This window comes from Motacilla alba, chromosome Z (assembly GCF_015832195.1).
Source record: "Motacilla alba alba isolate MOTALB_02 chromosome Z, Motacilla_alba_V1.0_pri, whole genome shotgun sequence".
Taxonomy (NCBI): domain Eukaryota; kingdom Metazoa; phylum Chordata; class Aves; order Passeriformes; family Motacillidae; genus Motacilla; species Motacilla alba.
The window spans coordinates 62,313,484-62,422,364 of NC_052046.1; the positions used below are offsets into that span (position 1 = coordinate 62,313,484).

The following is a 108,881-nucleotide window of genomic DNA, read 5'->3' on the forward strand; positions in this document are numbered from 1 at the left end:
ATATGCTAAACCTTCCTTTATATCTCCTTTCATACAGAATTAACATTTCTCTATGTATGCAAAGGCAAACTAGGAAGTATATGACAATGAATGCATGAATTTGAAAGAATGGATGAATATCCACTTGCTTGCAAAAAACATTTCTGTGTGTTTCACATACAGTTTTAGAGGCAGGAGTTTAAAAACTAGTAGTGAAAATAGAACCTTAAGGCAGGCAGAAACAGCAAGAGGACAGAGACAACCTAATGTGATGACTAAAAAGAACTGTAGAGCTGTCATGAAACAATATCTATGGTACCAAAGCTGACTTTCATCAGGGTGAGTGATAGCAAAATTACCATGGGTGGTTCAGGGTGTAATGAATTTCAGGTTTTTAATGCTGCGTCAGTGATGGAGTATATTATTACATGGCCAAAGGGGGTTGATAGGAACACTTATTAAGTCTTATGACCCTTCAAGCAAATTCCGTATTAGAGCTGCAACATGCCAAATCTGTCACTGAGTGTTACGCTAATCTCCCACTGACTTTTATGACAGTTTCCCTTTCAAAGTGATGGCAAAAGGCCAAGGGCTCTGAGGAGGGTGGCAATGTCCCAAAAAGCAATGTAAATGGAAAAATAAGAAATTTTTGTTAACAATGTACTTTAGGCATGTTGGGATTCAAATTGTTCTGCTATTTTTTGGTGTGTCTTTGAGAGGCATACCGTTAGAAATACTTCAGTTGTTAGACTCTCCAACAATAGAAAGTGAGCAAATCAAAGATTCTGGGAGATGACACAAAATATATTGATAGAAAAAGAAATTAGGACTCCAAAAGTTAAGTGCAGTGTTTCTGAAATGAGAGGGAGGAGCATCTGAGAAAACTTTAGAGGGTAGAAATAGGAATAGTTCTTGTGTTGCTGCATCCAGGCACTGAGTAAAAACTGCCTAGGCAGTGCCTGCTCTGAACTTTTACAATACAAAATCCTTTGCCATGGAAAATGCTGTAGCATCAGGCTTAAGATCCTCCCGTTTCATAATTTTGTTTTTGAAGCTTGTCCTGAGATACTAATTATCTACTGGTTTTGTTTCAAGCAAGTGGGGCCTCCATTGCCTCAATTAGCTGATTCAGTAGAGCTCAGGTGCTCCTCTCACACATCATGCTTGAGTGGAAGGCATTGTTTTGTTATAGATCCACTGTGACTTGCAGTTTCCTATTTTCTTGCATTGCTTCTGAGGGCTGTGTAGCTGATTATTTTAAAGTGCCCTCTTATTAGCAAACATTCTCTTGTGTTAAGCAAACAGACATCAGCCTTATTAAATATAAATTGCTCTATAAATTTTGGTAATTAGAAAGCCATTAGAAAGCATAGACAGAAAACAGTACGTTACAAAGCTCATTTAGCAAAATGGGAATATTATAAGAATAATTACAAAATGAGAAGAAGAGGTTTGATCAATTTTGAAAGTACCTGATTGACTGAAAACTAATGTTTTTGTGCTCACATTCTTTCTAGAATAAACATGCAAAGAAATAGATAGTGGTCGGAAATTATGGTGAAGACACTTGAAAGTGTCTAGTTACAAAAGAGAGCAGAGGGAGGAGACAAAAGTGGTGCTGAGAGGATATGAAAGATGGATTGAGCAAAACTTAAATATCAAACATAGCCAGCCAGAAGAAAACAGCAGAGATGAGAAAGGTGTCACTTATCAAACCTGAGGCTTTCCTGCAGGCAGAGACCAGCTAGGAGGCTGCTAGAGCAGAGGGGGTGGTCCCTGCAATACATCACAGAGCTCACCTACTTATTTATATGCAAGTGATGAATTCTGCTGCTCTCTGTTGTTAAGTGAGGAACAAGGGGATCAGCTCTCACCTGAAATCCACACAGGCCTGTGCAGATATTGTGTCTCCTATAGTCTTTCAGATCTTAATATTTTTCCCACTCAGGATTTTAAATGAGATTTTTTTTTTTTTGGATATGGAGGAATACCTTAGGGAGTGAATACTGGCAGGGGCAGGACACCTTGGATTACTAATAAGAGAAAAACTGGAAGCAGCATCTTTGTGACCTTACATTTTGGGGACCTTTTCGTAGCCAAAAGGGTTCTTGTGGCATATAAATTACTGGTGAAACATATAGATGGGGCCATTTCTGAAATGTAATAAAAATAAGGGGCCTGGATTATTCAGCTCTGTGTTTTGCTTTTGAAGCTCACTGCAAAGCATCATGTTTGTTTACAAAAGCCCTACAGCTATGAAAATGCAAATAGGGAGCTGAGATACCACATGCTCTTGAAGACCATTCACTTTCACTGCTGCTGTGCAATTGGAGACAAATCTGGGCTACCAAGTTTGGTTATCTGCAAGACCAAGAGATCCTAACATGCTTGTGATCCTTCTAGCTCATTGATGTTTTAGAGGATGCTTCTCTGTGCTTGGAAGACAATGGCCTTTATCAAAGCTTGGTGGGGTGATAAAGACTTGTGGGTTGGCAGAGGGCAAACTGACTGTTCAGGGTAGGACAAGACCTTTCCTCTGGAAGCCAGCTGCCCAAGAAGCCATAAGCCTAGCTCCTCCTGGGAGAGCAGTGTGAGTCCAGTTCTGAAGTCTGAAAACAGGAACTGTTTAAGAGGAAAAATGGCATAATCTGTTACATTTTTAGTCACCATTTTATTTTAAGCAGCTACTAGAAAATATAATTTGAGGGGTTACTCAATGTACTTGTTTTCTTCTAGCACAAATCCAAATAAATAACTCATGCATTAAATATATTGAGATTTAAAAATTTTCCATTAATCCTGTGAAAATTATATTTTCCCTATAGATAAGCTGTTTATTATAATAATTAATAACAAATGTGCTGAAAACAGAAATTGGATTTTTAGTACTCCCTTTCTCTCATGAATGACCAGATATACACTTTTAAAATACCTCTCAAATACAGTTATTCCTATGAAACTTTTATGTGTAGATGAATACATTTAGAAAAACATGGTGTGCGTGTGTATACTTGTGCACACACAGAAATAGCACATGCATGCAGATACACGTATTAGTTTCTCTACGTAGAACATATATAACAATATATATAAAGAACTACAGTGCAAGAGTACAGTATTTATTTTTAGCATGGCTTAAACAAAGGCACCCTGATGGGACAGAAAGAGAACCATGAACAAACTACTGTACAGAAAGCAGCAGTTTCACCCACATGCATCAGGCAAATTCTCACTCGTTTTTGAAACACAGTGCTGTCTTGAACATGCAGGTTAGAAGGAGGCAGATGGTGAGTTAAACTGAGATTAAACCCAGCTAATCTACATGAACACCCTGTCAGGTTTCCCTTGCTATCTTCTCTTCCTCATGCATCTATATGTTTAGGGCAATTGTTTAATTCTATTATTGGCAGAAATATTTTGGCCTTGAATACTGCACAGCTCATGCTTTTGTAGGAAGACCCAGGACAGAGCCAGAGAAGGACATTTTCATCTGTGTGAAGTAGTCACTGTTCTTTTATTTCAGATTTCTGCCACATTCACCACCAAATCATTCACCACCAAATCATTCACCACCAAATCATTCACCTGGGAGGTGAGCTAGTGGATAATAAAACAACACAAATGAAATAATGATAGTAATCATAAAGTATACCTGCACATATAATGAAGTAAAACTGAATAATTCAACAAGAACATATTTTTTTTCCCCCAAGGAAGCTACATGCTTCTAGCCAGGTGGAATGTAAACAAAGGCTTGTGACCTCTGCATGAGAGTTGCCCTGCTCAATATAGCACAATGTACTTGTTTCTTGCATTAGTAAGAATAATTAGTAAGAATACATTTTCTTTATCCTGACAGACTTTCTTGAAGACTGAGAAATTAAGAGGTTTATGATTTTTGCGTGGCTATGAACACAGGCTGAATTTCACAGGAATTTTTTATTCCCAGTTATTTTGCAATAGATGTATTCTCTGAACTTTCCCAGATCATGGGGTGGGCAGCATCCCCACAAATATACACATTAAACTAGGAACTGCCTTCATGCCTTAAAAAAAACCAACCAACCAAACAAACAAAAAAAAAAACAAACAGGAAAACACTGCCTGGATGTGTTAGACTTCCAATTCCTGCTGACCCCTGGGTGCAAAATCCAGGTAGTCTGCAATATACGATGTATCAGGGATCACCTCATGTCATGCCCGGACTTCTGTTCTTCACACTGTTGGAGTTTCGGCATGGGTCATGGTGGGGGGGAAAAAGGCTCTTGTCCAGGCTGGCTGCAGCTGCAGGTTGAGTACAAGGGGGATGGACAGGGGGGCTGCACAGGTGCTAGGGTCTCCTGTGCTCCCAGACATGCATGGGGCTTGTGTGTGTGGATGTGTGGTAACACAGATCATGTTTCCTTATCTTCCCCTCCTCAGTCTGTACAGCAAATGACAAGCCTGACTTCAGACACACGGTAACTCAGAGGGTGGAGAAAAAGGGATGATCTTGAAAGGCTGTAGAGTAAAATGTGTCTAGCAGAAGATGGATGTGCAGTGGAAAAAAAAAAAGCAATATAGGACTGCTATTTTTCTTATCATTAGAGTCACACTGGAACTATTTTAAGTAAGTAAACTGCATATAAGAAGCAGGCAAATTATCTCAGTTCTGAAAGGGTTTTTTGTTTGTTTGTTTGTTTTGGGTTTGGGTTTTTTGTAAATGAGATGGCTTCTGTGCTATAGAAGCCCCTTTGAAGTTAATCAAACTGTATATAAAAGGCTGGCACACATTTTCATTTTAATATGCTATGCCATTCTATATTTACAATCCATACAGCAGGAAGGATGCTGATGTCTTCTCTACCTGTGCACACCCAGAATAACTCCACCAGCTTTGATGTCAATACATGGCAATGGCTATCTGACAGCACAGTGTGCTCATTTATTTACCAGCCATCACCCACTAATCATTGGCTGCTTCTACAATATTGTTCAGCCTCAAGAGCAGCAGGACCATCCTAGTCAGTTCTGTGTCCTTAGGCCCAGGCTTTGCATATGTGCAATGCTGTACACATGCTGTACCCCTCTGGTGGGACCTCTGTGCCTGCACAGAGCTGCTCTGCCAGCTTCTCAGCCAGAGCTGCTTCTGGGTACCACCTCAGCCTGAGCTGCCTGCTCTGGGAGATACAACCATCATCAAAGCAAAAACCAAGCCCCTGCTGTAGTGCAACCTCCAGACTGTTGGATGGGGCTTTTTTGGGGAGAGGGTATGCATGGAAATAAGATGGCACTGAGCAAAAGAGGCTCCTTACCAAAGAAGAAGAGATTTTAACATAGTAGACACTAAATGCATATTATCTTGATTCAAAAGGCCATTATTGTTTGAAGCCCTTATTCTGAAAAGCAGGGATCATCAGCTCTTCAGAAATCTCAGAGTCAGTTCAGACTCTGCAAGAGCCCCTTTTTAAAAATTCTGGCAGATGGATTTTCTTTGCCCTGTATCCTAGATTTTCCTGAACATCTTCAGGCAGCTCAGTGTAGTCTCAGAATAGCATCACAAAGTGGAAACTCAGCACTGTTTCTTATTTCATGAATAAAGATTTGACAAGTGATGTAGATATTAAGATCAAATCCAGTCTCATCATGATTCTTTCATGAATCTACTGACCTGACTGCTACTAAAGTTTGTCTGACTATGCAATTAAATAATGCCTGCTCAAGAGCTGGGATTAGTAAATAAGTATATGTCAGTCCAATGTCATTTGAAAGCAGTGCCTAGTCTCACACTGATGTGATTGGCTGTGGACAATAAAACAGTGGCCGTGGGTTTTTTTGACAGAAAAAAACTGCTCTGTAAATTGACTGCTCTGTAAATTGGTTTCATTCCAGTGCATCCAACTGCTCCCTGACTCCTCTTGCATCCATAGAAAAACAAGTTCCTTTACATAGCTCAATAAATAAAAGATCTGGCCAGTATTTTGGAATCCAAACATTTCATTTATTTTCTACTACTTTATTCCAAACATATGTCCCAGAAGCTGTAGTTGCTGTGAATCAGTGTGTTACTACTGAGATATGAAGCATATGTGCCTGTGCCTTGAAAGAAAGCACCACTTCTTTGTAGATGTTTCCATTCTGTGAGTTAAAGCATTTTAAAAAAAATTATGCATTAAATCTGAAAGGTAAACACCATTTATCAGTAAAACACAATATAATCATCCATTTTGACAGCCAAGTGGTATCTCTTATTTATAGGAGGATCACTGTATGCATCCAACTTTTTTTTTTTATTATTGCATTTCCAACATTGCCAGCAGAAGCAGGAATGTGAAACCAGGGAAATTAAGACCTCTGGGTTTTGGCAAAGTACATGAAAGGCTTTACTACATTGGTTCTGAATAACAAATCATACCACTCAAGAGTCTATTAATGGGCTCCTTTTCAGTGAAAGAAAACAAGTCCATAGAATAGCAATTAAAGAAATAAGGGAAAAGGACAAATACAATGGTGTCATGATGGTTCAAATTTTTCATAAAAAATGAACAAATAGCCTGTTTTCTTTCTTAAAAGGAAAGGAAAAAATGTACCCATAAAGGTAGGGGTATGAAAATGTTCCTTTCCAGGACCTTAGCTCATAAGAACATGATTGCTGGGTATAAAAATCAAAAATGCAAGGAGCATCATGCCACAAACAAGAAATTTTATCATCAGCCTCCTGGGATATCGTTACACTGATGGAGGACAAAATAAAAATTATCTGGATAGTTTTTTTCAGAATTGTATTCATGGCATCCATCCAACAACTCCAGCATTACCCAGCACACAAACTAAAGGGGAACTGTCAAGTATCTCATGGAATCTTATCTTATGGCATCTCACTTTATTTTTTCAAATGTTGAATGCTGTTGTACACATATATCAAGCATGCAGACAGCCTTAAGCCACATTTTAGATAGCTCATCCATCACTAGCATATATTTTTTTTCTTTTTTTTGGGGGGGGGGGGAGGGGTGGGGTTGGTTAAATTGAAAAGAAGGAATAATAATTACAAAGGATTTTAGTGAAAGCAAAATGCTGTTCATCCATATGCCCCTTGTTTGTAAAAAAAAGAAGGAATTGAATATTTCTTCTATATTTATACTGTTACTGTAACACAAATTTATATTCTGTTCTATAAATGCATTAACAACATAAAGAAAGCTAAGGAGAATCTCCATTCTTTTTTGGATGTAAGGGGGAAAAGTTACAGCTTGAATCCTGTGTTCAGCTGTAACAGCTCCAGCACCGCTTTTCTTCTAGAAGAAGAAAAGCGATGCTGGAGCATGTCCAGAATGAAGCTGGGGAAGGATGTGGAGCACTGGTCCTGTGAAGAGCAGCTGAGGGAGCTGAGGGTGTTTAGCCTGGGGCAGAGGAGGCTCAGGGTTGGGGTGGGGTGGAAAATACGACCTACCCCACTCTACAACTACCTAAAAGGGGGTTGCAGAGACATGAGGATCAGTCTCTTCTCCTCAGTAACAAGTGATAGGACAAGAGGAAATGGGGTCAAGTTTCACCAGGGGAGGTTTAGATTGTATACTAGGAAAAATTTCTGCACTGAAAGGGCTGTTAAACATTGGAACAGGCTCCCCAGGGTGGTGGATGAGTCACTGTCCCTGGAGGTATTTAAGATGTGTAGATGTGGCACTTAGAGATTTGGTTTACCTGGGGAATTTGCAGTATTGGACTTAATAATCTTAAAGGTCTTCTTCAACCTGACCTTCTGCGATCATTCTATGTATTTTCCACTTTCAAGTGTATTTTTCAGCAATTAGAAGTAGACTATGAAATTGCTATTCTGTACATCATGTGTCCTGATTACCAAATACTATTCTTGGACATATGCTTATTAAAAAGATTGTAAATTTACTGGATTACAGATTACACTGGAAAATACAAGTGAACAAACATGCATTTAAAACAATATAGAAACCATCTTCATCGTTTATCTAATAAAAAAACCATTTCAGTTAATGTCCCTTTGCAATGTCCCTTCGCAATGTCCCTGCCAAACCATTTCCATCTGAAGCAAAATAATTGCATTGATCACCATGGCATCACTCTTATTCTCTAATGGACCTGGAAATAGCTCTGGTCCTCATATACAGATGTGCTTACCCAAGCCTGAAGTATCTGTTTCAGAAACTCAAATCTGTTACTTCACCAAAGCAGATTCTTTGTCGAAGGTTAATTCATGAAAGAAGTTGCTGTGCTTTGATCAGGAAAAGATACCCAGTAACTGAAATAATTCAGGATAACATATCAGAGTTAGAAATATTATTCCTTCTCTTTTGGGGCTGAAAGAGTCCATGACAATACAAAACAAAGAAGCTGTATGGCTCTTGCTTTCTTAATGTCTTGCCTCTTTTTCCTTTTCATTTGTGTGGAATTTGGCACGTAATTAACTTTTAAGTTCACGATGCTACAAGAACCTTACAAAAAGAGATATATGGCCCCAGGCAGAGTGTTCCCAAGTGAAGGTCTGGGGCTTCATGCACTTATTTTTTGGATGGGAGTGCACAGATTTGACATTTTTTAGCATGTTGGGGGAATTGCATGTAACCCAAGGCTTTGTCTGGAATATTAACCATTACAGAATGATTGGGCTTGGAAAGGATCTTACAGATCAAACTTGGTTCCCACCCTTCTACTATGGGCAGAGACACCTTTCACTAGACCAGGTTGCCCAAAACCCCATCCAGCCTGGCCTTGAACACTTCTTGAACACATATCTTTATTGCTGCAGAGTAGCAATGCAGTCATGCCATGTCAAAGGTGTGCTGTGCCTCCTTAGGTATAGAGTGAGGCTCACATCCTGTTCTGGGGTTGGTCCATTCCAAGACCAATTATATTGTTGTGTGCATCGTACAGGCTCTGTGTTTCATCAAGGAAATGTTGTAATGATTCTTTCTATTCTAGCTGCAATAATCCAAATAAAAGCATCCAGTCTAAAAGTGTGTGAGCTGAGAAGATGCATGATATTGGGTTTCAGGGAGTAATATAACAGTGTTGGGCTAATATTTCTAAGTAACTGGGGACTGTTGAAATTCAGAGAGTAAACAATTGTCAGTGTGCAGTAAATTATGAGAACTGTTCTAGCTATAGAGAAAACAAGGAGCAAACTTTACTATCAGATTCTGTGAATGTTTTTTGTCTCTGTGAATGTTCTTTGTCAAAACTCGTGGTTTGAATTACTAGACAAGCCTCTTTTTATGATGTCCTTGATTTCAGGATTACTTTGATTTTTCTCAGGTGTTGAAATAAACAGATAATATTCCCTTCTGCTAATAACTACAGGGACGCTCTTAGTTCCTTGTATCAGGCTTCTCAAAAATCCCTTTGTCCAAGTTCTGTCATAGAAAGATGACACTGAATCAAAAAAAAATTCTATTTTAATTTGGTAATCTTTACTCTTTCCTGAAAATTTACACTAATTATTTGGCTTTTATTCTTTCTGCATCACTCTGAATTGAGTATTTCTGTTCTCAACTTATTGGTGACATTACCCTTAGTCTAACTTGTATTTTGCCAGCTTGACACTGCTATGTTCAGAAGTGGCTGGGGGCTACTGTCCTATCTCAAATCAATACTCTGGTGAAGACAATAGAATTACTGTTGTAGCATTTCTAGGAGTTTTTTTACCAATGTTGAATTCAACTAATAGCACTGAAAAGTTATGACATTTGAAAAATCCAAGGAAAATTGCTAAAGAAATTGGCTCTTGCAGGAGAAAATCTGTAACTCATGACAAAGCCCTTCGGTCATCTGAAGTATAGGGTAATAGGATTCAAATTATCATCTAGGGGGCACCTAGATGCACTCACCTTAACAGTTCATTTCACTGGGGTGGATATGTGATCTTTGTATGAACACAGATTTTAAGTTGGTTCCTGTGTGAAAAATACAGTGCAGGAAAAGGAGTTGGGAGACAAGGATAGTCTGTAGCTCATCAAATATTTATATTTTTCAAAACTAAAAAACCAGTGATTCACCCTGTGGTACATCAGAAAAGAGCTGGGGCTTGGCTTGTTACACCTTCCAGGCAGTAAGTGGATGCCGACAGTAATCAGCAGTCGGTGGGGAGCTTCTGAGCATGCCTGGTGGAGAGGCTTATTGTTTTCAAAGCCCAGTTTCTATCTTGAGAGAAGGAGGGAGCTGAGTTGTGCTGCATCACTCTGCTTGCAATCTGTTCTGGCACAACTCCCTGTGCTGTGTGAGGGTTCAGCCATCCTCCAGCATTGCCTTTGGATAAGAGATAGGACTAATGGAGTCTGAGGACTCAAGGCACAACAGCAGAAAAAAGTGAAAATATTGATGAGTTTTAGGAGGCGAAGAAATGGAATTTTGTAATAGATAATGTTCTGTTTTGTACAAGTCTGATGCTGGAATGCAATATTAATCTATTTTCATTACAAGGTATGCATTAGAAGTCTCAAGTCTCCCCCTCCATCCATTTTTCTGATCCAGGTAAAATGCAAGAAATACAAAAAATGCAAAGGAAATCTTGAATGCTGCTGTTTGAGAAAAGCAATTTTCCTTACCTACATCAAAGAGACTACTTTCTAGCTGAGCTGATAGTTAGCTTTGCTTTATCATCACTGCTGAGCCTTCAGTTGGATGGGGTCCTAGTACTAAAAGCCTGAAACTTCAGAGAAGGAGCACTTTTGGCAGCTGTTGCTGATGGTATAGCACCTTTCAAGGCAACTTGCTTATAAGCAATGAAAGTGGAAATTTCTTCAGAGCCAGGTGGTACAGACTGTGCTTGTCTTCTGCAGCCACCTGCAGAACTCTGGTTTTAAACCAGCTTTTAAGCCATCTCACCAAGGAGAGCAGCACAGCAGGAAAGTCTTCATTTGTCTTTCTTTTCCCAACTTATTCTCATATTATGTTTCATGGAAAACTTCATGGATAGCATTTTCCCCTAGGGTTATTATAGTAAATTAAAACTTAAAGCAGGGGGGTTTTTCTGTGTTCACCAGTGTAACACATTGTGGCAAACGTTTTGATAACAAAGAGAAGTCACGTTGGGCTAGCAACAGTAGTTATAGGCTGCATTTCTTTTAAGCTGTCAGGGAAGCAGGAAGCAGCATAGCTATTCATGACAGGTCTGAAGCGGGGAAAAGGAGAGTTGTGATAGCTCCACTTATCTTGTGCAGCTCTGCTCTTGGAAACACGGTTCATGAGCCTCTGGTGACAGTGTTTCTGTAGAGATTATGCCTTTGCCATTTGCCCTTTCACTTTGCTGTCAGCAACTTCCATGAATGAAGTTTGCCCAAAGATTTCTGCTAAGTGTTTTTCCTAAGATGGAGAGTTTATACAGCATTTAAATATATATTCAGACACCCTCCTTACTAATTGTTGCACAGAAGTTTTCCAGGTTTATGATTTCCCAAACATCTTTCATAAGTTTTTCTCTCACACAACTGATTTAAATGACAGGCTAATACTGTACACCTCTAACCTGTGTGCAGGCTCACAAACTCCATACTTGCAGCACTTAACTATTTTTCTTGCAGCCCAAATATTGATCAGTTATCCCAATTTTTTCTTATTTTAAATTTTATGACAAACCCTATGGTCACAGGTGAGAAATCAAATGGTATCTTCTGTCACTACATGGTCCCTCTGCTGTAATTCACCAGACCAAGGCTTGTGCAAGAGCAAGCCATTGTTAGACAGCACCTAAACTGGCCTACGAGTCAGCCAGCCAACGGAAATTACCACTGCATGCTTCAAATTCCCTTTTGTGTTACAGAAAATGGCAAATACTTGTGGAATTTGAGCGCTCTTTCCAGATGGGTTTCAAAGAGTGTGGGACTGTCATGATCACACTGTCTGTCTGAATTTTGTGTTAATATGTTTTCTGAATTTGCATTATGAAATGTTGAGAATGTAGTACAAAATGATGTTCTAGAGGCAACACTCAAGGCAAAACTGCTTAAAGGCCTTCACTCATTAAGAACAGAAAACTGATTTTCCTTCCAATGCCTTATTGGACAGTTATGTTTAGATGAAACTCAGCAATAAAACCACTGAACAAGTGACAAAGTGCTTATGCTCTTCAATTCAGTTACTGTTCTAGTTCCAGACGGGACATGGTTAATTTTTGTAGTAGCTTAGAGGGGGCATGTCTAGGACTTGGGGTTATTCTAGACCACTTCACATCATTGCCAGGGGCAGGGGAAAGGGACTATCTTTTGAGGAGAAGGGGTTCTTTCCTGTTGAGGAAGCATGGCAGAGGAACAGTGGGGTAATGCTGTCTCCAAGCCAGAGGGAGTAGTTGAGTGGCACCAGTTAGGAGCTGGATGGAGCAATCAAGGAGGTGTGGCTGTGGTCAGGTCAAGCTCTGCAGTGAGCATTTTGCAAGTGAATCACTTTCTCTTTTGTACACATTATAATTTATATTGTTGCTGTCAGTGTTTGTTTTCTTATTTCATTGCTGTTTCCAGTAAATTGTTGTTACCTCTATTCTTTACGGTTTTTTTGCCTCCAATTCTCCTCTCCATCCATGCAGGAGAGGGGGAGGAGGAAGGGGAGCAAGCAAGAAACAACATGGTTTGGAGAGTCTCAGTGGAAGCACTAAACTGGGGAGTATCATTCCTAAATCATGACATGCTCTAATAATATTCAGTATCTTCTAGGAAACAATGAGTTGTCATCAGCTGAGCAACCAAAACTACTTCAGCCTTCATGCAAAACTAGAAATTCAGTTACTTTCCCTATACAACACAAAATTTAACAAGATAAGCTTAAAATTTTTTCCAAGTAAGTTGTTTGTTTTTGTTTTTGTTTTTTTTTTTTGCATCTAATTTAGTGTCCTGAATGTTTCAGCTTCTTCAATTCCCTCTGTAACAAGTGGAGGAAAAGTTATGCTCCTGCGCTGTGCTTCTCACAGCACCCCAGTTAGGCTTTCCTTTGAACACCATCTCCTTCTCTCCTGATAATACACAGAACAGAAATTAGGAAGGATTTATTAGGAGTATATAAAAAAATATCCTTCCTTATTAGAAACCCACGTTTAGTGTCTTTCTTAAAGAACATGACTATTTCCAATACTCATGGTACATTTTCAAAGTTAACTTGTCATGGCTATGGTTGGGAAATCCTGATGTGTTCACTACCTAATGCACATAAATGCAACGTTAAGTAGCAATACAAAAGGACCAATCATTGTGTTCTTAAGGTTGCAACAAAGAAAAGAAAGGAAGTTATTGCAGTCCTGACTAGAGAAATACGACAAATTTTAACCTGGCAGTATCTTGAAGCCGCAAAACCACCACACAAGAATTATCATCCCAGTGAAACGACTGTGATTTTTGCTATGACTTCATCCTGTACCAGGTTAGTTCCAGTGTGAGCAAAGGCTTGGAAAGGTACACAAATAAATTTGAAAATCAAGGCAATGTTTGATTAAACTGGACATCAGAGGATGAAGTATCCAGACTGAGGATATCCCATTTTCTGGAAATGTAAGCTTTAAGATAGTTTAAGTAATTTGACTGAAAAAGTTTTTATTGGAAAAAAAAAGACTAGAAGCCACTCAGATAAATTTGCACATATTTACAGCTTGGAAATGTTAAGCACATTTACAACATCTGGCTCATGCATACCTTATTCCTTAGGCATATCCTATGCCTATACAAAAATGCTGCTTTTTTCTTCCCCTTTGTCCTGAAACACCTGCAGACTGTCTTAGCTTATAACAACACCCACAGCTGCATTTGGGGCTCTGCCTGCTGACTAAGGCCATGTTATCTTGGGCCATGTGTTTAGCTCCATCAGTCATTAAGGCAGCAGCAATATTCACCCCTGGTCATTATCACTTAGTCAATATCAGTTTAGTTACTCAGGAGATGAAATCTTACCGGTGTGATTAGTGTGTGATAACCGCAGATCTGCAAGCCCATTAGATCGTTCCCTAACACTATCCATGATAGGTGTAAAAATAATTCTTCCAGGTGGTTCAAAGCAGTTGGCTGTGCTCCCAACAACTCACTGAGGCATTGTGGGATTGCATAATAAAATACTACTTGTCATGTAGTATTTTAATTATTGTTATCAGCTTCCAGAATTTCAGTAAACTGGGCGTACTGCATAATGAATTTATACTAAGCCAGAGGCATTGTATCACAAGTTAAAAGAGAGCTATGCTGCTACATTTTACTGGGTATACTATTATACCCATAGTCTAAACTTTTTACTCTCCCAAGAAAACACAAAAAAACGTGAGTTTAAGGTAGACTTTTCTTCAGCATGCCTGGATCTTAAAGCCTGTGCAAATGATAAACTCACAATATGATGAACTCATTTTGTTAATATTATCACAGCCTGCTTAGAATTTATCTAGAGAGTAATAAGATGACCCCTCAGGTTAGGACATCTCCCTGCTTTTCCAATCAATGACATCAAGAGCATAAATACTTTAGGCAAAAACCCTCAAACAACTGAGTAACACTAGCAGAAACTTCCTTAAAATCAAGATATACTTGTAGGAAATCAAGTGGAAGAAAATTAAGGTAAACTAAAACCTAGAGAAGAAGCACTTCTTACTTTGCTGTTCTTGAAGAATTTATATCCACCTTTTCAAACAGCTTTCCAAAGCCAAGAAAATCTGTGGTTTATACATGAAAAAAACAGAAGAACAATGAGGGCCAACTATATTATTTAATATAAATACATCTTTGGGACAAAGGTAAAATACATAGTTTCCCTTGGCAGGTGGGCTCCTTTCATTCTTTGAGAATTATTTAAGCTTACACTGCACACTAAAATAATACTTTATCAATGTTTACTGTCAATAATAGCAGAGGACAAATTCAACTCTTGGAAGACCAGCTAGTTTTATTCTGGTTTATTTATCATAAAGATAACTTTATGATGATGTTAATTAAATACTCAGTGCAAAATAGCACTATAGATGCATCAACCCAAAATAGCCCAGGTTGTCTGGCTTTCAGTATTTATTAGATTCTGGTGTATGTTTTCCTGCTCATGCTCAGGAGAAAAAAAAAAAAGAAAAAAAAAAAGGAAAAAAGGAAAAAACCCCACACCAACCAAAACAAAAAACCCCACACAAACAAACAAAACAAAACAAAACAACCCCCCCCAAAAAAACCCAAAGCCCAACCAAAACAAGAAAAACATCAACACAAACAAATCCCAAAAAACACAACCAACAAAAAAACAACAACAAAAACTCCAAGAAAAACAGAACAAAAAGGAAAAGCTTTTAAATGGGAATTTATGCTGAAGGTACTGAAAAACAATTCTCATGGAATGAAAATGTTAGTGGCTACCCTGGTCAGACAGCCCCAGTCTGGAGATATGCTAGACACCTGTCATTAGTCCTTCTGCACTTGCTGCTGCTGCAATAGTGGATGTCACTGGCTAAGCCACCAGTGACATGATGCAGAGATAGAGGGAGGCAGGGGTCTGCAAGCAATCTTGAGAAATTTCTCCCCAAAGACGAGCAATTCATGAAGATCACAGTGCACTCAGACCAGAAATGCTTACTCAGAGGAGCATCCCCATTAGCTTTTGGCCTTGGACCCACAGGATGTTGGCACTGCTTGAAGAGTAGCTGTCGGGCAGGAGGCTGTATAGCAATCCTGTGACATGATACCGTGCCCTTGCTTTGCACAACCAGTTCTGCTGGTTCCAGAAGGGGCTTCTGTGTCCTTTGTAGCCATGGGAATCTTCAGGTGCCCTCTCAGTGCTGACAGCATGGCCACTGCTCTGCTCCGCTGGGAACACAGATAACCATGGCTGCAAGAAACCATTCTACTTGTTGGGAGGGGATGCCAGTGCATACCCTGACCTACACTTTATGCAATGCCCTGGGTTTTGCAGGGCTGAAGGGGAATTGTACCAGAACCAACCTTCTTCCTCTTCTTCCCCAAATGGTGAATTCCTACACTGTTACTCGCAAGAAGAATGCATGGGAAGAGAAGTGATTATATTTAATGTTTGTTTCAATATCTTGTCCAAGTCCAAGTCTGTCCAAGTCTCTTCCTACATCGTCTCATCCTTTATTTTTGTGATTAGTTTCCAATTTTGATTGACAATATCATGGCCCTCTTTCTAGTCACCTCTTTGCTCTTACTCTACTTTTCCTCCAGCGGCAGCAGCCTGAAAAGAGGAACTATTGTGTGTTTCAACATTAGGTTGCACAGCATCTGGGGCATCTTCTTCAGCCAAAGTAAACATGATTCTTCCTTGATTTCATGTTGTTCTTCTTCAGAAACTTCTTCTTCTAAAAATATTTTCACAGCCTTGATATTTACCCCTTTTATGTGCTGGATGCCAGCAGAACATGGGCTTTGCCTGCCAGCAATTCTGTTTGGAGCCGGACTGCCATGCTAGTCTCCTAACTAGGAAAGCCACTGGCAAAAAAATTTTACCATCAACCTTCATCATCCTTAAAAACCCCCAAAAACAGGGACATAAAACCTAGACTTCAGAAAATATTCTGAGGAAGAAAATAACTCCCTGTCCATTTTATTATAACTTCATCAGTGTTCTTTGCACTTCATCTCTGTCCAGTTTCACCCCAGCTGGCAACAAAGCTCCATATACCTGCTCATTCACTCCCTGACCAGCATGATGGGGGAGAGAATTGGAAGGGTAAAAGCCAGAAAACTCATGCATTGAGATAAAGATAATTTAGCAGACAAAGAAAAAGCCTCATGAACAAGGAAAGCAATTAATTCACTGCTTTCCATGAGCAAGCTGTCTTCAAAAAAAGCAAGGCTCCATCATGCATAACAGTGACTTGGGAAGACAAATGCCATGATTTTGAACATCTCCCCTTTCCTTCATCTTCCCCCAGCTTTATATCTTGAGCATGATGCCATATGGTCCGGGACGGTCTGGGATACCCCTGTGGTCAGGTTGGGGTCAGCTGTTCCAGCTGTGTCCCCTTCTAACTCCTTCTACATCCCCAGCCCCCTCACTGGTGGGGTGGTGTAAGGAGCTGAAAAGGCTTTGGCTGAAAGAACTGCTCAGCAATAATGAAAATATCTCTACATTGTCAACACCGTTTTCAGCACAAATCCAAAACACAGCCCCAAAGCAGCTACTGTGAAAAAAAAATTAACTCTATCTCTGCCAAAACAAAAACCTAAACCTAAACCTAAACCTAAACCTAAACCTAAACCTAAACCTAAACCTAAACCTAAACCTAAACCTAAACCTAAACCAGCAGTGTCTCCCAATCTTTTCTTCTATTAATTCCTCTTCACAGTACTTTGCACTGTAAGGTGGCTTTAGCCTTTTTCTTCTAGATGGAGATTTACTGGTCCATCCACCACAGCTTTAATTTAGTTTTCTATAAAAGTGGCAATGGACAGCTGCTTTATGCTCTCTACTGAGTTTGTTACTATCAAATCAGATTGAGACATTAACTGAGCCCAAGGAAAATGATTGAGTGTTGTCTCTCAGTGATGACAAAATCTACCATGACTGAACCTACCCAACACAAATCATCCAAAGAAAGCATACAGCGCTTGTGGTAAGGATATCCAGATAAATAAAACTGTTCCCTCCTATTACAGAGTCAACACATTGTGGTTTGTGGACCAGGATTTTCGCAGGGAAATATGAAAAAAACAATTCTGACCATATATTGCCTTTGTATTAGTCAAAAATGGAGATTACATTCTATCTATGCAATGTATATCCATGACTTTGTTTGGAAAGGATATATTAATTCATGCCTTTTCACAAAACTGAGTGCAATGGCACTCAGTTATCCCAGAAATAGCAACATTTCTGTGCTGCTGTGGTAGAAGATGTAAAAAGTAGTATTACCAGTATTACCAGGAGGAGAAAGAGGTTTTTCTTGTATCATTTATGTGATATAGACAAGTATATACTATTGTTCCACATAATGACAGTATAATAGCTGCTATCTCCAAAGTATGCCTGAGGATGACTGCAGTAAAATAGATCAGGTTAATACAAATCTTGCTTACTTTGAACTTTGAAGAACTACTGTACCCTTTCAAATTTGGAATTCAAAATGGTTTTGGAACCAGCATAAGGAGAAGTTAGGAAAAAACGCCACAATTAAAGAAGTTCAAGCTATCTTAGGGAAAATTGAATGGAATATTTAATAGAATCATAGGATAACCTAACTGGGAAAGGACCCACAAGAATCATTGAATCCAACTCCTGACCCGGCACAGGACAACCTCAAAAACCAAACTATGAAGATTTGGAAAAGAACATTTTAAAAAATTGCTTATTTTCTGCATTTTGTAAAGTACTTGGTCATGGATCTATATTCCTGCATTGGAAATCATACTTTTCAGCATTGCTCTACTTCTTCTGCTATTAATGAGAAAGAACAAAATTTCTTTGTATTTCAGAAATATAGTGCCACTCTAGAATTACCCAAAGAGGTTATCATGCAACTTCTGGCAAGACAGTTGCATTATAACCTGACAAAAAATCAGGACAATTTTTAGGAGTAAATCATGGCAGACCCTGCCTATCCCATAGCGTGGTTCCAGCTCCAAAAGGACTCTTGCACTGGGGCACTGCCATGGCAGGACTAAAAGGCACACCCCTGGGCACAAAGCAAACACTGATGGTGAACCCCTATATTAGAATGCCCAGTGTTGGTGGTCTCTGTCCACTCCCGAAACAGGAGCCCCTTAGCAAAATGCTCAGCTTACTAAGCTCTCTTGGCACCCCTGCTGTACACCCTCCACTCAGGCCTTTCAGTAAATTCTGCAGTGCAGCTCTTAGTCAGCACATCCCAACCTTCTGCAAAATATCAATGACTAGGAATGACTTATTAATTTAAAGAGCATCCTTAAATCATCTGTACTTTGTGTCAGCCTACTGGAGTGCCTGGGGCAGACAAATACAAAGAACCCCAGAAAACAAAGGGAAACAAACAAACAAAAGCCAAAATTATGCTGCAAAATCATGCAAATAGTAACATTGCTATTAAGCCAAAATAATGCAGTGCACAAAAGGGGAAAGGAACCAGATGGTCAGTCATGTAGGTGGTCTTCTACAAATTCCAACTGTGGAATTTTTTATGAGATACATATAAAACTAAGTTAACCATTTCTACCACTTACGTTGTTCGAGTATCAAGTTCTATTGAAAAAGTATGAGGCTTGTGGTAGTTGAAACATTTAAAGGACGGGATGATTGTAACAGCTAGACTACAGGCTACATCAGTAGAATGGCAAAACACTGTTTAGGCAGCATCAGAGCCACAAACTATTCTTTTAGGAATAAGACTCATTGTAACTTTTGACATACTAAGAGCACTAGAATGAAAGGCTGCATCGAGGTCCTTGCATGCACAAAAAGTCCTCGGCAAGGGTGCAAAATGATGTACTACTCTGGTTGCAGCTATGCAATGCATGAAATTGCTGCAGACTGGAGAGTTGTGATGCCTCCAGTGTAGGACATGGGTCTGTTGGACCTTTCCAGTAGGAAGATGGAGCAGTTCCCCAAATTCTGTGTTCGGAAGGCTGTCAGTGCACTGTATGAAATTATGCTTGACTAGATTTCTTGCTTTTTATTCTCTGTGCAGTAGCAATTTGTCATTTCTATTGTTGTGTGCTTGAGAAAATAGGACCCTAGTAAAATAATAATTTCTAAGCAATTCTAAATCCTACAGAACTAGCAGAGCTGGCACGTAACCTCTGAAAAGTATTGTAAGGTGTGTCTTAAAATGACTTGAAAATATTATGTAAAATATCCACTTGCTGTTTAGTTCCCAGAGGCAGCTTTAGACTATTCAGCTTGGAGAGAAAACAATGACAACGACAACAAAAACAACAACCAAAAAAACCCCACAAAAAATCTACCAAACAAAAACCCACCCTTTTCTTTAGAGCACCTACATATGCTTTTGTCACCTGTCATCTAGGATGGAGCAGCATTTGGCCAACAGCTGATATTTTAATTTTTTTATATTTTTCATATTCATTGATTTCTTTTCTCCTTTGTGCCTGTAGTGATTTAAGGGACTAACAGCTTGGCTGACGGTCCTCCAGCATGGACAGGGTGTGCTGCCAAGGCAGACAGGTTTTGGGCAGCCTGTGGCCAGGCTGAACATGGGGGTCACAGTAGCAAACAGCCCAGTGCAGGAACTCTCAGCTTCCAGCTGCCCCCACACTAGGCAGATGATAGTGAACGTATAGTCATTCTAAACCTATGGCTTGATTTGTCTCCTCTCTTAAGTCAAGACTGAGCTCTAAAACCAGCTTGAAAGGAAGCACATGTGGGGACTCTGGACTATAGGGTTCTTCAGGTTGATATGATAGGAGATGACTTGTATTTTACCCCTAGCACCCAAATTAAATTCTATAACTTGCTGTCCTTCAATAAGAATTAAACCCCTGACAAACTCAGCTCCTGAAACCCTAACTATATCCCACACTGACAGACCATTCTTTCTCTTGTTCAGAAGAGTTGACAACTGAGCCCTGAGCTCAAAGGATGCTCAAAACTACTGCCTGATGCCAACCACTTTGTCTTACCATTGTTTTTGCAGCTGATGATGCTTTAATTATCCATCCAACTTTGTGGTACAATGGCTACCATTGCCTTCAATACTTTTATTATCATTTATTACTGAACTTTAAGCACCATCCTAATTAGTAAAAATTACTTAAAATGGCTATATTTTCCCTCCAACAGTGGAGAAGCAATCATTTTATTTTCATGAAAAGCTACATGTTCTTTTCATAGCAAATGTCAGGATAGAATTATGCAGAATAATTTTTTTAATGTGTCTCTTTTTAATAGTCCAGTGGAAAATCTTTTTCTTTTCATTTGGTTCTCATTGCAGTTAAATAAAGTACTTTTTTTCATTTTTCACTTCTAACTTTTTTTCCACTAAAGAAAAAGAGGGAAATTACTGATAAAAATAATATTTTTTCCACTGGGAACTAACTCAAAATGTTACTTGGTGTTATCTTTCTCTCACTTCAAGACAGAAAGCTGAAAGTGAGAAAAAATGTTATTTTTAAAAGCAATAGTGTTGCTTTCTTCACTTTTTTTTTTATATGTAACTTCTCCTTTTCTGTGGAGAAAGTGGAAGGAGTGGGAAACAGATGAAATACCAATTGTAATGGATATTTCACAATAACCAAATAGAAGCTTTTTCTACTATGAAATTTAAAAAGTAATCACTAAAATTGAAGTAATATTTTTAAAATACGTGAAATTAATGTTGGTCAAGTAATTTTTATTTTCCGTGTAGTTAAAGATAAAGCCTGCCATCCCAAAATGTAAAGTATTTCCCATGAGTCTCTCATGGAGTCCAAGTCTCTGTCTACTCATGCAGGTACAGCTCTCTCTGGTGACCCTGGCTATTGCCCTATCATTGCTGCAGGAGGAGTTCCTCTGGCAGGACCAGCTTGAGGATGTCAGAGATGAAGATGCTTCCCTGCCTAAAAAGTGGGGAAAGGCAGGAGGAGTTGTCTTCATGAACCACATGCCCAGGTGTTGACAGAGAAAGGCTCATGACTAATCACACCACGGCCAGCAGCTGCAAGGTGACACTTCTGCTCTGCTGGGGCCAGGGTGACAAGCTGACTGTCCCTCTGCATCGTGCTGCTGCTGCTGCATGCTCTGCTGAGTTGCCCCAAAGGAACAATGCACTGAAGAGACTGAGAGGTAAAGGCTGGACCACATGGGGATGGTAGAGCTTCTGATTGCAGAAAATGGGGGGTGAGATGGAGTGGGGATATTGAGAATGATGGTTGCATTGGGAAGGCATCAGGTAAGGTACACAATGACATAGGTTTTATCTGCTATAGTATTGTTGCAAATAACTGACTTCATCATGCATCAGAAGTAGCCCAGAAGGGTGGTGGTCTCCATCCATGGAGACATTCAAATCCCACTGAACATAGCTCTCAGAAACCTACCATCCAATTGAGCAGGGGAATTAGACAAAATGATTTTCAGAGGCCCCTTCCAACCAGCCATTCTGTGAATCTGTCACCTCAGGCCTAGGTTGGCATATCTCCATCTCTAGAAGTTAGGCCTTCCTGCCTATCCTGAAGCTATACCTACCGATGTGAGGAACACCCTTCATGACATATTGTGCAATCCCCAGACTGGCATTTCTCTCAATGAAGACACTTCAGTTTCAGTAAAGTTCTTAAATTTAAAAAATCACGGAATGTTCTGAGTTGGAAGCGATCCATGAGGATCACTGAAGTCCAAATCCTGGCCCTGCACAGGACACCCCAAGAATACACCATGTGCCTGAATGTGTTGTCCAAACACTTGTCAGGCTGGTGGTGTGACAGCTTCTCTAGGGAGCCTCTACCAGTGCTCAGCCACCCTTTAGGTGAAGAACCTCTCCCTAATATCCAACCTAAACCTCCCCTGGTACAACTTCAGGCCATTCCCTTGGGTCTTGTCACTGGTAACCACAGAGAGGAGATCAGTGCCTGTCCCTGCTCTTCCCCTCATGAGGAAGTTGTAAGTGCAATGAGATTTCCCCTCAGTCTTCTCCAGGCTGAACAGACCAAGTGACCTCAGCTGCTCCCCTCAGCCCTTCACCATCAAAGCCCTTCACCATCCTCATGGCCCTCCTTTGGACACTCTCTAATAGTTTTATATCTCACTTTGGCACCCAAACCTGCCCTGAGCACTCGAGGTGAGGCTGCCCCAGTGCAGAGCAGAACAGAGCAGGACAATCCCCTCCCTTGCCCGGCTGGCCATGCTGTGCCACATCAGTGGCCCTCCTGGCTGCCTGACTCATATGCAACCCCAGGTCCATCTCCACAGTGCTGCTCTCCAACCTCTTGTTCCCCAATCTGTATGTCAATTGGTCCGAAGCAATCCATATGGATATGTTTTTCCTTTATGGTAGGGATGACACTTGACCTGAGACAAAGGGCCAATCTACAGGCTTGTACATCACTGAAACTTGATTTAAAATTTGAAGTTTGGACTTGAATGAAGCTTGAATATTAGTGGGTAACAAATGTCACATACTACGAAGATGCATGTTTTAAACTTCAAGTACTTTATTTAAACTGCCTCTTTAAACAATACAGCATCTAAAAAATACAGCTTTGCATATACTATTGGACCACATTCAGCTGTGGGACTCCAATTTGGTATTGAACATAATAAAACAACAAAATCAAACAAAGACAATCAAAAGCCAGACAGGGGAGGATCTTAATCACTGTCTCTTTGAAACAGTAAGATATATTCCATAGTCCATGAATGTTGCTGTTCCTTCTAGTGAAGGGACCTATCCATGTGATTTAGCTGCAGATGTGCAGGTGATATCACTCTCAAACAGTGGTGGGTCACAGGACCCTAAGTCAGCCCGGTGCAGCATATTTCCACATTTCACTCAGCAGTGGACCTGATGCTCCATATTGCAGAATATAAATTTGTCTCCAGGTAGGGAAAGATGATGACAAACAAATCTACCTGACTGAAATACTGACAGGGCAAGACACAGCATGAACAGTGCTGTGGAGCTGGGACCCTGCAGCTTCCTCAGAGACAGTTCTGGAGGATAAAGCACCTTTCTCCTCTACCTTCCATCTAAGATGAGGCAGCATATGCTTGTGAATAGACAAGGCTAGATGTCTGCATACTTTGAAGAGTTTAGCACAAGACCATGCTTTTTCCAAAGACAACCTCTTGTCCTTAGGGTTTTAATGGGTGACGCATCACCCATCACAAGACAGTTTGACTGTAACAGTTCATCTTTTATCATACCATCTTCTAACTGCGTGTTATTTTACACTGCAGAATAAAATAGAGGATTACCTGAGCAGGCTATTTCAAATGTAACTGTATCACCTGTATGTAAGCATTTTATTCTCTGATAAAAAGCATTCTTTTCAGCTCTTACTTTTCAAATTCATAGGCATCTTTCCAGCTATGGATATTTCCACTTTTCCTTAAAATATGAAAGTGCTTAAAAGCACATACAGTGCTTTTTGAGTATTGGTGTGCAATTTCTCTGACTATCACATTTAACCTGTTGTGCTTGTGAGGCAAGTAATTGTTTTACCTTTATGTCCAGGAACCAGCATTTGTCTGTTCTGCAGCCAGCTGGCAAGACCCCTTGGCAAACCCCTTCCATGCCTGAGAGACTAGCTGCTCTTGCTGGTGATTGACATAAAGGCATATCCCAAAACTACAGATTACAGTGACAGAAGCCTGAAGCTGGCTTTCTCCAGTGGGTACCACGTGGCAAGTCTTGAAGGTATCTGTAATTAAAATAAATTCTAAGGAAGGGGGTCATAGAGGAAAAGACTACAGGGGATGGACATTATTTCCAAGTAGTCTTCTACACAATCCCATGGAAACTGACAGGAAACAGCAAAGTCACAGTGGGGCCTAGATTAACAGGAGTATCCCAAGAGGAACACACTACACCTTTGAATACCTTGTAAACCTTAAAACTGCAGCTAGTTCTTCTGCATTTATGCCATTGTATTTGTTCTATCAGCAGTGTCAGTTCCAGTGAAGAATGAGCACTGAATCACTTTACCACTGTGTCATCTCAGCCACCTGACATGGCTGTGAAAACGCTTGTCCGCACTCCACAACCTTCTGAATAACGGCAGCTCAGAAAAAGTCTACTTTGGATGCAACATCCAAACACACCACACTGTGTAAGCCAAGACTCTGAGTGCTGTATTTATGCAGAGGAACTATTCATATCAAAACCACTAGGTGCTATAGACAGATACAGCACTATGGACCAGCACCTATAATGATCCTGTTCTAACCTTTGTGGGTTGAAACTGTAGCCTCTAGGCTAGTAAGACAGAAAAAACTTAGGGGTGACAACCTGAAATGCATGCGAATTAGTCCACTGTGCCCTGGCACAAAATACAAAGAAGACAAGGCTGATATACTGGTTCATCCAGGCAAGCACTCTGTTCCTGAGCAGTAGGTAGAGAATTTGCACACCCAGCACTGTAAGAAGCTGCAGACAGAGGAAGTGTCTTCTCAGTCAGGGACAAGAGGTTATCTTAAAAAACAAGCTATAAAAGTTTATATCCTTTCCTACGTCACAGTGAAATTTATCCCACATCACTTGAGCCATATAAACAAGAGGCTTAGTGTAAATGAGTGGCTTGCTTATGTCAGTAAAGTGAGAAGAACATCTCAGACAGATTTGACTTCTCTATCCCTCGTTAGGAGAGAGTAACACACTTTTCAGAGGTGGTTATCACTGAGTATTGGGATGTAGATACTAATATCAATGAGAAGAGAAATTAAACCTTTGGTTCTGTCATTGTATAAGTTTTCTGCTATCATTGCTCCCTGGAGATGCTTGAGCCCAGTCAACATTACTTATCAAAGCCCTTTGAATTTCTGCAGTTTTGACTAAGCTAAGACTAGGGGTTGCAGCATGTTGTCCAAAACCAGTGTTTTTCTGGTGTCATATATCCGTGGGCATTGAATATGTGCAGAAAGGCTATGTGTGAAGTATCTGATCAAATTAACTGCTTTCAAATTTAAAAAGTTAGAAAGAATATTTAGATTGCTGGGTGAGGGTGTGTGTTTAAGTATGACTCAAATTTTGCTGCAGTGGTACAGCAAGATGTAGGAGAGGACAACGGGCTTTGGGCAGTGGCACTGCTTTTTCATCCGCTTCTGGAGCGCTGCTGGAGTCCCGATGCCGGATTTCCCGCATGAGCTCCCCCGGTCTGCCAGGCCATCACCTGCGGCTCTTCATCGCCCTGTTTTAAGGGACGGGCCTAGGGGTAGCAGGCCGGCAGGGTGACGCCCCGGACGGGCACGGGGAGCAAGGGACGCGAGGGACGCGGGCCCAGGGGTCCCAGGGCCGGGCCGGGAGGCAGGCGCGGGGCGCACCCCTCGGCGTCCCCTCGGGGCGTTGTTCGCCCCCCGCGTCCTTCCTGCTTCCGGGGGCCGCCGCGGGGAGGATTTGCCGCAGATGACATCAGCTGTGGATGCTGGAAAGGCGGCGGCGGCGGCGCGGAGGATGCGCCGGCTCCCCCCCTTCCTCCTCCTCCTCCTCACCAGGTCCCTGCCCTGCACCGTCTCCGTATAAAAGCGCCGCCGCCTCCCCACCCGCCCTCACTCCCTCCTTGCCGCCTGCGGAGCTGCCGCCGAGCGGCCCCTCTGCGCCCAGCGCCCCGGAGCCGCGGGGCGGAGGCGATGGCCACCGTAGTGGTGGAAGTGGACTCGGAGCCCTCCTGCAGCATCCCCAACCCGACCTCCACCTCGCCCAGTCTCTCCCACCGCTTCCTAGACAGCAAGTTTTACCTGCTGGTGGTCATCGGCGAGCTGGTGACCGAGGAGCACCTGCGGCGAGCCATCACCAATATCGAGCGAGGTGAGGCGGCGGGAGCCGGACGCCGCAAGCAGCGCCGCGACACCCCCCACCTCGGCGCCCTGCCCCTGCCTGGGCGCGGCCGGGAGCCGGGATAGCCCCCCGACACGCATCCCGCCGAGCCGCGGGCTCCGGCTCTTTATTCCCCGGGGCGTCCCACCGCAATCGCCCACCCACCCACCTTCCCCCGCGGGGTTCGGGCGCTGCGGAGCGGGGCTGCGGAAAGCCGCAGCGAGCCCCCTCCCCGTGATGGCTGGGCGGAGGGGCCGGGTCGGAGCGCAGCGCCCGCCGCCGAGCCCGTCTGCCCGGAGACACCGGCGGGTGGGCGTGGCACGGTCCGCACTGCGGTCCCGGTGGCTGCTCGGGGCGGACAAAGGGCGGCTGGGGATGGGGTGGATGGGCTGGGCGGGCTGGGCTGGGGCTGAGAGGCGGCTGCCCGCAGTCCCCCGTCCCCCACCGCCACGCTAAGCCGGCGGGGATTGGGGCGTTTTCCCTCTCGGCAGCAGAGGCTGCGCGGGCGGGAGCGCAGCCGCGCCTTTGTGTCTAACTTTGGGCGCTGGGACTTTTCTGTCGTCTTGACAATTTTTCAGGACCCAAGTTCTATATACGCGTATATATTCCAATAAAGAAAACCCATATGAGTAACAAGGCTGTTACCCGAGGGCTCTGCCTCGTTATTGTCCGACTGCGGTCTCCTCTGACTCGGCGTTTATTTGTCCTTTTCATAAGACGGCGATGCGGGGTGGCATTGCTAGTGAAATGACAGTTTTATAAGTTTTCGTTGTGGTTTCTGATACAATAGATTGCAGTGTATATGCGGAGAGGAGAAAAAAAACCGCAAAAAAACCCCAAAAACAACAACAACAACAAAAAAAAAAACCCCTACAAGCTGTTGCGGTATTAGTGGAATAAAGCACGAATAATATTATTCCCGGATCTTACAGTTACTTAAACTCAGTTGATCGCTGATTTTATAATTTGTATTTTTTTGTTCTGGGCTGGTGAAAACAAAGATTTCAGGAACTGCCATTGTTAAGAGTGGAGAAGAGATCCCGGAACGGGGAATTGGTAGCAGCCTTGTCATGTAGGTGTGGTTCAGGACTTCATCTGTGTCTCTATTGTTGCTTTCTCAACCATTGTTGCTTTAGTTGGTTATTTCTCTGAATTCTTTTTCATTACTGTTTGAGGTAAAAGGCATCCTCATCTCAGCTAACCAGTTTCATCATAACCTGTTCATCTTTATTGCTACCATTGTCTCTTGGGGAGAGCTGCTGAGGCAGGTGCTTTGTCATTCAGAGCTTCTTCAGCATTGCACTTCCTTAACTCTATCTAATTTTCAGTTGTGTTAGAAAAGAACTGGCTGCATTTTAATTAAATTGTCAAAGATTATAAAGCAAATTGGTAAAATTTCTTCCCTCAAGACAGCTAATACCCTTCCTCTGAAGAAATGCTCTCCAGTCTCTTTTTGAATCTCCTATTGTACAGTTGCTGCTGCATAGCTCAGTTGCTGCTATCTCCTGCCACTAAGCATAATACCCACTTACAGGTTTGGGTGTTTAGAGGGATTGTTTGGCTGTTTAATTAATCATTTTGGATTAGAAGTCACCTTGCTGCTTCTAGTATCTGACCATCTGATTGAAATTTTTGCCTGCTAAGAAAACTCCTTGGTGAAATTTTGGATGAATACAGTGGGAGTCTGATGCTTTGTCTATGTGAGGAAATTGCGGGCCCAGCTAATATTTTTCTGTTTGGAAAGTCTGCTGTAGTCTGGAAAAAAAACACTTCTTGCTGCCTTTATTCTCAGTAGAGCTTTAAATGCATTTTGGTTTATGATTGCTGTGCCTTACTGTCTTCTCTGGTACATCTCCTGAGTACCATCACTGAAAACTGTGGATTCATGCGCCAAACTGCAGAGCAACGTGTCAAAGAAAACATCTGCTGATAACACATCAGTGGCGTGATGCTACGCAACCTGGTGGAATGCAGAGTCATTTCTTAATATATCATGGGGAGGGAACGGAGTGGCAAGACGCATTTTCATTAATTACATTTTGGATGTGACTTTGCTGAGGGGGCAATTCTCCAACCCACCTTCCACCAAAAGAGAAGAAGGAAGTGAAGAGAAAGCTTCAAGATTTTTCCACTGATTTATCAGATGTTACTGGGTGTGCCCTCCCTGCTGTCTGATTATTCCTGTGTCTAGTGGCATTGCGCTCTTAAGACTGCATAAAGAAAGAAATAGCTCCAGTTCCGCCATGTTTACAGCAGTTATGTCCACACTGCTAAGCCATCATTGGACTGACCTTGGATTTTTTTATCCACATTTACCTTTGTTCCGCCCAAAACTCGATTTAATGATATCATTCATTTAATACATTTTGCTCCGCTATAATACACATGCATAATTTTTGCATGCAGATTGCTGAATCATGCAGTTGCATATTTTGGATAGTCTACCCAAATTCCCACTTCAGCTTGCGTGCATAGGGCATAAAGCCTTTTATGCCCTTGGCTTTTTTTTTCCTATTTTGTGTTGAGTCCTGTATTTTGGACATTGCCTGGCTCAATCTGGCAATGATTGAGCAATTTTGACTACATCTAATCAGAATCTTATCCCTACAGCAAATTAGAATCACATCTAAAGCAGCTAGTGGTGGTGGACCAGTCCTTTCATTAGCAGTGTTGATGAATCATAGTCCATGTTGTTTAACAGACCTCCAGAAAGTATTGTAGTTTCTCTGTCCAAGTTTGGTGTCATAGGCGAGGGAGCTATTTCTCTTCAAGCTTCTTGAAGTTCAGCACTCATTCATTCAGTGTACTTCAGCTTTGTGATCAATATCAGTTTAATAGTTATTGTTTTCATATGTGCTCTATGGTATTATATCATCTTGGTGTTCTTGCTCTCAAATATTCCAACACCTGGAAGATATTAAGGCTTGTTTAGATGTAATTGCCTGCCAGAACTTGTCCCAAAAATGTACCATATGGCCAAGTGCTTTCTGAGAAAACAAAGTAAGGAGACTTGCAGAAGAGTCTTGCTGCTTATGCCTCTGAACAATGATGCGTCAGTCAGGAAGTGGAGGTGGCTGGTTAAAACTCAGTTATTTTTCTCAAGTGGTTATGGAACACACAGCAATACTGTATTTTCAAATTTTTCTTGAGATTCAAATGGCAGCTACTTAATTGTTGGTAGCATGTTACAGTAAGCTTGCTACTACCTTTACTTGGATGCTGTCAAGGAAGAGTCCTGGATGCATTCTTCTTGCAGAGGTTTCAGGCTCTTAAAATGCAGACGTTTGTATTTGCATGGAGAACCTACTCAGAGTTGCAGTGGGAGACTAGCGCTGCAGATCTTGTTTCTCTGCTATTCCCACTTTTCTCCTCATGCTTCATCCCTGCAACATGGCTTCTGCCTAAGTTCTGACATTTCTGCTGCCTTGAAACAGAAAATACACATAGCATGGGAGGTGGCATTGACGGTAACATCCACAGCCTGAAACCCTGAGAGAAGTGTTAATTCTAGAGTCATTCTGATGGGTTGGACACACAAGCATCTCTTCAGGCATCTTGTTGTCAAACCCCAAAGTGGTCTAATCCAATAATTCCATGCAAAGGCATGGTCATGTGGGGAGGGGCCACCAGACATTTCCTCACCAGCAATCCATTTTATGTTTGCCAATTCATTTCTAGATGTAGATGTAATGATGTTTTTTTAGGACAAAAAAATGAGTGCAATTTTGGTTTTCAAAATTGCAGCAGTGCCTGGACTTACTTGTAGTCTTACTGCCTGCTCATTATTTCAGAAGTAGAAAATTTTCAGAACAATTTCAAAACAAAATTACATGAAAATCTGAAGTGTATTCTATTTTTTTTAATTGTTCATTGAAATCTTATGGAAGAAAACTAGAAACTTTTGGCTACAATGACTTTTTCCTGGTCGAATTTCAGTTCTTAAAAATCTACTTTGGAATAATATATTTTTTTGGTCATATAAGTGTCAAGTGTCTTACTTTTTAAGTAGTGAGGGGAAAAACAGTAGGGAACAGAGATGTGCAGTTTGGCTTTTAAAAAAGATCAAGCGCAGCATTTTCAAATTTCAAAACTAGAGTTCTGACACTTCATAAATAAAAGATCACTTGAATTTTAATTTAAAATATGGTATGCTTCAAAGATACTGAATGAAGAAGTCAGCAATTTAATACTTTATATTTAAATATTAATTAGCAACATGCTAGGTAATGCTGTCTTTTTCTTCTCAAAAGGGCAACATGACTGAAGTGTCCTTTGGGTGATTTACTCTTCTGTTTTTGTAAATATGTATGTTAGGATTTTAAAGTCATGTCAGGGACATTGGTAACTTACTGTGAAGTGGCTACTACTTCAGTTCTAAAGCTGGGGCCTTAAAGTATGGTCACCCTTTGGAAAGGCAGATGGTCTTTTTCTGATTCCTGTCAGAATCCTTCTGATTGCATTTTAAAAAATAGCTTTGTGCCTTGAAAGAAAGCAAGGCTGGGCTTGAAATTTAAAAATATGCAAATAGTTTGAATGCAAATAGAAAAGTACTCTGTTAAAAGTTCCAGTGCTCATGTGTCAAGCTACGTGTGTTTTGTATTTTGAATTTTAGGAATCCGATCATGGGACACAAACTTGGTCGAATGCAACTTGGATCAAGAACTGAAACTTTTTGTGTCTCGCCATTCAGCTCGATTCTCTCCTGAAGTTCGAGGTGAGTTTAAGAACAGAACTGCTAAATTGCACTGCTAAATTGCTAATTGCACTCTGAAATTGCCTGACCCATTAGTTTTAGGGCCTTTTTAATGTTAAGAAAACTCACCTTTTCATTGAGCAATTTCTACATGTGGTGCCAATCTAGTAATCCAGTGACAAAACCTTATTGTGGTAGGTGTTGTACATACAAAATAATAACTGGAAAGGTTAGCTCTATAGTTGGACAGAGCCAGAACCAATGTCACAGCTGTTGCACTACTGCAGCTCAAGCCCTGGGAAAGCGCAAGCCTTCCCAAAGGACTGGAACTTAGTTATCTTTCTTGGTATGAGAAGCTGCATTATGGTGAGTCTGCCTTCACTCCCAGGAGCTTTCTTTGGCTTGTATGAGGAAATCAGAAATGTATAGGGCTAGTAAGACTAAATCTCTTTTGCTGCCTTTTTTCCAAGCTCATTCTTCCTTAAGAGGATTCATTCTATAAACTGAAACTTTTGTTTACCAGTTTTGTGAGGTGTAAAATTTGGGTTTGCTCTGGTTTCAGGTGTTCGGTAAGTTTTCTAAGATCTCATTACTCTTATTACCATTGCTGAATGAGTGTGGATGAATTTAATCAGGTTTCTCATGTGAACATACATGACCTTTTCAAAGTAGTAGAGGTTTCTGTAATTGGTGAAATCATTGTGGCCGTATGCATGTTGAGTACTGTCATAGAGTACAACCTACTACTGACAAGTGTTAAAAATTCCAGCTTCTGGAACATGTCTCATGGTTGGTGAAAAAGGGCTATGAAATTTTGTATCATACTACTAAATCACCTTCCTGAGGTCAGTTGCTATACATTTTTGACAAAGAGACCCTGATGTCTTGCTAGCGTGACAGCACTGATCTGATGGTTTTAAATAATGTATGAAGATGTCTTGTGTAACTAATTTTTTCTTCTTGCAGCATATGTTAAAGCAGTTTTTGCTCTATCTCCCCGTATCTAGAGAGAGTGAAGCACTGCCAGGGTTAAGAAAAAATTATATATTTCTATGATTCTTCCTCTGGTTTGAAAACCAGCATAACTAATAAAACAATACACAGCATGAAGATTTTTGAGTAAAGACATGTAGCGCCTTATTTTTGTGGATGTTAACTGAGGCCTAGAATACTTGTCTTTCATTTCATTTTAAATGTCATGAAGCCAATTCAACTTCTCAGTGACATTTGTTGCTTTTCTTTACAGAGAGGGAATTTAAGAAATGCAAAATGCAGTGTATCCCATTTTTGGCATATCTTTGTTTCACTTTAAAAATCTTAAACATCCTGTGTTGCTCCTTAGCAAAATATTACAGCATGACTAGTATTTTTACTGCCTCTTTTAGATGATATATTCTAATACCACTGAGTGAATTAAAATAAAACAAATACTCTACTTTCAAATGATAACTAAGGTAAGATTGTGCACCCCTTTTTCAGCAGAAAGAATGTAAAATTGTTTAGGAATTTTTCTCTGGGAATTGTATATTTGATTGATTTTTTTCCCCTTGTTTGTCTAGACTTCACTGTTTAATCTGTCATTGTGTTGAATTCTAGCTTAATTGCATGTGTCTGGAATTCATCAACATCTCTGACAAACAGAAATGAATGTGTTTTTTCACTACTGCTCAATCTTTGAACAATAAACTGCCAAAATCTGTGTTTACAAAGCATGAAGGGAACCTGTGACTTGAATAAAGGCAATATCAAGGGATAAAGTTATCTGTTTTGACCAACTTCTCATCTAAAATTTTGTGGAGAGGCACGTTTGTACCTCCAGAAGCCCACTGTACAGATCAGAGTATTGTTTTAGTTTCTTTCTGCTGTTCTCTGATGTTGAATTCTGTATCCACTCTCCTTTGTATCCACTCTGCTGTTTGGCAGAGAGAAGGCTTTTTTGTTGCCACATTCTAATAAGATGTCAGAATGTTTACTTTGTTACAGCATCCAAATAGTAAATTTGGGTGTTCAACCATTGAGACCGAGGACTTTTAAAGATGATTGTAAGTATGTATTCCTTTATGGTCCCAAACTCAGAAATGGAATTTTGGTAACTAGGTGACGTTTTGTCCAAGGGAGTATTCATCCAAGGTGATAGGATTTCCTGTGGAATGTAATTAAACAACCTTTTTTTTTCCCCAGCGCTTTGAGTCTGAAGTCCCTGTGCAGCTCATGTATAGGGACAGTTTACTCTTGTGGAAGGCTCCTGGTTTTCTCAGGTCTGACTGCTGGCTGACTAGAGACTGTTTGATTATCATGTTTAATTATGGTAATTGTGGTGGCGGGTCAGTACATGCTTGTGTGCTTCTCAGAACAGCTTGAGGTTATGGACAGCAAAAATGTGAAGGGTAGCAATCTTTCTGCAAAAGGAAGCTTGGAGGAAATGGGGCCTGTCCCCATGCCATACACCTAAGACATCAAAAGAAAGATGTGCAAGAGATTGTCTGTCGAAGCATTTGTGAGTTTTCATTTTAAAGAATTTAAGGTCTGATGCCCCTCCCTGTGTAGTGAATAGCAGTGTAGAAGTTGGTACTGCAGGGAGCATGATTAGATTCCAAGACTATTTTTGTGTTCTTTTCAAGGGGATGGGTTGTCACGGTAATATTTGTGCACATTGTATTTGGCTGTTGGGCAATTTATGAGTGATTTGTGATTCCTTACAAATAAGATTCAGAATGGAAATTCTTGCAGATCTTTTCTGCTACCTAGTAAAGCAGCTGAGTTAGCAGACTCCTTTATAATAACACAACTTGGAGGGGTGATGTTGCCAGGTGCTGGTGAAAAATGAGTAACACAACTAATTAAATAGTTGCCATGACAACAGGCAACATGTCTTTAGAGGGGTATTCCAGTGGTGCCTCTGTTTTCTTTGTCATGTGCTGATAACTTCCATCTGATGGTAATATGAAAAGGACAAAAAAATACAAACAATGTACAAGCTGGAAAAGGAAATGTGCATCTGGGGTGAGGCAGAACAAGTGGAGATTCTTGGAAAGAGCTCATTTGAAATTGCAGCTGTACCTACCAATCTTTGCTTAATTAACAAGAAAGTTTCAGCTGCATAAAGCAGCCTCACAAAAGACCATGCTTTTGGGTGGGGTAGGGTGAAGCTGTTGAGGGCCCTTCTGTAAGACTTGTACACTCGTAGTTTATCTTTCAGTTTCCATCTGGAGACACTTAACTGTTGCATTGGTGCATATTCAAGCCTTTGTCTCGATAAAATCCATTTTATTTAAATAGCTGTTCACCCCCAATGTTCTAATAAATACTTCTCAAGCTGTGCTCTGTGTCTACTTTGTACTTTGTCCTGTGGTTATCAAGAATGTCTATGCATTTCCTATCTGAATAGTACCAGGAGGCCTCCTGCTGCCCATTAGCCAGCACAGAGGCCAACTGCTGACTTAAGTGAGTCCGTCCTTACCTGTGCCTAGGACTATTTTATTGCCAGCTTGCCTGCAGCCAAAGGGGATCTTGGCAAAGTGCAAGACGTTTTATTTCGTCTTGGCAGCTATCTGCAGCAGCAGCAGCAGTGGGCTTGCCTCCTTCAGGCTTCCTAAAAAGTCTTTGCTTTATGATATTGTCATTGTTCCATAAAGCCTTAACAACTTCCCTTCTGACAGTTACCATTTCAAAAGTTACAGTTTTGGGCTGCTCATAACCTGTGGACAATTTTTGGATCTGGGAATTTTGGTCAGCAATGTGAACAGCTCTGTACTTTGATAAAGTGGTGTATAGTCTCATTTCCTGTGTCAAAGCAGATCTAAAACCAGTTAACATCACACATAGTATCTTGTCATGTGAACTTCTGGATCACTAATAAAATCCTGAACAGCATGGGTTTTGTGCTGATTTACTTGAAAACTGCAGTCCATCAAAATTCCTTAAGTCAGGACATAGGCACTTGAGCTGAACATATTATTTGAAATGAAAGAAAGGGAAAAAAGGAAGACCAGATTTTTCAGGTGCTCTCAAAATGCCATAACTGCCTAGGAATTAATTTTGCTTAAGATCTCATGTGGCCTGGTTTGCACAATCAGGGACATGCTACAAGTAGGATTCTTCAGGTATTTAGAGGGTGTGATCATAGCTGGGTAGCTGTTGAGTGGGATCATTTTAGCTCATTATATGTTTGGGAAAGTTAAGTTTAGTTGGCCACTAGATTTTCTTTGTGTCTCAAAGTATTTGCGCATTGAAAGAAAGAAAATGGAGGCAGACTCGAAAAGGTAATTGAGCTGACTCACGCTGCAGTGGCTGCAAATGGTGTCCCTGCAGGGTGACCTGCAGCTGCCAGTGGTCCAGGGCTGAAGCCATGGAGCTGCCCAGCAACACAAAGCCTGGAGCCCCTGGGTCCTGTTGGAGGATGTTGATAGGAGCATATGCACTGGACTGCTCCTGAGCTTTTTGTGAGGAGATGCTAGGATTTTGGTGGTTCAGGAGAGGATTACAGTGTTATAGCCTATGTGTTTGGATGCAAGAATTGTCAAAGCCTTCTTTTCTTAGTACTATTTAAAATTCTGGAGATGGTCTAATAAGACTCTTTATCATCTTTTTTACTGTGAGTAAGGTGTTGCACTTATGTGACAATCATTCTGGCACTGACTTCCATTTCTGCTTTTTTTAGGAAAGATCTCAAAGAAAATTAGCATGCATTTGCATTGCTGCCAAAACACTGGTACCTGCTGATGCTAAGCTGTTAGTGTGAATCAGGAAAATTAGTGAGAGGTTATTTTTAAATGCCTTGTATCAAAATGAAATACGGTAAGTTCAATCATCATAGAATAGCCCCTCTTTTATGGGAACAGGTTTTGGCTTGTGTGAGGCAGCTATCAAAGGCATGGGATTAAGTTAGTTATGAATAACGATAGCATTTTAACCGCATTATGAAATTTGAATCCCCATTCCTCTTTATTAGAATGAAAATTAAGCATACCTAATATGCTTATAATATTCACAGGTATATTCACAAAGATTACTTTGTTAAGGGTTTTCTAATAGAATTATAATTTTTAATACGTTCCTTGTGAGATTCTTCAATCTTTTTCATAATATTTTATCTATGTGGGATTTCTGAAACTGAAAATTTCAACAGTACTTTATTTCTGACATCTGTCCAGTATCATTTACAGATGACTTACCTCTCATCTCTTGCATCATGGATTTATGATAAATATGCAACCAGACTATCATCGCCACTTTTAAAATCTAATTTCTTTTTGTCATGTGCAACATTTTTGTCAGATGTCTGTTTTTCTTAATTTTGTTAAGACTTACATACTTTACTTTTGTGGAATTTGTTACTTTCTCATCTAATTTATCAGTTACTTGAGAGAAATATTAAAGGTTTTAATTGGACTTTATAATGAGAAGAGACTTGATCCAAAGGCCTCTGAAATAATTGGATTGGATTTTGGATTAGAGAAAGTACTATCTAGTATTTTGAAGTTAAAAGAATGACAAAAACACCCCATAATTAGCAAAAAAGTTAACATTTTATCTTCTTTCTTGAAAAATAAAAATATTACTTCATTTGAAGTGAATTGCCTACCACTGTATTCAGAAATAGAACCAGACCCAAGTAAGAAGAGTTGAGACACTCTGTCTCCAGACTGGATGGAATAGGGAGCTCATGTTTATTCCCACTGCCATCTGTAGAATGAGAGTTGATGCTGTGGTTACTGATGTCAACCTTGCAAGTGCTCCAGCTGTCATCTGCCTTGTAGAGACAGATACAAGAGGTGCATCCACACTGTCTGCAAATCCATGTGATCCTGACTGCCAGGAGTATTCCACAGTACCTCACAGCCCCCATGAGTAGACGAGTTAAGCACTGCAGTCAGTCCCAAATAGAAAGCTGGATAGTTCTGTAAGGAAGGTGCATGTTTTTGCATCAACCCCCCAGATGGTCCCACCAAAAAGACAAGATGGTTAGTTTGGGGTTGTAGTTGCTGGTGGTAATCTGTTGCTAGAGCTGAGAAGAAAAGCAGTGCTTCTGGTGACCTGGATTTGCAGATTTTAATCTGTTTGTGATTCAAAACCAGTTGCTGATAAAATAAAAGATTGAGTGTAAAAAATTGTATTAAAATAATAACCAATTCATAAACAAACTCATGTGAATTTCAGTATTGTTTTGGTGTTGCAATTGTATGTATTTTAGAACTTCAAAGCTTGTCTGTAATGATGAGAAGTCACTGTCCTGTGTTCCTCTGCCCCTGTCGCATGCATTGCTATGTGTGGGACATTATGCCCATCTGCAACTCTGGAAAGCTTGGGGTGTTATTTTAAAAAAGCAATCAACCTCACCAAAGAACCTTCCAAAACAAAACAAAAAACCTCTTGCAAAAGATTAGCCATATTCTTAGGCTGTATAATCTCTGGGTGATTCTAAGGAACTACACAGACTTTCATCTGGAAGTCAATTCCCCATGTCAAAGGCTGCCTTTGGAAGCTGGGCTAGTGTTATGGCAGTTCTTTTCTTCAGTCTCTCCTGAAGAAAAGGCTGATGCCAGCTTTGGCTCCCATATCCTGAGTAATGAATAAGCTTTCCAAGGTCTTGTAAGCTCTTTATGGTGGAATGAGTCTCCCCCACACCTGAGAGACTGGAAAGAGCAAAAGTAAGAAAACTCATTGATCCAGATAAAGGTGAGTCAATAGGTGAAGACAAAACCAAAGAAACAACCAAACCCAAACCAATTAGAATGGTGAAGAAAATTGCTCATCACCTCACACAGGCACAATACTGCCCAGCCAGTCTCTGAACAGCCCCCATCTTAGTAACTAAAAACCCCACCTTCATCTTCTACTCTAGCTTTTGTTGCTGAGCATGACATTTCATGCAAGTATTTGTGTTCCAGTCAGGATTTTTTTTTTTTCTGACACCTTCTTTTTTTTCTGACACCTTCTATCACCTTGTTTAACTTCTCGAAGTAAAGGGGATGAAATTTGACAGAGCCCTAAGAGAGGCCAACTAACTACAGGAGTCTTGCTTCTGATCTTAAGGCTTGGAAGTAGTACACATCCTGTCATGGGTAGTATGGCCTTCCAGCATGCTTTCTTAACCTCAGACTGTGTCCTGTAGTTTTCCTGGTCTTCTAGAACTTGTACAGTGCTTGGAAAAATTTTTAAAACAATGTATATTTTGCATGTGCACAGTACTTTAAACAGATATAGAAAGTTAGCCTTCAAGAGTATCTTGGGATAGGATTTAATGCTTGTCTCAAAGTAATAATTTAATGGAATTGCTCATTATCATTTATATAGTGCTATTGATTTTTTCAAACCTAGCATTACTAGCTGCAAAGCTCAAATTCTAAAAGTTCATTAGACATGGAAGATTTAAATATTTATCAATACTAATTAGGCTTTTGTACATTTACCACTGCCCAGCAGCTTTACTTATTTTAATCTTCCTTTCCGCTGTTTAAGTCATTCCATTCTTTTTATGTTTTCATCTACTATCTTATCTATCTAAAACCTACTACTTAAAAAGTAGGGATGGGTGTCTTTGATCATAGGACCATCTCAATGGCCTAAATAGTTTGGGTGTACCAGTTGTATTCCTGAAGACTCCCAAGTGAGAATACTTGCTCTGCACCTAACAACCCTCTGTACCTATTAAAGCCTGTAATTATAACAAGAATCACATTTTGTCTTCAGCTTTGGTGGGATAGTGTCATTGTATGTCAAGCAGTGGATTATCATGTGAAAGGAGACTTTGCCAACATACTAGTTCTGTGATGAATAGAAGGGTCTTAAAGTATTAATCTGTTAGGAGCTGTTGAGTGGGGGAAGCTCATTTACTGGATTGTGCTAATTGGTGTGGGTTGTGGGTTCTCCACAGCCATTTGTAGACAGTAATCAGAGGAAAGAAACCAAGAACACCAAGCCAGCAGATTTCCTTAAACATTATAGACTTACTGTTCAGCCTCTTGAAGAGTAAAATGCAACCATTCATTAGACCCCTGCATACCTAAAAAGGTATTGTTTTCATTTCCTGGACTGTTTCATGGGCTGTGTGCTCCCTTTGTAATTAAATTGCTTTAAATTGAAAGTATATTCTGGGCCAAGGAATCAGCTTCTTGCAGAGAATCTGGAAAATACTTAAAAATTCACTTGGTATTTGAAACTTTTTTGAGTTTCACACAGCACATTACATACTTGAACAGTTGATGCTCCTCTGACTTTCATTCATAACTGGAGTATGTTTTCATGCAGTATCAGGAGACAGGTGGAAATCTATTTAATTACATGTGTCCTCACGCATTCCTAGAGTGCTCTGAGAATCAAGTGAGTTTTAAACACAGTGCCTGCTGCCCTCCAGAGTAGCAGTTGTGTGTTGTATTTAGTGTGTTATATTCAGGGCACTATTCCAATCCTGGCAGATTTAACACTTTTTGCCTTCGTGTCTAGACTTTTAGTCAGGGACAATGTTAAAAGAAGGGAGCACCCTAAGAACTTTCTTTCACAATTGGAAGTGAAAGAGTGGTATACAGGGCAGTCCTGTGTAGAGCTAGCCTGACAGCCACAGATGAGCTAGTACATCCACCCAGGAGAGTGCAGCCCCAGACTTCAGTCCCTTGAAGAAGAATGATCTCACCAGTCATGGGCCTCTCAGAAGGTCCATCAGGAAAGTCTCACCACACCAGCATTTAGCTTCACCACAGCTCTGAGTTAATAGGGCTCTACTGCCTTGTTTCAGAGACAGATTTAGTATCCCTGCAAGGGCAGTTTTTGCATGAACTCAGCAGAAATCAAAGGCTTTATTCTGTGACACTAACATTTAAAACTACTTTTCTTATTTTCGTTATTTTTTTAATTTCTTAAGCTTATTCTAAACCTTGTATCCTCTTCCTTTCTTTCCTGAAGTGGGTGAAATGCTGTTTTTAAATTAGCAGATATTTTCAGGACTTGAGAGAAGCTTGTGTTCATCCAAGATGACACTTACCTTCCTTTACCCATGCTCTTCCTCTTGGAACCTTCCTATATGTCAGAGTAAGTCAAGGTAACTTAGTGGTAAAATGTGAATGGAATCTTGTCAGTTTTGGATCTTCCAGGTGCTCTGCCTTTCTTGGAGCCGCACCACAGCCAACAATAAATAAATATGTGCTTACTAAGAGATGAGTTTAGGAAAAGATGTGGTCAGAGATAACTCTGCTCACAAATTATGCTTTGTAATTTTTTCTTTTGTTCCTGGCTTCCCCTGTTATTAAATATGTTGGAGTTGGCATCTGTCCCTTCCAACTCTTTTGTTGGCCTTACTTCTGAGCAGAGGGTCATCTCCTTGTCAGTGATTGTTAACTTAGTCTAAGCAATAATCAAATCAAATTTGGACCAGAGTCCTTGCTGAACCCCACCAAATCTTACTCCCCTGTACTGTCCCATGTTTCTGACTGGCTTGCAAAGATGGGACACTCTCAGAAAACACTAGGCCAATATTAGACCAGTTGGTTTTTGTTAGATAGTTTAGATAACTTGGGTGGTTGTTGGCTGTGGAACTGGATGCCATAAAACACTTCATCACTTACCATTGAGGGGAAAAAAAAAAAGAGAAAGAAATGATGTTTTCAACTCAGCAGAGACAATTCTGAATCCAGCAGAGATATGGCTTGTGGGCATCTGCCTTGCTGGAATCCTATGACGACAATCACTTGATTGTAAATGAAGTTACCAGACAGGTATTGTCCACTGTTTGTGGTCAAATCACAAACTGGCCACAGAAAGCTTGGAATCACTTGCTCTAGGTCATGGCACACTAACAAATAGATTCACTGCTGAGTTTGATTTTTTTTTTTTCAATTTTTACTGTAGAGATTTAGACTTTCCATGTTCTTACCAAATAGTTCATAAATTCTTGAGAATTACTTTTGAGAATCGGTGAAATAGGAGAATCACAGAATCATAGAACTTGATGAGTTGGAAGGGAGCCACAAGGATCACCGAGTCCCACTCCTGGCCCTGCACAGGACACCCAATGAACCACATACACCATGTGCACAAGAGCATTGTCCAAAACTTTTTGAACTTTGAGGGTGATGTGACCACTTCCCTGGGGAGCCTGTTCCAGTGCCCAGCCATCCTCTGTGTGAAAGACATTTTCCTCGTATCCAACCTAAACCTCCCCTGACTCAGCTTCGTGCCACTTCCTTGAGTCCTGTCACTGATCATGAGAGTGAAGAGATCAGTGCCCGTCCCTCTGCTTCCCTATCACAAGGATGTTGAAGACCACAGTGAGGTCTCCCCTCAGTCTTGCCTTCTTCAGGCTGAACAGGCAACTGTCAGCTGCTCTCAATGTGGCTTCCCCTCCAGCGAAACAAGAAAGTACAAGCAATCTCAGTCTTTCAACTCTATTCATATTTTCTTGTTATGTATGATATCTTTTAAATTGTTACAGTTTTCAAAAGTCAGTATTTTCCAGTGAAAAATAAAGGTGTAACACTCTTCTGGTTCAAAATCCACTCCCACCTAAGTTTCTATGTAAAATTCATCATATCATGCAGGTAAAGCTAGTTTATTGAAAAAAAAACCCTTCAAATTAACAGTTAAAATAATAAAAAACAACCAAACACACCCAAACCAAACAACTGACCATCCACATCATGTTTCTTAACCTTTCCCATTTTTGGAAGTTGTCTTACAAGGAACTGTGCTCCTGCACGCTGCTTTTACCAGCAGATGGCATTCTCAATGCCCATGCCCACTGCTGTGCAGTAAATGATCACATTCTAAAGTCAGTATGAATACTTCTGTAATGTTTTTATATCTTAGTTCTTAATGTGAGACATATGTTTCTGTTTTTCCCTGAGATCTTGCTGGGAGTTCAAATTTCAGAGACTTCAGCTCTGTTGACTGTGAAAGATGAATCCCTCAATGTGAAATGAGCTCAGCAAACTTCAGATCTCTCAGTGTCAATGAAGGAAAAGCTCATTCAGGTCAAGAACTTTCTCAGCTTGAAGACCACAGATAGTGATCATTTTATGAAAGAGCTTAACATTAACTCTGCAGAGCTAGTAGGGAAAAAAGCAAGATCATTACACATGGCTAGACTTGTGCATAAATTAACACATCTCTAGATACAGATAAGAAAATCAGCCTCACAGATCATGTATTCTCTGTATTTTCTGCTATCTCCAAGAGGCCTGAGCATCTCCTGTTTAGAAGCTGCAATATAAACCACAGTAAGACCTGGAATAGTGCCTGTCTCTCTCTCAGACCACAGCATGGAATAAAAGACCTGAGACCTAAGTGAGTAGAGTCTGACTCACTTGTCAGGTTTAGTACATCTCAGTTATTCTCCCTGTCTCAGTCTGTGCTATGACTTTTTGTTAGGAATATGGGAGTACAGTAGCAGGTAGTTTGACAAAGCAAATCAGTATTGTCAGTCTTAAAATACTTGTAAGTGTTCGTACAAGTTAAGTCCCAGTGTGGCATTTTTTATTTCTCAGAGATGGAAAAAAATCACAGCTTTCTAAGTGACTGTAGAACACATAAATCATAAATTGAGCTGTACATAAATCAAGAGACCTGAAGTTTACTACTTAATTTCTCCCCTGAACTAGGTAAAGACTGACTGTGGCAGACTCAGATGCTGTGGATGGCCCATGATTTGGATTATTCAATTGCAGTAATGTAATGGCTATTGATTATTTTTTTCTTGCTTCAGCTTTTTATCAAGGCCAAGTGTACCAGTAGAGAATCTAATGTCAGTGATTTATGCAGTGTGGTCTTCATTAAAATTCAGAATGAGGACACCAGCTCTCTTCAAGTAAGCTAGTAAGATACTAGCCAGATGTTAAATGTAAACACTAAAGGGATCCCTCAAATTGATTCAAAAATAAGAGTAATAGAGATGGAAAGCTGAGGTTAGCCATTTGTGAAATAGTGTAACTCCTTCAGATTTCTGAGTCGTATTAAAAAAAGAGCACATGAGAATCTTTTTATTAAACAACACCTGCATACATTTGCATGGGCAAAATATTTTCATATATGCAAATACTGGTAAATGGACAAACAAATACTTTTCATCTCATTTAATTGTGGTGGAGTAGCAGGGCTCTCAATGCTTACTGAAAGCAGCTCTTTGTTACCATTCATTTAAAAAAAACCCACAACCCAAACAACAAAAAAAACCCCAGAAAATGCCCAAAACCATAGACAGCAGTTTGTCTTATTGTGATTACTAAAAACCACTTCAACAAATTCTGATTTTGAATGGGTGTAAATTACGAGTTTTACGGAATTTTACTGAAAACAGACAGGTCTCTCTGGATCAACCCTGTTAGGTGTTAAGGCAGCATTAGACTGCTGATGAAGAATTGCAGTCTGTAGAATCTAGCAATGCTTGTGAAGAACTGCAGTTTGTAGATCCCTTCTATAGAGAGTTTGAAGGAAATTGCTGTGGGAACTATGGTTTGTAACAGGTTTCTACATGTAGTATCATGCAACACTGCTGGGTTGCTGTGACACCACTCGCAATAAAGTATAGCACTTCTCTTCTATGGTATCCTTGCCAGTCTGCATGGTGATGGAGCTGGTAATAAATTGACTTCTATTAGACTTAAACCTCTGTAGGAAGCTGAGTGTCTCTACAAAAACTGTAAGCCAAGCTGGTGAAATACTGCCTGCCATCTTTAACAAAGCTCCTTGTCAAGAGGGAGTGAAATGCTTTTAAGTGCTGCCACTTGGTTGAGGAAGTGTGTGGTTTGTGATTGCTGAAACATTTTTGTCAGGTCTAAATCCAGGAATGCTTATAAGGTAAAAGTTAAAATGTCATGGGGAAATTAAGTAAATGACATTTTGATTACCCCTCTGAGTTTGGCTTAAAGATTGACACAACCTCCAAATCCTGAGGAAAGAGAAGTGGCAAGGAGTAGTCTTTTGCCTTTTGTCACCTCTGTTGAGCCACCCCCCCACTCTGCATGGCTGCTTATCTCATGGCTGCGGGTTAATTAGGAGAATTTAAGGCTGAGGATGTGAAAGGGAATTTAAATTGCATCTGTATGGATTATGATCTGGTGGAGTTCCTTAGCATGTAGGCACAGTTCCTGTGCCTGTCTGCCGCTCTGCCCAGAGCTTGCAACTTCCAGGAATTTCCACAATCCCTCAGATCTGTTGTGCCTTATGGGCCTGGCCTGCATTTTCATATTAGCACAGTTTTAATAGGTAAGGAGAGATTGCCATGATTCCAGAATGATCTATGGTTATGATAGATCAATAATTATTACAGAGATTTTTTTTTTCTCAAAGAAATATCTGCTCTGTTGGACAGGTTTGCTCATTCAGAGGCCCTAGAGCCATTTAAGAAACAATTAAATCCTCTCTGGTGGGAAGTGGAATATTAGAAAGGGTTAATGCTGACTGGCCATGTATTCTCTCTAGTTTCATCTGCATTCCTCTGGTTTGCTATTCTTATCTGATACGTAGGTTTGATAGAGGGAGTTGGGTTTGGGGACTGCTGCCCTTTCCTTGCAGCGCCACAGAGCCTAGTGGGAGGATGTCAAACGGGTCAAGGCATTGGCTAGAAATTATCAAGCCCAAATGTTAATATATGTAGCTGTAGAGCAATTTGCAAGCTCTGTGCTGGGAAGAAGTTTCTACATAATTCCAATAAATTTATTCTGATTATCCAAATTTTCTGTGAAAGGTGAGTGTGGCATAGTCTAGTATTCTAAACACTTACGTGGGTGGCTGGGTTTGCAGAGGCCATGCAATAAACGCCAAATGAGGAGAGCTTGCATGACCAGGTCATTGTCCATTCTCTTTTCATGATTTTTCTTCTCAAATTAGTTTAAATGTTTTCTACAAGGAAAGCAGTTTTCCCTTTTGGGAACATGTTAGAGCAATATGCAAATTGTGCTCATTTATGAACATTCACAAAGGTCTTGAAACAAAGCCATAAATCAAAACTTTTCAGCAGAAAATGTCAAAGTGAAAGACTTAAAGTTTTGTGCTTTTTCCTTATGTATGGCTTTATTTAATGTATGTTTGTAATACTGTATAGTAGAAATGTTTATATTTTTAAATTTGCATTTCTCCAGGTTATGAGTTATGAACTACACAGTAATGTAACTTTTTGTAAGTGTAGCTATTTCAAAAAAATACAGTAAAGATCATAATCAGAAAGTTAAAAAGTATGCTCAAACTGGCAGATATCTGTGATTTGGCTGGTATAGCATGGATGAATCTCTCTTTTCTTTGCTGGAGCCTTCAAATATAAACTGAATTTGTAACAAGTCTTCTGTGGGAAATTTTTCACTTTGGAAATCAGTCAGAAATTTACACTTGATCCCAATGACGGCAATGTCAACCCTTCCATTGTTAATTTCTCTTCTCTATAGGTAAGTACTTTTGTCTTAAGCTAAGAAAGAATACTTATGCACCTCTACAACTTAGAATTATCATCAGTCATAGGTCCATTCATTGACATCTAGCCCTTTGAAAATTAAGTGTGCCAAACAAAATGTATTGTGTTCATATGGAAAAGATGAAAATACTGCACCTCTGCCTATAATACACAAAAACAGAAGCTTCCAGTGGAAATCTAATGGCAACATTTACATTTCTTTAGTCAAGAGAAAGTATTAAAAGTCATGAGATTTCTGTTGCCCAGGAAGGAGGAAATAATAATAAATAATAAATAAATACTGCCTTGTTTTAATCTTTATGGGGGGAAAGTGCAACTATGTTGTTACCATGTTCCCTAACCATGCCCCTGTGTTGTTGTTGTTTTTTTTTTTTTTTCCAAATGATTATGGTGATTCTAAAAGAGTACTTGAATTGTGTTCCTTTAATACTGGAGGGTTACATGTCCCACCAGTGCCAACACATTGCCAATGAAATGAAGTACAATTCACAAGTGCCCATAATTACACAGCCTGTGTGCAATCAGCAAGATTTCTAAAGAGAGTCTATCACATCTAAAAGAACAGTTTCTTCATTGCACAGTCTTAATTTCACCTGACACATTGCCAGCCAGGGCACAAACTTTCTGCAGAGAGCAGGACAGTATCCCATGGTCTCCTTTAGACTAAAGAAGGTGGAAAATTAAGTTATTATAAATCTGCCTCTAATTATGTTAACAAATTATTACATCATGTAGATAAACCTGCTGTAGATCTTAGATATTTCTTTTATTGTTTTAGCATTTGCTCTATTTGTTATAGATGAAAAATGTTTTTGATAACCCATGTTGATCATACTTGTTAATAAACCAATACCTACAATTACTGCATTTAAGCATATATCTTCAGAACATACAATGTTAGAGGGTTGCTAATGAGTTCAACAGTAGTTGAAGACACTAATTAATTTAATCAGGGTTATTTTGCCTGCCAAAGCATAGGAGGATGGATACTGCCACTGGAAGATGCTGGAGCATGTAACCTGTGGCTGTGTTAAAAAAATTAACAGGAAAAAAATTGGTTGTCAGTCTGTTTCAGAAACTGGTAACGCAAAATGTTTTCTCAGTTATAAAGGCAGTAGATATTTAGTACCTTACTCAGATCAATTTATTATGAAGCAGCATGACACTTTGTGCTGTGAATATTAATAATGCCCAGAGGCCTTCGCATGAAAATTGCTCATTTAATTTTTGCTGGATTAATTTTTTCATTTAAACAACAATAATCATGTGAAGTTAAGTGCAGAGTTCAATTAACTTACGAGGGTCCTTTCCCAATATTCTTAACCTAATTTTGGAATATTAATATTTTTGAAATGCAGCTTCACATTTTAAAGATAAATGTAGAAATTTTCTTATGTAGAAAGCTCATTGTTATTAGTTCTTTTAGTCCAGCCAGATCAGTGTCCTTACCACCAAAGCATATAGAACATTTTTAAAGGAAAACTTCTGTCAATCCAGCACCTTGAAAGAAAGAGGGCAATAAACACAACTTGCACTATGTCAGTGATTTCCAATGTCAAAAAAAGGGACCCAGAATAACACTTAGATCTATGTGGCTGGAAACCAGACACGTAAAAGATGTACTTTGTCATTGAGATGGATATTGCTAATGGAATTGCCTGTGAGAGCGTAGTCTGCCAGATAATGAATAGATGAGCTCTAGCATAGCCTCTTAGGCTGCAGACACCATCCTCTCAGGCAGAGTAGGAGTGATGTGTTAGTGACAGCCGTTCTCAGGGGAGGAACGATAGAGACTGAGGAATATATCAAGAGGGAAATCAGTGGTAAACAGACAAACTAGATGGCTTTTGCTCACCTTCTATGCCATCTCTGGATGTCTCCCCTGGCTATAAAAGTATAAAATGGCAGAAATTTACTGTCATATTATTCACTTCTGCATGGGCTGAAAGAATGTCCGTCAGTTCCTTAAGGTTTAATTATGCCCAGTTTTTGTGGCTGCTGCTGGAATAAGCCTTGAAGAGGGAGAGAGGCTTTTTTTTTCTTTTTTTCCCTTCATTTTCCCGTTAGTGTGCTCTTTCCATCAAAATGCACCCTGGCACCAATCCATGGGGCTGGGGCTGTGGTTTGCTCAGACCTCTTGTGGTACCTGCTCATACCTTCTGACAGGCTCAAGGGTTGAATGAGAATGGTCAACCCCCTAAGATGGGGATGGCCAGAGACCCCCTTGGTTTTCACAGCTACCAGCTGCTTTCTTGCTCTCTCACTTTTAAGTACAGAACACAGAAACCGAAGTAGACGCAGGCATTAAATTGAGAGCCAAGTTTGCCATCTACTTTTCTGCATTTTCTGATTAAAAATCATCAAGGTAAGGCTGCAAGAAAAGAGCTCCAGAATCACCTTGGATGTTGCAAAAAAGGGTTGTATTTGTTTCTTGTGCAAATTTGTTTTGAGATGGCTTTTGAAACAAGACCATCCCAAAGTGCTGGCTTTGGTGCATCCATCCACCCTGCAGCCAGCCCTAGAAGAGAATGGCTCTAATGCTGACTGAGAGTAAGAGAAGCAGGTGATGTGGGAGACTAGAGGAATCTTTTTTTTCCCTGGTGTTACTCAAAGGCTTTCTGAATGGGCTTTATTCACTACTAGCAAAAGTGTTTTATTGATTACATCAAAGCACAGTGTAACTAGTATTGCCTTAATTTTGCTTTTTCTTTTTTTTTCTTTTTTTTAAAGCCAGTAAAAAAAAATCAATCTGGACTTTTAAAAAGCCCATTATTTTCTTATATCAGCACAAAAGAAATCTTGCTATCTCCAAAGTAATATATTTTTTCCCCTGGAGAAATTTCTTATTAATAGTCTATGCTGAATTACAGACTTGGAAATAGATTTTGTGTTCCCATTAAAAGAAAAAAGTGCATTATATACTTCATGTTACATGTTTTCTTCAAACATTAATTTGAGGTTAATCAGTACTAAAGGAGAATTCTTGCAAAGCTTAAACCTTTAATTTTACCAAGTGAGTGGCTCTTCACTACTCAGACAACCTGTTCAGAACAGTCATCAGCAAAAAAAAAAATATATGAGGCTAAAGAGAAGAGAGGTTCATCATTATTGTGTTTCTTAATAGTTGGGTTTGGGTTTTTGGTTTTGTTTTTTTTTTGTTATCTCGTTCCTTTGTTAGTGGCTCCCTTCTACAGTATGTACTTGATAACTGGGAATTAATTGCAGCAAATCTTGACGTGGTCACATACTTCAGAACATTAAATAGTCTGTTTAATTACAAAGATATCTGCATTTGTTAACAAAGTAATAAAATGTACAAATGTGGAATCAGTCCCCAAGTGGGAGACCATATGTGCACAGGAATGCTTAAACTGCATGAACAATTAGCAGTTTATACGTGCATGTATAATTTGCATAAATATATATAGGGGCCAAAGTTGACACAAGACCCTTGTGAAAAATTATTTTAGTATTAAATTTTCTTCCTCTTTAATGAAACACAGGAGATGGGAAGCCACGCCTTTGTGCCTTATATTAACAGATTTCCATTCTGAGTTTCTGTAGAAAGAAAGCTAAGAAAATTTTCAGTAATATCAGAGGAACTCGTATAGTCAGATTGTATATAGACTGTATTATCAAATACAGCTAGTCAGTGCTGCTGCAAGCCATTCTATCTAAACGTAATTCTGCTGCTGCCACACTGGTTATGTGGCCCATATGGTTGTGTGGACCACAGTGTAGTGCACACTAACAGAGATGAAGGTACAGAAAAGAGCTTCCCCCATGGAGCATCCAGGCATGCCCTTGTTTTGGATGCATGGGTCAGGGAGTCAAAAAGCCCCTGGTGTATGTTTGATCTGTTGGAAACCCTTGTTGCCTTTGTCATACTTGCTTGGACTTGCTCATATGTTTTTTATGTTACTCCACATCTTTTGAGGGTTTCCCATCTAGTTGGAGTCTAAGCCCATCAGCATAGAAAATACATAATTGTCATGAAGACCACTGGATTACTGTTAAGGCCAGAACTATATGATTCACAGGAAAATTTTAAACTGAGAGGGGTAATTTTAAATGAGACTTCATTTCTTATTGTATTTATAGAATAAACTAAAACAATTTGAGCACTACAAATGTAGCTGAAAACCAGTGGTTTTGTGAACTTTAATTTTGCATTTTAAATTTTGGATTTCAAAATGGTACTATAGTCTTTTAACTTCCCATACATTTTTCCTAAAGGAAGGAAATTACTGTAATCAACTGGCAGAACACTCAGAACAAGCTTAAGAATGAAAACCCTGAAAATGTCTTGTGTCTGAACTCTTGGGCCATTCCCATGATGTGGTTATGACCTAGCTTTGACAGGTACACTACAAATGATCTTAGAATGTCAGATAGATTCTGATTAGAAATATAGCCAGATCCCAGGAGGACATAAAAAACCCCAAAATTTTTTGTTAGGAAATTCTATTATGTATATATCCATTTTGTTGATTTCCTTTGCTAGACCACTTTACACGTGTTGCTGTGGATCCAGATATTGTCTTATACTGTTGCTGCTCCACACAGAAAGCAGAGATGGCAGCTCATGATAGGCCCACATGCAAGCCTTACTCAAACTATTTAATGCATTGTTATACAAGGATGCCAGGATTTTTTTAGAAGAATCATGCAAAAATATGATACTGAGTGAACATGAGATAACAACGTAAGAAACTCAGCTACTTCTCATCAGACTTGAACTCCAAACCCTTCGCCAGCTCTGTTGCCCTTCTCCGGAGCTGCTCCAGCACCTCAGTGTCTTTCTTACCATTAAGGGGCCAGATCTGAACACAGAATTTGAGGTGTGGCCTCACCAGTGCTGAGTACAGGGGGACAATCCCTGTCCTGCTCCTGCTGGTCACACTATTACTGATCCAGATCAGGATGCCATTGGCCTTCTTGGCCACCTGGGCACTGCTGGCTCATGTTCAGCTGCAGTCACCAGCATCCCCAGGTCCTTTTCCTGTCATTCTGCCCCAGCCTGTAGTGCTTGCTGGAGTTGTTGTGACTGAAAAGGATTACCTGGAAATTTGTCTTGTTGAACTTCACACCACTGGCCTCAGCGCATCAATCCAGACTGTCCACATGTCTTTGTAGATCTTTCAGAGCCTCCAGTGGAGCAAAACTCCCATCCAACCTGGTGTCATCCACTAACTGAGGGTGTACTTGATCCCCTCATTCAGATCAGTTATAAAGATACTAAACAGGACTGGTCCCAGTACTGAGCCATGGGAACACCACTGGTCACTGGCCACCAGCTGGATGTAACTCCATGCACCACCGCTCTTCGGGCCTGGCCATACAACTGGCTCTTTACCCAGCGAACTGTGCACCCATCCAATCCACAAGCAGACAGTTTCTCCAGAAGAATTCTGTGGGATGTGGTGTCAGAAGATGCTGAAGGCCGGGTAGACAACATTCATGGCCTTGCCCTCATCCACTAAGTGGGAGACTTTGTCACAGAAGGAGATCAAGTTAGGCAAGCACCTTTCCTTGGGGCACATTTCTTGGTTGGCTCCCTCACCAGCTGCTCCAGGATATTATCTTCCACACCCTCCAGGAACCTCCTAGGCTGTTTCATCTCTGTTGTGTTGCATTTCCAATAGACATACATTAATTTCATGTTCCCCACAAGAACAAGGGTCAAGGATTCTCCTAGCTGTTTATAGAATATTTCATCTGCTTCTTAATCCTGGACTCTCACCAGGATATCTGCTGTGTTGGCTTTCCCCCTGATTCTTACCCATAAACATGGAACCCTATTGTGACCTTCATTAAGCTTAAGATAATCAAAACATTTCCTAAGTTGCAGGGCTACCCAAAAGCCTCTCCTTCCTTACCTATCCCTCCTGAAGTGTTTATAGCCATCCATTACAGCATTCCAGTTTCACAAGTTGATTTCAAGGTAATCTGTAGGACTTGTTGCCTTTTTTTTTCTCTATTGACCCTCAAGGTGTCTGAGAACTAGACTAATCACTGGTTGCTGGTAGCACTTGAGATGGTATTGCAAAAACTTGAGAGATGTCAGAAGCAGCAGTATTCACCCTTAGGGATAAGAGTAGAAGTCTGACCAGGCAGCTTCTTTATATTTAGCAAATCCCTTTGTCTGGTCTTGTAAAATATTTGTTACACATTTATTTTTGTGTCAGTTGATAAACTCTGTGTGGTACAAAAGGAGATCACAAAAGACAGGCATGAATAGAATCAGACATGCTAGGAGGTAAGAGAGAGAAGCGAAATAATTTTCCTTTTCATCTTTCACATGTCCTTAAGTTGTCACTGGATATGATTGGATTTGTCTTCAAAAACAGAAGAGAGCACAAACTAGAAGGTAGCATTTGTGGACCAAAGAAGGATGCAAATCTGGGGTTTGATTTGCACAAACACTTAGAAAAATAAGCGATGAGAGTTTAAAGGTAGTGTTTTAAAATAATTAGCACCTTCACAAACATTTTTCCTTAAAATGCATTTTCAACATTAACCTAAGACACAATAAAAAGCTAATACATGGGATGAATATGTATGAAATCAAGAGATTGTCTTCTGAAATTTTCATAATTACTTTATTGTAAAAATTATACCTGTAACTTTAGTAAAGTTCTACTACTTCATATTTGGGTCTACTTCTAAATTTCACTCAGGTGACTCATTCCATGGTCACAGAAATTTGGCTCAATCCTGTCCTTCAAAGATGTAAACACTTGTGGTCTTTCTACAGAGATGTAAAAAATAGCACTTTTAAGTGTGCAGTTTTTTAAACTTTCCCTCTGTCCTCCAGTTTGTCTTCTTAATCTGATTTGGTTGAGAAGAGCTTGAATGAGATGGTTAAAAAGGACATACACATCAACAGGTGCCTGGACCTAAATTAGAGGAATTAGACCTAGGCCTTTAATTTAACTTGGCTTTAAGCATTCTACTGAAATACTGTTTCTTCTTTCGTCTGTTTCCAATGGCTCTTAATCCATCTGATAATATAAACAGAGAGTTTATACAGTGGACCACCACTGTACAAATGGGTTGTAGAACTCAGTTTGCAGGGGCTGTTTAGTTGATAAAGACATTTTAAAGCAGAATTTTTGGGCCTCTTGTTAAGTGCAGGCTAAACATAAGATGTGAACCTACTGTGGCTGTGCCAATTTACATGAGATGGAATCTGTGCCATGGGGGCAATTTCTATGTAACTTGCAATGGGATATAGAAGTATATGAGAGAGGATGAATAATTTATGTCTGAATTCTCAATATTAGACCAAGAACCAAGACACAATTAACTTATTCTTAAAGTAAAAAGAAAATTCATATTGTGGTGTACAGTGAAGATAAGAATTTGTTTAAAATCTGTCTAGTTTCTTTGGGCTTGCTAATGAGCAAGTTAAAATACTTTTGGCAGTGTAAAAAAAATCCTGTCTTTTTATCTTGTAAGACTAATTTTCTAGACTGTTGTTTTTAATTAATCCAGTGAGTTTGTCTACTTCACTGAAGTCAGTGAAGAAAATAACTGTTGTCTAAAGGCCAGTTGGATCTGCCTTTATTCTGCAGCTTAGGCTGTTTCTTTGGTTTCTGGCATGTGATAGATGGTGCATGAGAAATGTACACAGAAATTATTTCTGTGTAAACAGAAATGTAAACAGAAATTATTTCTGTTTAAATATTGAAGGAGGAGATTCTGCCCCTCTACTCCACTCTGGTGAGATTCCATGTGGAGTGCTGCATCCAGCTCTGAGGTCCTCAGTACAAGCAGGGCATTTCTTGGCAATTTTTATTGGAACAGCCTCTTGGAAGCAAGTCCAGAGGAGATCATCAAGATGACCAGAGGAATAGAACACCTCTCTTGTGAGAAAGGGTCAAGAGAATTGGGTTTGTTCAGCCTGGAAAAGAGAAGGCTTCAGGATGACCTGATCTTGCAGGTACTGAGGCCTCCCAGTACCTGCAAGAAAGATGGAGAGGGACTTTTCACAAGAGGATGGGGAATGCAAGAGCACAAGACAATGGGGAATGGATTCAAACTAGGATAGAGTAGGTTGAGATTAAATATTGGCAGAAAGTTCTTTGCTGTGAGAGTGGAATAGGTTGCCCAGAAAACTTGTGGATGCTCCAACCTTGAGATGATCAGGCTCACTGTATGGAGCCCTGAGCTGTGACCCTGCCTGTGGCAGGAGGATTGGGAAGAAATTATTCCCAAGGTCCCTTCCAAATCATTCTATGATCTATAATGTTATATCCTTCTATGATTCTATAATCTTATGTTCTATAGTATTTCTGTTATTTTTATTGCAAATCATGTACAATAGCTATAACTGGAACAAAGTTGCATAGGAAGTTATAAAATGCAAGTATTACCTTAACACTCATTAAACACCATTACAAACAGAAATGTAAACAATAAATAGATGTTGCCTTATTTGAAGTGAAGCTGTTTGACAACTTTTTTCACAGTACCCAGAAAATGATAATAAAAACTTGCAAACATATTAGCCAGGGAGATTCTAAGCAGGCAGAAAACAATTTGCTTATGGATAGGAACTAATTTGTGGCACACAAACTATTCTGCAAGATATCAAGAGATGCTCTGTGGACAGAACCTTGATTTTGTGTCTTACTGAGTCACCACACTTCCATGTGCATCCAGCCATCTTTGTAAGACATCTATGAAGAGATAAGATGAGTCCCTGCAGGATCTAGCAATCCTTGAACTTTCGCTATCAAGGACTGGAAGATAAAATAGTAACCTTGGTACTGCCACTTTCTGCAAAAATTGTTTATCTAGCACTATGTCAGCTCTGAAGAGGGGGGAAAAAAGGGAAGGAGTCAAGGGAAGGACTAATGTTGAGCTATTTTACTAAGGGTGTGCTGAAGAACCCAGAGGTCCGTTAAGAAACAAAGTACTCTTGCTATTAGTGTCCCAGCCATCAGCTTTAGAGGTCTGATGTCGTACCCAGAGGATCACCGTGGCCAATTCAAATCCCAGTGCTCCCTCACTGCCCTGCTCACCAGGGAATAGTTGTTGTTTGGGGTTTTTTTCAGAAATGTTCTTTAGCATTTGGACACAATATGTATCATTTGGAGATAACAGCAGGGCATGGATGACAGGGCTGCTTGGAAGTAGGGAAGAATGAAGAGGATTAATGTTAGACATTTGAGACTGTTATGGGGTATTCTCTCTGACTTTCCTGCCTTTTCCATTTCCCTGCAGAACCTGGATTTATAGCTGCCTGCAGTTTCTCTGTTGTATCTGACACTAGCCTCCTAAGCAAGTTTTCAGGTTGTGGATTGATGCAAGTGAGAAATGACCTAAAGGATATGGCAATAGGGCTGAGATAGATATTAGTCTGGGAACCGCAAATCAAACTTCCAGGCAGGAAATGCAGACTTTTATAGCATGTGGAACATAGAGCAACATAAGGTATTGGGGGAAGAAAATGGAGTTAGCCTCAATTTCTTTTCTATTATACTATTTTTGGAATCATCTTTTAAAGTATTTAAGCTAGGCTTTAATCACATAGGTGATTACCTAATAAAAACTAGGTTACCACCACCTGTAGAAGTTTTTAAATTACAGTTTTTGACAGATAAGTACTGTTGGTCTCAGCTGATGTGGTACTCAGTATCAGGGACTGTGCAGTCTTACCAAGTTTTCAGTCTTTCAGTATTCCAGCAGCTGATTCAGAATGAAAAAGGCATTAGTTTTCTCTGTAGAACTTCAGTTTGTTTTGTAGTTCATTGCTTCCATTGATTTTGCTTGAAATGCAAATAACGACAGAAACGATAGGCCAGCAGCTGCAGCTGTGAGACACTCACTCCAAATGTAAATGTGGCACACACACTAGCTCCCTGTCCTTGTGGCCTGGAGGGGTTTTGTCAGGAATAAAGCAAGCAAGTGCTCCCAGAAGCTCAGGGAGTGAGCTGGAAGGCACACTTGAAGGAAACCAAAAGTATAATTTTGACCATTGTTACTGAAAATAAAGATTGCAAAGCTGCTCAAAGGTTTTAGCTAAACATATTGTAATTGAAAAAATTGTAATTTTCCCTTTTTATTTTATTGCCAAAAATTGTAATTTGCTCTTTCAATCGAATTCACATTTTGATAAAATGTCTTGTTTTTCTTTATGTGCAGGATTTTTCAGATGCAAGCAAACATGTAAAATCTTACCTCCTTTTTGTTGCCCCCACAATTTCCAAATTGAAATGGTGTAAAAAATTAATTCCATTTGAAACCTTTTACTGGCTTTAAAAAAAAAGCATAAGGCTGGCTTTATCAGAGACATTTTCACAAAGGTCTCCTTTCCCTTAGTGTATTCCAGAGTGGGGTAAAAGGAGGAAGGTCTCCGCATCTGAGGCACGAGCACTTATCCTGGCCATCAGCAGTAGCGACAGCTGTGGCCAGATGTGCTGATATGCCCATGTCCACTCTGCTGAGGGGCTGGCAGGTAGAGAATGTCCCGGATGTCTCCTTAGCCTCAATACCTCTAATGCATGCTGGGCTCACGAGCAGCTCATACTGCTTTTGTGTTACTTATTTCTATTGCATGTTTGTGTCAGTTCACTTACCTCTCATGTGAGTTCTTGTCCATGAAAATTACAATTTGGACAGAAAGAAAGCAAGGATCAAGAAGAGAAAGGAATGAGTGAAGAAATGAGGGCAGTTTTGTAATTAATCAGCACAAACATATTCAACATTTTGTGATGCTGGTGGTGCAAAGGTGATAAAATTCCATGATGTGAAGTAGGACAGGACACCTCATCCATCAAAAGGTCAGAGAGGCAAACCTGCCCAGGAGATCTGGTTTCTTGATGCTTTCCCATTTCCCTCCAAGCCACCAGGAGCTGCATGTATCCCTCAGTGGATTTGGCCAAATGGAGACAGATCCTTGCAAGCCATCAAACTATACTTCAGTGGTGCAATTTGTGTGACCAGTGTTCACATCTTGGGTTTATGAACAGGAAAGATTCAAACACTGGAATTAAGTTGCACAGAGCCAGAATTAAGATCTTTTGTATTTCAGAAGGGTTTAGAATTTACTGCCACACAAACTGTGGAGATGTACTGCAATCTGTAATTTAAATTTAAATGAACCTATTGTTTAATATATTATCTGATGGTGAGATAAGAAATGAAAATTTTTCTTGGAGATGAAAACAACAGAAAAAAATGGCACCATAGAAACGGTAAGATTGTATATGCATGAAGAATGGCATATATGGTAAGTCTGATAATAGTGGAGTAGATAGTACCCAGATACTTGAAATGGGTGAGCATAATAATGTTGGCATAGATCAACATTCAGAGAAAATGAGAGCGAAGCACCATCTCATAGATATGTTAATACATAGGAATGTTAATACACAGAAGTCAAATGAGGGAAAAGAGAACTGCCTCAATGTAATTAGAACCTAAGGTCAGACCTACTTTTTTGATTTTTTGCTTGTGAATATATCCTTTCCACGCACTTGGTATGCATATACAATTCATGTGACTTGAAAACTGACATAGATATAAATGAGCCCTTAAGGTTTTAAGGACTCTCCTCTGACTCAGTTGAATATTATAAGATATTTCTGAGAGTTTCTTGCATTAAATGAAATACTGCAATGCCAATTGAATTCTTCTCAGTATCCCTGAGTAAATGAAAGCAATTAATAGAATTCAAAGGAGAGTTGCATGGGATGTTTTATAAATATTTTGAAATAAGAGCAAACATGCTGAGTCTTGATGATATAAAGTATAAGTCCCTGTGTTTTCACCTCAGTGAACAACAGGGATTTGTTTGAAGTTGAAGATCAAGATCTCATACTCACAAACAGCAAATAGATTAAATCTATAAACAATGAGAGCTATGCCAAAGAACAGGTTTTGTTTTATAACAACCAGTCCAAGGATAGTCTGCAAATAAGTGTGCCAGTTTTCTGGAGATTCTTTCATATATTTTTTTTATTCTTTGGCATATAAAAGAGGAACCTTCCCCTTAGCCATAAATATCATTATGAGGGTTTTATTGATGAACAAATCAAATATTAGTGTCATACCAAAAAAATATTTTTGCTCAGAATTTGATTGGACTATATTCTATGCTTCATTGTCACTTAAATTAAAAACAACAATACAGGCAGTCTCTCACATTATTTGGAGAAAAGAGGCCAAAGAAGACCTGTTGGAAATCCAGCAATCTTGCTGAGACTCTCAAAGTGTGAATTAAGGGATGCTAGGGAGGAGGTCAGAGACATTGTTTTGAAGTCTAAATCTGATTTATTCATACCCTGTTAGCGATTTCCTAAAGCACTGGAAAGCATGGGTCTGGCCCAACAGTTTTTCCTGAAGCAATGGGGAAGTAAATTCACCTCAGCAAATCTGCTGATCGTCGTGGAGGATGGGTCCCGAAACTGGGGTGCAACATCCCTGTGGATTCCTGATGTAAACTATCCTGAGAGTACCAAAGACCTCTCTTGTCTGGATGGTACCTGCTGTCATCAAGGGTGATCTTACTGTGTTTCCAAAATCGTCGTGTTATGCAGATGAGTAAATGGGTCTTCTTCTGTTCTGTCCTCTTAACTGGGTGTATACAAGCATCTTTAGGATAAGCATTGAATGTTTCCAGCCCTGCAGTCCTAGTGAAAGGATAAATACATATATTTTTTTCTTTTTATCTTTCTTAGCTATGTGCAGAAAATATATAAACCTCTTTAAGGACATACACAGTCTCCTACCCCATGCCTACCAGCAGTCATATTTAGTTTTAACTTTAGCATTCATAAAAAATGAATGAAAGTTTGCCCGGTGGCTTATTAAAAACTGAGTAGCAGCATATGGGATTTAGCCACCTGGCTAGGCTTATGTGGAGACATCCACTCTAACCAATGGCTGTTTTTATAATCACTGGGGATTTACATTTTGTGGGTGTTTAAAAACCATTTCACTGCCAGTTCTTTTGCAAATGAGGAAGGTACAGATTATCTGGGTTGGGTGAGGTTTTCATCAGCCTAGGTAGGACTACACAGAAGTGAGGGGAGTGGGATATGGAGCACATCCTGTGGCAGAGTGTGAGCTAGAAACTGAATGACAGTAATTTTATGTGTCAGCTGGGGGTAAAACAAAACCTGAATAAAAACCTGTGCGGTGAGTGTACTTTGAAGAAGAAGTCTCCAGAAATTATCATTAGGTTAAGAAAGGCAGGCAATAGAGAATACTCAGATAACACAGTGAAATCTCACCCTTTGAGCAAAGGTGATATTTCCTTGTGCCCTGCCACCTGTGCAGACCTAGTGCATACACTTCACTGTAAGACAGATAGAGCTTGAGGCACAGGCATTCTGAATTTGTACCGTGCTTGACTTCCCTAATGCTACTTTTAGACTTGACTTCCTTTATTTATCATGTATTCATCTGTTCTTGGAAAACACACAATGGTATACCATCATATCTGAGTCAGGTTGCTTTTCCTAGAGGTCTCCTTCAAGGTATGTTGAAATGGACCTCTTTTTGTGCATGCTTATCCAAGGCCACACTATTAAATCTTCTTAATATCCTCATGGAGTCTTGCCAAATGCTACAAAATTCTCACTTTTGCCACTTTAGATTCTGCAGAATTTTCAAGGAGAAAGCCTGCAGGAATTTTTGAGACTTAGATAAATCCTAATGTAGATATTCGTTACTGGTAGATACTTTAAATTTTTCCACAAAACTTCCATTTATCTACCAAATTTACCACATTCTCTCATTCTCAACTATGTGAGAGCTGAGCATTTTTTCAATGTTATCTGGATTTTGTCCTTTAAGAAACTCCCAAGACCAGTTCTTTTTTTCTGGTTCTTGTGTTCCCCAGGTTTTTGGTTGGTTTTTTTTTTTTTTTAATCAGGGAGATACATCATTGAGATAATTTCAACAGTATGACCCTTGGGGCTACAGGTGAGAGCCTTCAGAATTCAGAATTCCAGAAGCACCTTTTCAGATGCAGTCTGTGCATAGAGACAAAGGCAAAGCCTGAAGCTTGCTGAGGAGAAACCCCAAAAACTGTTCTAAATCCTCTGATTTAAATAGAACTTTTGTATCTCCAGTATCCACTCTGTGTTGCTCAAGAGATGCCACTTAAATAAATTGTCAGTGTCCTTATGAAATCCCCAGGTGGAATATGGATACAAGACATCTTTTAAAACACACAAAATGAAAGAACTGTATTTTAATTGGAGTCCTCATTGTTGTATGCCTGTAAAAGCACATCAGCTCTTTAAAAATACTCTCCCAACACATTTATAGATTTTAGTTTTGACACTTAGAAATGTGTCATCTTGGCAGTCCTTTTCTGGAGGCTACTTGGTATCAATTGCCAGATGTGATTAGAAATCTGAAATTTGTTTAAAAGGATGACGATCACCATTCTTTGTGTTTAACCCTAAGTTTTCTAGGCTTCAGATACAGAAACAGGAGTTGACAGAGATAATTTTTTTTTCATGATGTGTCATCTGTATGATGAAACCAGCTTTAATTATTCAGTTTGTGCTTGCAAACAGTTGCTTAGTGACTGTGTCCTTTCTGTTCAAATCTGCAGTAAAACTCATTTGTGTGCTAGGTCACTGGCTGTTTTAAGTCAGCATGACCCTGATGATTTAATTGGTATACACTAAGAAAACCTAGTTAAAAATACCTTTGTAAATTTAATACTTGTTTTCTATAATACTTACAGACAAGACAATGCTGACCAATAAAAGTGACATCTCGTGTGTTTTTCAGTGTCCTAGATTCTCTTTATTTTCACTGATAGTTCTCCTGAAGAGTACTTAAAATCAACCCTGCAGCAATTTTACTTTTGGAAGTGATAGGTGAAGCTGATCATGTAATAATTTGGTGACTCAAGAAGACAAGCCTAGAAGAAGTTTGCCCTGGAAAGCATCACAATATATTAATTCATAACTAAAAATCTTTGTATTTGAGCCCATGATTCTTTAAAAAAAACCACATTTTTCACGAAGCTCTGTTCTTTACCTAAAAATGTTCAAACTGAAGATAAAAATATGTGTTCTTCTCAGTGGGAAAGAAAGTGTAAGGAGACTAGAGCCGTAGCAGCTTACAGATTAGTCTCCCAAGAAGAGCCTGGTCTGTGCATGTGTTGTGGAAGCACTTTCTAGTTACCAGGCACCAGCTGGTCACCCATGGTTGATCTAAGAACCAAACACTGCCACAAATGCTATTTGTAGTGTGTAATGAGATTAATTCCCCATAGTATTTGCAATATCCTTGAGGGTTTTTTTTTCACTGAAGCAGCACAGGGCTGATAGCACCCTTTAGACAATGAAAGAGTTTAATCTTTCATTGTTGTGTGCACGTAATTCTCATTGGCATTAACAGGAGTTAAGCATGCACAAAAAGGGAATAAATAATTAGGCTTGGAAGTTTAAGCAATCATAACATGCTAGAGGTTTCCAGGAGTTTCTCAAAGGACCAGACCAAAATTGTATGACTATGAATGACTAGTTATGACTATGACTGGATGATGTTAAGTATTTTCAGAGATTTGTGGTTTTGAGGCATAAAAAGTGATTGGGGGTTCCAAAATAACAATGAAGATGTACTGAAAGGTAAGAAGACTTAGCTGCAAGAGACAGAATCTAAGGCAGAGCTTGTATTTAATTAAATGTTTTGCTTTCTGTGACAGAGTGAGATTTTGCTTTTTTTCATTTTAAAGTAACTAGTTTTGGTATTAGCTGAGCATTGTCATGATCTCTCTGGAAGTTTGATGGATCTTTATCAGGTTATAGATGACACAGTTCTCCATGGCAGCCACAGCATATACAGATGTAAACAGTTTCACCAGGTGTGAGTTCTGTTTCCTCCTGTAAATGCTGTGGCTGCTTAACCAAAAAGGATCCTCTCATTACGGTTTGCAACAGCAGTCATCTCCTCCTCAGCTCAGAGGCTGCCTGAACTATTTCTGGGAGCATCAACTTCTTCCTAAGAAAAAGATTCAACCAGTTAAACATTTGAAGATTAAAATAGGTGTTTGCAGGGCTAGATCTGTTCCTCACTCATCCTTCTGTACGGAATTTGTTATAGGGAGAGGATACAGGACCAATAAAGAAATAAAAACATCCAAGCTGATGCTCGACTGGCCTCTAGAATCATTCCACTATGTCATTTAGAGGACTAGTTTTTGTTGTCACACATGTTGGTTCATTGATTTCTGGTTTCCAAGACCTCTGACCTCTGTTGGTGGCTATTTTTTTCTTCTATCAGTGGATATGGGCTATCACTATTTCTTGTTTATGCATGGCTTTTTGTTGCTACAGTTTCAACCACAGGTAAGGGTAATTGGTTGGTGAAATTTTAAGAGGTTAGGTATGAAAGACATTGCCTTTGCAATGCAATGTTTGAATATGGGTTTGTATTTCTGGAAGATACATGCTGGCTTTTTGTTTTTGATAAACAAAAAGCCTCCCCCTGTTTTTGATAACCTAATTGGAGGATAGTATTGTCTTTTTCTGCTTTATAATGTAGTTCAATTGGTTGTACTTAAGCACATCATCCAAAAATTAAAGGCCAAAGACTGGAGGGACTACTTTATGTCTTGTTTTAATTCCAGAAATGAAACCCAGAAGAATGTTCCCTTTGTGCTGAAACAGATGTGCCTTCTCATTTTCTTCTCTGTAAAATCTAGCATTAATTAATACTATTTGTCAGTATTGTACACAGAGACAATAAATTTCATATTGTATTTTCAGTTTGCATAAAACTGCAAATCACAGTGAAGAATTGCACACATCCAGTAAAGAATCAGTGGAGGAAGGGGTTTGGAGGTTTTCCAGAGGCTCTCTCTTGTCTCTACCTTGGGGTGGAACAGTTGCTCTGCTCTTGTGGACCAGGAAAGCATTTGCTGCTAGAAAGGGACAGTGAATTTTATGTAGAAATTGATTAGCAACACTGTTTATATGTAAAACAGAATAAAAGCTTTGGGCAAGTTTTCCTCTGGAGCCGAGAAGCCGAGTGATTGCCAGGGGAAAAGCTTATACCTAGTTGTCATTAAAGGCTTACAAACAGAGCATCTTGTTATATTTTGTAGTGGTTGCAGAGACTCAGGGACATTCCACAGCTGGTGAATTAGCTGATAGTAATGCTACATTTAATAGAATACCAGTTTTCTAAAATGCATAAAAATAAATCCAAGTATAAAAAAATACCACTTTTCCACTGTAATACAGCTGTGATGATTCTATAATTTGTTCAGGGAATAGCAATAAAACTGTGATGTCACTTGAGGAAGAAGAACTTCACAGTTCTTCAAAGAGCACTGCTAGGTAAATTATGTTTAAAGAAATATTTTTTTTTACAAACAATGTAGGGATTTTCTAGTACATAATAAACATTACAGTACAGGGATCGAGGGTGGATTATTATTAACTGTGGGGTTTTTTCCCAAGAAAATATACTGATTCCCAGACCATAGGAAAATTCTAACATAAATGATCTTGAAATACTGCAAAGTGTCTTATCTGCAGTGCAAGGCTCCTGGAACAGCCGTAGTGCTTGCAAAGAGAATCTGTCACTCATTATTCATGGGCTGTCAAGGTGAGGAAATCCTCTCTGTCAAGGTGAGGAAATCCTCTCTGATTTGAACTAGGAGAAAGAATAAAAATTGTATCTAAACTGAGAAATTTTAATGAATACATGGCAAAGAAAATGTGCTCTAGGGAAGGAATGGGTTTCCTATGTGTGAAGCCCTTATAGGTTATATTGACTTGTCAGATTTTCAACAGGAATGGCAGATGAACTTAAAACTTAATTGCATGTAAGGTAATAATACCAAGCCCCAGAAATATTCTCCATAGGATTCTAATTGGAGCTTTGGGTTTGGCTTCAGCTGCTATAGTGATGAAAACCCATTAGTAAGAAGGCTGCAGCAATTTAGAAACATTAACAGAAACCTTCTGAAGTGATAAAAACACAGATACTTCTCCCTAAGGAGATGCAAAAGACTAAAAATGTACTCAGATAGCGATGTCTGGGAAGAAGAAAGGCAAATTTCTGAAATATTTTTTTTCTGAAATACTTATTTCAGTATTTATCCCTTTGCAACACATTTTAAATTTACGTCATAGTTTCCCTGATGCTGCTGTGCTCCATTTTCCCTGTGAAAGTGGGAGTTGCAGTGAAGTGCAAGGAAGCATCTGCAGAGTGTGCTGCAGAGGAAAGGAAAAAGTTTCCCTCTCCTGGCAGTCAGGATGTTGTGGGCTGAACAGTACAGTCAGGCACTGCAGCACAGGGAAGTAAAGTGAAAGGATGCAAAAAAAAAAAAGGTTTTAGTAATGGCAACATTTGAAAGGAAATAAAATGAATTTAACTGAGGTTGTTGAGTATTCTTTTGAAATATAGGAAGGGTCTTGACTACTTGTTTAAGTACCACTAAGGAGAACCATAATTGCTGATGTTTCCTATCTTGATTTCAAAAGCAGGTCTTTATAATCAAAGAACAGTTTCCATTCCTCAATGGCAATATTCCTATGGAGTACACTTGGATTTGAAGTAGATGCTAAGCTAGTTAATGGAGATTGGCATAATCGTACTTTGTTTTTAAAAGTAATTAAAATAAGTCCGCTGGTTTTGTTGGTTGGGTTTGTTTTTTTTCCCATAGAAAGCAGCTCTTGGAAAAAGTGTCAAGCATGTTTGGTGCAAAAAAACCTGCTTAGCATATTTTACAGCCCAGTAAACAGTTTTGTCTGTAATGTGAATATACTGGTCACTTGGTATAACAAAAGAACACTTATGCTTCTAACCAGTCCTGTGAATTATGAAATATGATGTGTTCAATAAACCATGAAGTATGAGATAGCGATATTGAGAAAGAAACAGCATTTTTCCTAAATAAAATTTTATTTGGCTGTTTGACAATTGAGATGTGAGAGATTCCTTTTCTGAATAACTGACCAAAATTAAATATCACATTGCAGTAACTACTTTAAATAAATTATACTGGGAGGTGGTTTGCTCTGTTCAGAATTGTTTTAATTTCTATGTCAAAGATGTTTCCCAGAAGTTAAAGAAGAAATTGTCCTTCTTTCTGGACAGAGAGGGTTGTGGAAGAAGTCTGATGTTGCACACCTCTCCATCTCTCCCTGGTTAATAACCCTCCCAAATGCAGTTTCAGTTGAGGACTTTTATTGACCTTCAGGACTCATGAGTCAGCTCTGCATTACTGCAGTCTCCCATCACAGTGAGTGTTGGCTGCCAGTTTCTCTGCAGTACTAGAGCACTGTGCCGTGCTGCTGAAAAATTAATCTCCAGACCAGTTCTGCAGTGCATCCTAGAGCAATGCTGTTTTCTATGTAGTTTAGATTTAAGGATAGGAGAGAGATTAATGAGAGACAGTGAAAAAGCCTAAAAATATAGGGCTGACCATGGTGTATATGCCATAAATTTATTATTATGCTCTTAAGAGCTTCTTAAGATTATTACTTCTGTAATCTAGAGATATGTAACTCAAGACAAATGCTTAGAGAGAATCTCACTTTTACCTACCTGCCTGCCTCAATTTTGTGACATGCAGAATCTGCAAGAGGAAAAGATGAAATTGCTTGACTTTTGTCTAGATAGCCCCAGACAAATTTGTCTCAAAGTTCACTGGATGTTGTTTTCTGTGGCCATTTGAAGTTAGGGTTTCAAGGTCTGCAGTGATAACATTGTTAGTGTTATATAATATCAATATCTTAACAGTCAGGGAAGTAGTTTGTGGAAGAATTTCAGCTGTAGGAAATAGCTAGCAGGGTCAATTAAATAAAAAAATCCATTATGTGTAGCTTAGCTTTTAAAATAGTCAGTATTCTTGAAAACACAAAATTGTGAAGTAGTTGCAGAGCCAAAAGGTTTTTCTAGCTACAGCACCCTAGTTGGCTTCTAAAGCTTCATGTTTCTGTTTCCATATGACCTTGGAAATTGTTTCCCTGTATGTATTTTATGGGATTGAAATTCTGTCACACTTATCAGATCTGTTCTAAAGATAAAATAACTTGTAGTTGTTTAGAGATCACAGTGTCTATAGAGATACATCCACAAAACCAGTATGTGGAAATATTTTACAACACAATTAAGACACATATTTCAGGAGGCCACTCTGAAACGGAATAGTTTGGAGGAAGATCTTAAATTTTAATTATCTGGAGCATTAATAAGTGCTGTATTTTGCCTTGAAAATAATGGAAAATACTATATAATTCATATAGAAAGGATCAAAGGGCAAACCAATTATGAATTGAGCAGTCCTCTAGCATCTCTGAAACTGCATGGTTCAAGGTTGGAGGAGTGATTCATGAGGGAGATAGTGGCTTCAGGTAAATGAATGGTGAAAACCCATGTCAGACACTTGAGTTGGAAAGAGGTGCTGTCTACTCAAAGCTACACTGACTACAGCCATGATGGTTAAGGTAGCTCTTGACTAGGAACATTGTATAGCCCTCAAATAAACACCCATCACTCTTCTCTTTCTGCCCTGAAGTTAAACTACTCTGTTCTCTAAATACTCTTTTTTTTCCCTCTTTCTGTAATCACAGAAGATAATTTCTTGGAGTAAGATCATAAAGCTTCACACTCCTTTTGGAAAGCATAATTCCAGATGTTCCAGTTCATATTTATATCCTGTGCTTGCTATGCTCTTGCTGAAATCACAGTGCTGCTAAATACTTGTGTACAAGGCTACTGGGATTTAGGCTTTACTTGTCATGTGAATTGTACATTATACAGGCCAATGGAAGAAGAGAAATTACAGAGTTTGGAGACAGCCATGCAAGGCTGTGGCATCATATGAAAAAGCAATGATTGTTGCCAGGGTTCTGTTGCCTCTGCAACTTGTTAGGATATTGCATGGTTTCCCCAGAAAGATAAAATCTTATGTATTGGGAATAATTGGTTGTCATAGGATAGATCAGGAATGTTTGATTTCCTAATCAAAGGAGTACTCCAGCAATGAAAGATTGCCACTCACTTCACAAAGAGGCTGGTCTTTTTTCCTATTGGTAGTGAAATTTAATGCTCCACAGCAATAACTTGTTGCTGAACTAATTGAATAAATTCATGCTGTTGACTGACTATTTAGTATATTTTTTCTTAAGCAGAGTCGAGGGTGAACCCATTTATTGGGCATTGGATTCCACTGCTGTTGCAAATTCAGCATATAAACAGCAAGTGGGGTTTTTTTTCACTCTAATTTTATTGAGGTCTTCAGAAGTATTGCTTTTAAATTTCAGTCCAGTGAGTCAGTGAAATCAATAATGAAATCCCTAGGCTACTTGGTTCAGTTTTCCCTCTTTTGGGAGATAAATCCATTTTAGTAGACATTAAAATTACGATATGTAAACTGTTCTTGGTATTGTACTCAGACTTATTTGCTTCAACTTTTCAGGGTAGTCTTTGATTTTTAATGCTTTAGAAGTCCTTCATAGTGTCCTGAAATTGTAAAATATCAATAATTATGTAAGAAATACCATTTTCTGAAGGTGAAAAATGAGAGTTGAGAGTACTAATTTGCCCAACACTAACAGGTGGCAGTGAAAGGGCAGTTTGCTTCTACTTGATAAATGGCTGTGTTTTGACAGCAGATTAGATGTGGCACAGAGTTGGCAGACATGGAAGAAATCAATATTTAGTGTGAAAAGATGATACAATTAGTCTGTTGATCAACAGGGTGTGAAAAAGGTGATGTAATTTCTTGGAATAATTTCAGGATATTTCAGGGCAAATGGTCGCAGAGCAGTGAGGTCCCTGCAATCACTTGTAGTTCTTGCAACAGCTCCTAGTACAGCTCAGTTCACAAGTCTGCAAGTATTAGAGAATAAAGTTTGAGGCAGAAAATATGAATTCAGCTATGAAAATTAGTGCCAACAGGTCAACTTGCATTCCCAATGCAAGAGAGTCTAAGAGTCCTGAGCAAGGATTGGTTAATTGGGTTTGTGTACAGTAACTGGAGGCTGAATCTTGCAGTCACTGTTCAGACTGCATAATCATCTTCTGTCTAGCCTCCCACTTTCAGGACTCTCTTATTATCTGGAGGTATAAACCCAAATGAGATCTGACAGATAAGGACTTACCAAAAAAACAAAAATGAAATTGTATGCAACGAGCTTTATTTCATTAAATAAATATGAGCTTAAAAATGAAAAAAATACAATACAGGAGGATGCAGGACATTGCCTCTCAGGACTTGTAGTTAATAAATTGTTCCAAATCAGATGTGTGTAGGAAGAATGTTTAACTATCATCACCAGGCTGCAGCTGAACCAAATGGAATTAAAACAACAATTCCATTTATGTGGGGAGAGGGAGAAAATAAACTAGAGAGAGATTTATGCTTTCTGGATAGTCACAACACAGTTCAGTATTTCAGCTGATCACATGCTACAAAGATTGCCCTGAATTTGCAGAGATAAGACATAATTTCCTATAAAAGCATGTAACATTAGATATGAATCTGGACCTACCATCATGTCCAGAGCAAGCAGTTTTAAATGATGGCAAGGAAAACAGTCAAATTTTGCAGTTAGTGTCATTCTTCCAAATCTTTGTCTCCAACAGAGGGCTCAGCAATTTTAACTCACTGTTAGATTTGTTCACAGCTGTCACATCAGCTTGGCATCCTAGCAGGATTTTATTTTCACCTAGAGATGTGTAAAATATTCTGATATTTGTACAAATATGGGAGTTATAGCTGAAAAAAAAATTATTATACCTTCCTTGATGACAGCTTAAATTTAGGAAGCCATTGGGCTGAATTGAGCACTGGAGGCAGTTAATCCATCTTCTCTGGCATAAATGAAGTTATATCTGTGTTATGCACGGCCCATTGTGTCAGCTAGTTTCAAAACTGAATGATTGCCTTCCACAGTCCCTGGCACCACCTGCAGGGCTTTCAGACCTTTTCTGGAAGGAGCTTTCTGAAGTCCTGTTCTTGTAGTTCAGTGCCTGGAATATTAGACAGCTATTTCTTCATCAGGTCTGCAAATCATTTTCTTTCTACTTGCAGATACAGAATTCAGGAGTTTTACAGCATCAGAATTTGCTTTGGTGACTCTGTAAAATCACTACCTTGCTCAGTGCTGGACATTTACCTATTTCTCCAGCTTGTAGTTTAGTTCAGCAGGAAGCTTAGTATGCTTTGGTATCCCTTTCTCAACAAAAAAGGCAAAGAGGTGCTCCATGTCATTTATGCAAGATTTATTCAGATAATTGATGGTCTGCTGTAAAAGGGTATCTTGTTTCTTTCTCTATGGTCTGAAATTGTTGTTGCAATGTTGTGCCTCCAGGCAGACAGGATATTTGGGGCTGGTCCCAATTACAGTCTTATTTAACAATTTGTACCCATTGATCTTTGCATTGAAAGCAAGGAAAAATAGATCTGTTGAGTTAGTACAACACATTGCAACCATCAGATGACCAGTTGTCCAGACTGAGTACTCTGTTGATAGTATAGAGCAACCACAAAGAGCCCAAAGTTAGTACATCTGGTTTTGGAGGACAAATTTGAAGTCCAGACTAGAAATAGCAGATGAAATAGTGAGCCATTTGAAGTTACTTAAAATGTATGAGTTATTAGATTACTGTGCTAGGGATATGATAACCTTCCAATAACCTTCATCAGACATAGTAAATCTAAAACAGATTGAGATGGTTCTTGAACATCAGTTATTGCTTCCCAGCACAGTGGCTGACAAATTCCAATACTGTCTTTCAAGAGGCTAAGCTTCCCTTAGAATTTTAGGGATGGATGTTTTATGGTTCATTTTGGAGATTTTCTCCCCTCAACGTCTGGAAATTCCTCCACAAGACCAGGGGCAGCCAGGGGGACCTGGTCATTGAAGCTCCTTACAAGGGCAGAGCACTGCAGGTTTCTAGCTGCAGGGAGGTCACTGGATATTCATGGTGTGTGGGAAGTTCCATTAGCCAGCTTTGCAGGCTGTGCCATCTGTTAATGCCACCCAGCACGGTAGCTGACGTAACACAGCCACAGTCTTGTCTTCTGGCAGTGAAACGAGACTTTGAAGTTCTTTACAATGAAAAATGAGAGATGTTTAAAGTTGCCAGAGAAATGTGTTTGAATGCCAGACCAGGTTACCATTTTCAGGGAGAAGGCATACTTCCAGGGAGAATACTCCTTTCACCCTTTCTGCCAAGAATGACCACAGGAAGGATTTGCCTGCTTCCTCTGTGTTTAATTTGTGCAGGAATTGTATTGATAGGAAGTAAGTGAATGTTGATTTCTACCTGGAGTGACAGGAGAGGCTGGTGGAAATCCCTCTGTTGGGTAGCCTGTTACAGCAGGCACAGCCGTGGGCTGGGTTGCACAGGCATGCCCAGGAAAAAGTGTGTCAGTAGTGATTCTTGGTTAAACAGAACTTGAATGAAGACTTGATTTCTTTCCTTTGCCATTCATTTGCACTGTGTGTTTGCACAAATTTACATAGTTAGTGTTAAAAACGTCCGTCATGTTCATGCTGCTTGATTGGCCTGAAAAATTGACTAAGTTAAGAAAACTCTTCTGTCACTTTTCTAGGAAATGTGACTAACACCATTCCCATCTCTATAATCACGCAATAGATGTCATTGATGTTTCAATGAGTAGGGGGGCAAAAGGATCCTATGGCCATAGAAACTGGGTTGATGAGTGCAATTTTAAGCAAATTTCTTGTGCTATTTACTTCTCTCTGTTCTTGTTCTGAATCAAACTGCTGCCAGATTCTTTGCTCATATCAGTTTTTAATTTGAAGCTTTAATTAATAAAGTCAAAAGATAGGCAGATACTTGGATTTCTTCCAAACACAAATAATATTTATATATTAAAGTCTTTAGAAGAGGCTTTGACTTGCTTCCTAGAAGCTATAAGCAGGTAAAATCTTTCTACCCAACCACTCCATGCAATGTGGAAGTTTCTTCCTTTCTTCCTCTGTCAAAACACAGAAATGATCTGTCATGTGTAGAGAGAGGCTGCAAAAATCCAGTAAAGCAACCCCAGATGTATACAAGTCTCAGGTCCTCCCACTCCCATCTGTAATTTAGTAAGTCACAGTCTCTTGCCAGTTTATGAGGTGCTGTTGCTGCTTTCTGCTCCCACACTGTGGTAGTTAATTTCGGTCTGATAAAACTATTCCCATGGGAGACTTTCCTTCATTCCAGCTGAGCATCTCAGGATATCAATCTGGGCAGCAAGCCTGCATTACTCTTACAAAATTGCAAATAGTTTTTCAAAGTCTTTCCTATTTGTCAAGTAGTGACATGGGACCATGCTACTGACATCAGCAAGTAGCTGCAAACTTTACAGATGTTCCTGGGATGGGAGCCCTCATAGTGACTCACACCCCGCCAGTGCCGGGTCCCCACCCTGTATGGTAATCAGTAACGTGTTTATCCCGAGAAGTTGAAGAGGGAGACAGTCACACATGCATCTCTGAGTGGGCACCATGCACATGGTGCAGACAATTTGCCTGCCGCTGGAGATCAGTCTCAGGGCCTTGAGTCTCATGAACCTGGTAGGATGTAAGTAACCACCACTGGTGTTGGTCAGCAGTTGTGACTCCTCAGGTAAAATCCTTCCTAGCTACACAGACACACAACTTGGAGCAGCTTCAGTTAAGTTCAAAGTATGTGCTTTGAGCCCAATGAAAGCTGTGCATTTTTGTCTAACTTTGCATGTGGCTGAATTGCATTTCTTTTCTACCTGTGTTTAATGCGTCCATGTCTAATGATATATGAGGCTTAGTCTTAGCCTGAAGCAAAGTATGTGCTCAGTGTCACCTACTATTAAGCAAGAAATTTCAGTCTCCACTGAAGGTTTCCTTTCATTTCCTTAATAATAAGATTCAATAAACTTCGCCTAATCTCTTAATTTAAGGGAAATCTGACAAACAACTAAAATATCAGAGCACAGAGCATCTTCTGAAGGAGTCTGCGGTAACAGAACCATCTGGATGTTTTATTGACTGTAGCTTTATATGTGCATTTCTGATAGGCAAGGAAGCAAAACTTTAAAAATAAATTGATTTGCAAAGGGTAATATCAGAACTGGGTGTTGCAGAGGGAGTGAGACCTACCCTCTTCCCCTTTTGTAATGTATAATTTGTATCCTTCTTTCAAGGAAGTATAGCAGAAAGAATATATGTTAAGAAAACTGGGTTTCTTCAAACTAAGTAGATATTTATCCCTAAGTTTCTAGGCACTGTCACGCACAAGAGAATAGATTACAACCCTATCTCACATTTTACTTGAGAACCCTATTTTCCTTCTCCATCACTTTCTATCATTTGGTTGTATGCTCACATGCTTATAAACGTAGAGATTTCCCAGAGCAACAGTGACAGACGCAGCACAGTGGGAGCTCAGGGGGCAAGGAGGAGGAAGAAGGCAGGACTGGTGCAGGCAGGTCAGTGAGGAAGGAAGAGGGCATCCCAGGGGCAGGTAGGGCAGCACCAAGCCTGCCCCAGCCAGGGACACTGTGGGAATGGCTGACTGTCCTTTCTCTCACACGATGCTCTCAGGCATGTGGAGCTCCTTTCAGCCTGACTTTCCTCAGCCTTGTTAATTTACGTCTCCTTACAGGGGAGGTTTTCTAAGTTGGCAAATAGGTCTGTGTCCCGTACTCCCTTTTAAGCCTAATTAATTATTTTAATTGATTAATACTGTTCCAAGCAGTTTGCTCAGAAGGGATCGCTCTTCTGGTTTTTTGGACTAATTACCAGTCTGGATTTCTGAATGTCAATCCAGTGCTAATTAATCTCACTGCAATTCTCACAGAAAGAGACCCTGATAAGAACTTGCCAATTAACATAAGGGGGGGTGGGGGGTAAAAAAAATCAACGGCCCTATTTTGTTTTTCTGGCATTCACTCCCAGTCAGATGAATATCACTATTAAATACAGAGACTGAGTTAGTATGAAAGCCAGTAGGCTGTGAGGCTGCACCAAACTTGCCCAGACTTTACTAATTCAGGATCTAGATGTTATTTGTATGCCCTGTCACCCTTGTTGCTTGACATTGCTTGCTACATTGCTTTTGTAAGCAGGAGTGAGATAAAGTAGGGCAGCATGGCAAATGTCTAACCATCCCCACAGGGAACTTTTTGCAATGTCCCAATGTTAATCAATACCAGTGGAAGGCTGAGGGGAACATTTTGGCAGCGTGGGTTCTAGTTTTCACTTGATTTGTCCGGGCCAGATGCTCAGCTGATGGTGGTTACTCCCTTACCTGCACCAGCTCTGTGAGAACAAGGTGAGTTATGGGTAGTCCTTCAGACAGGTCAGTCCTTCAGACAGGCTGTCACACAATGAGATACACAGCAAAGTCTTGGAAAGTCCTGGTTTATACCGTGATGATTGAATTTAATTTTTCTTTTTTCTTCTCTACTCTTGCAGGTCAGAAGATTCTTCACCACAGAAGTGATGTCTTAGAAACTGTAGTTCTCATCAATCCCTCAGATGAAGCAGTTAGTACTGAGGTAAGTAAGAAGTACTTTGTTGAACATGTCATGAAAACTCCACTAAGTAGACGTGATGAGGGCACTGAGGCAGATGTAGTTGAGGTGATTACGGAGCATCAGTCACTACCTGCCAGCTTAGAGGCTGACAAACTCGAATACTATTTTTCAAAGTCTTAGCAGATGATTAGAGCAGGTCCTGACTGTGAATGAAATGGTATATTTGGAATAAAGATAATGAAAAATGTCACCCATCCCTTGATCTTTTCCCTGGTTTGCCAGACTCCTAACAAATTGTCAGAAGTATGGGACAGAAACATGACCCTGATCGCAGCGTTCCTTTTCTCATAATGTATCAAATTCTCTTCTTGATGGAGTTGAGGCAGCTGTGGTTAAGCTTTTCTTTTGCTTTGCCATTGTTTGGTAGCTCTAGGTGCCTATTTTACATATGAAGAAAGTGTCTGAAGGTGCCCAGGGACAAATTTGGGTCTGAGAGAATTACCAGCTATGTTGTGGTGACTCCAGGTTGATTTATCTGTCCTTCAAAAAGCATGTGACATGATTAGTGAACCCTGGAGAGTGCCCCTAAGAGGACTGCCAATTCCTTATGAACTCAGCAGAGTCAAAGAACTGATTGTGTAGCTCAAAGACAAAATTGATTTATTTAGCTAGTGAGAAGGTTGAAATAATAGGGATAATTGCATTGCTGGTGTGTGCTGGGAAGCACTGCTACAGTCTAATTTCTTTTGGGAGATAAAGCAGTTCTGCTGGTGGTCACTGGTGAAAAAACTATTTTGCTGTCAATTGTTAAATGATGTTGAAGACAAACAGAAGAAAGGACTCCAAAACAAATGAAATTTCTCAACCTGTAGAAGTTTAAAAGCCACCTTAGTCAATGGGAACTTACTTACTAAACTACAGTGCGTGAAAATCTCTTACAAGCAATTAGAGGTGCTTGGTAAGGACAAAGGGGTCACCAGGATAGTAACTCTATGGATTCATTCTGAGTAAAAAGCCATCAAGTGTGTGCATGTGTGAAGGGGTGGAAGAGACAAAAAGTGCCAAAAGCTGGGAAATGCTATTTCTGTTACTGTTGCTTGTTGTTCCTTTGATGGATGACTACATAGAAGAACATGATCTGACACCCATTAATGATTTCTAAACCCTGGGTTTTCTCCATTGGCTCTGGAAAATGTTTGGCTATGTTATTGTAAATTTCATCTCACAAAACTGTGGGAGGTGCTTTGCTTTCATCCTGCCAAACTGGTTCCAGTCAGACAGATGAGATTTAACTTGGCTGGCTAAGCAAGGCTCTGAATAGACACAACTCAGAAAGAGACCATCAAAAAGAGGTGGCAGAATTAAATCAGATGTTGGAGTAGACATTCTCTGTTCACTATGGCAAATAGAACTTAATTTCATATATCAGAGATTTCCAGGGTGGATCAGGGGGAGGCAGACATACCATGAAGCTCTGACTTCACCAGAAGAGAAACTGGAATCTATTCACACAGGAGAAAAACAGAACACACAAAGAAACAAAAAACAAACCAAAGTAAAACAACAGCATAAAAAAAGAAAACCAAGCCAAACAAGCAAACAAACAAACAAAAAAATTAGGAAGAAATACAATATACCTGGTAACCTGGCTGTTAATAGCCTTACCTGTTGGTAGTCCATGCATGATGGTGCCCAAAGCTCCTGTCATGTCCTGTCAAATGCCAAACACCTCCCATAAGAAAGAGGCCCAAAGGGAGAGAGATTGTTGTTTCCTGAAGAAAGCTCAGATGAACATTTTCTTCCTTTTTAGGAAGTCCCCACTCCATTGCTTTAGTGTTCCTGTGACTGTACCATATCATATGTACCATATCATGGGAAGCCACTGATCTGCTGATGTGCTGGTCTCTGTTCTCTGTTCACACTCAATCTTAATCTCTGTTTTGACTGAGCCTACATCTTGCCGTGCACTTCCTTCAACAAGTTTTGAACTTTAACCAGCAGTTAAACTGAATGGAATCATCACCTTGCAGTACTTTTTCTAAAATTAAGTGGTCTTGAAATCAGGAAACAAATTTCTGGTCATCCTTCAAAAAAATGTATATGTACCCAGACATATAAGAGACACAGAATTTATGTGTCTCTTAAGGTCTTCCATGTGTACACATTATGATCTGTAATATGCAAATATTTATTTACTTACTTTCTCGGCATAGTTGGCTAACTCTGCAGAATGTACTTCATTGTCAATTAATAAAATTGAAGGGGAATTATATGATAGTCAAATATCAGTGATTGACAAGTCAGGAAGTAGTTTTACTGTGGGAAAACCTGATGAGTTTACACAAAAGTTGTCAGACTGATAAGCACTGCTGGCAGCAACAAAAGAAAACTTAGAAGAGGTAGCCAGTTCTGATACAGTTTTAATAGAGTGAAAACAGAGAAGATTTGAGTAATGCACATCAGACAAATGTTTGCACTTGCACTTGCACATCTATATTTTTGACTGAAATAGAAATAGATACATTAAATCCATACATGATATTTCTGAATATGTAATTATTTAGTGCAATTAGTGGCAGACCAGCATTAGTCCTACATTTAATTAAAGGAACTTTCTGCTGCTCAGTATCGGGGTCATTTATTTAATAAAAGAACAGTGAAGACATGGTAAAGTTAGGATCTTCTTTGAGATACATACTCTCCAGTGTGTGTTTTCTCATTCTACTGGAAATGTGAGTTGTTCAGCAGAGATTCAAGTTAGGCCTCCCTGGCTCAGCCTCCCAGCATTCACAAAACTTATTTAGAAAAATTGATTGCTTAACAATCAATATAAACCTTGGAAAGAATATCTTGCTAGGAGAGCTGAGTTGATTGTGTCATCTCCATGGAGATAGAGCTTGGGTACATTATCATGTGGAGCTGTCCCAGATGGACTCTGCACATTTGCTCAATTAGTTTAATATGTGGATAGCCTTGTTCTGAAATCACTGTTCTGGTTTAATTTAATTCTTCCTTAATAGAGGAATTAGTGCCCTTGAAATTCGTAGCTTACCGTAGACTGAATTGGTATTTCAGTGTTCGGTAAGACTTTTGAAGTATTTGCAAAGCATTTACTCCACAGTATAGAATCTTACACAGGTTTTGTTTAGTTTTGTTCCTAAATTTAGAATATATGTCTTTCTCTCAGCATGCCCATAAATCTTCCCCTTGGAAGTGGTAAGCAAGAACAATTAGTAACTGTAGTGAGGGTCAAGTAAAGTAACAAGCATGTGCTCTTAAATAGTTTACCCAGGTTGTCCTGATACAATTCCTTAAAAGTATACCAAGAACTATACTATGAATAAGTTTGTTGCTAAAATAATGATTTCTTCATTCCAAGTGTATTCTGTTCTGCTCCTTGCTGGTTTTTTTCATGTGATTAATTTGGTTTATTCTTTTGATATTCTTTCTAACTGCATCTTGTCCCTTCTTTTTTTTCATGTTTTCCCCTTTCTCATTGTCTTTTGTAAACAGCAGTATAACTCCATAATGTTTTGGGAGTCCTGTTCCAGAGACTGGTTGTAAATTAGGAGAGATAAAGTGTGTGTTCTCAGTGGACTATTGAAACACGTGGTCACTCCCATTATTGACGTATTTCTCTTCCTCACTCTAGGTGCGATTAATGATCACAGATGCTGCAAGGCACAAGCTCCTTGTTCTAACTGGCCAGTGCTTTGAAAACACAGGAGAACTCATTCTTCAGTCAGGGTCCTTCTCCTTCCAGAACTTCATTGAGATCTTCACAGATCAAGAGGTAGGTTTAGAAAAGTGTCTTCCATGCATTGTTACATGCTGGCAGAGATTCCTAGAAGACTAAAAGTGCCGTATTGTTGGAGTTCCCATAGGCAGCCTGGTGCTGCTGCTCTTTACTCTTTATTATAGGCTTCCTTGCAAAACATTTATTTATTTTACTTTAGATTTAATGTAAATTGCCTAACAAAATAATCAAATTTTAATTTGGGAAATTAAATTACAACTTTCAGAAAGAAAAAATCAAGGCATCCTTAACAATGGAAGGAGATAGTGCTGTGTTTAAAATACACAGGTTTTTAATCAAAGGTGCACATACAAATTAATCAAATTGAACTTGACACCAGGTTCTTGCCTGTGGCTAATTGGCAAGTGACATTAATAAGACAGAGGGTGTTTTTTTTGCACCATCTACCTGCTTAATTTTTTTATAGTAGTGTCTAAAATATGGCCAGTGAATCTGTAAAACTTGTGGTTTTTACATACCAAAATGGTAAGCATTAAATATACCAGCATTTACCATTTGTTTCATGACTTGTTACTTTGGTCTCTTCCTTAATGTACTGTGTCTGAAAGCTCCCACAGGGCAGGAATCCATAGTAAACAAGCTGTCATACTTAATTTGGCTGCTGTGTAAAGTATATATTTAAATAAACTGTATGGCTGCATCCATACAAATTTAGTTTCCACTATTAATTAGAAGCATGTCAGTAGGCTGAGGTTTGAAAGTTCAACACTGAAATAGCATAGTTTGCATGAGCTCTAGTTTGACCTTGCTGTATCCATATGATCTATTCTCAAAGCCTCTTTGTTCAGCAAATGATTGAGGAAAGAGCTGGATTCCTGCTCTCTGAGACAGTCCTGGCACCTAAAATTCACTGGCACTTCTCAGAGTTACTTTTTTATGAAACTACAAACTCAAGTTCCTCATGTCTGCCTAATTAGCGACACGTAATTACTTTTTGACTGCATGCAAAACTAGGGGCAAATGCTACCATTACCATTAGGAAACAAAATTATTGCTTGGAAAGTGGAAGGATGGGGGTTGGCCATGAGTTGCAGATGCTGTGGGATTGCTGCAGTAGTGGGTGTTCATGGCATACTCCCATGGGCTATGAGTAAGGCTCATTTGGCTCATCTCTGTGGCTGGCAATGTGCTCACCAGCCAGCTGGCGTGGCTCTCAGCAAGTGTTGGCTTCCAGCCTATTGTTTCTGAAGCCTCGGGGTCTCAGTGTGTCTGCAAGCTTTCACAAAACCAAAGAAAGATCATGTTTGTCATACTGCAGTTCATTTTTTTAAAAAAATTTAAAAAAATAATTAGGAAAAAAGTTTTAGAAAAAGTGGCTACTGGTTTTCTATGTGGTGACAAGATGAAAGAATTACTGCGCTGTCCTGATCCTAGTGGACTTGGCAGTGACAGATTTACAGTTGGACTCAGTGATCTTAAGGGTCTTTGGCAACCTAAACCATTCTATGATTCTGTGACCATGTAAGGTGGGAGTAAGTGTTTCTGGCCTGTGCCCATTTTTACTTCACTGGGCCAAACCTGAACTAAGGTCAAGGAATGTGGTTGCAAATAAGTAAATACACTTCAGGAGATACTTGTATAAAGTCTAATTCAGAAATCTGTCTCTAGCATGCAGAACTCCCTTCAGGAAAAGCCTGAAAGTAGGATTTTCAATTTATCCTATGTGGGAAGGTGTGAAATGTCCCATTCTCCTGCTTCTGCAACAACAGCTAAAACACAAAAGTCTTTCTTTGTACCTTTGTGATTCCGGGTAGGAAGTAATAACCATATTTTCTCTGAGCAGCCAACTTACTCTTTGTCTTCACTGGCTGTGACCCCTTTAAAACTCAAGCATTCCTCAACAGATGTCTCTCAGTGTTTAAAAAAGGCTTATTCAGGTTTACTGGTATATTTCTTTGCTCACACAGTGGTTTTGAATTTGGAGAAGTACTGGCTACATCTTTGTGTAACTGTCTATCCCTAGTGTCACCATTTGAAATGCAAATCCATTTATACTTTTTTTCTGAGGCATGACTGAATTTGCTATTCCTAACAGATACAATCTGTGCCTGGAATAAACTTCCTTTAATTTTTTATTACCCTGGGCTTCCAGTGGCTTAACACTGTCTGCATTATGCATGCTAACTTTAAGAGGCAAAAAGTCAAAATTTAGAAGTATGCCGCAGAAATCCAAATATAAACTGGAGAGGACTCACCCCAAACTTGACACAGTATGTTACCATATAATTTTTTTTATCTAGACAGAAAATCAACTCTTTATGAGAAACAGTCTATACTCCAGTTTTATTTCCTTATGCATGCAGCGGACTTGGATTTATTTATTCTATTTTTTCAGAGGAAATGATTTTTTATTACATTTGGCTCTCCCTAATAATGCATTTTCAACCCTGATCAGAGACATATCATAAGGCGTATCACGAGACGTATCAGAGACGTCTCACTCTTGAGAATCTAAATCCATTTCAAAGCCGTCATCTCTGATGCCCCTCCTTTCTTAATTCTGCAATAAAAAACAGTAATGGTTCCCCTATTGTCCTGAGCTTTTAACCTTTCTAGCCTTTTCTCCATTTATTCTTTCTGCTTTGTTTTTTCATTTGCTGTCATTCAGATAGGGCCATATCTGACATACGGGTGAGATTTATTTATACTCCTGTCAAATGGTTTAGATACTCAGTAACAATGATACAGGAAGGTAGAAAATATTTATTTTGGGCTCTATGTCTTGGTTTGACTGGTATTTTTAAGACAGCTGCTGCATCTTTGTTGAGTTCTATGTTTAGTAAATGCTAAAAAATAAGTTACGCAACACAAAGAAAAAAGTAAGACCTACACACAGAAAGGCCCAAAGAGATCCAACACAATCAAACATCATTAATCTTTTATATATTAACTTCCTCTGTTGATACAGCTTGTGGTCCAAGAATTCCCAATTATTCAGCTATAGTGTTATCTATATCATCCTTGTGAAAAATGTTCTTAAATCTTGAACTGACAACTGAATCTCTGCAAAGAAGGTTATAGTACTTTTCATGATGATGTGCTGGCACATTTTCCACTGACATTTTATATCTGAATTACTTCTCTAAAGAATTTTGGTGGTCTCTTTGTTAAAGGCAAATAGAACAGAAATAAGCTACATTTAACTGAATTGTCAGTTAAAAATGTCAAATGAAAGTATCTGTGGGACTGAGATATGATAAAATATGTCATACTTTTTCATGTTTGTCTCCTTATCTGGGACCATCAAATACTGTTTTTTAGTTCAGAACCCTGGAATAAAAAATGGCTCTTTGTACTGTGGCATGGAAATTCATATTTTCTGTGCCTTTATTGCAGCAGTTGGTTTTGGTACTAGAATGTTAAGTAAAACTGCCAAAATTAATAGAATTACTCTAGATTTCAAATGTTGTGGTCCAAGAATTTAAATCAAACTAATGACAAGAGCATTTTTAACACTATTTTTTTTTCCTTGATCTTTCTTTGGCTCTGGACCTTGAACTCTCAGAAGTAGAAAACTTAGAATCATAGATTCATAGAATCATTAAGATTGGAAAAGACAAATTCACAGAATTGTTTGTGTTGGAAAAGATCTCAAAAATCATCAAGTCCAGCTCTTACCCAACACTTCCAAATTCAACACTAAACTCTGCTCCCAAGCACCACCACATCTACAGATCTTAAATACCTGCAGAGATGGTGACTCAACCACTTCCCTGGGCAGCCTGGTTTAGTGTTTGACAACCCATTTGGGGAAGAAATTTTCCCTCTTACCCAATCTGAACTTCCTCTGGTGCAATTTGAGACCATTTAGTGTCCTCCTGTCATTTGTAACCGGTGAGAACAGACCAGGCCCCCACCTGGCTACTCCCTCCTTTCAGGCAATTGCAGAGAGCAATAAGATCCCCCAAGCCTCCTTTTTTCCAGGTTAAACAACCTCAGCTCACTCAGCCTCTCCTTGTCTGACTTGTCCTCCAGGCCCTTCACCAACTCTGTTGCATTTCTCTCGACATGCTCAAGCTCCTCAGTGTCTTCCTTGCAGAGAGGGGCCCAAAAGCTTAGAGTTATTTCCATTTTGGAAGTATTAACTCATTTCTTAATGACAGAATCATTAGGGTTAGAAGGGACATCTGAAGATTATCCAGTCCAAGCCCACTGCCAGGGCAGGGTCACCCAGAGCAGTTGATACAGGAACATGTCCAAGTGGATTTTGAATATCTCCAGAGAGGGAGACTTCACAGCCTCCCTGGGCAGCCTGTTCCAATGCTCTGCCATCCTCAACATAAAGTTCTTCCTCATTTTGAAATGGAACTTGTGTTAGCTTCTGGCCATTGCTCCTTATCCTGTCACTGGCCACCACCAAAAAGAGTCTGGCACCATCCTCTTGACACCTGCTTTTGAGATACTTAATATGTACTCACAAGAGCATCTCTCAGACTTCTCTGGACTGAACAGGCCCGGCTCCCATGTTCTTACCTCCTAAGATGTTTCAGTCCCTTCATCATCTCTGTGGCTTCTGCTGGACCTTCTGTAGCTCTTTGTCTTTCATGATGTGTGGAGACCAGAATTGAAAACAGCACTCCAGAGGGGGTCTCACTAAGACTGAGTAGAGATCATCTCACTCAACCTGCTGGCTATACTCTTCCTAATGGAAGGAATGATGCTGGCTTTTTAGGAATGGTATCCTGGGATACAATTGACCATCTTGGCCACGGGGACACTTTGCTGGTGGATAGTCAACTTGTCATCCACCAAGATTCTCAGGTCATTCTCTGCAGTGGTGCTTCCCAGCAATTCAGCCCCCTAGCCTGTTACTGGTACTTGGGGTTACACCCCCCAGGTGCAGAACCCTGTATTTGCCTTTGTTGAACTTCATTCTCTACACCCAGTTCTCCAGCCTATTGAGGTCATGCTGAATGGCAGCCTAGCCTTCAGGTGCATTAGTCGCACCCCACAGTGTCATCAGCAAACTTGCTCAGGGTGCATTCCATCCCTTCATTCAGGTTGTTGATAAAGAGTTTGAATAAGACTGGATTCTCCTGAGCTGATCACAACTCTCTGAGCTCTGCCGTTCAGCCAGTCTTTGATCCACCTCGTTGTCTGTTCATCTAACGCAAATATCCTGATCTTTACTTACGAGGAGGATGTTGTGGGAAATGGTGTCCAAAGCCTTGCTGAAGTGGAGGCAAACAACATCTGCTGCTCTCCCCTCACTGACCTGTCCTCCCCTGCCATCATAGAAGGCTGTCAGATTGGTCAGCCTGATTTTCCCTTGTGGCATCCTTGCTGACTGCTCCTGGTGACCTTCTTTTCTTTTATTTGCTTGGTGATGACTTCCATAATGATCTCTTCCATCACCTTTTGAGGAGTGGAAGTAAGGCTGACTGGCCAGTAGTTTCCTGGATCCTTTTTCTTCCCATTTTTGAATAGAGGAGTAACACTGACTTTCCTCCAGTCATCAGTCATCATCCACCTCTCCTTTTCTCCATGATTTTTCAAATATGTCATCTTAGCAACATCTGCCAGCTATTTCAGTACCTGTGGGTGCATCTCATCAGGACCCATGGATTTTTGGATGTTATGTTTGCCTAGCTGATCTCTGATGCAACCCCCTAGAACCAAGAAAACTATTCCTTTTCTCCAGCCTCCCATATCTCCAAGACCTGAGGGCTGGCCTCAGCAGTAAAGACTGAGGCAAATAAGGCATTCAGTAATTCCACCTTCTCTAAGTCACAGAATCACAGAATCACAGAATAATGAGGTTGGAAGAGACCTCTAAGATCATCAAGTACAACCTATGTCCTAACACCTCAACTAGACTGTAGCACCAAGTGCCATGTCCAGTCTTTTTTTGAACACATCCAGAGATGGTGATTCTACCACCTCTCTGGGAAGACAATTCCAGTATTTTATTATTCTTTTGGTGAAAATTTTTTTCCTTATATCCAATCTGTACCTTCCCTGACATAGCTTGAGACTGTGTCCTCGTGTTCTGTCACTTGCTGCCCGGTGGAAGAGACTGACCTCCATCTGTCTACAATGTCCCTTCAGGAAGTTGTAGAGAGCAATAAGGTCACATCTAAGCCTCCTCTTCTCCAGGCTAAACAACCCCAGCTCCTTCAGTTGTTCCTCATAAGGCTTGTGTTCCAAGCCCCTCACCAGCCTTGTTGCCCTCCTCTGGACATGGTCAAGCATCTCAATGTGCTTCCTAAATTGAGGGGCCCAGAACTGGACACAGCACTCCAGATGCAGTCTCACCAATGCTGAGTACAGGGAAAGAGTGACCTCCCTGCTCCTGCTGGTCACAGAATTCCTAATGCAGGCCAGGATGTCATTGGCCTTCTTGGTCACCAGGGCAAATTGCTGGCTCATATTCAACCGGCTGTCGACCAGCACCCCCAGGTCCCTTTCTGCCTGAACACTGTCCAGACACACTGTCCCCAGTTTGTAACCTTGTAGGGGATTTTTGTGGCCAAAATGTAGAACTCAGCACTTAGACTTATTAAACTTCATGCTGTTGGACTCTGCCCATCTATCCAACCGATCTAAGTCTCTCTGCAGAGCCCTCCTTCCTTCCAATAGATCAACACAAGCTCCTAGCTTAGTGTCGTCTGCAAATTTACTAATGAAGGACTCGATGCCCTTCCATGACCAGGAGACCAATCTTATTTATCAGTGCCCCACATTTTCCTTATTCTTCCTTCTTTCTGTCCTTGATGGCCCTTACCAGACTCAATTTTAGGTGGGCCTTTACCTTTCTTGTTCCTTATTCTGGCAATGTTCGTATAGTTCTTCCATGTGATCTGTGCCGTTTTTCCTTCCATTTGAGATTTACTAGAAGCTCCCTGCTTATCCATGCAGGTCTCCTGATCCCTTTGGCTGATTTGTTGCTCATGGGAATACATTGGTCTTGAGTTTAAGGAAGGATGCTTGAATACTGACCAACTCTCTTGGACTCCCATATTTTCCAGAACACTAAACCATGGAATTCCTCCAAATAGTCTTTGAAGAGGTCTAAGTTCAGGATTCTAGTCCTGCTTACTGCTTGGCTTCCTCACCAGATTCTGAATTCCACCATCTCATGATCATTGTTCTGAAAAACTCTCGGGCAGCCGATCTTGATAAATCCAGGAGCAATACTGGCTTTTCAGGAGCCAACCCACAGAAAGACCTGAAAAAACAGTGGTGTGGTGGAATATATCCCATGAGCGAAGCAAATAGGATGGCAACTGCCCCTGGGAGGATGCTGGCCTCCTCTGTGTTGCAGTTGCTCTCTGCCTGTTAAGAGGCTGTATTTTGTCATTTAGATACTTGGCTGTCTCTTCTGGATGGACTGGACCAGTTGGGAGACTCACGAGCCTGTATGTCATGGCAGACATAGAGTGGCACCTCAGGCTGCATTATCCCCACCGTCCTCATACCCTCTCAATATAATAGTTAGGACCATCCTTCTATAAAGTATGGAGGAGGGAAGGGGGAACCTTATATCCTGTTGTCCTTTGGGCAGTACTGACCAGAAATAAGGTCCTCCTTTGTATTTTAAAAAAATAAGGCAGTAAAATAATTGTGATACCAGCTTACTTTAGCATCTAGAATGGGAACTCACCAGTGCAGAACCAAATGAAAAAGGTTTTATCTGTCTGACCATGAAATATGTGTTGACATTAATTGTCATTAAAAAATAAATTTGTGTGCATCTTCTTGTGTTTTTGTTTTATAACCCTAGATTGGTGAATTGTTGAGCACCACACACCCTGCCAACAAAGCCAGCCTAACTCTTTTCTGCCCTGAGGAAGGGGACTGGAAAAATTCCAACCTTGACAGACACAACCTTCAAGACTTCATTAACATTAAACTCAACTCAGCTTCCATATTGCCTGAGATGGAAGGACTCTCTGAATTCACTGAGTATCTGTCAGAATCAGTAGAAGTGCCATCACCTTTTGACATTTTGGAACCTCCAACCTCAGGAGGTTTCTTGAAGCTCTCCAAACCCTGCTGTTACATTTTCCCAGGGGGAAGAGGGGACTCTGCATTGTTCGCAGTGAATGGATTCAATATGCTTATCAATGGAGGATCCGAAAGAAAATCTTGTTTTTGGAAACTTATCCGGCACTTGGACAGGGTAGATTCCATTCTACTCACTCACATCGGAGATGACAATCTGCCAGGAATCAATAGCATGCTTCAGCGAAAGATAGCTGAACTAGAAGAGGAACAGTCTCAAGGGTCTACTACCAACAGTGACTGGATGAAAAATCTGATCTCACCTGATTTAGGAGTTGTGTTCCTTAATGTACCTGAGAACCTGAAGAACCTGGATCCTAATTCTAGAGTAAAAAGGAGTGTAGAAGAAGCTTGTTTTACTCTCCAGTATTTAAATAAGTTGTCTATGAAGCCAGAACCTCTTTTCAGAAATACAGGAAATACCATTGACCCTATCATTTTATTTCAGAAAATGGGAGTTGGCAAACTTGAGATGTATGTGCTCAATCCTGTCAAAAATAGCAAAGAGATGCAATATTTTATGCAGCAGTGGAGTGGTACTAACAAAGATAAAGCTGAATTCCTGCTACCAAATGGCCAAGAGCTAGACATTCCATTGTCCTATTTCACCTCTGTCTCATCCCTGATTGTGTGGCATCCAGCTAATCCTGCAGAAAAAATAATCCGAGTTCTCTTTCCTGGAAACAGCACCCAGTACAATATTCTAGAGGGACTAGAAAAACTCAAACACTTAGACTTTCTTAAACAACCAATGGTTACACAAAAAGACCTAACTGGGAACATTGCTAGTCCAGCTGTGAAACAAGCGAAATTGAAACAAAGAACAGATAGCAAGGAGAGTCTGAAGCCTGCTGCAAAGACACCACCAAATAAGCCTGTCAGAAAGGAATCTAAAGAAGAAACACCAGAGCCTGTGAAGCCTAGTCCAGTACCAGAAAAGCCTCAGAAACTGGAAAGCAAAGAAAAAGTTCCAGTTAAAAAAGAAAAATCAGCGAAAGTAGAGACCAAACCAATAGCGGTGGAAAAAGACCTTGCAAGTAAGGAGGAACAGCTAGTGAAATCTGAAGTTCCTGAAAAACAAAGTACAGATGTAAAACCAAAAATGTCAAAGGAGAAGACAGTGAAAAAGGAAGTCAAAGCAAAACCTGAAGAAAAGAAGGAGGACAAAGAAAAACCAAAGAAAGAGGTTTCTAAAAGAGAAGAGAAAACACCCCTCAAAAAAGAGGAAAAACCAAAAAAAGAAGAGATCAAGAAAGAAGTTAAGAAAGAGATGAAAAAGGAAGACAAGAAGGAAGCTAAGAAGGAAATAAAGAAAGAAGCTTCAACAAAAGAAGCTAAAAAAGAAGCTAAAAAAGAAGAGAAGAAGGAAATCAAGAAGGAAGACAAAGAAGCCAAAAAGGACATCAAGAAGGTTCCTAAAGAAACCAAGAAGACAGCTACTCCTTCAAATGAAGCCAAAAAGCCAGCAGCAAAGCCTAAACCACAAAAGAAGGAGGAACCTACTAAAAAAGAAGCAATACCTGCTGGAAAGCCAAAGGAAAAAGGAAAAGTTAAAAGTGTGAAGAAGGACCTCAAAGTCAGTGGAGCACAAGCTGCCCTTGCAGCAGTTGGAGCCACAACTGTAGCAGCTGCAGAAATTACAGCCGGTGGAAAGGAGCTTGAAGCAGAGAGATCCCTTATGTCTTCACCAGAGGATTTAACAAAGGATTTTGAGGAATTAAAAGCTGAAGAAGTTGAAACAATAAAGGAAACAAAATCTCAAGTTGCACTTATAAAGGATGATCTGAAACTCACTGGCACAGTACAAAAAGACACTTTTGAAGTACAAAAAGAAAAATTGGATAATGAAGGACCTGCTGAGTCATCCGATGAAGGCATAACTACCACAGAGGCTGAGGGTGAGTGTGAACAGACACCTGAAGAGTTGGAACCTGTGGAAAAACACAAGGTTGATGACAATGAAAAGTTTGAAGATGAGGGAACTGGCTTGGAAGAATCATCTGAAGCAGATTATGAAGAAAAGGCAGAGACAGAAGAAGCTGAAGAACGAGATGAAAATGAAGTAGAAAAAACACAACTGGATGCCACAAAACCATTTCTGGAAGAATCAAGAAAAATTACAGGTGTCTCAGAAAAAGTAATGACTCAAGTAGATACTAACATTAAAGATGAAAATTATATTGAAAAGGCAGATTATGAGGCATCCGATGAACGAGCTGAAGAAGACAGGGAAGAAGCAATAGAAAAGGCAGAAACTGAAGAGACTGAAGAAGATGAGGAGGACAAAGCAGAAGACATCAGAGATGAAGAAGAAACTGAAAAAACAGAAGCCGAAGAAGATTATGTGATGGCTGTGGTAGACAAAGCTGCAGAATCTGGTGAAGCCGATGATAAGTATGGCTTACTCATCATTACACCAACTAAACGCTCAGAGTCTCAGTCTCCTGTGATTGAACCAGCTTCTTCTATCCATGACGAGACACTGCCTGGTGGTTCAGAAAGTGAAGCCACTGTTTCTGATGAAGAAAATAGAGAAGATCAGCCTGAGGAATTCACTGCTACTTCAGGTTACACACAGTCCACCATTGAAATATCCAGTGAACCAACTCCAATGGATGAAATGTCAACACCCCGAGATGTCATGAGCGATGAAACTAACAATGAGGAAAGCGAGTCACCCTCTCAGGAGTATGTGAACATTACCAAGTATGAGACATCACTATATACTCAAGAGTTCAGCAGAGCTAAACTTTCTCCACTTCCAGATGCTTTTAATGGGTTATCGGAAGGATCCAAAACAGAGGCCACAGAAGGTAAGGATTATAATGCCTCAGCTTCCACCATCTCACCACCCTCTTCATTAGAAGAAGACAAATTCTGCAAATCTGCATTCCAAGATGTATACCGGCAAAGAGAAAGTGAAATCCAAGGCACTGACAAATTAGAAATCAGAGAACCCTATCAAGAAGATGGTGGAAAACATAGTTCAGCCAAGAGTCCAGCTGACAGTTTGTCCCCTCCATCGCCTGTTGCCAAAACACCACTGAGTGAACGTAGTGTAAACTTTTCACTCACTCCCAATGAGATCAAGGTTCCTTCTGAGTCTGTTCCCCCAGCTAAATTACCTGATGTACACCAAGAAGTTGCTGAAGAGCACTGCACAAGCCCTGATGATAAAACATTAGAAGTAGCATCTCCATCACAGTCTGCTGCTGGTAGTGCTGGCCACACACCTTATTATCAGTCTCCCACTGATGAAAAGTCCAGTCAGCTTCCCTCTGAAACCAGTGAAAAGTCAACAGAAGTTCCTGTTAGCTTTGAGTTCAGTGAAGAAAAAGATGAGTCTGCGAAATGCAGAATAAGCCCTATGGATGAGCCCGTGCCAGATTCAGAATCTCCTATTGAAAAGGTTCTTTCACCTCTGCGGAGTCCTCCACTGATAGGTTCAGAGACCACTTATGATACATTTTTGAGTGCTGATTTAAAGTCTCCCACCAGAGATTCTGGAAGCCCTTCTGAGGAGAAACCTGAAAAAGAAAAATCACCTGTTCAGATGAGCCCAGCTTCTGAAGCAAGCTCTGTGGGCCTCTTCCAAGAAAAACAAGATGAAAAAAGCATGGAATTTATGGTAATTAAGGAAGGCTTCAGCCTGGAAAGGAAAATGGAGGATACAGAGCCCAGCAGCTCCCAGTCTTCACTGGTCTTGGATGAGCGGAAGTTAGCAGGTGATCTCTCACCGACTCAAATAGATATCAGTCAGTTTGGTTCTTTAAAAGAAGATACTAAAATGTCAATTTCTGAAGGCACTGTCTCTGACAAGTCTGCAACTCCTGTTGATGAAGTTGTTGCAGAAGACACCTATTCCCATATAGAAGGAGTAGCTTCTGTCTCTACAGCATCTGTTGCCACTAGTTCATTTCCAGAACCAACTACTGATGATGTATCTCCTTCTTTACATGCTGAGGTTGGTTCTCCCCACTCTACTGAAGTTGATGATTCCCTTTCAGTGTCAGTTGTACAAACACCAACAACTTTTCAGGAAACAGAAATGTCCCCATCTAAAGAAGAGTGCCCAAGGCCTATGTCAATTTCTCCACCAGATTTCTCGCCTAAAACTGCAAAATCAAGAACACCAGTGCTTGATCACAGATCTCCTGAGCAGTCAGCTATGTCAGTAGAATATGGTCGGGAGTCACCTGAGCAGTCTTTAGCAATGGATTTTAGTAGGCAGTCTCCAGAATATCCTGCTGTAGGCACTGGTGTACACCATATATCTGAAAATGGACCAACGGAAGTAGATTATAGCCCTTCAGATATACAGGAGTCTCCTTTTGCACAGAAGATTTCACCTGTGGAACAGTCATCTTACTCTCAAGAGAAAGATATTTCAGAAATTATTTCAGTTTCTCAAATTGAAGCTTCATCCTCAACTTCATCAGCTCATACACCTTCCCAGGTAGCTTCACCATTGCCAGAGGAAACTTTTTCAGGTGGTGTTCCACCCAGAGAGATGTCACTGCATTCTTCTTTTACCTCAGAAAAGGTGCAGAACCTGGGAGAAAAGCTCTCACCAAAATCTGACCTGTCTCCACTAACTCCAAGGGAATCTTCTCCCCTGTATTCTCCTACTTTTCCAGATTCACCTCCTGCAATCACAGAAGCAGTGTCAGCTAGTCACACACCTTTGTTGTCACAGCGGGTGTCTTCTGTCAAAGCCTTTGGTTATCAGGAACCCCTATCAAAGCACAGTCCAGAACCTTTACTCAGTCCAGACAAAGAAGATTCAGAGAAAAGCAGCAGGTCACCAGAAGAACTTAGTTATTCATATGAGGCCAGAGAGAAAAGTACAAGGTCACCAGAGAATATCAGCTATTCCTATGAGGCAGTCAGAAAATCTACTAGATCACCTCAAGCCATGGATTATTCCTTTGAGTCAAGCAGAAAAACTACTAGGTCTCCTGAGACCACAGATTATTCCTATGAGATAACCAGGAACACTACTCGGTCACCCGAGGGTACAGACTATTCATATGAGATAATTGCAAAAAATATGAGGTCATCTGATGTCACAGATTATTCTTATCAGATAACAGGGAAAACTACCAGGTCACCAGGGGCCACAGATTATTCCTATGAGACAGCTGGGAAAACCCCCAAATCACCTGAAGCCACAGATTATTCCTATGAGTTAACTGGGAAAGCTACCAGATCACCTGATACTATGGATTATTCCTATGAGACAACAAGGAAAACCTCTAAGTCACCAGAAGCCGTTGGCTACTGCTATGAGACAATTGGGAGAACCACCAGGTCATCAGAGGGCATGACTTACTCTTATGAGACAGCTGGGAAAACCTCCAGTTCACCTGAAGCCACAGATTACTCATTTGAGACAACTGGGAGAGCTACCACTGGGAGGTCACCTGAAGCTGCCAGCTATTCCTATGAAGCAAGTGCACATTTTACTCCAAGTAAATCGTTAGCAGAATCCCGTCAAGATGTTGACTTGTGCCTTGTGTCCTCTTGTGAATATAAACATCCCAAAACTGAGCTTTCGCCTTCATTTATCAACCCAAATCCTCTTGAGTGGTTTGCAAGTGAAGAACAGTCTCAAGATCAAGAGAAGCCACTGACTCAGTCTGGGGGAGCTCAGCCTCCTTCTGGGGGAAAGCAGCAAGGGCGGCAGTGTGATGAAACTCCTCCCACATCTGTGAGCGAGTCTGCCCCATCTCAGACTGATTCGGATGTTCCCCCGGAGACTGAGGAATGCCCCTCCATCACCGCAGATGCTAACATTGACTCAGAAGATGAGTCGGAAACCATTCCAACGGACAAGACAATTACGTACAAACACATTGACCCACCACCTGTCCCAATGCAGGATCGCAGCCCATCTCCCAGACATCCTGATGTTACCATGGTTGATCCAGAGGCTCTGCCAGTTGAACAGAATTTAGGTAAACCTTTGAAGAAGGACCTCAAAGAAAAGACAAAGACAAAAAAGCAGGGTACCAAGACCAAGTCATCTTCTCCTGTTAAAAAAAGTGATGGTAAATCAAAACAAGTGGCTTCACCAAAGCCAGCTACAAAAGAATCTTTAGACAAAATTTCCAGAACAGCTTCTCCAAAAAAGAAGGAATCTGTGGAGAAGGCAACCAAAAATATCTCTAATCCAGAGGTAAAGTCTCGAGTGGAAGAGAAAGATAAGGATACCAAGAATGCAGCAAATACAACAACATCCAAGTCGGCAAAGACTGCAACCACAGGTAAAGACAAATAGTAATGCCCTGGTGTTTTGATTTTCTTAGTTGTTGCAGTCTAGTTAGTTTGCCACTATATCAGCTGAGAGTGTGGTTTGTGGCATATCCTCAAAGAAAGTTCAGGTTTTAAGTACAAATCCAGTATGTAAACACCACATTTAAATGCATGAAAGTCACTGGTTTTACTTCTGTAATCTGAGAAAATTGATGTCAGTTTGCCCAGAGAGTACATAAAATAGAAAGAATTTAATATAATACAAGCCGCCTAAATAGGTAACCACCCAACAGAATTAAAAGTACCACTTTTATAGGTGAAGTAAAATGAGTAGCAAGGTGAACCCTTTTATTCATTGTGAGAAATAAGTAGATACAATTCTCTTTAACATAAATTAATGTAATTTAATATTGTGGGAGGCACAGTCATTATCTCTCTTTGGGTGCTCTTATTACTTTGCTAGATTGATTTTAAAAGCAGCATTTTAAAAAATTTAACATTAGTAAAAGCATTTTGAGTGAAGTAAGTATGTATATCACATAATCCAGTCTTATGCCATCACTGATGACTAAACATACAGAAAATTAATGTAATTTTGAATGTCTATTATACATACTAAGTAGCAAAAAATTGTGAATTACATTACTGAAGGAGGTATTGCATTAATTGGTTGTTTCCAGCAGACCTTGTTAGGGACTGTTTGGGGGATACTTTGATTTTTCTGCTGTGAGGACTGATGTTCTGTTGAAAGCTTCTTTGCGAGCAGAAGTTCTAGGATTCAGCACAAATGTATTCAACTGTCCTTGGCTTCCCAGTTTCGGGTCGTCCATTGTTCCTTTCTCACCCCATCATTTTATCTCTGCATTTCTGCAGCACTTAAGCTCTGTATTAAAGTCATTAGGCATACTTCTCAGATATGTGCTGGAATAATCTGTAATGACATAAAATTGTAAAAATATAACAACAAGTATCTTAATCAGGGTTGGTATGCACAATTTAAAAAGACATCAGAGTTTTGGGGTTTTTTTATCATCAAAGATGATAGAATACTTTGTAACAAAACCAATAGCCAAAAACTCTCCAAATCAGGAAATCTTACCACTTCATTTGGCATTTTGCCCTGTGGTGAGTGTCAGAACATGCTAGACGACTGTAAGGGAGTTTCCTGGCCTTACACTGTTTGACCCTAAATTGATCATATTGCTCAGATAATTGTTTACCAAGCTTAATCAACGTGAGAAAGCTATTAAACCATAAATGTTGATAATCTGGGTAAAATTACTGGCTGAAGCAAAATTTTTAGTTTACATCATGATTTTAGAGCAAAAGATGTGATTTTTTTGTGTAACAGTTTTGATGTGTTTACATGTTGCACTTCATTTTGACTGAAGCTCTTCTTAGAACAAGTGCTGTATATACTATGTACAACAGCAAAGAAACACTTCCCCCTACTTTTTGCAATAAGTGGCTAATTTGTGTATGGAAATAAGGATACAGCAGGCAGACAAATACTTGACTCTGCTTCCTGAATTGCTTTGCAACTTCCTCCTTCAAAGCTCCTCCTTGACCCTCTTTGTGCTCACGTGTAGTAGCTTCCTGATGCATCTGTAAGGCAACCTGAGCACATCAATTGCTATCATGTCTTGCTATGTACCTCAGATTTCAGGACAGCTTCAAATTTTCATGGCTTCCTGTGTGATACTAGATTTTATAATCAGTCATACCCTAGACTTACAAAAATCTGCACTTCTTCATCAGGAAAATAATAGCACCATTTACTGAATGGTAATTCAGTAATCACAGCCCTGCACAGTAATTGTTGGACAATAGTAGTATATTACTGGAAAAGGTTCAGCCAAATTTTTGTTATATGGTGGTGACTTTTTATTGTATTATATAGTTCCAATTTTTCAGTTTTTTCCTCCCATTACAATCATAATTGGGGAACAACAAAGCCACAACATGTAGGAGGGTAATTCCATAACTGGTCACATCTCACCTCAGTAGTTATAATGGTACTTAATGAATGCATGCTTTTAACCAGCCTGTGATATATTCTTTTGGTTTTTTGCTTCCAAAGGACCTGGGAATACTAAGGTGGCAAAATCTACAGCAGTGCCTCCAGGACCTCCAGTGTATTTGGATCTGGTGTACATTCCCAACCACAGCAATAGCAAGAATGTTGATGTTGAGTTTTTCAAGAGGGTGCGGTCATCCTACTATGTGGTGAGCGGTAATGATGCTGCGGCCGAGGAGCCAAGCAGGGCTGTTCTGGACTCCCTGCTGGAGGGCAAGGCACAGTGGGAGAGTAACATGCAGGTAGGCTCTTCATTTCTATCTCAACCTGGAAATCTAACCTTTCTCAGCTATGAGAAACTAGAGCACCTCTAGCACAGATGGTGGCTGCCAGAGAATGGGGCCCTGTCTTGGTTTAAAAGACAGGTGTCTACCAGGGAAGGCAGGAACTTCCTTTGGAATGGAGAATATGATGAGAGGAAAGAGGATCTGCACCCAACACCTTTTACCCAGACCAATTCTCCCAGTATCTCTGTCCTTCCCAGACAAAACCCCAGGTAAAATGAGAGAGTAGGTAGTTGCACTTGTCCCGTGAGGTGTGGCGACTTCTTTTGCCTCTCTTAAGTACCCCATCGTTGTTGTGTCCTACTAACAAATGTGGGAGAAAATTCCTTGAGAGAATGAAACAAAAGGAAGAACCCTAAACCCCAGCAGGCCCCCAGGCTGGGCACCAGTGAAACCGTTAGTGATGTGTGAAGCACAGACCTGCACTGCACTCCCTTCAGACCAGTTCCTAATTTTTAAAACAGTTGAGAACTGGCTTATAAGCCAGCTTGGCCCTCGCATAATTTTACACACCACATAAATGATCTGAGTTTGGCATTGTTGTAGCTTTAAGTAGGGAAGAAAATGTTTCACACTTTATAGAGTAATTACATGCATTTGGAAACTTCATGTGCCTTTCCATTATGATGAATAAGTGAAAAAAATTTTTCTATCATCTGAAGAGTTATCAGTGCAGATTACAGCCTTATACTTCTCTTGAAAGCTGTATCTCAGCATTGTGAGAAACGAGCCTCATTCTTCAACCTTTTTAAAAGTTTAATAAGGGATAAAAGGGACAGTAAACAGAGATGGGTGTATAGCTGGCTAATCATAGCAAGTCTTCTTATATACTTTTTCATTGCATTAGTCAAATACATATTCCTAAAGATTAAACTTAGTCAAACATTTCTTTAAACTTGTACATATGTTCCAGGGATTCTTTAGCTTGGTTCAACAACCCCTGACCCATCTTTTTGGAGTAGGTGCAGTAATCATGGATGCAATTTTGAGAGTCGTGTCTTACTTCCGTAGTTTCAGCAGGCGATAGTGATAGTTGAAGGGTCAGTGGCAGGGGTCTTTACATCTGTTCCTCAAATGTTATCTGACCATGCAGACTGTTTTAGCTATTTCCACAAGTATTTTACATCAACATCAGCTATTTCACAAATTCATCTGTTATTCTCACTTCTGTCAGTTACAAAAATAAAGACATTAGTTATTATTCCACAACTACAGTTACTTCTGCAAAAGTTAGCACATAGCACCCACTTTAATATTTTGCAAAAGCCTAAACTATAATTTATGTTTATCATGCTAAAATATACAAGCTACAGGGACCAAGGCACTGGCCAAAAAAAGCTGACAAATTATACTATATTAAATGCACTTAAAAGTGATTACAAATTGTACTATATCAAAATTGCAGTGATTAATAATAATTTGCAAAAGCCAATACATAATAACGAAAGCCAAGAACTACATAGTTATTTGTAACAGCACCTTACAAAACCAACGTTTTAATCTGATTAACCTTATTTTCAGTCATTCTGCCTTACCTACATGTTGATTTCTTTCTATCCATCCATTTATTCAAATATTTATTACATAAAAATTCAATCCAAAAGGGAAACATACTTGTTGGTTGGGGCTTCTTGAAAAGACATTTTGCATATCAACTGTTTCTGTGGTCCATTCAGTAGGACTTTTATTTCATGTTGCAGGTGACTTTAATCCCAACCCATGACTCAGAAGTGATGAGGGAATGGTATCAAGAGACGCATGAGAAACAGCAGGATCTCAACATCATGGTTTTGGCAAGCAGCAGCACTGTTGTTATGCAAGATGAATCTTTTCCTGCATGCAAGATTGAACTGTAAGAACAAGACCGTGCATCACAAGATTAAACTTTGTTTCCAGAAATTCTTCAGTTTGAAAACACCTTGCCTGAAAATTCAAGTCATCTATTTCAACTGCTGAACTATATACTTGCCAAATGCTATACTGTGTCACAGTGATGCAAGTCACTAATATTTTTCAGTCTTTGTTGGTTGCTAAGGGAAATAACAGTCTTCCCATAGTAGAGTACAAATTGCTGCGAAAATACAGATCCAGTTGCATCTCCACTGAACATTTTGAAACCATGCACTAGCAACCCCAATTGACTTTTGCCAGGTAGAGGCATATGCCCTCTAAAGAAACACAAAGAGAGAAAGAGAGAGAGGGGTAGGAGGAGAAAGTAAATTATTAGGTCTGCATTAGTCTCATGGCAATAGATGTATCGCTTACTACAGTCTGCTTATGTTCTCACATAAGAAGAAAGTTTTAAATTTTTATCAATATGAGCTATCACTATGGGGATCCTTTTTTTAAAGAATTAAGTTAGCTCAAACATAAAAAAAAAGAGAACATGGCTAGGAAGGGATGTATGACCTAATCACTCATCAGCAGCTTTTCACTTTAATTTGAACTCTGCATACTGACACACGGTAACAATCATAGGCCAAATATGCGTGTAGCCTGCACCCCATCTAGAAGTCTAAAACCTTTCTTACAACATGCAGAATTGTTGGTCTAAGGCATGCTTCCAGCAAAAGCCCACTCACTCCAGCCAAAACTGACCAGTCCACATGCTTGAACACCCATGTCCACTGTCGATTAACTGAAGCAAAATACCAAAGCAGTCGGGAGTACATACAGTAGACAATTTGCCTTAGAAAGTGACTTGAATGTACAAAGAAACTTGATGCACTTATTTTTTAATGCTGAGACAGCAAATTTATAAAACATCTGTGTAGGATCATAGTTACACCAGTAAAGAAGCGTGAGTGTGCATGTGTGGTATTAGGAACTTATCTGACTGGTCAAATGGTTTGGTGCTATGAATTGCATATATTAGTTATGTGAACACTTCACAGATGCACCTGGAGAGCTCAACAAGGCAAGATGAGCTTTTTTTTTGAAGGCTCCTTTCATACTGTGGAAGCAAGATTGAAGTGGTGTCTAGTATCAGAGTTACAAAACTTAGTGAAACATTCAGAATGATGGAAAAGGTTACCTGTGAGCCTGTACAGTATTCAGCCTTCCTTTGTCCTACCTGATTTTATTTGTTTAATTTAAGAGTGAACATGGGAACAAATGTACAGAAGCCTTTCTTTTTAGTGCTGCATGAACTTTTAATACATGACTTGTAACAAACATTTTCATTTACAGGTAAATGCAAAGAAAAATTTTCAGGTGAAGGCATTCTTTTTAGTAGTTTTGTAAGATAAATGAGTAGTGTTGTTTAAGATTCTAGTGAGAATTGATATTGAGGTAAAATTTATTGAAAACAGTCAACTGTCAATACCTTTTTCAGGAGACAGGTATGGAAGGATACCCTCATAAAATTATTCTGTTGATGGTGACAGAAAATGAGATTTGAGAAGTTGATTGCCCAATACTTAAAAGGTTATAACCTACATTCTCCACCCTCACAAGATCTTGGAAAAGGATAGAACAAGCAATAAGCTTAAAGTCCCTTCTCTTCCCTTTTCCTTCCCTTCCTTTTCCTTCTCTTCCCCTTTGCTTTCCTCTTGCGTCTATTCTTTCCTTTCCTCATTCTCTTTCCTTTACTTCTCTCTCCTCTTCTCCCTTTTTCTTGCTCTTTCACTTCCTTTCCTTTTCCTGCCATTGCCTCTTCCTTTACTATTCTTTTTTTCTTCCTTTCCTTTCCTTTCCTTTCCTTTCCTTTCCTTTCCTTTCCTTTCCTTTCCTTTCCTTTCCTTTCCTTTCCTTTCCTTTCCTTTCCTTTCCTTTCCTTTCCTTTCCTTTCCTTTCCTTTCCTTTCCTTTCCTTTTCCTTTCCTTTCCTTTCCTTTCCTTTCCTTTCTCCTTTCCTTTCCTTTCCTTTCCTTTCCTTTCCTTTCCTTTCCTTTCCTTTCCTTTCCTTTCCTTTCCTTTCCTTCTTCATGTCTCCCTTCTTTTCATTCTCTAGACTGCTTGCAGAGGAACAGCACCACTGCTCTGTGATTTAAGACAGTTTGGATTTTTTAGTCTCAGAAATTTTACCCCAATTTAAAAAATCTTGTTGCATTGCAGAAGTTCTGCAAATCTGAATTTAAGAAGATGTAAAGGCCTACAGCATGGAGTTATGTGCTGGTTGTATGAATCACCATTATGGCTGTTAAATTTGACAATGTAGTGAACTATGACCTTATTTTATTTTCTCTACTTATAATTTATTTCATTTTTACATTGTTAGGATATTTTTGTTTATTAGGTGTATGTTTGCACTCCTATTTTTATGAGGGTTTTTTAATACTGGTTTAGGGTCTTGTAAATGTGGGCTTCTCATGCCCATTTAATGCTGTGAATTACTGTTTGTCAGTGGTTGGGGTTTTGATTTATTTTTAATGTCTTTTCTTTATTTAGGTTTCTCTAGCAATGCTGTTTTATTTATTGCTATACCTTTTAAGTAGTTAAGAATAACTCAGAGTGACTATGGCACAAAAGGCAGATGGAAATGTAGTGTGAAAGCAAGCATGTTTGCTGGGCTCATGTCATTCACTTAAAAATGCATTTGTAATACATAGTCTGCAAAGATGTGGGATATCTTTGCAGACTGTGTTGTATAATTTTGCAGATATGTGCTGCAAAATTTTTGGCAGAACAGTTGAACTGTTTCTACAATTCTTTCTGATTTGTCTATTTTATTCTATAGTTCAGAATTCAAACCTTTTGAGTGGGTGGGAACAGATTTTCTGATTTTCTGACAACACCTGAAATGGTTTGTACCTCTGCTTTGGTAGAAAATTGTTTTAAGTACAGCAGTGGTTTCATGATTAATCTCACTTATACCACTTACTCCTCTGAATCAGGAGCAATTTCACTACTGTCAGGGAAGTTACAGTCATCTGATCCTACTGTAAATTAAATTGGACTCAAGCCTTAAATATGCCCAAGCAAGTTTATGATGGCTGAAACATTTGTTTTACTTCTGAAATAATAATGATAATTAGACAGTTACATGTACATTTGCTTTTTTTGCTGCTACAAGAATATTAAAACCCTGGTCAGGCTATTCTGAGGTATTGTAATGCCTGTTCCATCCACTCCCTTCCAAATGGCAATGGCACCTAGATTCAACACAGCAATGAGCTCCTCCATCGACTCCTCTTGCCCTTAATGACTTTCCTGCCTGTGGATCTAATCTACCTGTGCTAATCCTAGTACTACACAACTAGTTTAGTGTAACAGTCATCAAAATGTACTGTGTACATTAACGATGAGTGCTGTTGATCAGCATAGATTTCTAGGAGCATGGTTTGTTATTGATTACTCTAATTGTAAAGATTCAATATCTGAGTGCAAAGAACACTCCATTTCAATGATGGTATTACCCATAACAGCATTCCCAGTCATGATCTTTATGCTATTAATATAATGCTTCATAATTCAATGAAGAATTAACTTTGGGGATCCCATCCCACTCTTGAACTTGGACAGGGCCTCTCTTGCATGCCTTTTCAAAGTCCTGTGGTGGGCCTGACTCATTGACCTCTATTTTCACCCCATCTTTCATAGAAATCACTTTTGATTTTTTTTTTTACTTACTTTACATACTGTGGTGAATGGAGATAACTGTGTATATGAATGTTGGGGTTTTTTTAATTGTCTATGATAGCTTATGCATTTTAGGAGAGTTCTGGTACTCTTTTACTAAGATTTAATAAATTTGTTAATTGAATTTTCAATCCCTCCCAACACAAGCAAATGAGTTCCAAAGAGCACTAGCTGTGCATTTGGAACGTTTCTGTCATGCGCTTCTCTTTGTTCATCTGTCGCCAGAGGTTCTTGCTCAGTAATGATGTCTTTGAGAGAAATAGTAATTTTCTTGGTCTGGATTTACTAGCATATGAAAAAATATAATGTTTACACTTGAAAGAAAAGCTTTCATCTTTTCACTTAATAATTGAACAAAACACTAAAATCAACTAGGGGCAAGCATTTCTTAGAATGCAATTATATTATTCACCTGGTTTAAAAATGTTTGCTACTTAAAATTAAAAAAAAAAAAAGAAGAAACACTTGTTTCTTGTGACTCTACAAAAAAATTCTAAAAAAAAAGAGTAACTAAATAAAACAATGGTATAAAATATAGAAAGAAAAAAAATTAAGAAGCAGCTTCTCTCTACTAGGCTAACTAAGCGCTCCAGAAGGCAGGAGCTACCTCTTCAAGACTGGGCTGTAATCTCAATGTAAAAGACAAAATCTGAAATATGCTTTCACGCATTTGCATGCAGCCATTATCTTCCAAACTATGGAAAGAAAGTCTTGTGGCTGGCTGAGAAGCACCTCACACACTTCCTCTCTCTTGTTCTGAATGGTGTTTGTGTCAGTCTGCAGCTGTGTATGGTATTATGTCTTATAATCTGCATCACTTCTATTCTATCCAGTCATATCTAATGTAGAAAATTAGTTTCCAGTGAAAGTAATATGTAGTGCTTTTATGATATTTGTGTGCAATATCCCCTCTTCCATTGAGGATATTTGATGTAAAGGAATCAATCTCAGTTCCACAATAAAATACAAAAGTGGTAAAGTGGTGTTGACATGTTTCTTGTCTTTGTGTATGTATGTATTTTTAAGTTCTCCCTTTCTCTTAGTCATGATTACCTAGTCTATGGGTTTTGTTTTTGTTTTGTTTTTTTTTTTTGAAGATCAGTGATTATTTGAATGCCAGACAAACCCCCAATCTCTCTTTAGTAATTGGAAGATAAATGTGGAAGGATACTTTTATCTTGTGGTGTGAAACATTACCATGATGTACCATGACATGGCTTCTCTTTGTTGTTCTCATTCCTGTATTTCTCAGCAGAATGAGAAAACACCTCATTTTCAGTAAGTACACAGTCACAGATGATACCAAATAAAGTTACATCAAACTGAGCCCACCATGAGGTCTTTTCCAAAGTTGTAGCAGTTCAACAAGAGTGTGTAGCTTGTCTCCAGTAGTCATGGACCCTTCCTGACTGCCCCATCACTGCCATTCTTCTTGGTTAGAGGGGACACAGCATGTGGGTAAGCTGAGCCCTCAGTTCAGTTTTTTACTCTATAAAAATTAGACTTCCTCTACTGCTTTTGAGGAATGCTGTAATATCAGGCTTTCTGCCTTTGTAGTTGCTGCTGCAATGCCTGTTGTACTGAGATTGCAGCAGTCAATGGTGATGGCACGAAAGCAGGTAAAGACTGGGGCAGCAAAATGCAAGGGGTGCTCACTCCCAGGAGAAGCAGAGGTCCTGTGGGATTTCCTTCACCCTCAGACAGTAGTCTTCTTTTGCAGGCTCTTATTCATCTCCAGAGTCCAAGGGTTTCTTTGTAGCTTGACAAATGACAGTAAGAAATGTACTTTGCTTGAATTGGGCTGAGCACAGTGAAATAGGGAAAAGTGATGACTAGATGAGGGAAGTCAAGTGCTGCAAATCTTGTAAGTATAATTCTGCATATGTGTACATCAAGGTTTTCCCAACCTTTGTGCAACCTTGATGCTATTTAAAAGATATTAAAATGATTATTCAAAGGAGACCAGGTCAAGCTTCAATCCCAGTCATTTACTTGCAGCTGCATAGCCAATTTCTGGAATCACATAGGTGTAACAGCGGCCAGGCCTGTCTGGTGTGTGATGTTTGGTTTGCTGTTTCTAGATGCCACATGAAAGCTCCTTTCTTCAACACAGCTTAACAAATTCAATCAGCTTATGAGGTATTATTTCAGATTCCATGGGAACATGATGGTTCCTCAGATCTTTTCAGTCTGTAAAAAATGGGGGATCTATCTTGTGGCATCCTAGACTGGTAGACTATTCATTCTTGATTTCTAGTGTTCTGTGAATGGGAGGAAATTTTAGCTTTTCATTGTTCCCAATGTCTTGGTTTGAAAAGACAGGTGTCTGCTAAAGAAGGCAGGAGCCTCCCTTGGAATGGAAAATGTAAACTCCCTCCCTCCAAAATATTATAAATTTGAAATTAAGGGGCTCGCAGGCAAAGGTATGTGAGTAGGAAATACAGTTCTTTATTAGGAAAAAAAAAATTTTAAAATGCAGTAATACAAAACAACACTGACAGTGTCAGAATATGACCAGGGTGTTGGTAGCAGTCTGATTAGATGTTGGCTGCCATGCTCCTGGAGTGACAGATGTGGTTCTGTTGAAACAATGAGCCTACAGAAGGGTGTAGTTTCCTCTGAAGGTCCATTGGTGGTGTAGATGGGACTGGTCTTCCTCTGGGAATCTAGTGGGAAACTGCTGTTCTGGTGTTCCAAATCTCAGATTATATCCAGGTAGGAATGCCTGGCTCCTCCCCCTGGGCAGAGCATCTCACAATGGGGTGATGTAATTTTATCAGTCATGCAGGGACACTCAATGGCCCATTAACAAATGATATTTCTCAGAGGGAGTGTTGTGGAAGAGATAAAGAAAAACTGCCCTACCTGGTTTTAACAGGCGGCCCAATTAACAGAAGATAACTGCCCCACCTCTAAGAGATGGCAATAGAATACACACCTGTGCCACATCCTGCATTTGCAACCTAAGACACCCAGGGTGTGGCAAAAAAGAGGTGTTGAGGAGTCTCTGATTAACAGCTATAGTGACATGCCATAGATCCAGCTTGTGCCCAACATTGCAACAAAACTCCTATGATGCTTTCTAAAGCATCTCTGAGCCCATAAGCATTGCCCGTGTTCTTCATTCAGCAAGCAGTTTTTGAGTGCTGCCTGCTGTTGTAGTCACCATTCATCTTCCACAGATGTGACTAGTCTGCACAAGCATGTACCATCCCCTGTTGTGCTGTGTGTGCCTTCTTTGACACTGCCTCCCACAGCACACTTCTGGAAAAGTTGGCAGCCCACAGCTTGGACAGGAGCACTCTTTGCTAAGAACTGGCTGGATGGCCGGGCCCAGAGAGTGGTGGTGAATGGTGCTGCATCCAGCTGTGCTCTAGTGGTGTCCCACAGGTATCAGTGCTGGGGCCCAGTTCTGTTTAGTATTTTTATTGATTTACTTGATGAGGGGATCAAGTCTACCACAATCAAATTTGCAGATGATACCAAGCTGGAAGTGAGTGTCAATTAGTTGGAGGGTAGGAAGGCACTGCAGAAGGACCTGAACAGGCTGGATTGATGGGCAGAAACCAACAATATGAGGTTTAACAAGATCAAGTTCTGAGTCTTGCACTTTGGCCACAACAATCTCAGGCAGAGCTCCAGGCTGGGGACAGAGTGGATGGACAGTGGCCAAGCAGAAAGGGGCCTGGGGGTGCTGGTGACAGCAGCTGAACATGAATCACGGTGTGCCCAGGTGGCCAAGAAGGCCAATGGCATCCTGGCCTGTGCCAGCAATAGTGTGGCCAGCAGGAGCAGGACTGGGATTGTCCCCCTGTACTTGGCACTGGTGAGGCTGCACCTCAAATCCTGTGCCCAGTTCTTGGCCCCTCAGTTTAGGAAGGACATTGAGGTGCTGGAGCATGTCCAGAGAAGGTCAACAAGACTGGTGAAGGGTCTGGAGTTCAAGCCCTGTGAGGAGCAGCTGAGGCAGCTGAGGTTGTTCAGCCTGAAGAAGAGGAGGCTCAGGGGGGACCTCATCCCTCTCTACAACTCCCTGAAGGAGGGTGTAGCCAGAGGAGAGCGGGGCTCTTTTCCCAGGCAAGAGGATACAGTCCTAAACTGCATCAGGGGAGGTTTAGGTTGGACATTAAAAGGCATTTCTTCACAGAAAGGGTGATTAGACATTGGAATTCACGGAGAGATAGTGGATTCACTTTCCCTGGAGGTGTTCAAAAAAAGACTGGATGTGGCACATAGTGCCATTGTCTAGTGGACAAGGTGGTATTAGGTCATCGTTGGACTTGCTAATATCAAAGCCTATTTCTCAAAATTTTTCCAGCCTAGTTAGTTCTGTGATTCTGTGATTCAGATTCAGCCCAAAACTACCAGAAGCTACATAATGCTGACTGCCCTCATAATAGCAGGAGATTTGCTGGTTTTTTGACTGTTAAGTTCAGCATAATTTCCACCAGATACAAAATCCAGAGGAAAAATACAGAACTAAATCAGCAGGCACTAAAGTCTCCACAGGCATTTTTCGCTGGTCCTCATGGATCATTACCACCTGCTTCTCTACACTTTAACAATTCCTGCATTACCAGCCCCAGTATGAATTGCTGGCAAGGTGGAGGTTGACTGCATCTGATACCAGCTTCACTGCCAAAACAATTGCATGGCATGATTTACACATCATACTGCAGATTGGTCCATTACCTGTGCTTGCGAATCACAGAGAAAAGATAATTGAAATATCTGGAGCTTTTGCCCTAATACAAACAAAGCTAAACATACATAACAATGCCTATATGCACTACAGTTGCATCCTCTGTACCTGTTAAGGTCCAGAAAATAATTTTTATTGAGTTTTTACAAACCTCATGTTATTTTACCGCTGCTCACCTATGTTACTTTCCTAACAGCTGAAGGTAAACTGAAACACCAAGCCAATTAAATACTTAATATGAACCTGCCTCGAGAATGCAAGTCAGTATACCCAGACAGAGTTTACAGTTTCCAAAGATGAAATTATACCAGGAGTTACCCTGTGTGAGGATCAGAACACGCCTGAAAATTTCTTTGCCCAAATCACTTAAGGGAGGAATTGTCAAGATTTGCAAAATATATATATATATATATATATATTGAAAGCTGAATTTTGTCATGTGCTTGTCATTGAGGCTCTAATTCTTAAGTTATTTCTGTGCCTGGGGCATTTTCAATTTGGAATGGGTAGAATGGACTTAAGTTCTTTAGAAGGGTTTAAGAGTAGCACGACTCAGTACTATGCAGCTGCTACCTGAGTTCAGTGACAACTTTGATATCTCTGGGGACACTGATGCAGAGTAAGTGGCACAGTTTTCTACCACATTTACCATCTAAAGTTACTTTTAAATTAATGGTTTGTCAATTTAATTTTGACCTATACTACATTCTCCATGGTTTTATTGTGAAAGAGTCACTGTCACAAGTTCAGGTTGTCAGCAGTATAGCAGTAGCTTCTCTTCTACAGTTTAAAAGCCTTTTCCTCATCTCAACATTTCCTATCATTCAATTTCTGGTAAATTATAGTAAAAAAAAGGTAAAGGTAAATTATACTCTATTCTCCACAGATGTGTTCAAATATACTTTGCAGGGCAGAATTGTAGTTTGTACATAAACTGACCCAGGAACCTCAGCAAAAGCGGATGCTGTTTAGCGGACCATATCTTGCATTCTTTTAAATCAACGGTGCAACTCCCTTTTGTAACTCTTGACTCTACCTTCCTGAGGAGGCAGGGGGAGGACACTTGCTAACCTGTGTCCCAGGCTGTTTTCTGTCTGTCTCAACAGCACAGTGATGACTGCTCAGGTCAGAAATCCCCTTGTACCAGCCAACCTTCACCCAAAACTGGCAAGCCTCCCAGTCCTATCATTTAAGGGTGACCAGAGAACCCTGGGATGGGCAGGCAAGCAGCTGGGACAGGCCACTTAGGGAAGGAACAGGTGCCCGACACCAGCACTGCGTGTAGGACACAACATATGACCCAGTCTGAAAGCATCTTGTAACCTTATCTTGGCAAGGTCAGGCGTTACCATAAATAGGGCCCATCTGTGCAAGGCTTCTGGCAACATTTACTTGAGCTGCAAGGGTATAAATATGTAATTCTCTTCTTGTGAATAATGGATAATGACCTTCAGTGCTTTGCTGGAACTGTTCTGCCAGTAACACTGGCAGTTACATATTTGCTTGCCTCAGCAGCATATTTGGTGTCTGCCATGAGTTTGAATTGGGATGCTGCTTTTTCTTTTAAGAGCAGCCAAATTCTTACCAACATACCAAGCAGGCTTTGCGTTTGTGTTGGCCTCTGTTTCTTTTGACTAGTATTGTTGAAGAGTCTCTCCCAGACTTGGGAAAACACAGGAGAGCTGTTCACACTGTTAGGCATGTACAAGTCTGGCAATGCTGTACCACGCACACTACCAAGGTCAGGTAATATTTGGGCTGCTTGTCACAGCTCAGTAACTGTGCAAGCCAATGTACTACTCCTTATAGCAATGGGAGATTTTCCCCTGCCTTTGGCAATAAAAACAGGAGAATGAGCAGGGAAATTGTTCAAAAACTTGCAAGAATAAAGATGCACTACTGTGATTTAAAAATATACTGACAAGGGGAAAACTGCAATAGCTTTAATCCTAATCACAGCTGTAGTCAAACGAAAACAGGATGTGAAGGAACATTTCTAGGAGAGGTATTCCAAAAATATGAGCTAGTGTTACTACTAAGAAAGATTTTGGTCTGTCACCTCCAGGAAGTATTTAGCCAGCTCTGTTCACGTATAGAAAGGTCTAGACAGCTGTCTGAAACAGGACAGCAAGAACCAGAAATGTTTCAAAAACCCTGTGAGCACCCTGGTAAGAAAGTGCTCATTGGGTTGTGAGCTTGCATCAAACATCAAATCAAGTACCAGGGAGCAGGGCTGGGTGAACACACAGCTTTTTGTGTCTGTAGAGCACAAAGCTATTTTTTTTATATGCATATATATACACATCCACACTCTTCCTTTAGCATCAGAGCTCATATTTAAGCAGCAACAGATCAAAAGAAGCTGTATGACTTCCCTGTCCCTCCTTTTTTAAAATGTGGACAGCTGCATCACAGCAGGCGACAGCGAACACAGCAGAGCACACATGGCTGCAGGCATCTGGACAGAAAGGCTTTTGACTACTTGGGGCCCAGTTTCACTCCTAGGTGCTGCTTCAAACTTATTTTTAAGAGTAATTCAGCAAGCAGGTAAAAAAAACAGGTTCTGTGTGCAACATGATTTATGCAAGGGAGCAAATAATCAAGTCTTAGATTTCCTGGGGTGGGAAGGAGAAAAGCAGGTAAGTTAAGCCAAGTTAATTGATATTAACTTGGTTAATATCAATGCTGCTGCATTCAGTACAGAGCTGCTGTATGTGTCTTCCTGGGGAAGATGAGCATATGCCTGAACAGCACTGGTCTCTGAATCTGCCTGTCTCACAACTTGTCTTACTGTTGACCTTGCTCAAAGCCAGCAGGTAGGACAGAGCACCAAAGAGGAGAGTACCTTCCTCCCCTCCCTCAAGCTCCATTTGCTAATACACGTTTTGAGTGTCTTGCGATTCAGCCGTACCCACGGTCCTCAAACTTCAGGGTGCCCAAGCATTGGTACCCCAAGCTGCTTGCACCACTGAGATGTGGCTGCAGGGCAGAGAAATGGCTAGCCTCCTTGAAAATGAAGAACAAATAAACATGAGATGATACATAGGAGGAACTTGAAGGGAATCACAGGTGAGACCATAAAGGAAGTAGCAATGAGGATTGCTGGAGAATTCAGGAAGGTGCAGGTACACACATTGGACATGCAAGGATTTGCTAGGTGTGAAACTTTGACAAGACAGAACATTAGAAACTGGTTGCTGTTGAGACCATGGTGAAACCTATGGTGGGGAACAGCAGGACAGCAGCTATTAGACCATGCAGAAATACTTAGCTGGGGCCTAAGGCGAAGAAGGTCCCTAGTGTGCAGTTGGTCCAGCTGGTTGAAGTGTCAGAAGTGGCATCTCACTCAGGGTGATACCAAGGGGACAGATAAATGAGAGGGCTTGGCCTTTGGTTCATGTCACAAATAATCTGGATTCTCTGCTGCAGGTCTTGGGTTTGACATCCTTCATCTGGCCCCATGAATCTGATTTGCTGCCTGCAAAACATTTTGCAAAGAAATCCCCTTCCTTCAAGGGCAGAGGGGGATATGAGAGGAGACTGGGGAAATGGCAGAGAAAGGTTGTATTTACTGGTTTAAGTTCATGCTTTGAACTGTGGTCAGAGGATTCCAACCCACATGCCTGGAGTAAAACAAAGAGGCAACCTATAATATTCATTAGCAGGCTACTCAGAGCTCACAGGAGGATTTTTTTTTTCTCCTATTGCTGTAATAGTTAAGTCTAAATAAATGAGAAATGGTGGGGGGGGTAGTTGTGGGGGAAGTGAAGCCAACCCTGTGAGACAGCAGGGACACAGCAGCTGGCAGCTTGCTGGAGCTCAATTAGCATCAGCAGCCTGGTGCATCTACCAGCAGGCTAAGGGAGGGAGGGTGGAGGTGCCCAAGGAAAGAGGCTCTTTGTGCTGCCAAGAGGCCAACAATAACCAAGCAGAAATGTGTAAAAAGAGCTGATGCCTGTAGAGAGAAGGTCATATAAAAATTTGAATGCAGGAGTGATCACAAAACCTTAGGAGCTACAGATCATGTTCTGAAACTGAAGAACTGAAATAGCGGTCAGGGAAGGGACACTACATTCTCTTGTGTCTCAATTAGGAGCGACTATGATATTTTTAAAACCACCAGTTTTAAGGAAATTGTTCTTAGGCGTATTATTTGGCCTTTTACCCTTCCTTACAGCTCCCTAACTTCTCCTAGCAATCAGAAAGCACTTAGACCAAGAAAGAGAAAAAAAAGAGACTTTTCTCATAAATTTTCCAGGAAACTCCACTACTAGACAAGCCAAAAAATCATCCACTTACCTAGCTGGAGATAGCACTCTCTCTTATTGCTCTCTTATTGCTCTCTTATTGTAGTTTATCTCCATGGGATAAACTACAGGAGCTGCTGACAAGATGGGATCAAGGATCTTAGTATCACGTTTCCTAGACATGAAAGAGCAATTAGGCTCTGAGTGTGTTTGCTGGGAATTCTAAGAAAGGTGTCTGGTGTATTTAATGCACGCTTTCCTACACTTAAAACAAGTTCACAGGTCTGCAGCATGTTCTCACTGGATTTACAGTGGGTTTGTGATGTGATTTTTATCACTGCAAAACTACACAGATGCACAATAAAACTCAAAATGCTTATTTAGACCCTCTGGTAAAGCAGTGAGACAACAGTGCTGCTGCCTTAACTGCAATTACAGCAGGGCTGTTGCTCAGGTCTCCCTGTTTTAAAGGATCTTGCCCCACTGTGCACTGCAAAAAGTTGCTGGCTGCAGCTGACAAGATTCAGTGGGAATGTATGAAGGGATGGATGCTGATGCATCACAACCACAATCAGTGCACTATGATTCTTTCCTGCCTTGCCATTTCCTTGTCCTCTTGTGAATAGCTACATTGTTTTACTGATCTGAAGAATGGGGCATGGGACCGTGAAGGGAATTAGGTCAAAAACCTCATGAAAGAGTGCCCAGAATATAAAAGGAAAGTGCACTGCAGTATGAGGCTCCTTGGTGCGTGCTGAGGTGATTGCACATTTCTCTAGTGACTAGAAATGGAGCAAAGCAGCACCAGCAAACGCAGAAATTTCTAACATCCTTAGAGTAAAGACACATCTAAATGCATGTTCAAGTGCTAACTCACTAGGCTGAAACTCTTCGTATTTTTAAAAATAGCCTAAAGTTAGGCTTCCTACCTTCCTATTCCATACACAGAAGCTTGAATTTTCCAAATGGGTTGGGAAAAAGAAAAAAACCCAATCAATATATGTTAATCCTCTTAGTGTCTGCAGTT

At 40.1% G+C, this 108,881-nt stretch overlaps 1 protein-coding gene across 1 annotated transcript; it reads left to right on the forward strand.

Annotated features, from left to right (window-relative positions):
- Positions 1–25,539: 25,539 nt before the first annotated feature.
- On the forward strand, positions 25,540–95,696 carry MAP1B (microtubule associated protein 1B). Its single transcript, XM_038123999.1, has 7 exons — positions 25,540–26,323; positions 30,945–31,046; positions 72,828–72,910; positions 76,542–76,682; positions 84,430–90,976; positions 93,046–93,284; positions 95,027–95,696. Exons 1-7 carry the CDS (start codon positions 26,146–26,148, stop codon positions 95,180–95,182), a joined length of 7,446 nt encoding a protein of 2,481 aa, XP_037979927.1. The 5' UTR covers positions 25,540–26,145; the 3' UTR covers positions 95,183–95,696.
- The last annotated feature ends 13,185 nt before the right edge of the window (positions 95,697–108,881 follow it).

Coding starts and splice junctions, on each gene's coding strand:
- MAP1B (XM_038123999.1), top strand. CDS start 26,146: ATGGCCACCGTAGTGGTGGAAGTGGACTCGGAGCCCTCCTGCAGCATC. Junction 31,047..72,827: donor ATTCTCTCCTGAAGTTCGAG/GTGAGTTTAAGA, acceptor CTACTCTTGCAG/GTCAGAAGATTCTTCACCAC. Junction 76,683..84,429: donor AGATCTTCACAGATCAAGAG/GTAGGTTTAGAA, acceptor TTATAACCCTAG/ATTGGTGAATTGTTGAGCAC.